The sequence below is a fragment of the Hemiscyllium ocellatum genome, chromosome 29 (genome assembly GCF_020745735.1).
Source record: "Hemiscyllium ocellatum isolate sHemOce1 chromosome 29, sHemOce1.pat.X.cur, whole genome shotgun sequence".
Taxonomy (NCBI): Eukaryota; Metazoa; Chordata; class Chondrichthyes; order Orectolobiformes; family Hemiscylliidae; genus Hemiscyllium; species Hemiscyllium ocellatum.
In genome coordinates, this window is record NC_083429.1 from 39,098,233 (window position 1) to 39,242,411 (window position 144,179).

The window sequence follows — 144,179 nt, forward strand, 5'->3', positions numbered from 1 at the left end:
CGGGAATTGAACCCGGGTCCCTGGCGGTGAGGCAGCAGTGCTAACCACTGTGCCACCGTGCCACCTACACTGTGCCACCGTGCCGCCTAGTTGCTGAATACCTGAACTCCATTTATCCATCATTGCTTCGTATACTCTGATGCCCCAACCTAACATTAGTGTACTCTCGTTTTAGATTCTTTCACAATGGAAATAATTTATCTGCATCTATTCAACTCAATCCAACTGCACTGTCACTTTAAATATGTCATTTAGATCATACCTTAACATTCTGAACTCAAGTTTATGAAACATGACCACTTCAAACATGAAACACTTCAAACCTTGGTGCAGTTGTGCACTGTGTTTTCTTAAGACCAATATGTGCTTCTAGAGGTGAACAAAAACAGAAATTGCTGGAGAAACCTCTTAAGAAGGGTCATTGGACTCAAAATGTTAACATGGTTTTTCTATCCACAGATGTTAGCACCTGCTGAGTTTCTCTAGCAAATTTTTTTTTGTTTATTTTAGATTTCTAACATCTGTAGTTCTCTGTTTTATTTTTTGTGCTTCCAGAGATTGAGTTCTGAGAATGAAACAGTTTCCAGTTATAAATCCAGGCTCTGTATAACCAAAGCATCACTTCCTACCTTTTAAGTTACAACCACACCATGAGACAAGAGACAAGAGGAAACCCATGCAGACACAGGGAGAATGTGCAAACTCCACACAGATAGTCACCCAAGGCTGGAATCAAACCTGGTGACCCTGGTGCTGCGAGGCAGCAGTGCTAACCACGGAGACACCATGCCACTATCTATTGCTTCATTTCCATTTTCTTGTTCATTTAGAGAATTCTATGACACATTTATGACACATAAAAGTACATACTAACAACAGAGAATTCTATGACACATCTATGACACATAAAAGTACATACTAACAACAGAGAATTCTATGACACATCTATGACACATAAAAGTACATACTAACAACAGAGAATTATTAAAATAGGAATCTAACTAATTATTATACTTATTAAAACTATACCAATGTGATTTGAATAATCAGGCAATGAGAAGCTTATGTATATTCAAGGCTAAGGTAGATAGATTTTAATTATTAAGGGTTATGGGACAAAGGCAAAAAAGTGGAGTTGATTATCAGATTAACCATGATATCATTGAATGACAGAGCATCCTCAATGGGCTGAATGGTCTACTTCTGCTGCTATGTCTTATGGTCTCAGAGGAAGGGTTGCTTGACATGAAACATTAACTCTGATTCCTCTCCACAGATGTTGCCAGACCTGCTGAGCTTTTCCAGCAATTTCTGCTTTTGTTTATGGTCTAAGAATTCAGGTTCAATTGCATCTGAGAGATTGTATATTTGCAATATCATAGGAAAGACAAATAGTTTATCTTTCTGACAATGTTGATAAAATCCGAAAGCAAATACTAATGGCTGCTGGAAGTCTGAAGGAAATAAAACTACTGGAATTTTTTGGCAGGTCAGACAGCATGAGTAAGCTACAAATAGTTAACATTTCAGGTCAATGGCCTTTCATCAGTACAGCCAGAGAGTTAGCATTTGGGCCTTAATACTTAGAGCTCAGAAGAGTATCACCCTTGTCAATGAGTTTGGTAATGTTTGCATTGAATCTGACTGATCAAACTACAGCGAGGGAGACAGATTCACATAACTGAGAGAAATGGAAAAATCAAGACAACAGTAATGTCCACCAACAGTTCCTAGCTAAGATCTAGAGGCCGTAAGCGCTTAGAGAGAAGGCTCCAGGGGGAGGAAGAATGTGTGAACCAGGTGAAGGGATCATTAAAATGAGTCAAGAAAGGGATGCAGCGACAGAGACAATGCAAGAGTTCAGTGGGCAAATCAGAAGTATGAAGGTTAATCAACTGGTAAATCTGTTTCTCTTCACAGATACTACCTGAGTATTTCCAGTTATGTTTGGTGTTTGTTGACCTGGTTCTTGCTGTTGCTACAGTTGCTTAACATGTCCACCAGGTGGCATAATTGTTGTTTTTTTGGAGAACTCTAAAATGTCAATAAACCTGTTGGTTAAAATACAAATAAGGAATAGAATGGATTCTGAGAAGGACAAACATTTTCTCAGACAAAAAGCAGTTACATGTTTATAACTTATGCAAAAGGATTGGATAAGAAACATCGATTTTACTGCTCCTCGGCTGCTGCCTGAACTGCTGTGCTCTTCTAGCACCACTAATCCAGAATCTGGTTTCCAGCATCTGCAGTCATTGTTTTTACCTATTTAACCTTTCCTGCCTAATGCATTCCGTCTTCAGACACAGTGTTTAAAATATTGCAGTTAGTGTTCATGTGGTAGATTAGGTAGTGCTTTCAATTTTAAGTAGGAAGCAGTGTGTTCAAGTCTGACACAACAGATGTGAATGTATCAATGAAGCTAACTCTTCAGTGCATTATGGGAGGGAGTGCTGTCTGAACTGAGATGCCATCTTTCAGATCAAACATTACAATAAGGCCCTGTCTGCTCCCTCAGATAGATGTAAAAACATGTTATGACAAAAAAGTGGTCAACGATAAGTTCCTCTTATCCCAGTGTCAATATTTATCTCCTTATCTGGTCATTTATGTTTGTGGGAGATTTTTATTCTTCATACTCCTGTGGGATGTGAATATCGCAGGTAAGTTCAACATTTCTTTCCCATCTCAGTGCCTTTCTAAACTGTTTCAGAGAGAGAGATCAAAGAAGCTCTTTCAGGGAGTACTTAAATGTCAAGCACATTGCTGTGTGTCCAGAGTCATATCTTCACAGGATGAGTTGATAGCAGATTTTCTTTCCCAATAGACTTGTGAACCTGAGCGCTTTACTTAACAATAATCATGGTAGTTGATATGATCACCATCATTGAGTATGACATCATTTTGCAGATTTATTAATTGAATGTAAATTCCATGAGCTGCAGTAGCAGGATTTGAACCTGGGTCCAAGCCCACGTCTCTGGACTTCTTACACTGAGCTGTCATTTCTCAGCTGTTATGTATGAATGAGCTCTTCTGTTTCCTACATTGCAGCAGTGACTATAATTCAACAGTCTTTCATTTGTTGTAAAGTTGTATGTTCATAAAATATACTTAGAGATCATGGTTTTAGAGCTCATTAAAGTCACATGGAATGCACAGTGAGTTGGTAAGTCGGATACAAAATTGGTTTGGTCATAGAAGACAGAGGGTAGTTGTGGGGGGGGAGGGGTGGTTGCTGACTGGAGGTATGTGACCAGTGTGTTCTGCAAGGAGCCAAGCTAGGAGATCTGTTGTTTGTAATATGTACAAATGATTTGGATGAAAATACAGGTGATCTGATTAATAAGTTTGCAGATGACATGAAAATTGGTGGAGTTATGGATAATGAGGAAGGTTGTCAAAAGATACAGCAGGATTAAAACAGTTGGAAAGTTGAGCAGAGAAATGACAGATGGATAAGTGTGAGGTGATATATATTCTGTGTTAAACAGGTCAGCTGTTTAACACAGAACTGGGCAGCATAACTGTTTCAACTGAGAATGATAGAATCGAAGAGCCATGGAGTTCAGAACAGACCCTTCTGTCCAAATCATGCGTACCGACCAGACATCCCAACCTGACCTAGTCACATTTGCCAGCATTTGGCCCATATCCATCTAAACTCTTACTATTCATGTGCCCAACTTTTAAATGTAATTGCACCAGCGTCCTCCACCTCTTCTGGAAGCTTGTTCCAAACATACACCACCCTCTGTGTGAAAAAGTTGCCACCAGGTCTTTTTAAAGTCTTTCCCTTCTCACCTTACACCTATGCCCTCTAATTTTGGATTCCGCTATTCTCAGACAACTTGGCTATTCATCCTATCCATGCCACTCATGATCTTATAAACCTTGAAAAGGGCACCTCTCAGTCTCCGAAGTTCCAGGGGAAAAATCCCCAGCCGATTCAACCTCTCTGCGTAGCTCAAACCCTCCAGTCCTGGCAACTTCCTTGCAAATCTTTTCTGCACTCTCTCAAGGTTTACAACATCCTTCCTATAGAAGGGTGGCTAGTGTTCCAAAGGTGGCCTCACTAATGTCCTGTACAGCCAGAACATGACATCCCAACTCCTATACTCAATGTTCTGACCCATGAAGGGAAGTGTGCCAAATATCTTCTTCATCACTTTGTCTACCTGTGATTCCAGTTTCAAAGAACCATGCACCCACACCCCAGGTCTCTGTTTGGCATTACTCCTTAGGGTCTATTATTAATTGTATAAGTCCAGAGCTTCGGTTCACTCTCCATTGTTAATAGATGCCTGACAATATACTGTTTGTAGTTCACTGTTATTATGGATTGGAAAGGCTTATCATTTTCTCTTCTGAATCAGGAGCTGTCCTGCTCTATCCAGAGCAATGGCTCTGAAAACATTGCAAAATGAAGCTGGTCCATTAACATCAAGATAAGAATGACTACTTCTCTGTAATTAATGGAATCAAACTGCTGAAATCATTTTTAAAGTCACACTTCTGTTTAAATTCTTTAGTGGGTTGTCAGTTGTGGATCCAAACATACTCTCTACTTTCCTTGCTAAAAGAGGCCTTTCTCACAATGTGTCAAATTTGGGAACATGGGTGATGGAATAATTTCAATTCCCCTCACTCCTTGGAGCTTTTCATCTCAGTTGTGCTTACATGGGCTTACAGAAATTAGGCTGGAGGAGGCCAAACTTAAAAATGAATGCAGAAAAGTGAAGTCCCAGCCAACCATGAGCAGTTACTCGTATTGAACACATGATTTGCTTCAGGGGACGCTGATCTTGGCTCAGTACAATACCAAGTGGCTGAAAAACAGACCTGCCATCTACATCAGACCAGCTTTAACAGAACAAGTCTATTGCCAGGTGCCCTGTTGCTCTGAGATGTGAGCATTTCTATCCACAAGGGGGTGTTATTAACAGCTATTTTTGACCTTGTTCATAGGCCCACAGTAGGTATTTGAGATCAAACACACATTTCCCCTGGAGTGTCATTCTGACATGAAGAATGTCATACAGTGACATTTAATGGGAAAGACAAACATTGCTGCCTGGAAACCCTGATCCTTGACACAGTGTCAAATGTAATTGTAGCACACACAGCAGAGGGCATGATAGTTCTACCATGGCTTTGCAATAGCTAGTATTTTGAATACTTACTGCAGTACTGGGGTGAATATAATCCATTCATTATGAAGTTTAATGTAATTAGATAAAACGTATATATTGCAGTCATTGCTGAGACCAGAGTGCTTTAACTTGACCTTGTCTTGCTCCCAGAATCTACGGATGGGAAGTTAATCTTTACAAAACAATGAAATAGCTGTGATTTAGCATGAGGCACTTGTAATTAAATTACAGCTACATATTTCTTATAACAAAATGTTATTGCAATTTCAGTATGGAGTACATTTTTGAAATCATGGAAGGTCCCACAAACACATCTTTAAAAAGTGCAACAGGATATGACTAGACCAGCAAATTATTGCCCATCCTAATTGCCCAGAGGCAGTTAAAGGTCGACCACATTGCTTTGGGTTTAGAGTCACATGTAAGCCAGACAGGGTAAGGACAGCAGTTTTCTTCGCTAAAGAACATTCATGAACCATATGGGTTTTTCTTGAGAATTGGCAATGGATTCACAGTTTTTGGAGATGCTGGTGTTGGACTGGGGTATACAAAGTTAAAAATCACACAACACCAGGTTATAGTCCAACAGGTGGCACGGTGGATAGCACTGCTGCCTCACAGTGCCTGAGACCCGGGTTCAATTCCCGACTCAGGCAACTGACTGTGTGGAATTTGCACGTTCTCCCCGTGTCTGCGTGGGTTTCCTCCGGGTGCTCCGGTTTCATCCCACAGTCAGGTGAATTGGCCATGCTAAATTGCCTGTAGTGTTAGGTAAGGGGTAAATGTAGGGGTATGGGTGGGTTGCGCTTCGGCGGGTCGGTGTGGACTTGTTGGGCCGAAGGGCCTGTTTCCACACTGTAAGTAATCTAATCCAATGGTAAGTAATCTAATCTAAAGGTTTAATTGGAAGCACTAGCTTTCTGAGCGCCGATGGAGTGGCGCTCCGAAAGCTAGTGCTTCCAATTAAATTTGTTGAACTATAACCTGGGTAATCCAAGATGGAGGATGGGAAAAATTTCTGGCTGTAACAGCTGCTCCTTTTTTTGAGGTATTTTAGGTGTGGGAGGTGATTTCCTTGAATTCCAGGAGCAGCAATTACTGTTTTATACGCTGTTGCATTGTTTTGGAACTTTGGAGAAAAAAAGTCAAAACAACAGTAGTTTTAAAAGGGAGAAGAACAGACAAAGGAAGCACATGGTGAGGTCAGTGCAGGAAAGAGAGAGAGAGAGAAAGAAACTGACACTGCCTTTGCTGTTTGAATTCATGAATTGCTGAACATCGGAGTGCATCTGGGAAAATTAACAAACAGTGCAATTCACTACTGATCTTGGAGGAACGGTTGGGTGAAGTTCACAGCACAGAATCAGATAGGTAAGTTTTGTTTTAAGTGTGGCCTATAGAAGGTCTGCTGTAGTGAGTAGAGTGGGTTCTTTCTTGATTATATTTTTTGGAGTTATGTCTCTTGATTAAATTTAAAATATAAGCCATGACTATTAATTTAACCTGGGGCAGTGTTTGTCGAGGAATAAGACGGTGTTATTTTCTGGGTCTGTAGATTGTGAAGGAGCAAAAATGGCCTTTAGGAGAGTGATATGTACTTCTTGTCAGATGTGGGAGTTTAAAGAGGGTTTAAGGGTTACTGCGGATTATGTCTGCAATGAATTCTGTTGGTTGTGAATCTTATCAGATTGAATGGATCGGTTGGAGAGACAGTTAGAAGCATTGAGAATTTGCAACAACAACAGTATGTGATGGATTGCAGTTGTTGGAAGGGGGGAAAGTCTCAGATACAGTCACATAGATGGGTTAACTCCAGGAAAGAGAGGTAGGCAGCTAGTGCAGGAGTCTTTTGTGGATCTACCCATTTCAAACAGGTATGCTGTTTTGGAAAATGTAAGGGGTGATGGATTCTCAGGGAAACGTAGCACGAACAGCCAAGTTTCTGGTATTGAGACGTGCTGTAATGCAACGAGGGACACGTTGAGTTCCAAGAGATCAATTGTGTTAGGGGATTTTCCAATCCGAGGTACAGACAGACGTTTCTGTGGCCAGCTGTGAAAAATCAGAGTGGTGTGTTGCTTCCCTGGTGCCAGGATCAAGGATGTCTCAGAGTGCAGAATGTTCTCACGGGGGAGAGGGGCCAGCAAGAGGTCATTGTCCACATTGGAACCAGTGACATAGGAAGGGAAAAAGTTGAGATTTTGAAAGGAGATTACAGAGAGTTTGGCAGGAATTTAAAAAGGAGGTCTTTGAGAGTAGTAATATCTGGATTACTCCTGGTGCTATGAAGTAGTGAGGGCAGGAATAGGAGGATAGAACAGATGAATACATGGCTGAGGAGCTGGTATATGGGAGAAGGATTCACATTTATGGATCATTGGAATCTTTTTTGGGTAGAAGTGACCTACAAGAAGGACAGATTGCACCTAAATTGGAAGGGGACTAATATACTGGCAGGGAAATTTGCTTGAGCTGCTCAGGAGGATTTAAACTAGCAAGGTTGGGTGGGGAGGGAGGGGTGGGTTGGGGTTGGGGGTGGGACCCAGGGAGATAGTGAGGAAGGAGGTCACTCTGAGACTGGTACAGTTGAGAATGGAAGTGAGTCAAACAGTCAGGGCAGGCAGGGATAAGGTAGGACTAATAAAATAAACTGCATTTATTTCAATGCAAGGGGCCTAACAGGGAAGGCAGATGAATTCAGGGCAAGGTTAGGAACGTAGCATAGCAATTACAGAAACATGGCTCAGAGATGGGCAGGATTGGCAGCTTAATGTTCCAGGATACAAATGCAACAGGAAGGATAGAAAGGGAGGCAAGAGAGGAAGGGGAGTGGCATTTTTGATAAGGATAGCATTACAACTGTGCTGAGGGAGAATATTCCTGGAAATACATCCAGGGAAGTTACTTGGGTGGTACTGAGAAATAAGAAAGGGATGATCACCTTATTGGGTTTGTATTATAGACCTCCCAATAGTCTGAGGGAAATTGAGAAACAAACTTGTAAAGAGATCTCAGCTATCTGTAAGAATAATAGGGTGGTTATGGTAGGGGATTTTAATTTTCCAAACATAGACTGGGACTGCCATAGCGTTAAGGGTTTAGATGGAAAGGAATTTGTTAAGTGTGTACAAGAAAATTTTCTGATTCAGTTTGTGGATGTACCTACTTGAGAAGTTGCAAAACTTGACCTACTCTTGGGAAATAAGGCAGGGCAGGTGACTGAGGTGTCAGTGGGGGAGCACTTTGGGGCCAGCAACCATAATTCTATTAGATTTAAAGTAGTGATGGAAAAGGATAGACCAGATCTAAAAGTGGAAGTTCTAAATTGGAGAAATGCCAATTTTGACATTATTAGGCAAGAACTTTCGAAAGCTGATTGGAGGCAGATGTTCACAGGTAAAGGGATGGCTGGAAAATGGGAAACCCTCAGAAATGAGATAACAAGAATCCAGAGAAAGTATATTCCTGTCAGGGTGAAAGGGAAGGCTGGTAGGTATAGGGAATACTGAATGACTAAAGAAATTGAGGGTTTGGTTAAGAAAAATAAGGAAGCATATGTAAGGGATAGACAGGATAGATCAAGTGAATCCTTAGAAGAGCATAAAGGCAGTAGGAGTATACTTAAGTGCGAAATCAGGAGGGCAAAAAGGGGACATGAGATAGCTTTGGCAAATAGAATTAAGGAGAATCCAAAGGGTTTTTACAAATACATTAAGGACAAAGGAGTAACTAGGGAGAGAATAGGGTCCCTCAAAGATCAGCAAGACGGCCTTTGTGTGGAGCCTCAGAAAATGGGGCAGATACTAATTGAGTATTTTGCATCAGTATTTACTGTGGAAAAAGATATGGAAGATATAGACTGTAGAGAAATAGATGGTGACATCTTCCAAAATGTCCAGATTACAGAGGAGGAAGTGCTGGATGTCTTGAAACACATTAAGATGGATAAATCTCCAGGACCTGATCAGGTGTACCCGAGAACTCTGTGGGAAGCTAGAGAAGTGATTGCTAGGCCTTTTGCTAAGATATTTGTATCATCGATAGTCACAGGTGAGTTGCCAGAAAACTGGAGGTTGGCTAATGTGGTGCCACTCTTTAAGCAAGGTGGTAAGGACAAGCCAGGGAACTATAGACCAGTGAGCCTGACGTCAGTGGTGGACAATTGGTTGGAGGGAATCCTGAGGGACAGGATGTTTATGTATTTGGAAAGGCAAGGACTGATTCGGCATAGTCAACATGTAGTGGTTCTGTTCGCCGAGCTGGAAGTTTTTGTTGCAAACGTTTCGTCCCCTGGCTAGGAGACATCATCAGTGCTGTGGAGCCTCCTGTGAAGCGCTTCTTTGATGTTTCTTCCGGCATTTATAGTGGTCTGTCCTTGCCGCTTCCGGGTGTCAGTTTCAGTTGTCTGCTGGTTCCCCATGGGAAACTGATTAGCAAGGTTAGATCTCACGGAATACATGGAGATCTAACCATTTGGATACAGAATCGGCTCAAAGGTAGAAGACAGAGGGTAGTGCTGGTGGAAGTTTGGACTGGAGATCTGTGACCACTGGAGTGCCACAAGGATCAGTGTTGGGCCCTCTACTTTTTGTCATTTCCATAAATGATTTGGATGCGAGAGTAAGAGATACAGTTAGTAAGTTTGCAGATGACACTAAAATTGAAAGTGTAGTGGACAGCGAAGAGAGTTACCTCAGATTACAGTGGGATCTTGATCAGATGGGCTGATGGGCTGAGAAGTGGCAGATGGGGTTTAATTCAGATAAATGCGAGGTGCTGCATTTTGGGAAAGCAAATCTGAGCAGGACTTATACACTTAATGGTAAGGTACTAGGGAATGTTGCTGAACAAAGAAACCTTGGAGTGCAGGTTCATAGCTTCTTGAAAGTGGAGTTGCAGGTCGATAGGATAGTGAAGAAGACATTTGGTATGCTTTCCTTTATTGGTCAGAGTATTGAGTACAGGAATTGGGAGGTCATGTTGCGGCTGTACAGGACATTGATTAGGCCACTGTTGGAATATTGCTTGCAATTCTGATCTCCTTCCTATCAGAAAGATGTTGAAGGGGTTCAGAAAAGATTTACAAGGATGTTGCCAGGGTTGGAGGACTTGAGCTGTAGGGAGAGACTGAACAGGCTGGGGTTGTTTTCCCTGGAGCGTCGGAGGCTGAGGGGTGACCTTATAGAGGTTTACAAAATTATGAGGGGCATGGATAAGGTAAATAGAGAAAGTCTTTTCCCTGAGTTCGTGGAGACCAGTACTAGAGGGCATAGGTTTAGGGTGAGAGGGGAAAGATATAAAAGAGATCTAAGGGGCAACATTTTCACACAGAGGGTGGTACGCGTATGGAATAAGCTGCCAGAGGAAGTGGTGGAGACTAGTACAATTGCAACATTTAAGAGGCATTTGGATGGGTATATGAATAGAAAGGGTTTGGAGGGATATGACTGCGTGCTGGTAGGTGGGACTAGATTAGGTTGGGATATCTGGTCGGCATGGATGGGTTGGACTGAAGGATCTATTCGCATGCTGTACATCTCTATGATTCTATGACTCTATGGTGTTGTGTGATTTTTGAGTTTTTATTAGACTCTTCATTATTTGACTTCACATTTCACCATCTGCCATGGCAGGATTCAAGCCTGGCCCCTAGATTAACAATCCAGCAATAATATCATTACACCATCACCACTGTTAGCTGCAGTGATGTTCACAGTAGTCAGATGTTCTATCCAAGTCAAAACAAAATCAGCATCAGTGATGTGATTATTTTTAGCTTTACTTCTCTCCATCCTGTTTCAATTATATATCTTATCAGTTGCACATAGAATAGGGCCTCTATAGTAAAAACAGCAGCACTGCAATGAATTAGGAGTGGAATAGGATAACACATTGTCCAAAATAAGGTGTCACGATGACAAAGTCACACTGGAACTGGAAGCACAATTAAGCTATTAATAAAAATCGGTTAAACAAAATGAAATGATTTCTTCAAAAAAAAAGAACCTGGTTAATGAACGTTATGTGAATAAATGTACGGAAGAAAAGAATGTTCTCAGGAAAGAACGAATAAGTTCCTTCCTCACATGAAATTTTTGAAATACTAATTTTGTCTGAATTTTGACCTGAGAATGATGTCAGGATTAATAACTCTCAGGCTTTTTATCAAGCAAATTGGATTGCAACTTCTGGAATGTGAACATATGCAGTTAAACGTAGAAACACCTCTCTTTGTTTTTTTTATTGATGATTCGAATCAAATCAATACTTCCTAATTTCCACTTGGCTTGCCTCAGGTTGGTTGAAAAGTCAAGGAATTTCTTGATCTGTTCATACAACCACAAAGGCCCTGGAGACAGAGTCAACTACATTAGACACCTGATGGAATGAAACCTCCTCTAATGTGTCTGCGCAAACTCTAAGGCAACTGTTAATGTGGTGAATGACAGCAGCCATTCCTTTTCAGCTGAGTGCAAAATGCAGGCCGTAATGTAGGGAAATGTGGCAGCCATTTTGTACAACGGCACTGTGCAATACCAGTCACCCTACTTGTTTCTATATTGACTGGTGCCATGAGGGCTCATAGCAAGGCTGAATTTCTTGCCCAGTCCTTGAATAAACTAGGAAGGCACTGATAGACCATCTCTACAATCATAGAGTCATAGCACAGAAACAGACCCTTTGGTCCAACTCATTCATGCTGACCAGATGTCCAAAATAAATCCAGTCCCATTTGCCAGCACTTGGCCATATCCCTCTAAACTCTTCCTATTCATATTCCCATCCAGATGCATTTAAAATCTTGTAACTGTATCAGCATTGACCACTTCCTCTGGCAGCTCATTCCATACATGCACCATCCTCTGTGTGAAAAGGTTGCCCCTTAGGTCCCTTTTAAATCTTTTCCCTCTCACCCTAAACCTATGTCCTCACAATTTGGACTACCCACGCCAGGGAAAAGACCTTGTTTATTTACCCTGTCAATGCCCCTCATGATTTTATAAATCTCCATAAGGTCACCCTTCAGCCTCTGACGCTCCAGGGAAAACAGCCCCAGCCTGTTCAGCCTCTCCCTGTAGCTCAAATCCTCCAACCCTGGCAACATCCTTGTTTCTGAACCCTTTCAAGTTTCACAACATCCTTCCTCGTCTAGTAACTCTGTCTCTCTATATCCCAATAAGAATTCTGTAATGACTAATCCCCATGCATTAATCTCTTCTGTTCTCTATTCCACTCCCCCCACCCCCCACCATTGCCCTGTGACTCCCCCCCCCCCCCACTCTCCCAGTTGTCGCAGTGATACATGCCCCCCCCCCCCCGCCATTGGAAATAAACCTTTTGGACAGTAACCTCTTGTCATGTGACTTCTGATTGAATCGATCTGCAACATCCAGATGATGTTGTTTGATGGACAGATAGATGGGAATACCACCAATTGCAAAAATCTCCACCTAGCTACACACCATCCTGACTTACATCAATATCACCGTTTCTTCACAATGTCTGAGTCAAAATCTTGGAACTTTCTCTCTGAGAGCATTGAGAGTTTGTATACGCCAAATGGACAGCACTGGTTCAAGAAGACAAAATCTCATGGACAGCTAAGGATGGGAAATAAATATGGGACTCAGCCAGTGGTGCCCACATCGCATGAATGAATTTTTTTTAGAATGTTTTGCCTGAGGCACATTTTGAAGGGCTTATGCCCAAAATGACGATTCTCCTGCTCCTCGGATGTTGCTTGACCTGCTGTGCTTTCCCGGCACCACACTCTCAGCGCACATTTTGAGTGATTCCACTGCCACCAAAGGACAAGTAAGAACTGTTTTGCAATTCTGTTTTTCCAGGGATGAAGCTGTAACGCAGAATGCCAGAGTAGATATCGGGGACCTTTGAACCTAAGCATCGTGACTTAGTCTAATATCAATATAAATATTCATATAAATATTTTGTTACCTCACCTTTTTGCCTTGGTATGAGTTAGTACTTCTATAATTAGTGTACGATAAGACCAGTATCAGGGAGTCATGACTTGGAGAAGCCAGTGTTGCAGGATTTGGCAGTTACAGGGCACAGAGAATACAAAGGGTTGCAGTTTAACTAAGAAATGGGATGGATTTGGCAAACAGAATTTTTAGGGTGAGGGGCAACTTTTTCACACAGAGGGTGGAATGAGCTGCCAGAGAAAGTGGTGGAGGCTGGTACAATTACAACATTTAAAAGACATCTGGGTGGATATAAGAATCAGAATGGTTTACAGGATCAAATGTTGGCAAATGGGACTAGATTAGTTTAGGATATCTGCTGGGCATGGACGAGTTGGACCGAAAGGTCTGTTTCCATAATGTACATCTCTATGAATCTACAATTTGGCAGTTGTTGGGGGTGAACGGCAATACCACTTATTAACAATAGGTGGCGGTGCGGTGCCTTGAACGGAAGAGCAGAGCAAAGAACAACTTGTTGAATGGTCAGCCAGAGAGCTCCTCAGAACAAGAGGCCAACCATAAAATAAAATAACAAATCCTCTGCTTAAACACAGCCCTCTGCGGATAATGAGGATGAGAAATACGATAAGAAGCCAAACACCTTTCGGGCCCCTAAATTTGAGAAGCACAACATTTCGTAATAGCACAATACAGAGCTGGAGGTCAGAGGTAAGTGGGCACTATGATGGAGCAGCTGGGCTCGTTTGAAAGTTTTAGTCAATTGGCAAAACGAATTGTCATACAAAACAGGTCGTCGCAGCCTCTTTTGCTTAAAAGGTTGTAAACAACTTTTATTTGGGTCTCAATTGAGATTAATGGCAAACAAGGATCAATATTCAGAGATCTGAGCAATAAGTTTGGACTGATCTGGTTTGTGACTAACAGCTGCTCGCTCTCCATCTCTCTCTGTCACCTCTGTGTATGTGTGTGTCTCCATCTTCCATTATATAATCGGGACTGTTACATTTTGGATGCTGTGGGAGTGACAGTGAGGGATATTCATTACAGGCAGAGTGTCGACATGACCCAGTTCATGTCTGATGAAAAGCCAGCGATGCTTCATGTTCCCGGCGTCAATGAAGATGCTGCGTTAGTGATTCAGCGGCAGACATCCAGCTCGCTTGCAATGCATTGTTTCAACCACAACACCAACTCGGCGCTGTTGTCCTGCAAATCTCTTTTTATAAATTGCCATTTCAGTTGCAATGATATTTTATCAAAATAAAACAGCCAACCAAGAACCAAACCGCTACAATCGTTTGCCTCACAATATAAATACATCATTCCTTTCACTCATTTTCAAAACTGCTTTAATCAATTATACAAACGGCAACCGTGTTTAATTTCACTGCATTCCAACTGATGGGTTCATTAACTGGTTATCAGTGTGTGTGTGTGTGTCTGTTCATTAACAGGGAAAAAAGATTGATCTAAACATCTGCATTTAGTTAGTAGTACAGGTCTGTCCGTTTGGAATAATCTTTGTTTACAACATACTTAAGATGTTTTCACTACAAGTTACAGAGCCTTCAGAGAGACCAGGTCAATGTCACTGGAACAAGTGGAATCTGTATACATTCCGGACCTATTAAGGTCCACAGATTGCTGAAGCACGCTGGGGAAGATCATTGCTCAAGTTTGCAATATTAGAAAGACGAGCGAACGCTGGGTGTTGTTGTGACATCTCTTTCGTGCCTCCCCTCGCCGAACAGGCATGAGCTGCCGCACATTTCGGTGTCTCTCTGTTTCGGTTTCTGCTCCAAAGCCCGACTTTGAAAGCAATGTAACGATTTCACACGCGATCTAGCCTCCTCCTGCACAGTGGGAGAGAGATGCCGGGTTCCGGACGGTTAGGAGTGTGAAGGGGGCTGTCAGGCTGAGGGCATACTGTTCCTGTCGAGTGCCCCACTCACTTCACCTCTCGCGGTTGGTGCCTGTACTCTCTCAACGCCAGCTCTGCCTGTGCTCACAGTGTGAATGTGGCATCACCGATTCCCGGTGATTTGAGTTTAGATAACAACTTCCATTCAGTGTGTGTGTGTGTGTGTGGTGGGGGGGAATACAAACAACCATTTTCGCTATAAGCAATGTTCACACTCTCCATGCCCGGGCAATAAATGCGAGTGACTGGCCAGATGTGTAAACGTTGAGGGGGGTCTCTTTGATCTCGCTGAGAGAGAGAGAGAGATTCTCAGCCCAGAGACTGTACGCCCAAAGACGCGCTGTCAGCGATTACAGAGAGAGAGAGAGCAACTTGATTTTAAATGTGACTATGAAATCTTTCGTGGGCGGTGGGGAGATGGGTCAATCCCAGTAGCGGTGAAGGGGAGAATTTGAGGGTGGGGGTGTGATTGGATGTGGATGTGGTGACACCCTTAAGGTGCATCAGGTTAAGAGGCTGAAACCTGGACTGGGACCAGAGTCAATCGCCCTCCTCTCAGCGTGTCTGCTAACTTTTCCCAAGGTCCGTGATAATCATTTGGATGGGGCGGAGGGGGAGAGGAGGGATTAAGGGGGGGGGGGGGTGTTGGATGTAGGCAAACCGCCTCTAAGTGGTGGAAAGACTACATTATATACATACACACACACATATATATATAAGGGTCCACATCCAATAAGCATTATCCAGGAGGTACCAGCCCCGATTTGCACACCGTTTACACACATGACACAATGTATATAAGGCATTTAGACTCAGTGCACACTTCACGCCGGTACCCGAGGTAATGGAGCGATCTTATTCCGGAGGTGAATCTGATGTTAGCGAGCATCGCGCACGCTGAGAACAATCTTATCTGGATTTATTTTCCAAGAGCAAGACTTTCCTGGCGTTTTACAGCAAGGATTCTCTGCTGGGACCCTCCCTTGATTGTTTTGGCGTTTTGAGAGGATTGTATTTTCTGAAGGGAAAGATGTTAGCGGCTGCGAGAGCAGGCGTATTTCTGGCGTGGCTGCTCGCCCTGGCCGGCTCCTCTCTCTGCCTGGAGAGTCAGCTGGTCACTCCGGTCAGGATGGACAGCGCCTTCAGTTTCTTGCACAGAGCCCGGCAGCAGGGTGCCGGCCAGGGGAGCGCCGCTTTCCTAATCCGCGCCTTCGACCAGGAGTTCAGCTTGAATTTGGTGGCCGACTCGAGCTTCCTGGCGCCGGGCTTCACGGTGCAGTCTCTGTCCGGCTCTCCCCGGGCCGCCTGGGGCGCGACTCTCAGCCACTGCTTCTACTCGGGCTCGGTCAACGGCGAGCCGGGCTCCTTCGCCGCCCTCAGCCTGTGCGATGGCATGCACGGCGCTTTCCGCTCGAACGGCACCGAGTACCTCATCCAGCCGGTGGGCAACGACAGCAGCAGCCCTCCCGGAGCACAGAGCCACAGCACTCACCTCCTGCGCCGCAGGAGCGCTGCAGCTCCCTCGCTCAACGCCACCTCCAGGTGTGGAGTGAGTGGGACCTTTGCAAACATGGAAGTGCTGGAAAAATTTAAAGGTGATCTGTCTGTATTATGTGTGTGTGTGTTTTTGCATCCTCTCTCTCTCTCTCTGGAAAGTGACACTTCAATTTCCAGTACATTTTCCCTCAGAAATATTCTGTCTCAAAATGCCCTGCCATTGCGAATAGCAACAATCCCTTGCAGAGGGTCTGCTGGCTGGTTTGTGTTTTTAATGTCAGTCGAAATGCTGCAGCAGACTGGGAACAGAGATCATCAAAGGTTGGGGGGTGCAGGGAATCTCTGACAAGATGCTCTACGCCAAATCCATCTCTCCCTTAGCACCGTCACCTCTGCCTTAATAAGGGTAAAATATTTACTGTACTGAGTGCAGCAACACGCCGAACTCCCCCCGCCCCCTTCACTGCACTCCCCGAGTATCTCAGAATGCAATCGCCGCCAATAGGTCTGTTTTTATTTTGCAAAAGGAGATGTTTGCACAGAATTCCCGCGGCTCCAACGGTTCCCAGAGCATTCTGTTTGGCGTTTCTAGAAAAGTGGGACTTCATCACCCATTGCAGCAGCTGCGTGCGTTTGTGTGTCCCTCCCCCCAGTCGTTCTCTGGTCAGCGGTGGCCTTTGCTGAGCTGAGGTTTCTGGGCTGCTGTCCATGATGGCTGTGATTGTATATAAAGTGTGTGTGTGTGTGTGTGAGGGGAGGGGGGATACACGTGATCCCGCCTGCCAATGTGTAATTCCCCTGCATTGCAGCTGCAAACATCTGGTGTGCTGTTGCCACTCCCCGCCGTGCAGGAGGGAGCTGAGGGAGTTTTCAAACGCTTTAGCTGATCAGGAATCTCACAGCCTCGCTTCTTCACTGCAAACATCTCTCTGGTGAATTACTGACAGACCAAAGCCCTCCTTTGCTTGCTAACACTATGCCCAGCAACGTTCCCCTCGCCATCCGTTCAGAAACACGTTTAGTTTCAATTTAAAACTATCGGTTGTTAAATGTGTTTGTGGTGGGGATAGGGGGAACTTGCCTCTTGTCCCGGCAGGATGCCAGCTGCAATTATGTCCCATCAAACATTGGGAAGATTAAAGCTAGTGCCTCCAGGCTCCAGCACAGCCGTCAGACACTAGGCGCTGATTCCATCGCCCTCCCTGGCCACTGTCATTCTACACACTGGGCCCCGAATCGGCAACCTCAGCAAATTCTCTCCTTCACAGCATTGCCGACTTACGCCTCGTTCCCATTGTTCGCCTCCAGTTTCTCTCAGCTTATTTTCACTGTTGAAACCCTCAGCCGCAGTTTTCGACAAACTATTCCGCTGGTCCCCAGACTCCCATCCTCCGCTCAGCTGCTGCTCTGCCCTGACATACACACACACACACACGCAATATGAGCCCCTGGTCCACCACCTTCATTTCAAACCATTTTTAAAATCTGGAATGCGTGGTTTTGTCTGTCCCTTTCTCTGTACCGGTTCCCAAGATTTCCACATCCTTCCAACTCCGGCGTCTTGTCCTCTCCACCTTTAGCCGTTGTTATCATAAGCTCTGAAATTTCCTTATTAAACATTATATTTTTGCCTCACCACCTTTCCTCATGTAAAACCTATCAATTTGATACACTATCATTGCATCAGAACACCTTTCATTACCTTTTTTTCAAATCTGATCTGTTCTGAGACACCTCCAGATAAGTGGGATTTGAATGTGGACCTTCAGGTCCAGAGGTAGGGTCACACTAATGCACCATAAGATCCTTCTTTTATTTTAATGCTGCCCTAATCAACTTATTCAGTCATATTATTAAACATCTCTGGTAAAGGTGGGACTTGAACCCAGAAATCCTGGGAGGGTTTTTTTTATAACCACTGGAACCCTCCCTTCTTACTTTTGTATAAACCTTATCCTTTCACCAATTCATATTAGCTGCACTTCATCACAACTAGAAAATACACTCAATTGAAACCGTTTTTTTCAACATTTGCAACATTAGCAGGATTCATCATTATTTCACCTACTGGTTTGATAATTCTTTCTCTGAGTCCTCATTGATCAGTTGTTGGCTTGTGAAGTGCCTTGGGACATGCTCCTGTGTTGAAAGCACTACACAAATGTAATCTGTTCTTGTTGTTGCTCAGGTTGTGATTGTTCACTACCTTCCTGTCCCCAACACCCTCCCTGCAGCACACCATTCTTCCCTTTCTCAAACTATCCAAGCGGACCAGTACTTGAAGCTTTGTTGACTTAGTAACCACCTGTCTGACAAAGGAATAAAGCAGGAACCAGTCAGCCTTCTGCAAGGTTTATTCACAATGTCCAGCAGAGGACTTTCTCTCTTCCAGACCAGCCCTTCCCAGGTCAAAACTGGCTCTGATTAAAACTTTTTTTTGATAAACTCCATACCTATCATATCCCAAAGTGCGACCTACTCAAACCTTCTTGCTCAAAGGTGGGGACACTATCACTGCATCAGAACACCTTTCATTAAATTTTTTTCCCCAGATCTGATCTGTTCCAGATAAGTGGAATTTGAATGTGGACCTTCAGGTCCAGAGGTAGGGTTACACTAATGCACCACAAGATCCTTCTTTTATTTTAAAGCTGCCCTAATCAACTTATTCAGTCATATTATTAAACATCTCTGGTAAAGGTGGGACTTGAATCCAGAAATCCTGGGAGAGTTTTTTTATATAACCACAGGAACCCTCCCTTCTTACTCTTATATAAACCTTATCCTTTCACCAATTCATATTAGCTGCACTTCATCACAACTAGAAAATACACTCAATTGAAACCGTTTTTTTCAACATTTGCAACATTAGCAGGATTCATCATTATTTCACCTAATGGTTTGATGATATTTTATTATAGAAATTCTTCAAACTTCGTGTTGGTATAAAGTACTCCACCATTGGGCTACTCTCTTATTTGAGTGAGACAGCTGGTGATGGTTTAACATGTAGGTCATCACATCTCAGATGAAGAGGCAGGTTGAGAAGGAACATCTTTCTTGGTAATCTCAGCCAAGTAGGAACTGAACCTAAAGGACCATTTTGATGAATGCCTTCCTTGTCACTTAACATTACATTGAATCTCTTTTCTCCAATTCAAGGTAACCAGACTAAAATTATAAAATTGTGTCTGCCCTCTAGTAGCCAAACTCAGAGGGCAGAATGAAGGATTTAATTAAGATTAATTAAAATCCTTCTGTAGTTTTGTGAGAATGACTGTAATGTATATTGAGGCTTTTAAGAATGGATTCAAATAACCCTTCTCTAAATTGCATATCACTCAATGCATCAAATATTAATCAGATTGGTTCATTTTTGCTGAGAACAATAATTTTGTCAAGGTTCTTTCGGAGAAATTTAGTTGGTTCTTAACTGGAATAGGATTAATTTTTAATGGTGCTAATGTTATTCTGTTTATGAACCATTTATGATTTAGCCATTTTTGATATTATCAACTACACCAAATTAGCAACTTCTTGGATAATTTAATGTGGAGATAGGGTCATAGAGGTCTACATCACAGAAAAAGCACCTTTGGCCGAGCAAGTTGTGCCAGTCAAAAACAAACATGTAACTACTCTAATCTCATTTTCCTGCATACAACCCATTGCCTTGTCTGCCTTGGTATCACAAGTCCAAATACTACTCAAATATTATGAGGCTTTCTGCCTCTTCCAGGTAGTAAATTCCAGACTCCCACCACCCTCTGGGTGAAAAGGAAATGTCCTGACATCCCGTCTAAACCTCCTGCCTCTGATCTTGAATCTATGTTCTGTAGTTGTTCATCTCTCCACCAGGGGAAAGGTCTCTTCCTGTCACTCTATGTGTTGCCTATCATAATTTTATATATTTCAATCATGTTCTCGCTTAGTGTCCTCTGCTTCAAGGAAAACAACCCCAGTCTATTAAAACTCTCTTTATTATTAAAACTCTCCAGCACAGGCAACATCCTGGTAAATCTCCTCTGCACCCTCTCCAGTGCAATCACATCTCAAATAAAATGTGGATTGCAGAGCTGCTCTTAATTGTGTTGTGTAGTGCAGTTGTTCAGCCACAAATTCCTGAACTTTGTTACATTGCCTTGACCTTGCCTGGATCAGCAGTTGGGATGCAACAGTTAACTTGAGTCTTGGTACGAGAGCAAATAAGACCCACTGATATCCCTGCTCCAGATTATTGTCCACTATCTTCAGCAGAAAGTAGAAGTACTTGGGTGAGGAAGAGGTTGAATTGAGTGTAATGCCTATGGTTGCTTAAATGGACCACCAGCAGTTGCTGTCTACTTCACTCATGAAGAATGACTCAACTAGGGAAGAAAAGGCAGAGGACTGTCTGGCCAAGTGAACTTTGTCTTAGTATGAGAAGGTCCTAGAAGAAAAAAGGAAAGTGAAATTGTAATTTATATTGGAGTATAGGATGAAGAGTTACTTAAACAGATCTCAATTCTCTATCCAATGAAAAATGCACTGGAGTTATTACACTAGCAAGTAGAAAATTAAATATGAAGGATAACTCTTGGCATTGAACTCAAGTACATTGTTGCAGTTCCTTACTAAACAAAGAGGGCGCTATAACACATTCAGTGCTCACAGAGCTGAGCAGATCACGTAAATCCTTTTATTGAGTTGACAAATTAAAGTTCTCCATCTTTTGTTTCATTTCTCTAATTCTTTGCCATCTCAGAGGTAGCCCCAAGTATCAATCATTCCTTAAAACTAATTATACTTTTGATGAACACAATTGGCAATCTCACTCCAGATGGTCTGATACTGGACTCCGTTGCTTTGATTAAAGCTTTAACTGGTATTATGGATTTCAGTGTAATTATATACCTGGGCATTTAAACAGGGCAGGCTTGCATTCCGATTCCTGTCAACAATTATTCCAATGTATTTATTGACCTTGACTTTTGGAAAATTATTTTTAACACATTCATCTGTCTTAATGATCTGGCAATTTCGCCTTGGCATTGCTGGCAGCTGCATGCAGTGGTCCTTTGGGGATCTGGTAGTGTTAAATGCAAATCAATCAAATCTAAAATAGTGTTGATAATCATAGTTGCATACCAATATCATCAGCAAAATATTCCAGACAATAAATTTTACTCAAGTTTTATCATTTAGCATGAAGATATTTCTGTGTTTGTGAGGTGCATCTTTAAAATGAATGTCCAGTTAATGAAGATCACAAATTGTCTCTTTGTACTTGATATAACCAGTACCAGATTCTGGCTAACATTCCATTTTTCTCTTTTTAAGCATCCCATACCATGGATCCTACACCTAAAGTGGAACTTGTGGGTAAAAAGGCCAGTAGATCCAAGCGTTTTGCATCAATACCCCGTTTTGTGGAAACCTTAGTAGTGGCTGATGAGTCCATGGCCACCTTCCATGGTGATGATCTTAAGCACTACGTCCTAATGTTAATGGCAGTGGCCGCCCGGTTATACAAACATCCCAGCATATTGAACCCTGTCAGCATTGTGGTAGTGAAGTTTATGGTCATCAATCATGAAGACAAGGGTCCAAAGATTTCCAGCAATGCAGCACTAACTCTGCGAAACTTTTGTGCATGGCAGAAAAAATTTAACAAGGCAAACGATAAGAATCCTGAATACTATGACACTGCAGTCCTTTTCACAAAACAGGTATGTTTCTTTGTCCCCTTGTTTCTTGTGATTGATGACATGTCACTGAAATGTTGCTCTCTGTTATCATGGTGTTTTTTCAGTGCATTCTTCTTGTCTGTGCAGATATTTCTTCATTGTGATATGGAATGAATGATTCTACTGCCTAAGATATGGCTGTACTGTTAGTTCTACATTGACAGTGCAAGTATCACTTTCCTCTGCTCCATTCTTTTCATCCTGCTCCATGAAGAATTTGACAAGCTTAACCTTTGAACCATGTTACAAAATATACTAGACCTTGCTTGCAAAGCACTGCAAATCTGTTAATATCTAACATGTACTGCAGTGTGGTTCGTTCTCTAATGGAAGAACATGCATGAAGCTTCCACCATATATTTACAATCTTTTCAAAGAAAATGATTCACAGAGAATCCAGCGCAATCCTTCTTGATCATATTTTCATTTACATTTTGTGGAGTAAAAGAGATATTGACTGACATTTCAGAACTTTACAGTTGCGTAATCATATAAATTCAGTGGTACATACACTGAAGGGAAATGTTAACTATGGGTCATTTTGCTACAGAGGTTTAATTTTCCGTTTATTACAATAGTCTTAACTGCATTTTTATTGTTGTTCAGAGTATGTACCAGATGCAAAACTCTTAGCAGCATGGGAATAAATGAGCTGTTTAATTGGCATATGCAGGCTAAAATATTTTTGTTTTATTAGATCAAAATTCAACATGTCATAACAGCTTTCTTTCTCGATCACTGGAGTACTGGCCCTGAAACTGATAGCAGTTCTTCTTCACAAGGATAGCTTGTGCATTTTATCCTGACAAACATTAACTAGTAATGTCTCCTCATGCTCACAAAACCAGTTTCTTGATGGTTTGGTTATTAAGGGGACATGTTCAGATTAGACATTTACTCAATTAAATATATACCAGGTTGATCTTAAATAGTAATGCTAAATCAGTATTTAATTTAATCAGATAATGATTAAAAACCGTATTAAGGGCTGATGTGAAATTGCCTGGCCAAGTGAAGTGAAGCATGGTTGATCATTCTTTGTTCTTGGTGTTCAGACTCAATCAGTATAAATCATAGTAAAAGTTCCTTCTTTGCTCCTTTTCTTCCCTTTTTTATATCTAATTCTGAGTACAATTTCTTGTACTCTATGATCATCTGCCTGCTGAAAAGGTGTGGTGGCACAGCAGTTGTGACCCTATCTCTGGGCCATAAGGTCTGGATTCAAATCCTATGTCAGGATTTTATGGGCACAGAAGTGTGTCATAACAGGTTGAATTAAAAATAAATTCATGTGGCACGTCTCCATTCTAGTCATTTTTAAATAACCCACATAGAGTGTCAGCAGATCATTCAGATAGGACCGTAAGACGATAGGAGCAGAAATTAGGCCATTCTGTCCATCGAGTCTGGTTCGCCATTTGATCACGGCTGATAGATTTTTCAACCCCATTTCAACCCCATATGATAAACCAAACTCAGTTCTGTTTTTCCTCAGTGCACATGTATAGCAGTCTTATTGGGCAATAATGAAGAATGGGACACTGCCTGATTTCACTTTCCACTCCCAAGCACAAAGGTACCGCAATCAGCTGTAGCATCATGACTGCTTCTCTGGCAAAAAATCTGGGCTTCTTGCTGCGTTGAAAGTCACAGCTTTCACAGAGGTGCAAGATTTGTATGGCCATAGATGTTGCTTGTGCTTTTCTTGTCCTACTAGGGTTTGGTATGCTGGATTAATTGATATATTCCAACCTTCTAACCTGCAAAGAAGTGAACAAGATGCTTAAAAACTCCAGTCACAAAGATATGTCGGTTAGGTGATTGTACAAGAGAATTGGATTTGCTTTTAGAATGTATCTCTCAAATTTCTTTTCACAGCAGATGTATGTGAAGGTTCTGTTTCCTTTCAGTTTCAGATGTATGTTCACATCTGTATTTCTACACTTTCTGATTACTTTTTAACTGGCAATAGTTTTATCTCAAAATATCAGGAAAAGTCAGGAAACTAGATAACTTGTTAACCTGTTTCCAGGATTTCTGTTTTTTATCTTCAGGACTATGTTATCTCTGCTCTGTTTTGTTACTGTACACAATCATCACTTTCCTCCCTGGAATATATTCTTCTTTACATGCTTTACTGGCTTTGCCCCAGGCTTGAAACAATCCACTTTGCAATTATAGGATATCTTTTTCTGATGCATTCCAAATCAGCATTCAGACTCTAAAGTGTAAAACAGCAGATGCTGAAAGTATAAACTTTCTAAGAACACATAAAATAAAACAAAAGTTGCCATCTGTTTAGCTGATGTTCAGGCCTAGGTCTTCGTTATTTTAGAATAGCCTCATAAATAGCCCTGTGATGTAATTTGCACATTATCTTGAAAGCGTTAACAATATGCACAAATCTTGATCATAATACATTGTATTCTGTCGTGTCTTCTTAGATATTTCTGCAATATACAAATGGAACCAATCCATTTAGCCACATTACACTTGATTTGAAATCATCCAGCTTGTTTAGCCAAGATATACAGCTGTTTACAAACCCCAGCATAATGCAAATAATAATTCTTCATGCTGAAATTGTATGAGAGGGGTTGAAGATTTAAGTGAAACTTGGAATAGGTTTTGCGATAACTTGTATTCTTGCAGTAAATTCTTGCCATAATCCCAGAGGACCATAACGTACTGTTTCACTAGAGGAAGAGAGACATCTGATGATGAGTTTACATTGAATATCATCATGCTTCAGGCAAGGGACAAGATTGAGAAGGAACACCTTCATGATAGCCTCAGCTGGTATGGGAATTGGACTCACACTATTGGCATCACTCTGCTTTGCAAGTCAACCATCCAAGCAATGGAACTAATCAATCCTCTTATTCTGGAAGGAGAAAGTTAGAGAATCTTGCAACACAGAAGGGGATCAGTTAGTTGATTGGTACAATAATTGTTCTGGCTGGTTCTTCAGTCATCTAAATCCTGTAACACTGGGAATGACCTGAAGCTGTGGGTATTGTCAATTTTTTTCCCTGAAGCTGAAAATTGTGGGTGAGGAGGCATTTATACCATCTCTTGGTCACCCACTGTCCATTGAATGTGGTGGCTCGGTGGTTAACGTTGCTACCCCACAGCACCAGGGACGTGGATTCGATTCCAGCCTCCAGTCTGTCCGGGGTTTACACATTCTCTCTTTTGTCCATGTGGGTTTCCTCTGGGTGCACTGGTTTTCTCTCACAGTCCAAAGATGCATGGGTTAAATGGATTGGCCATGATAAATTGCCCATTGTGTTTAGGGATGGATTAGCCCTGGGAAATGCAGGGGTACAGGGATACGGCGGGAGGGATAGATCTGGATGGGATACTCCTTGAAGGGTTGGTGTGGACTTGGTGAGACAAATGGCCTGCTTCCAATTTGTTGGGGTTCTATGAATGCAATTTACACATGTACCACTGAATGGGTAAAGAGCATCCGTGCCAATTTTGTGCGAGGTTCAAAACAAGAAATTAGACTGCCATAGGAGCTGATTAAACTTTGAAGTAAAGATGGGTGTAATGTGAGCTGTGGGCTTCCTTCATTTGAAGTTGGTGGTGAACAGTGTGATCAGTGCTGCAAAAAAGAACTGCTGGTGAATAATTAACAGAAAGGTTCCAAATTACTTTTCATCTTGCAGTTTCACTATCTCAGACAAAAGCAGGAGAAATACGACAGGTCAAGCAGCATCTGTTTAAAGAAAGTCAATGCTTTGAGTGCTGTGCTTCTCTGGTTTCAAATTCACAGTTCTTTCTGTTTATTCCACTACATCAGGGTTTGACTTCTTTTCCCACTATTGGTCTGCTGTTGTGCTAAGCCTAATTGATCCAATTCCCTGTCCTCACTCAACCGAGTGGCCAATTATTACATTCATGTGAGGCTTGTAATCTCAGGATGGGTCATGTTGTGTGCAGCCAAGTGACATAGTACCCTGCTCACCTCTTACCCACCATGGGCAGAACTGCAGCATTTTCCAAAGTCTGCATTTGTTGTGTGTTACACATTTGTTTATCGCACTCCAACCAGATGGACACAAAGAAAACGACAAAGCATGGGGGAGCATACTAATTGAAAGATAACCACAAACTCACTGCTTTGGTTTACTCATACAGTAGAATAAATTTACAATGAATTCTAACATTGTGGAATTTAGCTTATGATGGAAAATGGCAATCTCCCAATTCACCTCATGTGTAACTAAACTAAATTGCACTTCTGTTACACACACAGAGATCAACTCATTATGGTGAAACTCTGAACATTAATTTTCCAGTCTTGAATCAGTCAGGTGCTGTGGAACACGTGTCAAAGATCAATGGAAACTTAGTTCACAAAGTGTTTAATTTCTGTTTCTGCAACAGCTAGAGCGTGAATTTACATTGTGTGATATTGCCATGTTTAATATATTAAAGTCAAACTCTTCTTATTTAGGAAGTTAAAGTATTGAACACAATAATGCATTAAGTGCTTTAATTAAAATGTAGAAAACTGGAAATTGTGATACATGACAATTCTTAACTTTCATTTCCACAGCCAGGGCTCTGTTTTAATGTTTAATGTTCATTAACAGTTTGATGCCCTGCAGGGTCAGTTGCTTTAGTGTTAAGAAGTTTCTAAAATGTGACTCGACCTTCCGCTGTAACTTAACTAGTTCAGCAATTTTCCAGCTTCTCTGGCAAAGTGAAAATATTCTGAGAGACAATCACTCCTTTGAAATTGACTCCAATTTACATGAAAGCACTACTCAGATAGCAATTAACAAATGTTCCTTCATTTACAGGGAAATTTTTGCAATTCATCTTCTGTTTAGGCAGGGGTAGATGTTGAAGAAGTGATTTTTGCCATATTGGCAGCATCGGCATAGTGATGTACTTATTTTTTGACTTATATATCAGGATGCGTGGTTATACCCTGTCTATATTACTGTACCGTCATACTGTGAGAGCCAGCTCTGTCTTTTTCAAAGCTCTGGAGGCAGCACTAAAGATAGAAAATTTAAATCTATGGTGTGACTGAATACCAATGCTACCACTCGTGCCCCCCAAGAATGCATTCTTAGCCTCCTACTGTACTGAAAATGTGTTGCTGGTTAAAGCACAGCAGGTCAGGCAGCATCCAAGGAACAGGAAATTCGACGTTTCGGGCCAGAGCCCTTCATCAGGAATGAGGAGAGGGTGCCAGGCAGGCTCATCGAATTTCCTGTTCCTTGGATGCTGCCTGACCTGCTGTACTTTAACCAGCAACACATTTTCAGCTCTGATCTCCAGCATCTGCAGACCTCACTTTTTACTCCTACTGTACTCCCTGGTACACCCATGACTGTGTTGCCAAATTATGAATGAATGCCATCTGCAAGTTTGCTGATTGTTTAATATTCGTTCAACTATGAGTCAAAATACAGAAGGGAGATGGAGAGTTTGGTGACATGGTGTAATGGGAACAACTTTTCTCCCAATGCCAGCAAAACGAAAGAACTGATCATTGACTTCAGAAAGAAAGGAGGAGAACACTCCCCCATCTATATCAGTGGAACTGAGGTTGAGAGGGTAGAGCGTGTCAAGTTTCTTGGAGTGATGATTACTGACAATTGTCCTGGACATCCCACGCAGATACAATTGTCAAGAAGGCAACAACGACGCCTCTTCTTCCTCAGGCAGCTCAGGGAATTTGGCATCTCTGTAAGGACCCTCACCAACCTCTACGAATACACCGTTGAAAGCATACTGAAAGCAAAATGTGCCAGATGGTGGGCTTGCTCTTAGGACTTAGGGTATAGAATCTCAAATAAAAGCAAAAGGCTGCAGATACTGAAAATCTGAAACAAAAAATGTAAAATGCTTGAGAAACTCAACAGGTCTGGCAGCATCTGTGGAGAGAGTTAATGTTTTGAGTCCAGCATGACTTTCCTTCATTGTTCATTTCTGACTCGAAATGTTAACGTTGTTTCTGCCTCCAGTGGTACTGCCAGATCTGCTGAGTATCTCCAGAATTTTATGTAATTTTTTTATTTTAGAATTTTTTTTATGGCTGAGTTAAAATTAGCAAATTGCTGCTGGCATCTTACTACTAGATGATCTCCTGGCACTGCCAGAATTTATTTTTCAGTAAATGCCAGGAACACCACAAAATGTTCAAATTAGTTGACTTTGCATTTAGTGAGCTTGAAAGTAATGTACACAGGGTCTGAGAAGTTGTAGTACCTGTGTCATCACTGCATCCATTCATAATGTGGCATAATGTGACTTTCGTGTAGCAGCACTTGGCAACTCAGACATAATGTTAGTGTAATGTTGTTGCATTTTGACTCATGAAAACCTATGCCACACTTTATATTTTGTTTGTCAGATGGTCTCACTTCCAAGCTGCAGTTTATCTTACGAAATGAGAAAGATGTAATTGACCTGAGCAATTGAATTCAATCAGCAGTGTGTTTTGTTCATTTGAAGATATTCAGACCTATTGGGAGTGTTTGAGTGATCACAGTAGGTTTACACGCATTCTGACCTCCAGAAGCCATAAGAGGACAGCGTGTCTGCTCTCCTGACTCTGTTAATGTGCGCACTTCAAAGTGAATGCAGATATCCTTGATCTGAATTTATTGCATGGGTCTTAGAGTTCTCCACCCTACTAAGGAGATGCTGTACAGAGAAAGCTTTTATCTGGAGTGCAACAGTAGAAACTTAGTAAAGAAGCCAAAGTTTTTAAGAATTGTGGACACATAGTCAATTTACAATTTACCCTAACGTTAAATGGCCTACAAGAATATCTCATTTACAGTAGTAGACATAGTTCTGGAAACCACTACTCATGATCAAAGCAAGTTTCATTACTTAAATGCATGTAATATCAGCACATAGATTCCGAACCCAAGATAACCCTGAATGTAAACAAAGCACCACAAATACATCTTCTACATTTTCTGTGAGCCAAAGAAGACAGGTTTTGTTTTTGCTGACTGCTCTACAATAAAGCAACAAAAAACAACACCAAGTTATGGTCAGCATATTTTGTGAAATTGATGTCCCCTATTTTCACTCCAGTTTCTTCCAGAACATGGTCAGGTTGCCTGTGCTAATCTTTATCTTGGCTTTGGACCTTTGTCTTGTTACTGGACAGAGACTTCTCTACTTTAACCTCTGTCTTGTGCTTCCTGTGGAGCCAGTGACCACTTTGCCCGGTGGGAATGCCATATGGCATTATCTCTGTCAATGGCACTCCATTTCAGCATCATGTTTATTAATGGATTTTCTAAAATAATTATCATTAGACTATTCATCTGAGTACATATTTCTGTGGCATACATTCCAACTTGGACTAACTTGTTGACCTCCTTGTACTTGTTGACGTACATTGGCTCCCGGTTAAGTGTCACTTGAAATTTAAAATCTCATTCTCGTTTTCAAATCCCTTCATTACCTTGTTCTTCCTATCTGTCTAATCTCCACCTGCTTTACCACCCCAGAACTCTTTGCTCATTTAACCAAGTATTTGCTCAACTGCCTTAACAGCCTCTTATGTACCTTGATGTTGTTTGATATTTACTTTTGTTAAGCACCTGAGGATATTTCTCAGTGTTAAAACAAAGCTAAAAATAATTGAAGTTATTGTTACAGTATTGCAAATTTTCTTTCTGTTGGGCTTTTAGCATCGATTCCATGGGATATGACTAAAATACATTGGAGGTGCTAAAGAATATAAAATTAATTTTGTTGTAACCATGCTTGCTACATCCTTTTAATGTGCACATTTTGTAAAAATGGCTGACACTTCAGTGTAATTATTACAATTACTACACAGTCATCATTTGCCCTACTTATACTGAAGTATTCATGATGACTTGTGAAAATGAACTGGAAGTAACTTTGTGAGTTCTTTGATATAATACCAAAGTCACCATAGTCCTACTAGACCAGAGGACATTCCCTCATTAAAGAGAGACAACTGGTGGTGATTTGACCTGAGGGTCACTATGCCTCAGGCCAGGGGAGAGCTTGAAAGCAAAAGTCCTTTATGGTAACCTCAGCCAGTGCAGAATTTGAATCCACACTGTTAGCATCATTCTGTATTGCAAATTGGCTCTCTGGCCAACTGAGCTAACTGACCCCTTTACATGTTTGACACAAAATATATTCCAAAACAATTTTTTGTATTCACAAAGTGTGACTGTTGACTCTGGAGCTGTTATACTGCACTCACTGCTTTGATACTGGCATGATGTGAAAAATAGTGAAAATGAACAGCATTGTGTTTCACCTTTCTCATTACTTCCTCAGCTTACTAAACTCTTACAAGCAATAGGATGTCTAACATTGGAAAAATATCAACAGTTTGGTCAATTTAACATCACTTAATTTAGTATTAAAACAGGCTGCTTACAATCCTCTTAATACTCATTGCTAAGCCAAGAATTGTTTGAGATCTGATACTGTGTCCAGAATACGTACCAATTTTTTATAAGCTTGTACCTCTATATTCGGAGCTGAAAATGTGTTGCTGGTTAAAGCGCAGCAGGTCAGGCAGAATCCAAGGAACAGGAAATTCGACGTTTCGGGCAAAAGCCCTTCATCAGGAATGAGGAAAATGTGTCCAGCAGGCTAAGATAAAAGGTAGCCTCAAACATATTTTACCATGTGGGTTTAAGTTTTGTGAACAATTTCCATGTTACTTGATCAGGTCAGTCATCCAGTGGCAGTTATGGCTGACAAGTTAGTGCAAATTGTATGGCTTTAACAGGTTGGCTTTAATTACATGAACATATCAAAATCGTCTATCCCTTGTTTAACATAAGTACATATGAAATAAGTGCAAGAATAGACTCCTCAACCCTGCTCTACAATTCATTAAGGTCTGAGTTTAATTAGCTAGCTAAGAGAAACAGTGAGTAATTCCACACTAATCATGGTCTAACCAATTCTTTTCCTGCTGCATAAATTGATATTCCTTTCTCCATTTGGTTTCTTGTGTCTGATGAATGTGAAACAAAACAAATGCCAACTTTGTGTAACTTTTTAACAATGTTTCACTTCTATATTAACATTATCAATAAGCCAATAACTAAATTGTAACATCTATTGCCCTTTTCTCCTGAGACTCTCCTGTAAGCCCTTGATATAGACTTTCCAGTCAGGGGAAAGTGCCTGTCAGCATTGATTCTGTGAAACCTCCAAATTTTATACATTTCAATTTTCATTTAATCACATCTTTATTCAAACCACAATCTCAATTTTTAAAGGTTCCTGTGTACTGATTTTCTTTTTGACAAAGCTTTGTCACGTAAACATATTAGGTTTTTTCAAATAGATTGGGCCAAAATACTTCTTTCGCTCCACAGATGCTGCCAGACCTTCTGAGTTTTTGCAGCCATTTCTGCTTTTGTTTCTGATTTCTAACATCCACAGTTCTTTTGTGTTTTCCTGTTTAGGGCCAAAATTCTTGACATGAGTTGAATGAGTATAAATGTTCACAAATTCTTCAATCTAATGTGACCTTTTTATCTGAATATAATGATCAGAAGTGTGGTATAAACGTATCAGTAGTCAAACGTTGGAAGAAAGGAGCAGGACTGATTAGGGACTAAAAAGAACAATGTACACATAGGGGCAAGAGATGTGACTGAAGTGTTAAATGAATGCTTTACATCTGTTCTACTGATGAGATGGATGGAGGTTAGGCCATTGTGATCGAGGAGACAACTCAGTCACTGGAAGTATTTATAATTGATAATGAGGGAGTATTGCAGAAGCTGTCGGAAGTTCAAGCTGCGAAGGCAATGGGGGCAAATGAGGCGCATCCAAGGGCACTGAGAAAGGGAGATTGGACATTTCAGCAGCATTGATGATAAATAATCAATCTTCCCTCGATTTGGGGAGATTGAAAAATTATCATCAATGTTTTTCAATCTGTTTTCCAGAGGACTATGGAATCACACATATTATGCCCTTGTTCAAAGAAATTTGTAAACATTGACCCAGCAATTACTCAGTTTATCATAGATGGTGGGGCGGCATCTAAAAGTATTTATTTAGGATTGAGTTAATAGTTATATTCAGAAGAATCAGCATGGATTTGTTAAGGGAAACTCATGTCCAACTAATTTTCTGAAGTCTTTTGAAGAGGTCGACAGGGTTGATGAGGGCAAGACTATTGATGTGCTGTACTTGGATTTCCAAAAGGCATTAGTACAGCACCAAACAACACTTATCAGGAAAGTGATAGGTCATGGTTTAAAAGGGACAGGAGCAAATTAGAATTATCTGAATATTAGGAGACAGAGAATAATAGTTAATAGATATTTTTCCAGGCTAGATGAAGATTTGCAATGGAGTTCTCCAGTATTAGGTAAGTATTAGAACCTTTGCTTTTCCTGATATATATATGGTATATAACTTGATGAGTAGGGTAGAAATTCAAATTTTGAAGAAGACATAAAACTTGAACAAATTGCAAACTGTTTGGAAGACAGTATAGAATAACAAAAAGACATTGACAAGTTGGGGGAGTGGGCAGATGAAATTCAATGTGAGGTCATGTCTGTTCAAAGAGCACAGAGAGACAGTATGAAAGTAACATGTACAATCAGAAGTAGAGTGACCTAGGTATATATGTGTGTAAGTCATTAAAGAAGGTAGGACACATGGAGAGAGCTGTTAATTAATCATTGTATATTCTAGTCTTCATTTGTAGGTGGATAGAGTTTTGCTGAACATATAAGGTATGGACCTTAGTTTGACGATTGTGTCCACACTGGGAGTCACCATTTGGAAAGGCTGTGATTGCATTCAGAAGATGTTTACAAGAATGGTTCCAAGGATGAGAATATTCAGTTATAAGGGAATGTCTGGAGAAGTTGGGACTGGTTTTCTTGAAAAGATGAATCCTGAGATGAAATTTGATAGGGCATTTCACAATCATGATGGGTCTGGACAGAGTAGAAAGAAAGGAATGTTCCTGCTTTTAGAAAGACCAAGAAGCTGAGGGCACAGTTTTAAAGTGTTTTTAAAAAGAAGAAGCAAATGCAAACTGAGTAAAACTTTTTCATCAGTTTTGGAACAGGAGGGACCTGTACCAATGGGACGGTCTTCACCTGAAGCAATCTGAAACCAGTATCCTCGTGAAAAGGATAAATAGGGTGGTCACTGGAACTTTAAAATAGTGAGTCAGGGACAAAGGAAGGGGAAAACAATGGGAAGTATAATGGTAAATAAAAGGGTAAGCAGCAAGTTAACATGTGTGTGGGACGGTTTAAGTACAAGGCAGACTATGAAAGAAGTAAAACGGAAGGATAAATCAGGAGATGCTATTAGAGATATTGGAAATTGTGAGGGTATGAAAACTAATGTAAGGGTACTTTACCAGAATGCTCATAGCATTCATAACAAGGTGAATGAGTTACCGGCACAAATCATCATGAATAAATATGATTTGGTAGCCATTACAGAGACATGGTTACAGGATGGTCATAACTGGGAGTTAAATATCTAGGGTACCTGACTACTCAGAATGACACACAGGGAGATGGTGTAACTCTGGTATTCAAGGAGCTGATCAAGGTGGTGCGGAAAGATGGTATAGGTTCGAATTGAGAATAAAGTTGCATCTATTTGAGTGGAAAATAGAAATTCTAAGAAGAAAAGGTCACTGATAGACATAGTCTATAGGCCACCAAATCATAACATCACACCGGGGCTGGCAATAAACAAAGAAATAACTAATACCTGTAAAAATGGCATGGCAATTATCATGGGGGATTTTGTGTTGGACAAGCTATTGGAGCTAAGGATAAACAAGTCTCCTGGCCCTGATAGAATTCATCTCAGGGTACTAAAAGAGATGGTGGGAGAAATAGCAAGTGCAATTGTGGTAATTTTCCAAATTCGCTGGACCGGCATAGTTTCAGCAGATTGGAAAACAGCAAATGTGATGCTGCTGTTTAAAACGGGCAGTGGACAAAAGATGGGGAATTATAGACTGGTTAGCTTAATTTCTGTAGTGGGGAACATGCTTGTGTCTACTATCAAGGAAGACATAGCAAGGCATCTAGGTAGAAATTGTCTTGTTGGGCAGATGCAGCATGGGTTCATGAAGGGCAGGTCCTGCTTGACTAATCTTTTGGAATTCTATGAAGACATAATGAGCCTGGTGGACAACAGGAACCCAGTAGATGTGGTGTACCTAGATTTCCAAAAGGCCTCCGACAAGATGCCGCATAAGAGGCTGCTGCATTAGATAAGGGTGTACGGTGTTACGGGTAAAGTATTGCATGGATAAAGGATTGGTTGACTAACAGGAAGCAAAGAGTGGGGATAAATGAGAGCTATTCTGGTTGGTAATCAGTGACTAGTGGTGTGCCTCGGGGATCAGTGTTGGGACTGCAATTAATTGTAATTTATATAGATGACTTGAAGTTGGGCATCATGTGTAGAGTGTCAAAGTTTGCAAATGATTCTAAAGATGAGTGGTAGAGCAATGTGCAGAGGACTGTGAAACTTTGCAGAGGAATATTACCCACTTTAAGTGAGTGGGCAAAGATCTGGCAGATGGAATGCAGTGTTAATAAATGTGAAGTCATCCATTTTGGAAGGAGTAACAGTAAAAAGGATTATTACTTGAATGGTAAAGGGTTGCAGCATGCTGATATGCAGAAGGACCTGGGTATCCTTGTGAAAGAATCACAGAAGGATGGTCTGCAGGTAAAACAGGTAATTAGGAAGGCTAGTGGAATTTTGTCCTTCATTGCTAAAGGGATTGAGTTTAAAAGCAAGGTGGTTATGTTGCAGCTGAGGCCACACCTGGAGTACTGCATGCAGTTTTGGTCTCCTTATTTGAAAAAGGATGTACTGGCACTAGAGGGGGTGCAGAGGAGGTTCACGAGGTTGATTCCAGAGTTGAGGGGTTTGGCTTATGAGGAGAGGCTGAGTAGACCGGGATTATATTCAATGGAATTCAGAAGAATGAAGGGTGACCCCATAGAAACGTATACAATTATGAAGGGAATAAATAAGATAGATGTAGAGAGGATGTTTCTACTGGCAGATGAAACTAGGATAAGAGGGCATAACCTTAAAATTAGGGGGAGCAGACTAAGGACAGAATTGGGAAGGAACTTCTTCACCCAGAGGGTTGTAAATCTATGGAATTCCTTGCCCAGTGAAGTAGTTGACTGTACTTCAGTAAATGTTTATAAAGCTAAGATAGATTTTTTTTGAGCAATGAAGGAGTTAAGGGTATGATGAGAGGGCAGAAAGTGGAACTGAGGCCACAAAAAGATCCTGCTCCTAGTTCTTATATTCTTGTCAAACAGAAAGTGATTCAGGTTTGAAGTGCACTGCTTATAAGTATGGTAGGGACATGCTCAATTAATGTTCAAGAGGGGATTGAAAGATTACTGAGGTAGAAACAATGTGCTGTGTTATGGGCAAAAGGCAGAAGTAAAAATGCTCAGGGAGCCAGAGCAGGCATGGTAGGCCGAATTGGCCTCATTCTGTCCCATAACAATTCTGTGATTCTATATTAATTAAATTAGTTTTTGCTAAAATATCATTCATTTTTAGTAATTTGGGAATATAATTTTTATCCCTGGCGGGAGTTTACCTGTAACATCATTAAGGCACTCTTACTATCCAGAAATGTCTTTCAACTAATTTAAGAAATGTATGATGATTGGTATTTTTCTCAAGAATATCAGCAAGGTTACCAGGTTTGGTAAAAATTTGATGCTAAGACGAAAATCACATCACATCTTCAGAGCTCCACAACAGCCGAGAGATCTATTTGCTTCCTGTGGTTTAGTTTCCATCGTATCAATGTAAAGTAATATGATTTTGATAGATAACAATACTTTAAAGAACAGTAACTGACTTCCCAGCTGAGATTGAAAGAAAACAACTTGAGATCTTGTCAGCTATCCACCCAAAGAGACATAAGAACTGAATGCAATGTTTCAAAAATAAATAGCTTGAACCCACCTAATTAGAGTTTGTGATTACAATCACAAGGTGGTAGCAATCTTACTGCACAATTCCCATTCATCTCCAGAATGTTCTGTCGCCTTTGCATAGATAGCAGAGACAGATGGGAATATATGGGAATAAAACTATGAAATTAAAATATTCAGCTTAGCTTTCAAATAAGAAAGAAATATGTTTCTTTGCCTGTTTTTATTTCTATCTCTGTTTTCTCTCTCTGAATTTCTATTTCCACTCCCCCACCCTGATCTTTCTCTTTCTCTCTATCACTGAATTTATTTACCCCTCTCCTTCTGACTATTTCCCTTTCCCTCTGAATTTCTCTTTGATTTCTTGCTGTAGTTCACTGATGTAGGAATGATTAAGAAAGGTGACATATATGGAGCATACCTTCAAAACTTTAGAGCCCTTCAAAATGCTTTGGACAATGAAGTGCCTTTGGAGTTTGGAAACTGTTACGTCAGCAACCACCTACCAAGGTGTTGCATCCAACACAGATGCAAAAAATAGCCAAACAGCATGATGATAATCAACTGAGGGACTTCCTGAAGCTCTCTTGCATGAGGGAACTTCAGCCAATTTTATTTAATTCCATGGTACATCATGAGACAACTCAGTGCACTGAACACAGCAAATGCTACAGAGCTAGTCAACATCCTTGCCACAGTATTGAAGCATTACTGCAGATTTTGTGCTCCAGAACAAACTGAGCCTCCAGCTCAGATGATCCATGATGCTCATCTGAAGCTTATCTTTTCAAATGATGGGTTAGTCTATCACCAGAATGGTATTGAACCAGACAGAGCAAGTTAAGGCCAGATTCATTCCTGGATCCTGTTGAGTTAAATGGAGTGATTGGTGTTGAACATTCTCCATCTGGAGAAAGTAACCTTCCGCACCCCCTTTTTTTAATATCCTAACAATAAAGTTACAGTTGGCTCTCATTGCCTGCTGAACAATATCCAGTATGAGTCACTACTCTCTGAGTAAGGAAACTACCGCTGACATCTGTCCTTTGTCTATGATTCCTCAGTTTGAAGCTATGTCCCCTCATGCTATCCATCACCATCCTCAGAAAAAAGTTCTTACTGTCCACCCAATCTAACCCTCTGATTATCTTATGTGTCTCAATTAAATTACCTCTCAACATTCTTCTCTCTAATGAAAGCAGCATCAAGTCCCTCAACTTTCCCTTGTAACACCTTCCCTCCATACCAGGCAACATCCTAGTAAATCTTCACTGAACCCTTTCCAAAGTTTCCACATCCTTCCCATAATGTGGTGACCAGAACTGCATGCGACATGCCAAGTACAGCTGCACCAGGGTTTTGTACAGCTGCAGCATGACCCCATGGTTCAGAAACTTGATCCCTCTACTAATGAAAGCTAATTCACTGTATACCTTCTTAACAGCCCTATCAACCTGGGTGGCAACTTTGCGGGATCTATGTACATGGACACCAAGATCTCACTGCTCATCTACACTACTAAGAATCTTACCATTCGCCCAGTACTCTGCATCCCTATTACTCCTTCCAAAGTGAATCACCTCACACCTTTCTGCATTAACCTCCATTTGGCCACCTCTCAGCCCAGCTCTGCAGTTTGTCTATGCCCCTCTGTAATCTAAAACATCCTTTGGCACTATCCACAACTGTGTCAACCTTAGTGTCGTCTGCAGATTTACTAACCCATCCTTCTCCGCCTTCATCCAGGTCATTTATAAAAATGACGAACAGCAGTGGACCCAAAACAGATCCTTGTGGTACATTACTAGTATCTGAACTCGAGGATGAACATTTCTCATCAACCATCAAGCTGTCTTTTTTCAGCTTGCCAATTTCTGAGCCAAACCGGTAAATTGCCCTAGCCTACCATAGGGAACCTTATCAAACGCCTTGCTGAAGTCCATATACACCACATCAATCCATCTGTTTGGTCACCTTCTGTAAGAACTATTGAGGGTTAATGAATGCACTTAATGTTTTGCAGTTACTAGCATGAAGGTGTAAAGATTCTTGTTAGCAAAATTCCATTGCATCATAGTAAGAGGCTTTGTCTGACAATTTCATTTGCTGGTTTAAGTTTCAGGTGAACTTGGTAAAACATTTGCAATATTTAATTTTAGCAGTATAACTTACTGAAGGTGGTTGACAAGATCTGAGTCTAGGGAAGAGATCTATATATAGGAAGCATCACATTTCCTTTCAAACTACTTTAGACAATTAATTTCTTCGCAGGTTAATATATTGCAGATCATAGCAATGAGCATTTAGCTATGGAGGAAATCTGAGCTGCTTTAAATTTAGTTGGGTTGATCGGGTCAGGGTTCAGTTTCTTGTAAAATGGCAGAATTCTCCATTATATGAAATTTGAATGCATACCACTTAAAAAAGAAATTTGAACTGGAACCAAATTTCCTTGTTAGCATACAATTGATTTAAAGGTGCTTCATTTTTAACTTCTGCAGTTTATTTCTGGGTGAGTTCAATAGGTTTGGATAAGTAAATATGTAACTGACTTTAGTATCTTATAACAAAGGCAATTTGATCATTTCCTCCAAAATTTGGCATTTGGAGCAGTCAACAATCATGGAATACTGAAAGAAAGGGTCAATTCAAATCTTTCGATTTAAGGTTTTATTCAGATCTTGGAAGACCTCCTCCATTAGTTAATTGTACGAAATTGCTACTGTGTCCTAAACTAGATCTATAACTTCACTGTGTATATTTAGGGCAACCTGCATCCTCCTACATCCCTTCCTTTGATAATATGTAGTAGCACTTGAAGCAGCCTTATTGGACTTTGTACAATGGGTTTCTTAGTTATAGGCATATAGGCGAGTAACAGCAGCAGACAAAATGTGGCAGACTGATTAAAATTCTCTCCCTGTAATAGTCATGATCCCTTTATCTCTCAAGCGAATATCAACTTTTTAGATATAATTTTCCTACAATTCCATCAGTGGTTTTCAATGTATCTACCAGGCCTTTGTCTCTCACTTATTTTTTCTTTGCACAATTGCAATGCATTTTATCTGAGTGGATCATGATATAGTCATAACTGGCTTTCCTTTTCTTTAATAGTATGTGATCAGTTTGGATCTGAGCTATTTGAGATTTTTTTTATGTTTGCAAAGACTGACCCAGATTAGTCAGAAGCATCATAACAAACAATTCAAAAATGTGCACACATCATACTACTGGAAAAACCTAATTTCTAGCCCTGGTTGCTATTTGGATTTTGCTGCCTATGAGCTATGTTTCTGTCCAACATTTTTTATGAACATATATGTCATAGGATCACGATAAAGATCAGACTCAAGAGAGCTTTTGAATTTGGTTTATATGGACAGAACAATGTTATCTTAAATTCTTCTAAAGCTAAAATACAGGGAGAGTATTGATACCGTCTTCCAGTCTTATCTTTCAGTTCATTCCCTTTTAACTCTTACTAGTCTCTGTGGGCACGTTATGTTCTGTGACAAATGGTTTCAGTATTGGATATGTCCAATTAATCACCTGCAGAGCTCCCTGATGTTAAAGGTCGTTCTCAGGTCTGTTTCCCACCAGCTTGAATACTGGTAGACTACTATCTGCTTTTTCCACATCTGCCTTTCAGCCACCTCATCAGCTTTCATCTAATCAATTATATCCTTAACACAGTGAAATCAAAACGTTGCATTTGGCCATAGCTCTGATTCCATCACTGGTGCATGATGTATTTCCTGATATCCAATTGCAGTCAGTATTTTCATTTTACTCTTTGTTCTTTGAGATTTGCTTTTGATATCCCCAATAGAGAAAGCCATGAGTATTTTAATACCTCTTTTCACAAATGCTTGCAGGAAATAAACATTCCCCCCACCAACCCTCCCATTTCATTACCAGAGATGTCACACAACATTTTACATTTTTAGAATTGCTGAGGCAGTTCTGCAGTAAAATGATAATGGATATGCTTTGAGATGGTGATGCATATCACGATGTAACAGTGACATCAATAACATAAGACCATAAAATGTAGGAGCAGAAGTAATCCATTCAGTCCATCAATCATGGCTGATTTGATAATCCTCAATTCCACTTTCCAGCATTATCCCCATAATTCTTGATTCCCTTGTTGGTTAGAAATTTGTCCATCTCAGCCTGTCAACAGCAGGCATGTTGCAATGAAAGCATGGAATACTTATATAAGATGTATGTATAGAGAGCAGTATTATGTACAGTGGTGTAAATAAAAGAGTTTGCAGAAAGCTACTGGAGTCAGATTGCAGTCACTCATAAGTAAAGAAAACAATTACAGGTCACGAACTACCAGCAGAGACAGGGATACAGTCTGTTCTGATATGATGCAGTAGTTCCGTTCCCATACGATCCTGCATTATAAGAAAATTGCATCATAGCAGCACCATTAAAACCAATGAGATCAGAATCGCGTTATAGCCGATACAGGTAAGGAAAGTTTGTGTTCTACAAATAATGGTCTAAATTCTTCAATTGCATTATAGCCAATTTGTGTTGAAGAAAGGCACATTATAGCAGGACCGACTACACCATCTCTCCAATGGGCAGAATGAAACCTCAGCCAGAAATCTCATAAGATCATGAACTAGGTACTACCTCTAATGTTACTTAGAGGACTTATAAAGGTAAGTCACTGAGTATGCTAGGAGACAAATCAGATGTAAAATGAATTATGTGAAATGAACCTTTAAGTTTTCTGCATAGACTTAAAAAAAGCTATGCTGCCAATCTGAAATAAACCTGCAACAGGTCAGTCAATAACTAAAAAGGGAAAAGAGAGTGGGACTTTTCATCTTTATTTCACTGCAAAAAGCATATTTGCCATTCAATTTATAAATTAAATTAATCTTTTACTAAACTGGTAAGTATAACTTTTGTAGAAGTGAGACACAACAGTAGGAAAAACTGTGCTTGAGTGAAGAAAGACAAAAAAGGCCATATCTTTAACACATCCTGTTATCACACACTGATTAATTTCCCAGCCCTAGTCTCTCTCTCTCTCTCTCTCTCTCTCTCTCTGCATGACCCTGACATGAATGGACCATGCTATCATTAATGCTTTAAAACAGACATAAGTGATCAACAATGTACAAGTTATCATATCCATATGCCAGTAATCCATCTTCTGCAGATGATGACTCAGCTGTGAATGTGGATCTTTACCCTCTTAATTTACAGCTGTTTTAAATCAAAGTATTGAAAAGAATAACTGAAAGTATTGTTGTTGGTAAAAGAATCACCAGGGATGCAGATTGTTCAACTGGTAAATTTTGCTGCACTTTTGGCTTCTTCTAGCATTTCCATCTTCAATGTGTTGGAACTGTAGTTAGAAACCATTTGTCAGAACAGTTTACAGGAGTGTGTACATTTACGATATCAGGTTACTGTGACATTTTAGTTAAACACAATCTACTGAACATACTTTTCAAGATACACTTATGTCAAAACATAATCATTCTGAATATCACATGATGTCAGTTTGGAACATATTGTATAATTGATGGTGTTGATCTGGGCAAAATGTCTTCATGCGGTGTAATGGTTGGCATGTTTTAAAAACTGTAATCTCCTTAGAGAATGAAGTGGATAGGTGGGTTTGGGGAGGAAAAGTGCTGGAAGGGTGTGCAGTGGGCTGCAGGATACTCTATTGCAGTGGAATATATTTTTATTTTGATAAGACAGAGTGAGATATAATATAATGGGAAACATTTCTCCCATTGTTGCAAGTGGAGAAAAGGCTGAGTCAGGTTTACTGAGGATAAAATATATTCTGCATTCTTTCAGGATTTGACAGGGGACCTGACAAGTGGTCCAAGCTTTCTTCATGCTTTCAAACTAGGATCCCTTGTCATTTACACTGGAATGTGGGAAGAATATAATTCCCTTCCAGTATGGAATCAGTTAGGGAAAGAAAAATGACTTTATACTTAGATATCATAGAAGGAATGTAATAACATCACAACTATCACTTTAAAGTCTATTACACGACTAAAAGCTAAAACAAATCTTTTCAATTCTTCATCATGCAATCAATCTTATTTTTATATTCACCACATGTAAAAGCTATATTTCTATATGGTTATGTGCAGCTCAATGTGACCGCTTGACAACTGGCTGTTACAAGACTGTTTCCAACCGCAGCCTAATTTTCATATTTAGCTGGCAAATGTATTTTGGTGACTTTATTTAAACAAAATTACTTAGAAATTATGTTTTGAAAACAAAACTCACTGTATGCTGGCTGGCCTCCCATTTGTGAAATTTCCAATAAAATATTGAAACGTAATCTTCTGGCAATAATAAATGCTGTGCTGAATGATTTATCCAGCTTGTCAGACATGAATGATGTGAATCCAGAAAGGCTGTACCTTGAGTTAAAAATATTCTGTGGTTTCACAACCATGAAGACCCCTCACTTCTATATCTTTAAACTGACCATTGTTAGCAGTTTTGTGGAGCTTTATAAATAGATGGAATGACAGTTTACTTTTAATGCTTAAGCTCTCCATTTCTGGTTAACATTTATACAATGAACACGTCAGCTGTTTTACGATGGGTGTGTATTTTATTTATTTGTAGGACTTATGCGGTGCGCAGACTTGTGACACGCTAGGAATGGCAGATGTTGGAACAATGTGTGACCCAAAGCGAAGCTGTTCTGTTATTGAAGATGATGGACTCCCATCAGCCTTTACCACTGCTCATGAGCTAGGTATAGATTACATTTAGCTATGGCAATATATACAATGCTTTTCTATATTTTCATCCCATTTTTGCTTTAATTTTCAGCATATTGTACAATGTAATTCAATATCGTTCATTACACTGATATTCCTCCCAGGTTACATATAAGTAAGCATATTGTGTAAATGTTGTGAAAATATTCTGATGCACTTTCTTGAACACAAGCAAAACATTGTCTTCAACCAATTCTTTTAATCAGGCAAAATAAATCGAAGCAGAAAATGGATTCAAGTTTAAGAAACAGAGTGCAGTGACTGGTGTGTACATGATATTTTTTTATCATCAAGGAATTAAACAAAGAGAGAATTGATAATCCAGAGACAGTGTTGTTTACTAGCTATTTGCCCTTGGACATTACAAGAAATTGTCATGAGACTTTCGCTAATTAGTCAGTGAACTTTCCAGATCTAGTGAATGCACTCAGTCACTGCCAGGCACCAGTTGGCATTATGTGCTAAAGTTCCTGGAAAGATGCCAGGCTGTATCTTTATTGCAGCTGTGCTGAACGACTGGAGGCTGTTACAAATTATAGCAAAATGACCATGTTGAGGGACCATGCTGAATGGTCTTAATTCAGAAGAAGCTGGCATCTGCACAAATCATTTGCCCAGATATATTGATAACTTTTGTGGGAGGAGTATGAGAGCTGATTATCTACTCTTTTGGCTTTAAAAATGGATCATTGAAAATTATCGATAACACAGTTGGGAAATACGTGGACCTTACATAGTTCATTGAAGAGCAGTCTTAGTTGAATTAAGTGAGGTAAAATATCTGACAGTATTTTGCTATGTCTTTTGATAGAAAACTGGTTAAATGCATTAGATTATCCTAAATGATCTTGAGTAACTGACAGGATTCGCGATTCTGCATTTAATTTAAAATTTCTTTGTCATTGCTTTTAGGCCATGTGTTTAATATGCCACATGACAACGTCAAGGCATGTGAAAATGTGTTTGGGAAGTTGAAGGACAATCACATGATGTCACCAACCCTCATACACATTGACCGCTCTAAACCATGGTCAGTGTGCAGTGCAGCCATCATCACAGATTTCTTGGATAGTGGGCATGGTAAGTGGGAATTTATTACTCCAAGACAAGGGCCGTGTGAATTTTTAAAACAATACTTGTATAAGTAATCCACTTTTTACTCTCAACAGAATTTCTTTAAGTACAGTAAAGTTAATTTATTAAGTTGTTTTTCGTGGGCTGAGCCATTGCACTTGCAATAATACCAAAGATGCCTTTCACAACTAAAACAATAGATTCACTAGAGAGAAGCAAAACCAAAAACTGAACAGTGTATTTTCATCACACCACATGCTAACTGAGTAGAAATTTAATGTATGTGGTGAGCTGTTGAACTTGTAATGGGTTAGAAGCTGTGTTTAAAAAAAAGTTCTGAAATAGATGACCCTTTGTTAACCCTTATTTTAAATGGGTTACTATGTCATTGAGTAGAACCATGATTTTTATATTGGAAAAATTTGCATTAATCAATAAGTTAGAATACCTGCTAGTGAAAAGTCTCTATTGCAAAAGGGAATTCCATGCTAGGGAAAAACAATGTTCTGTATGAAATGTTATATCCCTCGCTGCAGTAATCTTAATGGTTTCTTTTTGATAATAATTGATTCTATTAAAAGCAATAATGTAAGTATTGTCCATTTCAAATAAAACACCATTTGCTAATATTTTGTCTTTAGCTCTTTGGCTGGAAATTTCTCACACAAATACAATTACTTCATGCACTCACTATGACTAATATGCAGAGCATTCACCAGCCAAATGTATTAATTAAATAAGATAGGGTGGGAGCAAATCAAATGGCACCATATCCATTCACTTTTGAGTTTTAGGTTAACAGATAATTTGGAAAGATCAAAAGTAATTTCTCTATCTTTGGCAATTATAAAAGACCCCGCAAAAAAAAAACTAATTTGGGCATTCTTAACTAAAGGCACAAAACTGTTTACAATTTGATATTACATCGGCACTTTCAGTGTTCAATAAGCAAGTATGACATAAGTGACTGTCAATCAGTACCCACCTCAACAGGGTATGATGTATAAGTTCCTTGCCTTGTTCATCAATTTAAAGCAGTGATCATAGATATCTGATTTGCATAGAGTCTAGTGACCACTACTTGTATATAAACTTATCTTCAAATATAGAACCCGCATTTTACCACACATCCTTTTTTTTGTGATTGATCTGTTTATGTCTAAAGAAAACCTCTGTATAGTGATTTTCAGAGACTTAAATGTAACAGGCAAGTTCAGAATATTAACTTAAGAGTGGTATGAAATTGCTGAATCAATGAGATCAACACTGTAGTGTTGTAAAGAAAGTAAATATTCAAATCTCAGTTTAACAAGACACCTTGCTTTCCATTAATTTATTCAATGAGTTGAGTAAATTTTTTGAATCAATTTAATATCAGTTGATGTATAAATTTACTAATTCCTTGCCCAAAATGCATGAGTGCTGTACTTATAGTATCCATAGTTTTTCAGGAGTAGCTTAGGCTCATTTCAAATGTTGATTGGATTGAATATTAATATTTTATTGAAAGATCTAAATGTTTGTTTTGATATGTTTGTTTTAGGGAAAACATATTTATCTATGATGTGTCTATTTTGCAGGTAGAAGAAATCCAACCATATTCGTAGGGAAAGAACAGAACACTGAATTACTGAATTCAGTAATAAATTAAGCATTTAGTTAGCATTTCTCCCATTACTTTGAATGGATAATGTTGGAGTGGAATGCATATATTGAAACAGAAACTAAAACGTTCTGAGCAGATGTAGATATAATTTCACATAATTTTGGCATCTGACTGGAAAGTCAGAGAGGGAGTGTAGCTTATTTTGAGGCCTGATCTGACCAGTAGAATTAGGGCATTCAGCCCATTGAATCTGCTCTGCCATTCAATCATGGCTGATATGTTTCTGAACCCCATTCCTTTGCCTTCTCTCTGTAATCTTTAATTCACTTGCTAATCATGAACCTGTCTATCTTTGTCTTAAATACACTCAGTGACTTGGCCTTCACAGCCTTCTGTGACAATGAGATCCACAGATTCACCACCCTCTGGCTGAAGAAATTCCTCCTCTTCTGAATGAGATCCCCCTCATACTTCTAAACTCCACTGGGTATAGACTCAGAGTCCTCAGTTGCTCATATGCCAAGCCCTTCATGTCTGAGACCATTCTTATAAATCTCCTCTGGATCCCCTTCAAGGTGAGCATGCCCTTCATAGCTCACAATATTCCAAATGTGGTCTGACAAGAGCATTACATAGCCTGAACAATACGTCCACAGTTTTGTGTTCTAGCTTTCTCGACGTGAATGCTAACATTACATTTACCTTTCTAACTGCCAACTGAACCTGCATGTTAACCTTAAGAGAATCCTGAACTGGGATTCCCAAGTCCCTTTGTGCTTCAGCATTCTGAAGTCTTTCCCATTTAGAAAAAAGCCTAAGCCTCGAATATTCCTACCAAAGTATGAACATTATTCCATATTGTATTCCATCTAGCTCTTCTTTGCCCGTTCTCCTAAACTGTTCAAGGTCTATGCAGCCTTCCTGCCTCCTCAACATCATTCCTTCTGTCCCTCCACCTATCTTTGTATTATCTGCAAACTTAGCAACAATGCTATCAGTCCCTTTGTCCAGATCATTAATGTACAGTGTGAATATTGTGGTCCCAACTCTGAACCCTGTGAAACTCCACTAGTTACTGCTGCCATTGTGAAAAAGACACCTTTACTCCCACTCTCTGCCTTCTTTCAGACACGATGATCTTTTACTATAAATTTTGTATCCTCTGATCCTGCCCCACTAACTACCTGACAAAGGAGCAGGGCTCCGAAAGCTTGCACTTCCAAATAAATCTATTTGACAATAACCTGGTGTTGTGCAACAAAGTTAACTTTGTCCACCCCAGTCCAACACCTGTACTTCCACACTCTGTCAGTCAGCCAATCCTCTATCTTAATTGCTTTTAACTTTAAGAAATAGGCAGTAGGGTATTTTTGGGAGCACAGATGGAGAAATCCTTATAGTTGAAAATAAGGCAAACAAAGAAAGCTGGGTGATTAGGATTGCTCACCATTTTATGCTCATCAGGGCAAGGATGACTGAGGGAATGATAAGTGATAAACACAAACTGGTCAGACATCAGTGTGGTGAAAGCTACAAGTACACAGACACTTGACAGCAACTGATAATCTGCTGTGTGGAGTAACAGCAGTTAATTTTTTTGTTGTATTTAACCTATTGCTCTGAGTCATCCTGTTCAGAAATGTTATTATACACCTCTGAATCAGGTGGGACTTGAACCCAGCTCTCTTGGTCTAGGGAGAGGGATGCTATCGCTGTGTCACAAGAGTCCCTTGTATTAGCAGTTGCTATTGTGTGCCTGATGATAATCACATGACATAATATTGTTAATCCTGTTACTTCTCATGAGATATTTGCTGAGTTCATAGTTTTAGAAGAGAATGAGCCAGGCAGAGTCCAGTGGCTCTGTTCAGACTGCTTAACATGGGCAGCTGCCTAAATTCAAAATCAAAAAAGCCAGACAGTTTAAAAGTTTAATTGATTTGAGATCCCACATGGTGCAATTGCTCGTTTGTAAGGATTAGTCCAGCTGTGTGCTTTGGATCAGAAAACAGGATTTTTAATAAAATAATAGTCCAAGTAAGCAAAAGATTAACTGAAATCAAACATTGAAAAGCTTTACTTTACTTAAAGTTAAGGGGAAATTATCTAACAGAGACTATTTTGAAAAAAAAGTTCTCTATTCTGAAGAAAAGAAAGTTTGCAATATAGTTGAAGCACTTTTGTGAGAATATTAAGCTTTCTCTGCATTGCCTTAACAATGAATATCATTGTCTTGAACTCATGTGGAATATAATTTTATTTTGATTTGTATGCTAAATACTTATTAAAATTGAGCAAAAAGCAAGAGCCAAATTATTGTGCACAATGGTAAGTGCACATAGGATTTGGAGTGAATTTATAGGTTTGTCAAAATTATGCAGGGATATAAGGAAAACACAAAGGAAACTAGAAAACACAAGCACTGCTAGTATCGGCCCATTCCACCATTCAATGCAACTCTTGCTGATTCTGGGCCTCAATGTGGAGTACTTTGAGCAGAAAAAGTTAAGGAAGGGTTGAAGAGAGATGTTCAAAATTGTGAGGCTCTTTGATAGAGTAACTAAGCAGAAACTGTTCAGGTAGGTTGGTAAGCAGGAACACAGATTTATGATAATTGGCAAGAGAACCAAAAGGCAGATGGGAAGATTCCTTTTTAATGTAGTGAGTTATTGTGATCTGGAACATGCTGACTGGTGGTGGAGGCTGCTTCTCCAGGAACTTGCAAAGTGAATTGGAATTGGTTAAATTCAAGAAAAGAAAAAAAAACAAATTGCAGGGCTATGGGGTAAGAGCAGGAGAGTGGAACTAGCAGTCTAGTTCTTTCAAAGACTTGGAACAGGCAGAGTGAGCTAAGCAATATCTTTCTGTATGGTAGGATTTTGTTTGTACAAAATACCAGTATTTAGATCATTGATTTGGAGTTAACTTTGAATATTAATTTAAACTTGAGAAATAGCACTGAGAAATTAAAAACCAATGAACCATTATATTATTGTTCAGATTATAGACTTGAGGGAGATATAGATGACCATATGGGTTGACAAATGGGTTTGTTGGTAATTCTTTTTCACAAACAATTGCATGATTTGGATACAGTTCAAGTTAATAACAATGTTGCAAGAGAAAAAAAATCTGTGAAGTCTTTTGGCAGAGGGGGGTGAAGATTGTGATAATCATATTGGACTGTTACAGTTTCACTGATTTGATGGTAGCCAGTTGACATGATAACTTATGGAACCATTCCATACTTGCAATTGAGATAATTGTTCCCATTCCCTTAAAGCAAACTGCAAGATATAATTTTGTATTGCACACCATGAAAATGTTGTAACTGATGTTGAATTAGTATTGAATGTTATTTACGCAAGCAATATATATAATTTAACTAATTGGCTGGTGTACTCGGTCCAGATGTTTCTTAAGTAAATGCTACTTCTTTGACCATTCTAACCACATGTTAGAAAACAGATTTGGTTATCTGTTATGAAAAATATGTCACATTCCTAGCTAGTTAGGTTGGATCAGGAAAATAGGAGTGTAATTTCATCTTTCATCTTGTGAATTTCCTCTTCCAGAAGAATTTGCTGGGGTGCATTAGAAGCATTGTTGAATACCATAGACAGCTAACTGGACCATTTAAGACCCAATTTAGGCATTATTTTTCAATGGTGCTGTCATTTTGATAGAGGCTTCATACTGCAGTGGCACAGCTGTTGACAAGAAAGGCCACAGTCCAGTCTGTCACTCATCCTGATATAGGCTTCTCCCCTTCTTCTGTGAATTCTATGCAGGCAACTGGGATGTTCTCATACTCACCTGACCTGCTTTGCTCATCTCAGATATATGCTGGATCCTTAATAGTATGGTGAACAGATAGCTGAGCAATGAGGAGGCAGAAGGTAATGCTGCTAACATGGCACACTAGAATGTCCGACCCTCTGAGACATTGTAATGAATGCTTTGTTTTAGTGAAGCTTCCTGAAGAGAAGACCAAATGTAGTTTTAATGTTAACAATATGTAGCCACGGAATATCAATGGTTAATCTCTTTCATTCACAGGCGATTGTCTGCTAGATGAGCCAATGAAGCCAATTACATTGCCGGATAGCTTACCAGGAGAAAGCTACAACTTGAACCGACAGTGTGAACTGGCATTTGGGGTTAACTCCAAACCGTGCCCTTATATGCAGCCTTGCATAAAACTCTGGTGCACTGGAAAAGCACGTGGGCAGCTAGTGTGTCAGACTAGGCATTTCCCATGGGCAGATGGAACAAACTGTGGAGATGGAAAATTCTGTATGAAAGGTGTTTGTGTTACAACCCACGATGTGACAAAATATAAGGTGAGCTCGCCAAATATTTCCCATTTTGAAAGAATATTATAGCTGTGTGACATTTCAGTTTCCATTTTATTTTCATTTCACACTAAATATTTGTATTCAGACATTCTGTGATGTGTTCATGTTATACTTCCTCGGATCCTTTTTCAAATCATTGTTGTAGTTATCTTACATCTAAAATCCATGCAGGGTAAATTTTGAATATCTGACCTATGAACAAGAATATTAAATCACACAACTTTGAATATATTATGAAATTCAAATAATCTCGGTACTTGGTACATAAATTGACTTTATTTCATTACAATGTTTCAATCCCCAGACAACGAACATAATAAGTAACATGCAGGAAAATATGTCACAGCAAAATCCACAGGAGTTCATTGGCAAGCATAATCAACCGTGTTGTGTCATCGAGTTCAGATATTTGTTTCAATACCATTTCAGTATTATCTGTCCTTGATACAGTTACATCTGGGTGCAAATTGTTATTCCATCACGCATAAATAGATTAAAATTACCATTTAAGTTAGTTACTTGCTACTTGTGTCCAATTACAATTGAAGATCTGGGGGCACGTGGAACCTTTGAATTTAATTAAGTGCATCATCAGTCACAATTTTTAATAAAGTATGAAGCGAATGATCTCCACAAGAACAAAACACTTAATCTTATAGCTTTTTGGCTGAGTGCAAACTGGGTCAGGTTTGGTGGAGTGACTCTTGCCTGCAGGCAGAACAAACTTTCCATCTGTATATATTTCAACAGCTGACGCATTAATTGGCATTTCAACACTTCCTGTTAAGTATTGATTTTGGTCCTACTCCAGAACAATTTACCACCTACCAGGGATCCTTGAATTAACTGGCATCCCTGGATCAGATACCAACTTTAAATGTCGTTGTGTCCCAGGCAAGCACAGTCAGTCCACAGCTGCCTTGTCCAGTTCCTAACTTTTGTCCTGGGTGTGGCAGATGGGCGAATCAATGCTTCATTTTGTGGGCATGATCCTGCAAGATGGAGTGGTTTCCAGGTGGGACTTGCTTTGTCCCCAAGGACCAGCAGTGGAGGCCAAGACCTCAGACCATCCCAGGATTTATTCCAGGGTTGGCATCCAGGTTAAAACTTTCTCAGCCACCTGGAAAATCACATGACACTGTAGGAAGCGTTCTTCACCCTACTAGCATAAGTGCCACCATCTTCTTTCCGATAGCTCACCCTGCCTCTATCTCTGCTACTGGACTCACCTCCCAACATGTTCTACCATTCTCACAAATTTATTCAACATCTTCCCCCCTCACTTCCAACCACAATAATGCTAGCCCTGCATGCCCTTTGCAAGGCCTGCTCATTTGCTTGGGATGGTCCCCACCAGCACCAGCAGTGGTAGCTCTGTCACCCATTTTCATCTCCCTCCCTCTCATGCCTGGAGCAAATCAGCCCACAATAGGACGGAAGGAGTCAAAATGGGTAATGTGCTGGCATTCAACTCCTCACCCCGATCAGCAGAAGACCTCAACTCTGACAACCCTGAAGAAGGTCTGGATTGTTATTGGATGCTGCCCTTTACTGGCATTGTGCCATGATTCCTTGAGTGAAAGCTATTCCCCATAACTGGACTCAGGCCTGTTTTCAACTGCTGTGCTCTTCCAGGCAAACTTCTTGGCTTTTTCCCTGTGTGCGATGGCATGGTAAGACAGAATTATGTGAGCCTTGTGCCTCTGGCTGAGGGGGCAATGTAGACAAACCCAAGACAATACAGGAATCCAAGTAGGGTTAATGTGAGTGAATGCTATGACACTGATTGAAGAGCCAGTAGATGTAGACTACCTCTAGACGTAGACTATCTGGTCAGGTCCACACCCCCCAACAAACCACTGTCCCCTGCCACCGCAGGAATTGCAACACCTGCACCCACACCTCCTCCCTCACCACCATCCAAGGTCCCAAAGGAGCCTTCCACATCCATCAAAGTTTCACCTGCACACCCACCAATGTTACTTATTGTATCCGTTGCTCCCGATGTGGTCTCCTGTACACTGGGGAGACTGGATGCCCCCTCACAGAGCGCTTTAGGGAACATCTTCGGGACACTTGCACCAATCAACTCCACCACCCTGTAGCCCAACATTTCAACTCCCCCTCACACTCTGCTGAGGACATGCAGGTCCTGGGCCTCCTCCACCACCATTCCCTCACCACCCGACGCCTGGAGGAAAAATGCCTCATCTTCCACCTCGGAACACTTCAACCCCAGGGCACAAGTTTCATCATTTCCCCTCCCCCCACCTTACCTCAGTTCCAACCTTCCAGATTCCAGGTTAGCACTGTCCTCATGACCTGTTCTACCTGCCAATCTCCCTTCCCACCTATCCGCTCCACCCTCCCCTCTGACCTATCACCTCCATCCTTGCCCCCATTCACCTATTGTACCCTTTGCTACCTTCTCTCCAGCCGCCCCACCCCCTATTTATCTCTCCACTCTGGAGGCTTCCTGCCTCTATTCCTGATGAAGGGCTTTTGCCCAAAACGTCAATTTTCCTGCTTCTTGAATGTTGCCTGACCTGATGTGCTTTTTCAGCACCAGTTCTTTCTAAACTCTGGTTTCCAGCATCTGCAGTCCTCACTTTTGCCTTGTAGCTATAGCCTGGTCCAGTCCATGAGCTGGCTGCAAGGCTGCAAAGTGACTTTTCTGCAGCATTACAATGAGAGTTATCAGTACAGCCTGAAATTACATCATTGAAGTGCAGAAGTACCCTGTTAGTGGATTAGGCACACGCTTTGAGGATTCATACAGCCTGGTACCTGTTGGATTCCAATATCCATGATGTGGGATGAAGGGCTTATGCCCGAAACGTCGAATTTCCTATTCCTTGGATGCTTCCTGACCTGCTGTGCTTTAACCAGCAACACATTTTCAACTGTGATCTCCAGCATCTGCAGACCTCATTTTTTACCCTGCCTGTGACCAGTGCCCAGGGAATGTCCCCATCATATTGGTGCTTAGTGTTCCACATGGTGGTCCTTTTGGATCAAGTGGTGAGTTTTACTCACCAGGAACTTACTCTGATTTCCATATCAAGTTTCCCAGATTGCTGGTTTGTAAGACAAATTTGGTCATATTGCAACGGTGGCAAGTTGGGATGTTAAAAAGTTGTTTCATAAGCAATAATGAGCTTCAATTGGGAACTTGCTGGTGCTTAGTGAAAATCCTGCCCCTTCACTTGAGAGAACTATACAAGATGTGGCAAGATGGCCATGATGTGAAGATAGGCTCAGCAAACTTATTACCTGATTCTGCCACTCATCCCTCTATAGCCCACATTGCCCAGAGCCTGACAAGATTCCACCTCAAATGCTTTATGGCCAATTAAGCACTTTTGAAGTGTAGTCACTATAATAATGTAGGAAACATGGCATTCAATTCACATACCTCTTCCAACAAACAAAAGTGTGATAGTGACTAGCTAATCTGAATTTTTTGATGTTCATTGCATGATAGCTCACCTGCCCTGCTTCAGTGTAGTTAAATGTGGGATCTCTCCATCCAACTGAGAGGGCAGACTCATCCAAGAAACCAGCATGTCCAACAGCGCAGCACTCATAATTAAACTGGAATGTTAGCTAGTTCTCAAGTTCTGGAGGTGGATTTGAATCCAAAATTCTTTGATTCATAGGCAGAAATATTGTAGGAAGCTTTCATGTTTAGTCCTAATGCTAACTCATTCATATCATTAAATAGCTACCTTCTATGAGTTCGTAAGCATTAAAATAGGCACCATTGAAATGTAATATGATGGAAATCTTGTGCGGTATCTGAGTTTAAGCACATCAATGTTATTGTCGCTCCAAAGAGACCCTTGATGAACATTAATCTTTCAATTTGTTGCTAACATAATGTCAAAAAACTCTTCCTATTAATATACATCAGGAGAAAATGCAATTTAACCTAGTCAATCATCATTTATTATGTCTAACATTGTGTCGATAAAGAAGAGACTCATTTTCAGTGTACTATGCTTTCATTGCAACAGTCAAATTAATTTATCTTAGTCAACAAACTTCCAAAATTATATCTAAAATGTTAACAGATTGAAAATGGTAATTGGATCCAATTAATTTAAATAATCTTACAGTAAATGCTGTTACGAAAGTCGTTATGTGTGTGAATGGGATCGATTCTCCTCTCTCTTGGATATACACAGTCAGTTGCAACAGTTTAAATAAATCTCAGCTTTATTAACACAAGGGCAGCTTGAAATGATAAGCATCATGATCATTTACTGTAGTATAGAAATAATTCATCCTGATGAATAATTAACTTATTTTACAAATGTAAGTTTGTGCCTCACTTAAATGTAGTCTAGGCATACAGTCTGTGAAACAATATACTCGTCAAAACAAACTTCTAGGAAATGATAGGGCATTTTGTTTCTTGATGACTAATTGAACAGTTTATTTGTTTGAATAAACTGGATGGCATATCTTTTTAAAGTTTGATGAATGTTTAGTTGACAACACTTTGAAATCATTAATGAGGAGGTTAAGTAAGCTCCCACAGCAAATAAAACTTGAAAACAAATACTACAAACTCACGGTTGCTGGTGTGATTCTGAAACTCGGGGGTCAAAGTCCCTAATAAATAAACATGTCCCACAATTAAACAATAGTAGGCCATGGAAACCATGTTTCCAAATTAGTGTTCAATATGGAAGCATTGACTGACATGCTGCAGTTGGCTGGAGGGACTGGTCACTATTTCTTGAAATTGGGTTCCTATCAAAGAAAGTCAGCCCTGAGAATCTCATTTCAGTAATATTAGATGTCTATTAATCTAGAATGTAAATGTATGAAAATAATCAGTAATTGATCACAGCATCATAAATTTTTTGGCGTCCACATTTGGCATTAGGAAGACCAATCAACTCCACTTTAAAATGGATAAAGGAAAGCTTACTTACATCTGGGTTTCATTTAAAGTTAATAATTGTGTCATTCTGTATTATTTTGTAATATTGACATCAGTTATGCAATTTGTGGGACTAAAATGAAGGTCTTATTCCAGGTCGATGGCAGATGGGGAAAGTGGGGACCTTATGGAACATGTTCACGCACATGTGGAGGTGGTGTGCAGCTTGCCAAGAGGGAATGTAACAAACCAGTACCCGCCAATGGTGGAAGATATTGTGAGGGAATCCGTGTCAAGTACCGTTCCTGTAATTTGGATCCATGCCCCGACAATGGTAAGACATTTATTAAAGACATATTGCATTGCTATTTAATCTAACTTTCAATAAAGTGAGATTTTTCATTTAATGTGAGCAGATGATTGTTATTCAGTTCTATGCATTCTGTAATACTCGGGTTTTGGGAATGTAAGACGTTTTTGCTTGGTTTCCTGAAAGACTTGTTCTTCCTTTAGATCAAAGCCAATTTCCCTACCCATTCTAAAATGACAATGATAATTTTTCAGGTGACGGGATGGTTTAATAGACTGGACAAAAAAAAATGTTCTTTCAACATTAAGGCTAAGCCCATGTTGATAGCAGAAATTCTTCAATGACTGGAAAAGGTTTCAACATTAATTTTCAGTTGATAGGAACTAATATTGTGAAGCTGTTCATAATTTAATATCATTTGGCAATCTCACTAGTGAGGCCCCAAGGATAGCAAGGCCTAGGGAAATTCATACTGATGAAATACATGGCACTGGTTTGAAGTTTGAGTTAAGATGCATGGTGAGAGCCAAGTAGAAAGCTTTCATTTGTAAATGACTTTTAAGAAGTGCTTGATACTGATACAGCTTTAAATGTGAAGCAGTTAATGCTTCAGTTGTGAAAGAAAATGAAAAGAATAATCTCTTCAAGATGCTTAAGAGTAAGGTTTGAGAAGCCTTGCAACATAGCCCTGATAGCCATATTCATGTTAAGTATAAATTAATGCACAGCTGAAAACCTATTTAAAGATAATAATTTATTAAAGAGGTTTGAGTAATGTAAATAATTTAGTTTTTTTCCCCATTGCTCTCAGTAACTTATTATTAGTTTCACTAACTTTTATTTTATCATAGTTGATAGTTGTGTTAAGGCTAATGACTAATTTGCCACCAGAAATGTTTCTTTTTCGGAAGTTACTGATAAGCCAAGGCCAAATATTTAACAACAACAGAAAACATCCTATCCTTCCATGGGATGCCTGCAGTATGTCTGCCAAGAAGACCCTCTAGGTAGGGAAGCAAAGCAAATTAATTCATACAAGTGGTAGTTCGATCTGAAAGAGTATTTAAATGAGCTAATGTCTTACTCATCTGAATTGATATCACAGTGCCCCCATTTACCTACTTTGAATATTAGCAGTGCTTTTCAGGCACTTTTCTGAAAGATGACAATGATGAAGAGTGAACAGAGTAAGCATGTTCTTAAAGGCTCTTTTTTAAATTTCTGTAATTCATTTAGCCTAATGTCTGACAAAAAGAGCTTGACAATTATATTCTAAATCCGTCAGAGATGTTGACATTAGTTTTGTGCATTTGACCTGATGCTCAAATGATATGGAATGTGGCACATACCTTTCTGCTCACCCCCAGTTCAGAAGAATTTGTCTGGATGAGTTGCCATAAATGTTTGTTAGCATGGTAATTATGATTACGAAATTGTAAAGTTTATTCTCAGATCACTTTAAAGGTGTAAATTCTGGCTGGACGACTATATGGTGCAAGCCAAATGGCATCATTCCTGAAACACAGAATAGAATAAAATCTTTGCATCAGGTTTGTGGAGTGTTAGGATATTGAACCGTCTGACATTTAGTATCCAACTTCCTCAAAAGGTTCCCTTTTTGGTTTAATTTTCCAGAAGACGGTATATGACTTTAGATATTTTGTGCAAGTGTTATACAGATGTCAGATAAAGATAGTTCACACTAAATTTATTTTCCTTCAGTGGATGAAAAGAAAATAAGTCCTGGATGGTAGGTAGTTTGGGGAATGATGTTTCCTTCTTTTGTGTATATTAATTCACAGGCACAAGATGAATCATTTTCACGAATGGGAAATGAATCTATTTGTGGGTCTAATCTTGAAGGACCAGTACATTCTCAAATAAAAAGAAAATATTGAGAATTTCTGCAGATCCAGCAGCATTTGTGAAGAGAGAAACAGAGTTAATATTTTGGAGTCAAATATGACTTCTTCAGCGTTTTACTGTTTTTGTATCAGATTCCCAGTATCCGTAGTATTTTGCTTCATTTTAGTAAATTCTCAACATTTTTGTGATTAATACAATCATTTTATGTTCCATATTAATAACACAGTAATTGTGTTTGGGATATCTATGTCTTCTGTAAAAATAGTACTACAAATTATTGAAGAGAATACTTTTATTGTGTATGTGTGTTCATATAATACTCAAACCATCTTTCTTATAAAACTAGAATTGACTACATGGAAATATCCATTGAAAACAATTGATTCAGACCCAGTAATTTCCAGTTAGCCATACAACATTGGTCTGTTCTGCTTATTAAAATAGCAAACATGTATTTGCCAATTTCCTACTAAAACACAGCATGTTTGTTTTATCTTAACTCTGATGGTTTGCTTTCAATTGCAACTTCTTATGACACTAGCTGGGAGTAGTTTCCTATCCTTACAAAGTAAAGGAGTTGGTTTCACAGATGTGGAAAGTAATGACCATGTTCTAGTATGGACATAGCCATGCTGCAGCTATCATTCTGATATTAGTGCTGATAGCATGACTGCTATAATTCTTGATTGCATTTGATCAGAACACGATACGATTTGGGAGCAGAAGTAAGCGATTCAGCCCATCAAGTCTGCTCCACCATTCATGGCTCATCTGACAATCCTCAACTTCACTTTCCTGCTTTTTCACCATAAACCATGATTCCCTTCCTTACCAAAAACCTGTCTATTGAGAAGAGGATCAAAAGTGTTCACTGTATTCCACCTGTGATCTACCAAGTGCCTTGATTAGGTTAAGTAAGACCTCCCTGTTTTTTATGTTGTATTCCTTTTGGATTAAAGACTAACATTCCATTTGACTTCCCTATTACCTTCTGAACTTGTGTGCTAGCCCTTTTTGTGATTTTTGCAGAAGGACTCCCAAATATCCCTGTGCTGTATCTTTCTGTAGTCTCAGTTCATTTAAAGGATAATCAGTTCCTCTGTTCTTTTTGCCAAACTGTATAATGTCATATTTTTCCACATTATGTTGATCTGAGAAGTTTTGTCCACCTGCTTAACCTGTTCCTCTGTACTTTGCATCATCCTCACTACCTGCCTTCTCATTTTTTTTGTGTCATCCAAACTTAGCTAAAGTACATTCAATTTCCTCATCCAAGAAACAAATGCATTTTGTAAATAATTGTAGTCCTACAACTAGTCACTGTGGCATTCCACTAGTTACAGTTTGCTAATTGACTTCTTAACTGACTTCTTTAGCTATCCCACATTAATATATGACTCCCATACCGTAGATTCTTTATTATTTCGCATAAAATGGGATACCTTACCAAACACGTTCTAGAAATCTAAATATTTTATAATCACAGCTTCCCCTTTATCTATCCTGTTAGTGACCTTAAAGAATCCTAATACATTTGTCAGACATGATTTTCCCTTAATACAGCCATGCTGACTTTGTTTGACTGTACAGTATGTTGTGTTGCGAAACATTGTGTTGTCACATCACTTATAATAGATGTTAACATTTTCCCAATGACAATTTGAACAAAGAGACTTTGGAGTGCAGGTTCATAGCTCCTTGAAAGTAGAGTTGCAGGTAGATAAGATAATGAAGAAGGTGTTTGGTATGCTTTCCTTTATTGGTCAGAATATTGAGTACAGGAGTTGGGAGGTCATGTTGCTGCTGTACAGGACATTGGTTAGGCCACTTTCGGAATATTGTATGCAATTCTGGTCTCCTTCCTACCGGAAGGATGTTGTGAAACTTAAAGGGGTTCAAAAATGATTTACAAGCATGTTGCCAGGGTTGGAGGATTTGAGCTATCGGGAGAGGTTGAATAGGCTAAGGCTGTTTTCCCAGAATGTCGGAGACTGAGGGGTGACCTTGTGGGGGTTTATAAAATCATCAGGGGTATGGATAGAATAAATAGACAAAGTCTTTTCCCTGGGGTGGAGGAGTGCAGAACTAGAGGGCAGAGGTATATGGTGAGAGGGGAAAGATATAAAAGAGACCTAAGGGACAATGTTTTCATGCAGAGGGTGGTACGTGTATGGAATGAGCTGCCAGAGGAAGCGATGGAGGCTGGTACAATTGCAACATTTAAATGGCAACTGGATGGTATATGAATAGGAAGGTTTCTGGGTCGGGTGCTGGCAAGTGGGACTAGAGTAGTTTGGAATATCTGGTCATCATGGATGAGTTGGACCAAAGGGTCTGTTTCCTTGTTATGCATCTCTATGACTCTATGATTATGACAATTGATAAGCCAATTTGCCTATAGTTCTTTCCTTTATCTCCCTTCTTTTCTGAATAAGGTTGCTATGTTGGCAATTTTCAAGGATGCTGGAGTCTCTGTGAGAGCACTTTGAACATAACGCTAGTGCGTACATGTGGACTAATAGCAACATTTGTTTTGCATGCCCCAGCCCTTGCTCTTCCATCATGACAAAACTTCACAATCTTTCTGAGTATACAGGTTTTCAGTTATAGGAAGATAAAATATGATTGCATTACAGTTGTGGTTATTGCTTTCTGACTGTTTATTTACGATTGTGCTTGTCATGTACTTGAACACAGGAAAAAGTTTCAGAGAGGAGCAATGTGAATCCTTCAATGGATATAATGTCAATACAAACAGACTTGCACCATCTGTTGTTTGGGTTCCTAAATATTCGGGGGTATCACCGAAAGACAAATGCAAACTTGTTTGCAGAGCAAATGGTACTGGATACTTCTACGTTCTCGCACCCAAGGTGAGCGCATGGAATATTTTATATGACATATTCAAATACCAACTGTCTAATCTTTGACCTTTTGTTTACCACTGTCTTTCAGCAGCTACTGATTTACTCAATCAAATCTTTCGTCTATCTTTAATGCTCTTAGCTCCAAACGAAAACTATTTGTTCTCTCTCACCATCCCTCTTGGTATCACCCACATCTCCCTTCCTATAGTACAGGGAGATGGATGTGAAAGAACATGGTTCAGCTATCCACCAGCAGATCTGGCTCAACTACACAAAGTACGCCCAAATAAACTACCACCATGTGGATGAATCCAGAACAACAAGCACTTGTTCTAAGATAGCTGCGAACAAAAAATGAATCTAGAAGCACCTTAAGAGAATATTGGAACTGAATGCCATATACAGTGCTTGAAAGAGATAACATTGATTGATTTAAAGTGAGGCTTGATTCATACATGAGGGAGAAGGGAATAATAGGAAATGTGGCAAGATCAGTATCTGTGCTTAGACTGGGAGGAGGATCATAAGGAGTACACATACAGGCTCTGGATTTGAATACTTTGTTTGTGTCAAATTTTTAGATAATTCTATATAAGTGCCTCAACCAATTCTATCAGATCTATAAATTCCTCAATATGACCATCTCTGTGTTTGTTCTGGAATAGGAATAGGCCCATTCTTCCATTTGATCCCTTATCAAAAATTTCATTTTTCCCACAGTTGAAGTAACCTTCAAAACACCACATCTCCCAGCTGTTCAATTTTCTGCTGGCTTCACCTACTTCCTTTAAATTCACTTCAATTTCAAACCCCTGGCTTTAGCTGCAAATTGATGCGAATGGGTCTAATTCTCCCCTGTGGACCAACTAACAGGAAGCTGTACTTTGGTCAAGAAAGTGAGCTTTTTTTTAAATCCCTGTGGAAAGAAGCCTAGCCTAACATTTTGTAGGGAGCTTACAAACACAACACACAAGGCTGGCAGGTGGAGGTAGTAGGAAAGAAGTCTTGGCATTTAATTAATAAACCTTTCCTTATCAATCAGGAGGCCAGAGCTGCCATTGAAGTGGATCAGTTTTTAAAACCTAATTTTCATTTTAATTGATTTAGGAAGAACTTTTATTCTATGTCAAACTAGAGTACATAGTTAAACTATGTACTCTAGTTTTACTCGATTTTCACTGCAAGTCTGGGACTGAACAGATGTATTTTTAAATATTCTCTTTGCAATCTTTGATATGATGGTATCAAATAATATTGATTGCAAAGCTCATTATCTTAAACCAAAAATCTCTTTATACAGTACTCAGGCAAGTTGAGTCCAACTTGCGTTATTGTTTGCCTGGAACATCAGTGTCATAAAATCAGGGTGTAGATTATTTTTCAGTTATGCATATATTTATAAAGTGCTGTTTTATAGACTGGATGAGATGCCAGAGAAAAAAAAATATTTTCCATTGCTTACCAAAGTAGATTCACAGGATGTGAGCTTTATTGGCAAGAAGAGCAGTTACTGTATATCTATAATTGTCCTTAAGTAGCTATTTTTGTCCTTTTTGAAATCCAGGTAAGAGTCAATTTGATTGATGTAGATATGGACTCACGTACAGATCAAACTAGGTAAAGGCAGCACCTTTTCTTCCCTAAAGAACATCAGGGAAATAGATGGATTTTCATGACCACTTGGTAGTTTCATGATCACTAATACTGACAGTGGCATCACAGTAATGTTACCAGGCTGGTATTTCAGAGGCCCAGCTTGATGTTCTTGCGACATGAGTTCTAACTTCACAGTGGCAGCTGGAATGGACTACAAGACTGAATTAGCAATCATAGAATGGTCAGATTGTTGTGAAAACCCACCTGATTCACATATGGCTTTCAATGGAGAAAATCTATTGCCCTTGTCTTGTTTAACTATTGTGACTGCAGTCACTCAGCAATGTGATGGTCTGTTAGTTACTCACTGAAATAGCCTAGCCATTAAAAATATATATCTTTATTGAATTGAATTACAATTCCACATCAGTCAAGGTGGGATTTGAACTCATCTCTCTAGATCATTCATACAAGCCTCTGGATTACTTGTCTGGTAACATAATCTTTCTGGCATGAATTTACGCTGTAAGGTCAGAAAAGCATTACCATAAGAATCCCCAGCTCCACAAACTAAACATTAAAATGTATCCAAGAAGGTGGGTTTTAAATCAGGATTGTGTGGGGTGGGAGTTGAGGTTTGTAGGAGGTATGGTGGGGTTATTGTCTGGTGCCTTAGTTTTATTTAAAGAACCATGGCCTGCAGGTTGCTTTGGCTCTCCAAAGAACTCCAATGGGTTTAGTCCTTCTTCCATCTTATATAAAGTGCACAAGCTATCTCATCAGTGAAAAGGACAGCAACCTGAGACAGCTACACTCATAAAATGCAGTAGCTACCTCAAGAAAAAAGAACATACAAGTTAGATCCTTTCCACATCCCTTCAACATTCCCCCATCTACCCATACTTCCCCTCCTTTGACCCAAGTTCCAGATCTGGAGCTTCAGCACATGCACCTCCACTGTTATTTTTGTAACATTGTAGAGATCCTCTCCACCTTTACAAGAGCTCCTGCCTATCTATGCTTCATGGTCCCTCTTTAACATAATGTCCATATTGTTAATGCATCATAAAACTACTTTCGTAGTTGTAGGCAACTGCCAAAGGGGAAATTAATTCAAACATCGAGCAAAATAAGAATGAATACATGACCACTTGCCAAGCATAAAAAATTAGAAACCTGTTTGAGATGTAAATGGACTTGTTACTGACAATGGCCTTCTCAACTTGCAGGTGGTCGATGGAACTCCATGTACACCAGATACATCAGCAGTATGTGTCCAAGGCAAGTGTATAAAAGCTGGGTGTGATGGAAGGCTTGGCTCCAAGAAGAAGTTTGATAAATGCGGAGTATGTGGAGGTGATCACAAAAGCTGCAAGAAAGTTTCTGGTCTTTTCACCAAACCCATGTATGTTGTTCTCTCTTCTCTACGTTTTAACTTTTTTTTTCACTGAAATATTATTACCATTAATTGGGATTTCACAGTGGCATAAAATATTAGATTTCAGAAGATCCATTATACACAAGGTATACACACATGAATAATACACAAAGAATTATGCAGTCTTAACATTCATAGGATGCTCATTAATCCATTGGAAAATCTCCAGAAAGTTAAGTATGGTTGAATACAAAATTGAACAACAAAAATTGCATTCATGATATAATTTTAAGCTATTGTTTGTGGAGAGTCAAACACTGGCTTGATGTTGCTATGATGTAAAATATTACAACACCGATGTGTAGCTCCATCTGAGTGGAAGCTAAGTGCTCAAGTGAGTCAAAGGAAAGTACAGAAGGCACAATCCCTCAGCAATCAGTACACAATTTAGCAGCCATGCCAGTACATAATTTAAAGACCTTTGATTCACTTGTCTATTTGATCTAGCAACAAGTATTAAGTGTCACAAGGAGTAAAGCTTATTGGAAAGGAAATAAAGTTTTAGAAATATGCATCTTAAATCAAATCAATGTGCACAATTTTTGAAAAAAAGCTCCAATTGCTGAGATCTAGGCTGGAGTAAATTTTTCAAGATCTTTTATGATGAGACTAACTGTAAAGGTGGGCATTCATGGATTTCCAATAAATTGTGTCTTGCTGGGGATGAGAAGATGGAACCTCAACAGTATTGTCTCTGGAGGCTGTAGTATCACCGACAAAACCTCCTGGATTTCCACATTTAATTGCAAGTGTGCAGCCATGAAAGGTTGTTCATAGTTTCAAGGGAAAAATGAAGTTGAACTCGAATAACTTTGTCATCATTGTTATCACAAACTCCAGCCATTACATAAAGCAAACCTTGAGGGAAATTAGACTTAATAGTTTTGATTCTCTTTCTACTACTGGAAGTTCTATTTCCTCTCTCTGTTGTTGGGAACTCATTTGCTTCTTTTGGAGTACTTAATATTGAAGGGTGCCCTTGGTGGAAGTGGGTCAACTGAATAATACTGTCAGAAATAGGTAGAGCTTCCTTCCCCTCTTTCCATTTACCATCTATTGAACAAATCTCAAGCTCAGCAATATATTTAACTTTGTGGCTTTCTGATATTATTCAATAGTCATACTCTTTGAAAATGACAATGAGAATTTAATCATTTGTTTAAAGATTTCACACTAAAATTTTAACAGGTCCTTCCATCTACACAGATGGAAGTTGCCACCTTTTAGGAGTAGAGAAACGTTAAGAAATATTTTTGAAAGAGTGAAAAGAGGTATAAAGTATAATATATTTAGAAAATGCCTTTGTGTAGATCATCGAGAGAGTAAGAGAGATGAAATGGAGGGGAAGGGTGCTTACTAAATATTTTAACTGAACTTACTTAGTATAAACTCAAAGTTGTTTCCTTTCTACAGACACGGATATAACTATATTGTGACGATACCAGTTGGAGCCACCAGCATCGATGTCAAGCAAAGAGGATACAGAGGCATGACTAATGATGACAACTATTTGGCAGTTAAAAATGAGCATGGCAAATATATACTGAATGGTCATTACATCGTTTCTGCAGTGGAGCGAGACATTGTAATAAAGGGAAGCTTGTTGAGGTATAGTGGAACAGCAACATCTGTTGAAAGTCTTCAAGCTTTTAGACCCATCCAGGAACCATTGGTCATTGAAGTACTATCAGTTGGAAAAATGACTCCTCCTCGTATTCGCTATTCCTTCTATCTACCAAAGGACAATAAAGAAGATAAATCTTCTCATAATTCCAACAAAAAAGACACAAAAGGAATCTTGCTGAACAATGACAGTTTGAGCAAATTAAATAAAATTGATACACGACAATCAGATTATAAACAAATAAGTTATAAATGGGTGGTGAGAACATGGTCTCCGTGTTCCGTTTCATGTGGAAATGGATTGCAACATAGATCTGTTGAGTGTGAAGACAATCATGGTAAAATAGCATTTGATTGTGATACCACCCAGAAACCAGAAGTCATACGGCAGTGTGGAGATCCTTGTCCAGTGTGGGAGATTGGCGGATGGTCACCATGCTCAAAGAGTTGTGGCAAAGGCTTCAAGAGGCGTATCATCAAATGTAAAGCTGAAACTGGGCATGCTTTGCCCAGAGAACATTGCAGTATAAGGAAGAAGCCACAAGAACTAGATTTTTGTATGATGAGACCCTGTTGAGAGTCATTAGTGGGCATTATTTCAGATAGAGTAGCCTTTAGAAATGGCCAGTGGCCATTGGTTTCCAGCAACGTTTAGTAACAGTTATGACTGTTACACCTGAATCCAAGTGGAATATTGAGAAAAAGAACGACTATACATTGGGAAAAATGGAGACCTGTGCTGCATAATTGTGAATGAAATTACCTGAAAGTTACATGTTGAAGTCTACCTCTGAAATTTGTAAGTTGATATTAAACTTTTTCGGTGGCTTCATTGACCATGTAAGGAGTGATGACTGCTTATTGAATACTTAAACAATGCAGTTTGTCACCAATTTGAAGCAGTCAAAAATTTTAATGGCTTGACGATCTTTTATTTACCATTGAGCACAAAATACTACAGGGACCAATGTAGGTACAGCTGCAATATAATGCAGGGATAAATGGCCTGATGTGATATATATTGATGATGCAATGAGAAAAGAGGGTGACCATCCTTCACTTCAGAGATGTGGAAGTTAGTTTATTTGTAAACGGGCAATCTTAAGTGCTACTTTATGAAATATATTAGATAGATAACCTGTTCGTTGTGAAACGTATTAGAATATTTTACCCAGTAATACTATCGTATGACTTGTGGAGTGATGTTTACTTAAGTTTAACTGGTGTCATCAGTTATGAAGTGTTACATTCCAACAAAACTGTATTTATGAAAGAAAAGCTAGAACATTAGGCTTGTGGTACAGTTCTGTATAAATGTAAACACTTTTGGATGTTTCCAAAACATGAGCGTTACAGTGTTGGTAGCTGAGCCTGTTTGTAAAATGATCTTTTCCAAATATCTCTTAGTAAACTACCATGTTTTATATGTAATAATTTATTCTGAGAGGAACAATATTCCATGGTGCATAGATCATTTTCTGTATGCTGGTAACATTATTTATTGTGTGTACTGGGTTCCAAATGCATCAATGCAAGACCAAACAGACAACTTAATTATTATTTTGTGGTAGGATTGTAAGTATGGTGCTATTTGTTTTGTTCACCTTTGCACATTTTATAACCTTGCCTGTAACCATTTGTGATAATTTTGGAAAACTTTCAGTTACAAAAAAAAAAGAAATGTGGAACTGTTTCATCTTCCCCTTCAGAAAAACTGAGTTATTAACTATTGTGAATGAGTCTCTAAAATGCAAGGCCACTTCATATCAATGGTTTGTTCCACTTCCCGCTTTGTATTGTGGCAGTGCTTCTTCTTTATAAAAAAAAACCAACCACATCATATATGCCAAACTCTGTAACCCTTTCACTTGCATTTTGGTTGGGAGGGATTGCAGTTACTGTTCTTCCATCTAAAAGATGGTTCATATGTTAGTGGGATTTATTTTACACTTTTGCATTTTTAAATTGCAGAAGGCATAAATACCGTTTATTGGCTGTTATGTATACCATGTATACATTTGTTCAATTGTGCACAAATAAAATTGTAAATATCTATGAATTGGTAGTCCTGTTTGTTGAATGAAATTATGGCAAAGGCAGTAGTTCAAATGAAGTTGCACAAGGAGAATAGTAGTCAATGATGATATTGGCTGCTAGTTAAAGTGACTGAAGCTGGTATCTTGTGAATGTCTTCACAAACCAATAGCAATGACACTTGTTTCCAATATCTCTAGTGGTAATAAATATCAGCAAAAAAAAACCTCTTCAGAACATATAAATCTGCTAATGAATAACATAATATTGACTGGAAAGATTAATAAGAGTGATTGCACAATTCAAATGACACTTACAAACAACATAACTTCACTGTCACTCTGTGATTAATGTCTTCCAGATTCTACCACAAATATAAATCCTAAATTTTCTGTATATTCTGTGTGAATTCCAGTCAATGTTTCTTGAATGTTACATCAAAACAAAGGGTGGTAGAAGCTTAGGACTCTCTTTTGCAAACAGCAAGTAATGTTAGATTAATTGTTAATTTTAAATCTGAGACATATAGGTATTCTGATCACTTAATCTGCACTATCAACACCCTTTTGCCCCCAGCACTCCGTCAGTCCTCCATCATTGCATAATTGCTACACCTTCTACACTTCAAATTAGTTCTGGAGTCTTGAAATGTTAGCTTATTCTTTTTTCCATGGATGCTGCCTGACCTGCTGTGAATTCCAGCATTTTTGTTTTCAGGACAGACTCCAGCATCTGTACTAAGTTTCTCCTTCTGATATATATTTGTTAATCAAAATTATTAAAAGATATGGAGCAAAGGTGGGTTTATGAAGTTGCATTACAAATTAACCATTGATTAGCAGAACTGGCTATGTCCTTCAAAGTTAAAATGAATGGACCCTATTACAAAATGAAAAGTGAACCAAAAAAAGAAAGACCTACATGTATACAGTGCTTTCCATGACCAGCAGATGATATAATCCTTTCGTGCCAATGAAATGCTTCTGTCTTTACCGTTATAGGAAATATAGCAACATAATTTGCACAAAGCAAGCGTTCACAGATAGCATTGTGATAATGACTAGATCATCTGTTTTTTTGATGTGAACAAGTGATAAATATTGGCCAGGACACTGTTCATTTCCTGCGCTTCTTCAAAATAGTGCCATACAATTGTTCACATACACCCAAGCAGGCAGACAGGATTTCAGTTTATTATCTTATCAAAAAAGTAGCACTTTTGATAGCTGCATGCCCCCTCAGTGCTGCAATAGACGGTTAATTTTGATTTTTGTGCTCAGGCTCTGGAGATAGATTTGAACTCAGAACCTTGTTTCTTTAAGGCAAGAGTACTACCAACTAAGCCCTAGCCAACAAACCAACTGTTCTGCCGCAGTTAGTGTAAAACTCAGATCTAAGATAATTTTATGCTGGTTTCTAAGATTTGTGAGATTGCATGCACATGTAATATGAAAAGTTTTCTTTGTTACTTGGCCATTTGACTTAAATCCTTTTACAATATTTGCTGCATACAGTTTAATTACATATACATATAATATATTCAATTGAATAATTTTTTCGCATCTTCTTCACTTTTCTAAAGGTGTTGACTATTATTGGCATATTGGTCCACTAGCTCTAGCAATCCTTTGGTACCTTATCATACTAACCCTTCCATGCTTGTTTATCTTTATGATGAACAAGTCTTTCATATGATTATGGCTTTGCATTCCCAATCTATTCAATTAAAGGATCAGGTTTCATAGTTCCTTTAAACCCGCACCAATTTAAGTGTTAGTATCTTGGAAGAGTTTAAATATGGGTAAAGGTGCTGCAGAATTAATATTATTGAAAACAAACAAAAAAGTACTTTGTATGCCACATTACTGATAATTACCAGTGTTCTCATAACATCTTATGATAATTTTATATCATAATTTCCAAAGAAAATATACAGCAAATTAAACACAAATACCTTGAACAGATTGTAATTCTTGCTTCAGAATGGATCAGGGAAAGAGGGGGATAAAACATGCAGAAACTGTTTGGGAGTGATATCTTTCACTGGTCAATTTCTTCCATTGCCTTGTTGTTTAATGCTTTGTCTGGAATCAGATAAAGCTTTTAAAAGGAATTCAAGATGAGACTGAAACTTATTTTAACTGAAGCACACACGTTTTACTGAAGTAAGACTAAAGGAATAATGACTTAGAGCTTGAACTTAATGCATTGGTTCTTGCCATCCTAGAAACAAATGGTAGTCTGTAAAATCCTTTTGTTGACAAGTGTGAGGTTGCGAATATTTTAACACCCACTAATGGGAGCCCATCACACCTGACACACAGAAACTCTAACAGCTATTCAGGTCAATTTGAAAGCCTGAAAACTGCTCTTCTTTGCATTGGCTCAAGGTTAGCCATACAAATATCTGATGTAGCCTTTGAGGGATGATGGCCACTCGGATGGTAATTAATTTCCAGCAAAATGACAAAAAACCAGCAGGTATCAGGGATGTGAGCAATTGAAGGGACTTCCATTTTTTGACGATTCCAAGCGAGGCTGTTAGCAGAAAACTTGTCATGAGGTAAGTCCAACATGTTTGGAGGAAAGTGACAGAGGCAGTCCATACTTTCCACCTGCCCTCAGAATGTTGAAAGGGGTGGTCAAAACTCTGGAGCCAATCGACTTTTTTCCCACTCAAGCAGCTTCACTTGCCTTTTTAACCTCAGAAGTGTCAGGGAATTCATACTTCAGAAAGGCAAATTATTTTCTCCAATATTAACATTTTTTTTCCACATAAAGGATTCTGTTAGTCTGCAAAAAAAATGTTTTTTTTTAAATGGAGAGGGCATTTTCATTTCTCATATAACACCAAATATGAAATATAAGGAATGGGTCCATAAAGGCGACATGCCTGAACATTGCCTTGTATTCCTTCACAGGAAAGAATTATACATAGCTAATGTCCTTTAAGAGTAACAGGCAGAGGGCCGTCATTTCAGAACACTCAAAGGAAGTGGAGATCTTACGTAGAGTAGGCAGTGAGATGGGTCAGTCTGTAGCGGAGGCCCAATTGTAGTAACAAACCAAAACCGAATAATCCTGGAGAAACTCAGCAGGTCTGGCAGCCCTTATAGAAAGAGACAGAGTTAGTGTTTTAATCCAACCCAAACAAAACAGGACCTAGTGGTGTGTGGGGAGAATAACAAGCATAGAGGAGAGTGTTCACTTGATGAAATTATTAACCTCAATGTTGAGTCTTGAAGATACCTAGGAGGAAGATGAGGTGTTGTTCCTCCAGCTTGTATTCATACTCCACACAATTGTAGGTAAGCTGGCACTGAACAATGAGGGCAGGGCAAGGTTCATTATTCTTAGTTTCATTTACATTTGGTTAGTGTTAGTTCGTTGATGGGAAATGCCACAGTGCACAGAAATAAATAAGCTCTTTCATGTCAGAGCATAAGAAGTGTCTTGGAGGAGACGGTCAGTTATGCTGATGACTCCCTGGAAACTTCCAATGTTGACATTATAATCACTATTCTAGACTCTTAGTTGGTCAACCACCAAAAGGACCCAATCAATATGAACTGATCACATAGTTGACTGGTTAAGTTTTCCAATGGGAATGGGGACTGAGATAGAAGAGAGGGAGTGTTTGTTTCTATAAAGCTGGAAATGAAACATCAGCTGCAGGGCTCTAAAAAGGAAGCTTGGACATCAGCAGAGCAAATGATTTGGGAATATTGTTCCCACATGATGGCTGTGGTGATTGCTTTCATGCATGTGGTTAAGATGATGAGTGAGCTGAGAAGGTCCACTATGAACAGCTGTAGCACATCACAGGAAGTTTCTCATGATCTGCAGGACATTCTGACCCAGTTACAATGACACTTAAGGACCAATACTGCCCAGTGCTTGATATGGACAAACACAGTTTGTGGGCCCTCAGAATTACTACCACACAGGATCCTGGCTTTTAGCTGCAGTCCTCAAGGTAGTTGTTATACAGGCCACTCTCCCATTTAAAGGCCAATAAAGGCTGAATATTGGATCAGTTGAATTCTGGATGGCATCAACAACATATCTCCTGACATTTGACTGCGGGTTTTACTGAATGGGTGGTCTGGGTTTGTGAGGTCTAGTTTACTAGTTGTAGCTATTGGTTTGCCTCTATATACCTTCTACACAGAACCTAATTCTACACAGGAAAATATTACCTGTGTACTCTTGCTTTTCTATCACAACAAGTTGAAAAGTAGAAATAGATCATATCTACAGGGAAGATAAAGGAAATTGTGTTGCTGTGTTTCCCATGGTCAAATGTTCATTTTTAAAACCGCTTTACTTAGAATCATATTTCAAGTTGAAGAATGATTAATACCGCATTTCTGATTTAAACTACTCTACATTTTTGTGCAACTTAAAAATGTTGAGGTACATTTTAAGGATACGTTCTTCTCCCTTGTGGAGCCCAGTGTTACTTGAAATAGGCAAACAGCTTGCTGCGGAAAATATTCTAATGGCACAGAGTATTTATTCCAGTGACAGACTGAGGGAAATCAGGTCTGCAACTTACCCACAGCATCAAGGAAGCAATGCAGTAACTGAACAATTTCCTTTAGTGCTGGATAGAGTGGCTGCCAGGTAAATCAGTTATTCATCATCCCTTGTGTTAGCAGTTTGACACTGGACAATTGGAATAAGGTAACTGAGAGTCAGCAATACTTTTGCCCTCGCCAACTCCTGCTTTAATGTTCCTAGAAGCAAGATATGAAGATGGATTTTGTCAGTTCATATCCCTCATTGCAGTATACAAAGTGTAATGTGTAGATTAGAATGGCCAACAGGATTTCCCATTACCAATAACATATACACTAACTTTAACCTACAATATGTTTTATGGTGCTTCACCAAAATGCAAAGGAAAGTTGAGGAATGATTGAGACTTGGTGACTGAAGAATGGTGATTTAACAACATTCAAGGAGGAATGCAAGGTTCAGAGCTTCAGGAGATAATTCCAGGGAATGCAACTTAGACAGATAGGAGAAAGAATGATCAAACAATTCTCTCTGCTATTACACGGCAAACAACATTGGGACTGCCTCCTGTTCAGTAAGAAAGCAAATACAGAATTGCTGCAGAAAGGACACAGACAGTCCACCTCCACTGGCATTTTCTGCCTTCATCTGCTTCCATTTTATTGCAAGATGATCTGCTAAATTAACCAAAAAGCTGCCCACAGATAAATGAAATAAATAACTGGTTCATTGTTGAGCACTTTTATGTCCTTTGATGTGGAACAACTGTCTAATTGCATTGTATTACTGGATTTTTCAAATTCATAATGATTGCTGCTAACAGCCACCTGGGTAGTAGACTCCTGCTCCATCTGACCTTGGTGAATCTGCATTTTGGTTATCTTAGTACTTCCTCTACTTTTGTAAAAGTTTATTGTTCAAAAAGGGTTAATCTGGAAACTATATTCAGTTAACCTTATCTGATGAAGTTATACAGTCTTGGGTGAAAACTTCGCGAGTCCAGTTCTAGATCCTGATGGAGGCAAATGTGTTATTCCTGACACCTGACAGTCTTGGTGTTTATAAAGTCAGGGAGTTTTACAGCATGGAAGCAGATCCTTCAGTCCAACTCATCCATGCTGATGATATATCCTAAATTAATTTAATCCTATTTGCCATTATTTGGCCCATATCCCTCTAAACCCCTCCTTTTCATGTACCCATCCAGACACCTTTTAAATGTTCTAATTTTATGCACTTACAAAACTTCTTCTGGTAGCTCATTCCATACACACACTACCCTCTGCATTAAAAAAACATAGCCCCTTAGGTCTATTTAAATCTTTCCCACCTAATTTTAAACCTATGCCCACTAGTTTTGGATCCACATAGCTATTCACCCTCTTGGTGCCCCTCATGATTTTATAAACCTCGATAAAGTCATCCCTTAGCCTCTGAAACTCCAGGGAAAAAAGCCTTAGCCTATTCAGCCTCTCTCTACAGCTCAAACTCTTCAATCTTAGCAACATCTTTTCTGAATCTTTTCAATTTTACCAACATCTTTTCTATAGCAAGAAGATCAGAATTGAATGCATTGTTCCAAAAGTGGCCGAACCAATGTCCTATACAGCCACAACATGACCTCCCAACTCCTATGCCCAATACACTGACCAATAAAGGCAAGCATATGTCTAACTAGCCAATGGAACTGTTACTTATTGTTATCTTGAAATAAACGATAATTTGTTGTTAATACAACTGCTTCTCCTCATTAAGACTCACTAGTTGTTCATCCTCTACCACTGTTAACTGAATGGACCCTTCAACTCAGTATAAAAATGAGGACTAGTGTCAAAATTCTACTCCAACTACAAGCTGCTGGTAAGTATAAAATCATAAGACCATAGGAGCATAAATTAGGCCATTCAGCCCATCGAGCCTGCTCCACCATTCAATCATGACTGATACATTTCTCAATCCCATTCTCCTGCTTCCTCCCCATATAACCCTTGATCTCCTTGATACTCAAGAACCTGGCTACCTCAGTCTTAAATATACTCAATGACCTAGCCTCCATAGCCTTCTGTGGCAATGAATTCCATAGATTCATCACTCTTTGGCTGAAGAAGTTACTCCATTCTAAAAGGTATTCCCTATATGCTAAGACTGTGCCCTTGGATCCTAGTCCCTCTCACCAATGGAAAATTTTCCTATTATCTACTTTGCCAAGGCCATTCAGTATCCTGTATGTTTCAAATAGATCCCCTTCCTCATCCATCTAAACCCCATTGAGTATAAACCCAGAGTCCTCAAACTTCCCTCGTATGGTAAGGTTTTCATTCCTGGGGCCATTCTTGTGAAACTCCTCTAAACATGCTCCAGGGCCAATACATCCTTCCTGAGATATGGGGCCCAAAACTGCACACAATACTCCAAATGTGGTCTCACAGAGCCTTATAGGGTTTCAGAAGTACATCTCTGCTTTTATATTCAAGTTCTTTCAAAACAAATGCCATCATTGCATTTGCCTTCCTATCTACTGACTCAACCTGCAAATTTACCATGAGAGAATCCTGGATTAGGACTCTCAAGTGTCTTTGCACTTCAGACTACTGAATTTTATCTCCGTTTGGAAAAAAGTCCTTTCGTCTATTCTTCTTGTCAAACTGCATGGCCTCACACTTTCCCACATTGTACGCCATCTGCCACTTCTTTGCCCACTCTCCTAACTTATTCAAACCCTTCTGCAGTTTCCCCATCTCCTTAATGTTACCTGTCCCTCTTCTGGGAATGTGCAACATTTACATGCTTGCTTTCTGCATGTTCTGCAATGTCCATGGCTTTGTTAGTGTTTGGAAACATTGGTAAGACTGCTAGCAGGTTGTTGAAGTTTGGTAGAGGTTACACCCAGTTTTGACAAGTTGCCACTCAACACCTATTCCACCAGTTAAAGAAGAGAATTAAATGTTAATTGATTCTCTAAAAGTCACTTTCATGTGGGTTAATGCTTCTTGTTAGCACTCATGCGTAGTTCATCCTCTACACATGTCACCCACTGTGTGAAAATGTTGCCCTCAGATCTTTCCCCTCTCACCTGAAATCTATGCCTTCTAGATTGGACTCCCCTGCACGGGGGAAAAAAACCTGGCTACCCACCCTCATCACTTTATAAACCTTTATTACCTTCAGCCTCTGATACTTCAGGGACAATAGCTCTAGCCTATTCAACCTCTCCTTATAGCTCAAACCCTCTAATCCCAGCAAAATCCATATAAATTTTCTCTGAACCCTTCAAGTTTAACACCATTTCCCTATAGCAGGGAGACCAGAATTGAATGCAGTATTCTAAAAGTGGCTTCAATAAGTCTTCTATAGCTGCAACATGATGTCCCAACTCCCATACTCAATGCATTGACCAATGTGCCAAACTTGCATTTGCTGCAGTGTAACATTTAGTTGGTTCACAATGTATGTAAATCTGATTGCCATATTATAAAAACGACATCCCTATTTGCCCAGAGGGCAGGAAAGTGTCAGCCACATTGCTGTAGGTCTGCAGTCACTTGTGGCTATGGGAAATTACTGAACCAGTTGGGTTTGTACGCAATTGACAACAGTTGCATGTCACCAATAGGCCAGCTTCTTCTTCTCACAGTTTTAAAAATTCTACTCACTTAGGGAGTCTAAGAGAATGAGAAGTGATCTCATCAAAACATATAGAATTCATAAGGGCTTGAGAGTGTAAATGCTGTGAGGATGTTTCCTCTCAAAGGCATAGTCTTCCAGAAGGTATTGTTTCAGAACAAAGAAGTGTCAGTTTGAGACTAAGATGAGGAAGCATTTTTTTAAAGAGGCTGAGACAGATAGGATCTTGATCAGCAGCGGAAAAAAGCAGGAAAATGGAAGTTGGAAATGTCGGATCAGCTATGGTCCTATTGAATGGTGAGCAGGCTTAAGTAGGCTAACCTAATCCTGTTCTTATGGCCTTGCAATTCAAATATCACCATCTGTCATGGTGGGATTTGAACCCATGTGCCTAGAACCTTGGCTTGGGGTTATAGATTGCATTCACTATGTCACCACATCTCTTTGAAAGCTTGCTTCTGAGCTGCATGTTCTATAGAGCAGACAAACTGTGGATATCTGGAAGTTTAGGTACAGAAATAAATTTTGTTCAGATGTCCCACAGTTGCCCTTATAAGGAAAGCCAAGATTTTTACCCTTATGTCTGAATTTTAAGTCACTTCTTTCCATTGCACATACCAATAAATACTAACTCCTTAGTGCAAAGATCCGTGTACATAAAAAATATACCTGGGAAAACATTTTGAAAATACAGGAAATATATAACAGGAATAATCTGATCAGTACCTGAAGGTCCAACAGGACTTAACTTCAATCATCATATTCTTTAGTAACGGGGATAGCTATTATTTAAAATCATTTCTGCTGCCAGTAAATTGGTCTTTGGTTTGAAATTTTAACTTTTAAGTGTACAGTTTGTCTTTTGTTTACTGGTGTTTCAACTTCTAAATCATATTTTCAGGGATCGCCTGCCAAGCATTTTCATGATGCTCCTTTATATATCATGGATCATGATCAAAGAAGGAATATAATCCATCAGTGTCTGAGTTCAACACGTTCAAGTGTATTTATATAATCACATGCTGTTAAAAGAAAGCTTATGGATATTTTAAGGGCAGTGTTTATTATTAAAGAAAATATATCAATCACTTATTTGATGTAAAAGAACATTCTGGATAATAAAGAGCATTTATTCTATGAGACAACACAAATAAGCTACTCAAGCTGTTCAAGGAAGTATTAAAAAAGCTGAAGTGAGAGATTTGCTGTGGACAAAAGCCAGTCTCAGAATTAGACTTGAGCAAGCAAACAGACAGATAACCTTTAGAAATAAGACAACTATTCCCACATATTATAAACGATCACCAACCACTACTTTTCTTCTCAGAACTCCAATGTTTTAGAGCACTGGCAGAACATATTCTCCTGTTAGTGTTCCACACTTATATTGGATCTTATTTAAACGCAGTAGCCAGGCATCACATAAAGGTGGTTCAGACAATGTCAACTATCACCAATATGTTGATTATTCTAATTTGATTTTAGGTTTGATCCAACCTTTAGAGAGCAACAAAAGAATGCACAAGGTTTCTGACCAGGTGAGAAAGGGAAGTTTTTCAGCCTCCTTGGTTGGTCACAATAAAGCTTTAAGTTCTTTTTAGGTCAAGTCTTTCCTTATATTCATTTAAAAATATAGCTAACCATTTGTATTATAAGCAGTAAGAAGCCAATCACAAGGTTTTCTTCAGTCAACTTATTATCTGCTAGAAAGAATAATAGACACAACATCAGGTATATGGCCTTTGTGCAGTCACTTGGCCCTCACTCATACATATAAGTCCACAGTTAAAAGGAATAGTGTTCACTAGGAAGTGAGGTAAATAATATGATGGTCTTTCAGATTTAAATTTAAGGCCATCATGGATGAGTTGGGTTCTTAATGCATTAAGTCTTAATAAATCTTGCAAATATTTTAAAGTTTTTGGTTCCTGATGTATTTTCTCTTGAACTGTTTCTTTGGTAATTAAGTGCCAGATTTTCTGAGAGAGGGAGAATTGTGGAAAGCAGCTTCCCTTTACATATTTCTTTAATATTTCCAGGAAGCTCATCTTGTGAGTCTGTCTGTGACATCAGTGCTGTCAAAATGCTGTACTTCCCATTTGTTAATGTCTTCCTGACAGGGTGATGGATTTGGACAGGTGTCTAGAATGCAGGGTTGCTTACCCCTTCTCCCATCCCCCATCACCCCATAACCTCCCACCATCAATAAGGGTGATTTGCTTGTTCCCTAATCTTCACAATTGTATTTTTAAGCTGTTTGTATGTCTCAGTCCAACTTGCAGCAGTTTGAATCAGTTGGAAGTTTTAGACATCATTTAGCTTCAAGACAAAATGAAAAATTGGAAACATAATAAGAAAGTGTGGCTTGCGTACAACGTGTCAGCAAAAAGTCTGGTCAACATCTTGACTAAAAGCTTTCAGAACTTCACTGAATTAGTAGACATAAAATTGAGTTTTTTTGTTAATACTTTCCTATGTCTCAAAAAAGGTATGATCCAATCGCTACTTTCCATACTCATTCTCCCAGTTTCAAGACTCAAGGAATTAAGTCTTTTAAATGTTGCACTGTTGTTCGCTGCTAAAATGAAAGATGTAGTTTATTTTAGAAATCATGAGTCTCAGAAGTAGAAATGGAAAGCAATTTCTAGTGATGTTCCTTGGAGTCAGTGTCAGGCCCCTTGGTATTTGTGTCAGAGTCATAAAGACCTCGAACACAGAAACATTGAGAATGTGTTAGTCAAAAAACAACCACCTAACTACTCTAATCCCATTTTCCAGCACTTGGCATATATTAATGAACTACAGTTAAATGAGGTATGAATGGGAAATTTTCAAGTGACACAAAAATTGACTGGAGGGTTGATGGGGTAGAGGATGTCTGATGACTGCAGGATGATATAAATCACTTGGTTAAATGGATCAAAAGGTGGTAAACAGAATTCAGTCTGGAGAAGTATGAGGCTATGTACTAGGAGAGAGCATACAAAGCAGCAGAATACCCAATAAACAGGATCACATTGGCAGGATTACAGTAAGTGAGAGAGACCTTGGAATGCATGTTCAATAGTCCCCGAGGATAGTAGCTGTTAGATAACATGATAAGCTTGGCATACAGGTTGCTTTCCTTCATTGGAGAACCTATTGTGTACGTAGGCAGGCATGGAATGTTGAAATCATAGAAGTCTCTGCTTAGACCACAGCTGGAGTTCTGTGTACAGTTCTACTCTCTCCATTACTAGAAGGATATAAGCACTTTAGAGAAAAGCTACAGAATAGATTGACAAGATTGTTGAATAAGGTAGGATTGTTTTCTTTCAAACAAAGGAGGCTGGGGGATGACTTTACAAAGTCATACAGAATAATGAGGGTCAGATAGAGTGGACAGGAAAGATCAGATTCTCCAGTAGGTGGGGGAGGAGAGGAGTACATAGATTTTAGGTAATTAGAGGAAGGATTTGAGAGGACATGAAGAAAAAAATCCCCTTTTGTGTGGAAAGTGGTGGTGGCCCAGAATTTGCTGCCCAGTTTGGTGGTTGAAGTGGAAATCCTCAACTTAGGTAAAAGAAATCTAGATCTGCAGCTGAAATGCTGTAACCTCTAAGGCTTTGGACAAGGTGCTTGAAAATGCAATTAGAATGGGCGGCTAATTTATGGAACCAATATTGACTTAATGGACTGAGTGACTCTTTTTGTACTGAAATTTTTCTATAGTACTGTCATTCAATATGATTATGGCTTTTCCTTTGCCTAACTCCATTTTCCTAGCCTGTTCCCATTAAAAAATGGAGAAATTAAATTGAATGAAAGAAAGGGAGAGAAAGGAAAAGAGGAATGGAGACCTAGCTATATGCAGCCTGGCTGGTTTCTTTCACAGCAGTGTAAGGAGTATAGATCTAATTATTGGATTCATTTGAGATGATACAGAAACTGATTTGCTGGAATATGTTGTGATTATAAAACTCAGGCAATTTGTGATGTAAAAGTTGGCGATTGGTTTTGAAAGAACGTGCCTCAATTTAATACCCTCATTTTGCATCACTTACTACTCTCCTTAATACTAATGTCAATTTCAGACATTAAGTTTAATTAATCTTTTCCCAACTGATGAGCAGGAAATGGCAGAGGGAGGGACTAAAATCTTGAAATTCTAGCCACCATAACATTAACTATGTGGATTTTAGCCTGGATGAGTCCTCCACTTGTGTCTCAAGATGCAAAGGACAGGGCTTGAAATTAAGGTCAAGGTCGGGCATGTTGCATCTGGTCTCTTTTCTGGCAGCAGAACTATAGAAGTAAAGTTGAACTTGGGAGAAGAGGCCAAGGTAATTCAAAACTTCACTCCACTTTGAACTGTCTGTAGTTGAGGAGAAACAGGGATGTTCCCACCAAGGTTGTCAAGGAATTGTTGAGAAGAATTAACCTTGAGGCCAACCTGGTTAAGTAACAGCAGAGAATCTTCAACCCTTCACCTTTTGGATGTGAGGGAGTTGCCCAGACCTCACCACTCTAATGGTGAGGGAATCCTTAACACTCTGTAGTAGATGACCATGATTATCTTGGAATGGCTCCACCTAGTCCCATGGAATCCCAGCTCTAGCTTTTTGCAAATACCTCCCATTACTTCTCTTTGGCTGGTGTTGAATCTGGTCAAGTGTCAGGTGAGTCTCAGGAATATTTGCCTTAAGTGAGACTTCAGCTCTTAAAATCTACAAGACCACATTTTGATTCCCTCCATGCAATACGCTTAATCAGGCTCCCCAAAGCTTCCTCAGCTCCTCTATAAAAACAAGGCATCAGTTTCTATCTATAGCAGCTAAACTTATTTTTAATGTCGCTCCCACCCAAACAAAACAATAATGATATTCAGTAACATGCATCTAAACTTTTAGGAAATTCTCATTTCTGGTGATTTTATGCAAAACGATTTTTCTGCCAATTATGTTATCAAGAAAATAGAGCCAAAGAAAATTTTAATTGGAACAGAAAAAGGTGGATCACCTTACTTTATCAGGCCATAGTCTGCATGCATCATTCAAACAAAAGAAAAATGTTCCATCTCAGAGACTCTAGATAAAACCAAAAAGCAAATGTAAAGCTGTTGTGTTGCCAGTTTTCACATTGTTCAGCTATAGTGACCACATAGGGGATTGTACTGTTAAGACCTTTAATAAATCTGTTCACACAAAAATTCCCCTCATCACCGAGGTTGGAGTGGTGCACCAATTCCTCTCCAGTCCTAATCTTCCACTGGCCACAACGAACGTTAAATATAACAGGGTTGTGATTGTCGTATTAATCAATATGGTCTAATCATCAATCGCCTGATTAACTCAGTGAGTTCACTTATTTAAAATAGTAAATCACATTGGATTGAATTTTCCAGGATTTAGATTGTCACTGCTCTCCTTCTTTACATTATAAATGAGCCCTGCATTTCTGACAAGACATTCTGATTAGGTATCCTGTAGGAATGTGATGAGAACTTTCATTCCGACAGCTCCCTCATAGTATAGGATAATTGGGGGAAAGCAACCCATTCCCCCTTTTCCACAGCAGACCATTGCTGTTTGCCATGATTTCAATGTTCAACAACATGCACAGCAAATGTGACAGCTCCAGTGAAAGGTAAGCATGCATCTAAATTAAGTGGTTAAGATATTGGATGGGTAGAGTGGCATTGCCCCTTTTAGGCAGGGTGTCAGGTGAATAAGATGTCAGGTGGGCTGTTAGAATAGGTGTTAGAGTGCCAGGTAACTAGGGTGTAAGCAGGATAGGATACCAGAGCACAAGGTGGAAAAGGAATCAGGTAAGTAGCATCTCTTCCAAGAGCAAACAGGACTTCTTTAGGGGCAGTCATCTATCTAACATTCATTGAGGACGCAGTTGATGTTCTTACCTTTCAAAGGAGCTGAACTGGAATCTTGAAAAAAACTTGCAAAAATGCAGGTAAAGTAAAAGGAGGCTAAAATAAGTTAAAGATGGCAATTGAGGTACATAAAACGCCAAAGAAGCTGATGTAAAACTAATAGATCAAATTAGGCAACTCAAAGAAATGTAATTAGAATGTTTCAGGTTTACGCCGTCAGGTTATATAGTGCTATAATGAACCACTTATAAACATAGAGTTCAACCTACCTGTTTATCTTCCCCCAGCTCACCAGAAGCATTTGAAAGTTTGTAAGCAATACAAACTTACTATGTGGCCATCAGTGCTTTATTTTTCGTGGTAGATGAGCTGGAGCTGAAGATTGACTTTTATGATTGCTGGTCATTCTCTTCAAAAAAAAATCTTGCTGTTTTAGTGTTCTGCATCTTGGCTTCCAACTGATTTCTTGCTATAGATCACTCTTTATTATCTGCTTTCTGTGTGGTCCTCTGCTTGCTTCTTCTCCAAACCTGCTTTCCAGTTTAGTACAGTTGTAGCAGCCACCGATTTGTATTTCTTGGCGGTCGGTTATTTGCCTTTCTGCTGCACAAGGTACAGCTCTCCTACTGTTTAACAGTCTGTTTTCCTTGCTGCTGTTCCAGTTGTTTAGCAACCTGAAAAGGCAATGCCGTCGTAGGACAGAGTGACCTCAGTGCAATTTGTATCCTGCTTGACATCGCCTCAAACACTCCAGGATGTTTTCATTCAAACCTCATATTTTCCATGGCTTCTTAAAACATCTCATTTCTGTATTGACATAATTATTACATCTCTCCACTGCGCTCCCACTCCCCACCCTCCCTCACCACCCACAATTCCTCATTCAAACTTATAAATAAGGGAACAATGTCACAGAGAGAGGAAACTTTACCCTCCCATTGATTTTCCCACAGATTCCGTGATGACAATAAGCTTACAAACCACAGGGAAGGATTGCCCATCTGATTTCTAAACTTACCTGCTGGCTGATAAAATTCCCAGATAAATTCATCTGATCTATTATGCTGAGTACCTTCTCAGGAATCAGTGACATTGGAATTGAATATACTGGAATCAACATGACATCTCAAATAACATCCTAAATGATAATGATCAGTGGTGTCCTTTAAAATGAAATAGTGACCAGTATTTACAAATTATTTGATTGCTGATGTAATTTAGACTGGATGGAAGAATGTGGTGGAGATTATGCAGTTTTAAACATCCCACTATCTCAAATGTGGGAAATGTGTATTTTGGAAATGGGCCGATGATGGCAAAATAAATAAGCTGCACTTCTCCTGTTTCAAATATTAGTTTACTGAGAATGATTCAAATTTCCTGAGAACATAGATGGTGTCATAATAGCAAAATATGTACTATAAGTTGTCAACTTCCATCCTCATGAATAAATTAGTTTTTAAAAGGAAGAAAACACTGACTTAAAATGGCCACAATGGTCACCTGACCAGAGTCAACCAAGCCTGTGAAACAATGAGAGATAAACAAGCCAAGCCAAAATTAACATTTTATCAAAAGACGCTGAAACTCAGACATGTAGAAACCATTGTCTCCTATTTTGGATTTGGAATTTCTGAATGTTTTATATTTTAGGATGAAAGTAAACTGCAGATTATTCAGCTTGGATAAAAAATGACAAATAACAACAATAGACAGTGAAGTTTATTTCAAGTGAACAACTTTTAGGCAGAGAAGGAAAGAACATGGACTTGTGACAGCAAGGAATAAGAGACTTCTCCTGTTACTGTTCTCAGCATCTTGAAAGTCAGCACTGCTAATAAACAATTTAGAGAAACATCAATTCACCAAGAACTTAAGGAATCCACAAATTTTACTCCTGCTGAGGATACAAGACTTCAAATAGTTAATCCATCATCTCAGGTTTAACTGTAACAATAGAAGGACTCTAAGACTCTTTAAAATGCAAGTTATTTATCTTCCTATCTTCCTATTATCTCCTTTTTCTACACATTATACCTATGTTTCTGTGTGTTCGATGTCACATTTTATTACTTCCTCCTGTGGTTAGTATGAATGAAAGAATGAATAATTTTATTGTCACATATGTCTTGAACATACAGCATAAAGTGTTTTGTTGCCACAACCCAGTGCCATTTTGAGCTATAAAAACAATTATTAAAAATTACTTTAAAAAAGTTTATTTTCTGTTCAAATTAGGTCTCAAGCTCAGCTCCAGGATTTCCACAAGATGTTCCAGTCCTCAAGAAGTCGCACTCTGGGAACAGCAACAGTGACACCCCAGGAGATCCTGGCCTTGAACACCAGCCAAAGGTTTAGGCCTTGGGGCTACTATTACCAAGAGGCCCCACTCTGCACATTGCTGCCACCGCCAAGAGTTCAGGCCCCAGATATACTGCTGGTGAAATTCCAGGCATAGTGCTGCCAAGAATCCTCACTCTGGGCACCATCACAGCTAAGAGTCCAGGCTCCAAGCAGAGCACTGCAAGAGGAGAGGCTCCAGGCATTGGCACCACTCCCAGGAGTACCAATCCATTTCCCCGATGCTGCAGCCACCATAATGCCTGAAGAGATTGTAATGAGGTCAGCCAGGTGGACCTCGTAGAATATGATTTCCCTGATTGGGGCAATTAATCTGGTCCAATAGGGAGTCCTGGCTGACCGATTAAAACAGGATTGTACGTTAGAGCCCGGGTGTCCTTGGAGAAGGAGCACGCGGTGTCCACCAACACCCTGGAGTTGTTCAGGAAGAGGTGGGTGCTGCAGGGAGTGGAGTGCATCATTTCCCCCTCCAACTCTATTTTGATTTAGTCCCTGCCCTCCCCTTCACTGTTTGATCACGAGGCATTGCCCTTCGATGTGAAGGGCACTGCTTGTCACTGGCCGCTCGGGTGTTTCCTTTCTTCCTGGTGGTGGAAATTAAATAAAGATTTGTGCACTTTGTGTCTCTCACTGTGTCTCACAACTGCACACACACACCATGGGTGCTGGGGAAAAATAAGCAAAAATAAACAGGATTGTCCCCTCCAACTCATTTTGATTTAGTCCCTGCCCTCCCCTTTAATGTTTGATCATACAGCATTGCCCTTTGTTGTGAAGGGCACTGCTTGTCACTGGCCACTCAGGTGTTTCCTTTCTTCCTGGTGGTGGCAATTAAATAAAGATTTGTGCACCTTGTGTCTCTCATTGTGTCTCACAACTGCACACGCACACCATGGGTGCTGGGGAAAAAAATAAGCATACCGCAGTTAGGCGGTAGTGTGGGGGTTAATAAAAAAAAGAAGAGATAAAAGAGAAAAGAAGAAAAGAAAGATAAAAAAGAAAAAAACAGGATTGTCAGACATCCTCACACTGTGAGAGCAGCTCTGAGGGAGCTGGATCAGTGTCAAGAACTTCCCATGTGTAAATAAAGGTGAGTTGGTGACAGGATACAGGCCTCTGTGGAGTTACTTCAGTGGTGATGAGAGTAAAGCATGAAGAAACCCACCTGCAATAGTTGTCTTTGAGTTGGTATAGGCACTGCTTTTATCATGCTGTTATTTGGGAAGCTTGACTTGTTCAACCCTGCTGTCAAAGCCAGGGCTCAGTATGTGGAAAAAATGTTATTTTTTTCTGTGCAAATGATATTGGGGCAAATTAAGAGCAACGAGAAATTGCCCTGACAGATAGTTCACCCACAGCCTTTTTGGTTATTAGGAGCCTAACTTTCCCTGAGGTTCTAGCTACTAAAACCTTTCAAACGTTGAAGGATTTAGTTAAAGAATATTATGATCTCAAGACTCCATTTAATTCTTAGATGCTATTGATTTTACTCGGCAATTTGAGAATTAGGGGAATCCATATTGGGACTTATGACGAGGTTGAGATGACTGGTTTTGATTTGTGACTGTGTAACTTTGGTTCAATCCTGAATGAGCTCTTGAGAGACTGTTTGGTATGTGGGATTAATGATGTAGCATGCAGATAGTCCTACTAGCTGAAGTCTAACTGGACTTCAACCAGGTGCTACAAATGGGTGGCACAGTGGCTCATTGGTTAGCACTGTGCCTCACAGTGTCAGGGACCTGGATTCAATTCCTGCCTCAGGCGACTGTCTGTGTGGAGTTTGCACATTCCCCCTGTGTCTGCATGGGTTTCCTCCCACGATCCAAAGATGTGTAGGCCAGGTGAATTGTCAATAATGTTAGGTGCATTAGTCAGGGGGTACATGTAAAGGAGTGGGTCTGGGTGGATTGCTCTTTGGAGGGTTGGTATGGACTTGCTGGGTGAAGGGCCTGTTTCCATATTGTAGGGAATCTAATCTAAACTGGCTTTTGGGAAATGTGGCAAATGGAGCTTATGAGTTGCAGGGTATTCTAATGGGTGTGAGCACCCTCACTAGTCCAACTGAATTTGGGGAACACCACTTGTGAGAAAGCAATTGTATAGCTTCACTCAGGACATATCCTGAACAGAGAGACTCTAGGTCAGCTGACAGATTTTCAGGAAGGTCTACAGGCTATCAAAGAAGCAAAGGCCACCTTGCACGTTGACCAGGAAGCAAAATGCCATGATTCTGCAAGACAAGCCAAGTGCCATTTGTCTAATGCGCAAAAATAAATGTCGAAATCAGAATGCTAGAAAGTGAAAGAATTTTCAAACCACTTCAGCTGACAATGAAACCCCAAAACAAAATCAGCCTTGACCAAATGCTTCACATTTTCTTCAGGATCTGAACCAACAAGACATTGCAGATGCTGCTAGTATGCGGACTCAAGACAGCAAAAGAGTCCCACTAGACCTAAATTGAGCAAGAGAACTCATAGGCTGGTGTCCAGGAGATTGCTCATTCTGGAAAGTCCATCTACATCTGGTTTGAAACAGTTAAATCGCTTAGCAACATCCAAATCAGAACCAATCAAAAAAACCATCTTGTTAAATGGTCACCTGGTTCTGATAGAGGTCGATACCAGCACAACCATTTCAGAGATTGCAGAACAAAATTCACTCTGGACTCCATCTCTTTTCTCAAGACCACGGCTAGACTGAGAACTGATACCAGGAAACCTTTACAGATTAAGGATGCAACTTTGGTTTCAGTCTCTTATGAGAAGCAGTTGGTTCAGTTACCACTAATTTTGGTAAAAGGCATGGGCCCAAGCTTGATGGGACAAAATTGATTGAGAAAGCTTCACCTGAATTGACCCAGCATTTTTTGATTAGAAAATGGCTGCCTTACTAAATACCCGACAGATTTTCAGGAAGATCTTGGGGTTATCAAAGGAGCAAAGGCCACCGTGCATGTTGACCAGGAAGCAATTCCATTATTCAGCAAGACCCGCCCAGTGCCATTTCCCTAAGGGGCAAAAGTAAAGGTTGAAATCAGAATGCTAGAAAACAAAGGAATCATCAAACCAGTTCAGTTTGTGGAATGGACAATACCGGTCATACCAGTTGTGAAGCCTGATGGATCATCTTTTTTGGGATTTTAAACAAATAGAAAACACAAAGATGGTGGGGGGTGGTGTGCTGTCCTTCACAAAGCTGAATGTGAGCCATGCGCATTTGCAATTCTGGTTAGATGAGGATTTCTAGAAGTATGCTACAATTAATTCCAACTGGATGTGGGTGTTGTTGGTTGTGTCTGCATTTATTGCCCACCTTTAATAGCACAGAGGACAGTTAGCAGTCAACCACATTACGTGGTCTGGAGTCACATGTAGGAGAAAGTGAGGCCTGCAGAGTTGAAACATGTGGCACTGGAAAAGAACAGCAAGTCAGGCAGCATCCGATGATCAGGAAAATTAACATTTTAGACATTAGCCCTGCATTAGGAATGTCAACTGGAGTCACATGCAGGATGGCAATTTTCCTTCCGTAAGGAATATTTGTGAGTCAGATGAGCTTTTACGTCAATTGACACATGGACACTAATAAATTAACTTACTGTTCCAGATTTTCTTCAATTCAAATTTTACCACCTGCCATAATGGAATCAGAATCCATGGTCCCGGACTTGTAGCCTGTGATTGTAGGATTACTTGTCCAATGACCTTACTATGAAGCCATCACCTCCTCTTTAAATCTGTCTTCCTTTTAAATTGAGCATTAAATGCAAAACATATGGATTATATATAAATAATATGTGCCTGAACATGCAATGCTCATTCAGAAGAAGCATGAATACTCAGTGACTATGGCTCAGAGAAAGTGTAATAACTAACAAGGAATATGACTTTGAAGAATTGGTTTAATTTTGCCTTATAAGTTTAATTGAGAACTCTGATATACCTAATGCCGTACGTTGTCGACATAATTATAGACTATTAGAGAAAGGGTTCTTGAGATGCAATGGTAATGTTCCTACCTCTGAACCAGGTATCCTAGGTTCCTGAATCCTCATTCCTGAAGAAGGGCTTATGCCCGAAACATCAATTCTCCTGCTCCTTGGATGCTGCCTGACCTGCTGCGCTTTTCCAGCAACACATTTTTCAATCCTAGGTTCAAATTCCACCTCCTCCATAGATGTGTAATAACATCTCAATGGGTTGAATAGAAAATATTAAAACTACTTCAATAAATTTTGAAGATTTTCATCTTAGCAAGGTTTAGTAAGCAGCCAATTACTAATTAGAAAATCCTAGATGCATTATGAGCCAATGACCATAGGGCCTTGAAAAATTGGCTCAATTTTTGCCAGCTCCATTTGTTGACTGTTATAATATTTCAGAAGTTTTTGGCTTTTATACACAGACTTAAACCATAGTTTCCACTGTCAGAAAGTAAATAAGTGAAGGGTGTGAACTACTATATTCTCCTTTTTTTTAAAGAAAAGAATTGCTAGTCCAAATCTTGCTTCCATGCCTAGGTGCAATTACAGCAAATCATGGTAAACTATTCACTTTGTAAGGGTAGGATCAACTTTTTTCATTGTTAACATGTCTTATGGAGTACATCACTTGCATAGGATTTAAATGAAGAGATCAAATAAGAAAATGAAAAGTCATTGATTATGTAAAAAAAATTATTTACAAAGCCATATAATGTAAAGGAATGAGAAGTAATTCAAAAGAATCAGTTAAAATAGGAATTGATATAAAAACTATTGATGTCAAACCAAAATCTTGACTTTAATATAGAAAGTATGCAGGAAGGACAATGCTGGAAATTACATATACTCAGTTCTCCATTTAATTTGCACAGACCACCATTTGGTTATAAAATATTTTACAGTGGCAATAGCACCAATGCTTTAAATGTGAAATTGAGTAAAGCAATTACAAGTGTGATAAACCCATTATAGCCTAAAAATGAATGTTAGTAATATCAAAATATCACTGTTCAAAACATTGACATAACATCCCTCTGTTTACAGTTTTAATAACAATTAATTTAAAATGAATGTACCAATACAACCGATAAATGGGTTAACACCTTCAGTGAAGTCTGAAGCAAAGCCATGGGAAAATATTAAATTTCATCCTGGCACAAATCTTTCCCACCAATGTGCTTGCTCACTTATGTAACATTTAATTAGAATAAAACACAGCAGCTGCATTACAATAGTCTGCATGTAACAGATATAGCAATTACTGCAGAACAGACTTGCTGAGTAGCGTGTCTGTCACAGGATGACATTCTGAAGTAGGTTGCTTCTAACTAATCCAGGCTGGTGCCTCTTTACTAGGTTTTATGAAGGAATCTAATGTCACTTGAAAATCTGCAACAGGATAGATTATTCCCAGATGCTTTGGGAGCACCACCATTTCACCACTGCTTCTGGTAATGTTTTAAGTGTGAAAAGAAATCCTAATTATTGGACATTTGGAGCCAAATAGTCTACAAGCAAGGGTTGCTAACTGACAAGAACTTAATAAAGCAGGATTGAGAAAAGTTGGGAGATTTTGAATATTTTGGAATTGAACCTCTACAACTTAAAAAAACGATTAATTTCTTTTTAAATTCTCAATAGCCAAAAAAATCTTTTCTTGAAGCCTCTCCAACTGTTGAAATCACAGGGTTTTATTTCTGCAATAGGCAGTTGCACACATTTTGTTGTTTTAGAAAAATGCAAATTTACAACTTTTGTATTGATTTCAGAGCTTTTTGAATTCCAGTCCTCATTTCTGACTGCAGCGCACACTCCGATTAATACATTCATCCAGAAGTTAGCTCGATCATTCGTTGTTCTGCCAAAGGCATTCTCCCTCAGAACTGGTAATGTGTAAAAATGAATTGATATGGCCCTAACATTGTTGTTTGAAGCATCGTAGAAAGGTAAACTATCTTCAAGGAGGTAAAACATGGTTTTTAACAGTGACTGAGTAGTCACTATTGCTAAACTGATCTGGTTCAGCAAAACTGTAATGTTAATTTTTTTCAATGTGACTAATTTCAAAAGTCTCTAAACTGGATTTTTAATTTTTTTGTTCATGATATTTCAGCTTCTAATTCCATGTCTAACGTCCGAAGATACAATTTGATTTTCTGTGTAAATATTTTTTTAAAGTGGAATTACTAAACATTTTAATTTTCTGGTTGGCCCTCCGAGAGAATTCTTTAATATGATTTGTTTTTTAGACAACTTGCTACCATTACTGCAGCTCCACATTGGAAATTCTCATTGTTTTGTTGTTAATCAATTGCACGTCCAAATACAAAGTTCTCTTTCATGGAAATTGCTAGGTCTCTAGTGTAAATGATAAGTTCACATGGAAATTAGCTAAATCATTTTCTGTTAAAACAACGTTAGTTTCCACTTTGATCCAAATTGAGAAGTAATGCTCAGTTTATATTTTAAGAACCTGACGATTTTAGGCATAAATGACAATTGCTTCAAACATTCAATCAGAAGGTGTAAGAGTTCATACAGCATATTATCCACTAACTCAAAAATTACATAGATTGTGTCTGACAAAATTTTGTAGCATTTCTCTGGGGTGGGTGGGAAGGATATAAGACCGAGGAGTGGAAGTCAGGCCATTTAGCTCATCAAGTTCACTCCGCCATTTAATCATGACTGATGGACATTTCAACTCCACTTACCCGCACTCTTCCTGTAGCCCTTAATTCCCTGTGAGATCAAAAATTTGTCAATCTGTGCCTTGAAGACATTTAGCGTCTCAACCTCCACTGAGCTCCGTGGCAGGGATTTCCACAGGCCCACCGATCTCTGGCGGAAGCAATGTCTCCTCACTTCCATTCTAAATTGACTAATTCTAAGCCTTTGCCTACGGGTCCTACTCTCCTCGCCTAACAGAAACAAACTCCCAGCATCTACCCTTTCTAAGCCTTGCATTATCTTGTAAGTTTCTATTAGATCTCCCCTCAACCTTCTCAACTCTAATGAATACAATCCCAGGATCCTCAGCCGTTCATTTGTATGTTAGGCCTACAGATGTTAGGGATCATCTGTGCGAATCTCTGGACATGCTCCAGTGCCAGTATGTCCTTCCTGAGGTGGGGGACCTAAAATTGGACACAGTATTCTAAATGGGGCCTAACCAGAGTTTTAGACAGTCTCAGAAGCACATCGCTAATTTTATATTCCAATCCTCTTGAGATAAATTACAATATTACATTTGCTTTCTTAATCATGGACTCAACCTGCAAGTTAACCTTGAGAGAATCCTGGACAAGCAATCCCCAGATCCCTTTGTACTTTGGCTTTATGGATTTTCTCACCATTTAGAAAATAGTCCATGCCTGCATTCTTTTTTCCAAAGTGCAAGACTCGCATTTGCTCAAATTGAATTTCATTAGCCATTTCCTGGACCACTCCCCTAAACTATCCAAATCTTTCTGCAGCCTCCCCACCACCTCAGTGCTGCCTGCCTGTCCACCTAACTTTGTATCATCGGTGAATTTTGCCAGAACACCCCCAGTTCCTTCATCCAGATCATTAATATATAAAGTGAATGGCTGCAGCTCCAATACTGAACCCTGCAAGACACCAATTGTCACCAGTTGCCATTCCGAAAAAGAAATTTTTATCCTAACTCTCTGCCTTCTGTCAGACAGCCAATCCTCAATCCATGCCAGTTGCTCACCTCAAACCCCATGGGCCCTCGCCTTACTCAGCAGCCTCCCATGAGACACCTTATCAAAGGCCTTTTGGAAGTCTAGATCGATAACATCCACTGGATTTCCCTGGTCTAACCTACCTGTTACCTTTTCAAGGAATTCTAATAAGTTTGTCAGGCATGACCTTCATTTACTAAATCCATGCTGACTTGTTCTAATCTGATCCTGCACTTCCAAGAATTTAGAAACCTCATCCTTAATGATGGATTCTAAAATTTTACCAAAAGTTAAAGTTAGGCTAATCAGCCGATAATTTTCCATCTTTTGTCTTGATCCTTTCGTGAACAAGGAATTTACAACAGCGATTTTCCAATCATCTGGGATTTTCCCTAACTCCAATGACTTTTGAAAGATCACTATTTCCTCAGCCACCTCCCTTAGAACTCTAGGATATAGCCGAATGGGGCCAGGAGATTTATCAATTTTTAGACCTTTTAGCTTTTCTAGCACTTTCTCTTTTGTAATGGCTACCATATTCAACTCTATCCCCAACTCTCCTTAATTGTTGGGATATTACTCATATCTTCCACTGGGAAGATTGACTCAAAGTACTTTTTATGTTCTTCAGTTATTACCTTATCTCCCAGGCTTGCTGCATCAATTTGGAGAGGCTCTATGTCTACTTTTGCCTCTCATTTGTTTCTTAAGTATTGAAAGAAACTTTTACTATCATTTCTAATATTACTGGCTAGCTTATCTTCATTAGATTAGATTACTTACAGTGTGAAAACAGGCCCTTCGCTCCAACAAGTCCACACCGACCCGCCGAAGCGCAACCCACCCATACCCCTACGTTTACCTCTTGCCTAACACTACCAGCAATTTAGCATGGCCAATTCACCTGACCCGCACATCTTTGGACTGTGGAAGGAAACCGAAGCACCCGGAGGAAACCCACGCAGACACGGGGAGAATGTGCAAACTCCACACAGTCAGTCGCCTGAGTCGGGAATTGAACCCGGGTCTCAGGCGCTGTGAGGCAGCAGTGCTAACCACTGTGCCACCGTGCAGCCCATGATATTTGATCCTCTCTTTCCTTATTTCTCTTTTAGTTGCCCTCTGTTTGTTTTTGTAGTCTTCCTAATCTTCTTCTGATTTCTTAGTGCTCTTGGCCACTTTATAGGCTCTTCCATTTTTTTTGATACATTTCCTGACTTGCTCAGCCATGGCGGTCTAATTCCACACCCCTACCCCTACTCCTGCAACTATGTCTCTGTGGTGCCGACCACATCATAATCATTCACGATGATTTGTGCTGTTAATTCATCTACTTTGTTACATATACTATGAGCATTCAGGTAAAGTGCCTTAATGCTAATTTTCTTATCCTCATGATTTCCAACATCTCGAGTGATATGTCCTAAGTTATTCTTCCTTTTTGCTTCATTCCTAGCCTGCCTCGAACTTAAACCCTGCACACATGCTAACCTGCTGCTTAGCTTCCTACTTGACTCCATACGCCCTGTCGCTTTTGCTTTCCCTCACAAGTTTAAAGTCCAAGTGACCACCCTTTTTATCCTTTTCGCCAGAACACTAGTTCCAGATTGGTTCAGGTGGAGACTGTCCCATCAGTATAGGCCACCCCAGTTCCAAATCGGATGCCAATGTCTCATGAAATGGAATCCCTCTTTCCCAAACCTATCTCTTAGCCATGTGTTTACTTCCCTAATTTTTTTATCCCCGTGCCAATTAGTACATGGCTCTGGAAGTAATCCAGAGATTATGACCCCAGACGACCTGTTCTTCAATTTCTTTCCTAGTGCTTGATGATCCCCAAACAGGTCCTCCTTCCTAGCCTTGCCTATGTTGTTAGCGTCAACATGGATCACAACAACTGGATCTTCTCCCTCCCGCTCCAATATCCTTTCAAGCCGATTCGAGATGTCCTGCACCCTGGCACCAGGCAGCCAACACACCATGCTTAGACTCGTAATCCAGCTCACAAATGATACTATCTGTCCCCCTAATTATAGAATCCCCTATAACAGTTACTTGTCTTTTTGCTTCCTCATCTTGAATGGCCTTCTGCACCATGGTGTCATGGTCAACTGGCACATCTTGTCCACAGCCCTTTCCTTCATCCATACAGGAAGCAAGGGTCTCATACCTGTTGGACAAGGTCAAGGGTTAAGTCTCCTCCCTCCTGAACTCAAGATCCCCCTACCTGCCTCTTTTGCAGTCATACCCTGTTGTTCCTGATCACTAACTGAATTTGAATTACTTAATCTACCAGGTGTGACTGCCTCCTGAAACAAAGCGTCCAGGTAACTCTTCCCCCTCCTGGATGTGCTGCAGTGTTTGAAGCTCAGATTCCAGATCATCAATTCTGATCCGAAGTTCCTCCAGCAACCAACACTTTCTGCAAATGTGGTCACTGCCCCATTTTCTTGTTTTATTTCTCCTCAATGGTGGGAAGTATCCTCCTAAGATTGAAAATGAGTAGCTTTGTGTAATCAGAGCAGCAAAATCCACAGTTGACCACACCATAATAACAGATTTGTTCTTTGATAATTTGGCTGTATCACTGGACTGTCCTGAAAGATATTCTGGTAAGGATTGTTCCAAATTATTTGCCAAAGTTTTCACTCACTGAACTGTTGTTGTTGTGCCACCACAGTCTTACCAGACCATAGGGGGCTGCTCTCATATTAGAGAGAAGCAGCTGGTGGTGACTTAACCTGAGGGCCACCAGTCCTCAGGTGAGGGAAGAGGTTGAGAAGGAGAGTCCTTCATGCTAACCTTGATCATAGAGTTTGCAATGGGTCACAGATCAGACACACCCTCATGGGAATCCACTATGGCTGCAAAAACAAGTTTTGGTCTATTCCTACCACCTGACTGATATTATCTAACCAAATGTCTTCAAACATTTGCAGAGCTTGCAGCCAAATGTTTGCATCCTTTACACAACATTTTGGCCAGAGCAATGATCTTGTAACCAGATTTTTTTTTTATTTTGGAAACAAGTTGAAAACCAACATTAATGGTCAAGTTTGTCAGTTTATTCTGGTGCTGAAAGCCCCAGAAGATCAAGTCATGGGAAAATAACAATAACACATGATTGGTGATGCTTTAAAAAGTAGCTCTCTGACCTTTTTGTGTCACTTTTAAATAGCACAATGTGAACAAAACTGTGGGAACAATCAGTGTTAACATGATTCACAGACATATCTCTAGCCCAACCCCTGAGCGATATGAGATCCAAGTTAACTGCATGTACTGATACTCCTTTTAGGTCTTCTGCAAATTCTTATTCAGGTAGAAAATCTGTTTGTCAAGAGTCTAGAGAGGGTTAACATTGTTAAATGTCTTGGGGAAACTTTTGCTTCAAAATAGCTACATAACTGTTTTTCAAAGACTTATTCTGATACTTAAAGGTGTAGCCTTTTATAATAACAAGCCAGTTTAAAGCAGTGTTTTCCCTGGAGTAATGACAACAATAATTAAAGAGACAGTGTATTTGTAGAAAGCTGATTTGCAAATGTATTTTCTTTTCAGAAAATGAAAGACTGAATGAGTCTTTCATTAAAATCATTTACTAATGACTCATTAAACAAGTAACACAATGGACAGTATCTTCCCAACCCTTGAACAAGTTAGCCATTGGAGAATCATTGGGAAAGCAGGGTGAAATCAGCAAAAATGACATTCTTGACTTTAAGGAAGAAGCCTAACTATCCTACTACATTAGAACACTGAGACAAGAATCATGCTAGGAAACAATGAAAGGCCTCCTTGTAGCCATTACTCCTTGCAGTCTATTACTAGAAGGTTGCGAGGTGACTTAATAGAGACATATAAGATAATCAGAGGGTTAGATAGGGTGGACAGGAAGAGTCTTTTTCCAAGTACGGTGATGGCGAGCACAAGGGGGCATAGTTTTAAATTGAGGGGTGATAGATATAGGACAAATGTCAGAGGTAGTTTCTTTACTCAGAGTAGTAAGGGTATAGAATGCTTTGCCTGCAATGGTAGCAGATTCGTCAACTTTAAGTACATTTAAGTCATCATTGGAACAATCATAAGGACGTACATGGAATAGTGTAGGTTAGATGGGCTTCAGATTGGTCTGACAGGACAGCGCAACATCGAGGGCCACAGGGCCTGTATTGCGCTGTAATGTTCTATGTTCTATGCTCTATGTTCTAAACTTGCTTAAATACTACAGAGTTTCCCATTTTCCTACCTCTCCAGTAGGAAGTAAACTGCAACAATTATGGATTGCAAATCAATGGTTTCTTGGTGATTGCAGCTTACTATTTGCTCCTCTGGGTCTCCATACTGAACGTTAATGATCAATATCTTGGGCACATCCCATAGGCAGTAACCGTCTGAATATCCCAAGTATGGTTGGTCATGTACAAGCCCCATGACAACACCATGGCACCTACCAATCCACTTAGAAGGCAACTTTGCACTTTGATGCTGCACTTCAGAGGGTACCAGCACTTATCATTATAATGCTACTGACAGAAGACAAATGGCCAGACCTCAAAGTCTAATAGGGAGTTGATCTCTGTCAAGCCAAGGGGGGCAGCATTATGTCAGGGTTCCCACCTCTGCAGATCAAGGGCAGAGAGCAGTATCAATCCAGGAGACCAGTCATGGTCAGTCGACTGCTTGTGGCAGTCAGAGTTCTGTATCATTACAGTCTGGAGAGGAGGCTACTGTAAGTCTTGGATATCAGCTCAAAGAAGATCAAGACAAAAGATGGAAAATTATAGGCCAATCAGCTTAACCTCGGTTGTTGGTAAAATTCTAGAATCAATCATTAAGGATGAGGTTTCTAAATTCTTGGGAGAACAGAGTCTGATTAGAACAAGTCAACATGGATTTAGTAAGGGGAGGTCATGCCTGACAAACCTGTTGGAATTTTTTGAAGAGGTAACAAGTAGGTTAGACCGGGGAAACCCAGTGGATGTGGTCTATCTAGACTTTCAAAAGGCCTTTGATAAGGTGCCATACGGGAGGCTGCTGAGCAAGGTGAGGGCCCATGGTGTTCGAGGTGAGCTGCTGGGATGGATTGAGGATTGGCTGTCTAACAGAAGGCAGAGAGTTGGGATAAAAGGTTCTTTTTCAGAATAGCAGCCGGTGACGAGCGGTGTCCCGCAGGGTTCAGTGTTGGGGCCACAGCTATTCGCATTATATATTAATGATTTGGATGAGGGGATTGGGGGCATTCTAGCGAAGTTTGCCAATGATACGAAGTGGGGAGGCTACAGAAGGATCTAGACAGGTTGGGAGAGTGGCCCAGGAAATGGCTGATGGAATTTAACGTAAGCAAGTGCGAGGTCTTGCACTTTGGCAAAAAGAATAAAAGCATAGACTACTTTCTAAATGGTGAGAAAATTAGTAAAGCCAAAGTACAAAGGGATCTGGGAGTGCTAGTCGAGGATTCTCTAAAGGTAAACATGCAGGTTGCGTCCGTGATTAAGAAAGCGAATGCAATGTTGTCTCTTACCTCAAGAGGGTTGGAATATAAAAGCAGAGATATGCTACTGAGACTTTATAAAGCTCTGGTTAGGCCCCATTTGGAGTACTGTGTCCAGTTTTGGTCCCCACACCTCAGAAAGGACATACTGGCACTGGAACGTGTCCAGCGGAGATTCACACAGATGATCCCTGGAATGGCAGGTCTAACATATGAGGAACAGCTGAGGATCCTGGGATTGTATTCATTGGAGTTTATAAGATTAAGGGGAGACTTAATAGAGACGTACAAGATAATACATGGCTTGGAAAGGGTGGACGCTAGGAAATTGTTTCCGTTAGGTGAGGAGACTAGGACCCGTGGACACAGCCTTAGAATTCGAGGGGGTCAATTCAGAACAGAAATGCGGAGACATTTCTTCAGCCAGAGAGTGGTGGGCCTGTGGAATTCATTGCCACGGAGTGCAGTGGAGGCCGGGACGCTAAATGTTTTCAAGGCCGAGATTGATAGATTCTTGTTGTCTCGAGGAATTAAGGGCTACGGGGAGAACGCTGGTAAGTGGAGTTGAAATGCCCATCAGCCATGATTGAATGGCGGAGTGGACTCGATGGGCCGAATGGCCTTACTTCCACTCCTATGTCTTATGGTCTAAGGTAGGAGGTGCAGTAAGGGTGGTGGAAAAGAGTGGGGTGTAGTAGTTGGGTTACCAAGGTTTACAACTTTGGTTGGGAAGTTGAGAAAGCCATTTCTCAAGATTTCAGGTGGCATGTTGGGATGCCAGAAAGGCAATAAATATGAAGAGGAAGGCTCAATATATAAGCCAGCAACACTATGGTTACTGTGAGTGTGGGAGTCATTGACAGTCACAACCACCCTGGTAATCACAGGAATGCGGGCAACATGATGATTGGCATGACTGGGGCTTGGAGGGTGATGTTGGGACATGAAGTCAAAATTCAGAGAGGTGCGTGGAAATACGTGGAAGCTCAGAATTGATGGATTGGTTAGGGAGTGCCACGTAGAAATGAATGTGGAGATTCAGAGAGCCTTTAGTTACTATGCTGAGCCTGTGTCTCATTGTCAAGGGTGACTTGTATTGCCTTCCATTTGCATGCAAATTGTAAATGCTTATCGAAATGGAAAAGGGATGTAATCATGTCTGGAGTGGACAGTGATTCCACTCCAGGTGTGTACTCAGAAACAAGCTCTACTTGTGAGTGAAGAAAGAAGTGACAAAAAGCAAGTGCATTAATCAGGCACGTTAACAGAATATGTTAAAGTCACTGTAATCATAATGTCCTGCATGTGAAATGCAAGCATTGTCCACCTGAGTGAGATAAAAATCCTAATAGCAAGCAATTTTAACCATGTCACTGCAGGTTGAAATGTTCATCTCTGTGATGCAGAAGTGATCGCAGATGACCTTTAAAAGTGGCTCCAATGAGTCACAGTTCACAGAAACAAACCAAGATCTCTTAGACTGCAGAAGTGAATGGAATGGATTTCCTCTCTCCTTGAATTGTGCAGAACTGGACACTACATGTTAGAAAAGATATATTGGCCTTGGAAGGAGTACAATGCAGTTTCACAAGAATGATACCTGCTTTTTTTTCTAGTATTTAGAAAGTTAAGGGGTGATCTGATCAGTGTTTTCAAGGTGTAAGGATGAAAAGACAGAGTTTGGGGATTCCAGTACTAGAGTGCATGGTATGAGAATTAGGGTCAGGTCATTCAGGAGAGCTGTTAGGAAGCACTTCTATACATGAAGGGTGGTAGATGTTCATAGTTTTCTTCTGTAAATGGTAGTGGAAGCTTAATCAGCTTTTAGTTTTAAATCTGAGTTTGCTTAACACAAAATTAAAGTGTTAAGAAATATGGGTCAAAGGCAGGTAATTAGACCCAAGATCAGTCATGAGGCCATTGAATGGTGAAACAAACTTGAGGGACTGAATGACCTACTCCTGTTCCAATGTTCCTATAATTGTATGTATTCAACACGATGTACTTATGTGATGTTGCCTTATTTGGTGATATGGGGGAACAAGGAATCAACAAAGCATCAGCATTTAAAATATTCTACAGTATACATAACATTGCACTGCATTCATTAGAATAATGTTCCTTCATCAAAGGTCCTTGTTGAGACATTCCATGATGGCTGTGATTGGAGTCCTGCATGTCCTACTCTATAGAGCACTGTGATAAACCATTAAGAGCTGAGTGCCTTAAAGAATGGTCATTGGGAGCCAAGGGCTACCCTCTGCAACCATTGTTGATGACTCCATTATGTAAATCCAAAACTCAGGCCAAGTACTCCAAAGGCATGCAATAACATCTCCGAACATATTGATTAGAATTTTCTTTTTAGATGCCATATAGCCCATTCTTTGGCTTGGACCATGTTGGACCATAGATTGCAACTACTATCAAACTATTGTGCACTGCCCAACTCAAATAAATCAATAACCACATTGGCTCACTTTCAAGCAGGGATTACTGATCTAAGATCAGTTGCATGAAATGCTGAAAGTATTCAGTTATCTAGCATCAATAGTGGAGAGAAGCAGAATTAATATTTCACATTAGTTTTTAATTAGAACTGGGATAAGTTAGAAATATCCTGGATTTTCAGTAGATCTTTGGAATTCAGACAGAAGAAAATGTCGTAATGTGGAGGATCGAAATATTAAATGAAGAAAACTGATTTGTTGTGACAAAGCCAAAGGGAGTAATAATGGGGCAAGTGAAGGTAAAAAAGATGTGTCCAAGTGTGATGTGAAGATGCCAATGTTGGACTGGGGTGGATAAAGTTAAAAATCACACAACACCAGGTTATAGTCCAACAGATTTATTCAAAAGTACAAGATCCTCAAGGGCTGTTCCTTCATCAGGAAGCTAGTGGGGCAGGTACATAGCACACAGAATTTATAAGTAAAGTATCAAAGTGTCTTACAACTGATATGATGTATTACACAGACCTAATTGGCTGTTAAGCCTTTGATCACTTAGAATAGGGATGCAGGTTTCAATTGATTAATATATAAATACCAGAATTTCTTTCAAGTCACAGCCCTGAGATAACTTAAGGTTTTATCAGTGGAAGTATAGCAGAGAAATGAGCATCCAAATCCAAAAACAAAACACAAGATGCAAAGAAAATGAAGCAAAATGAGGGGAGAGGTTCAAGCTCTGAAATTATATTCAATGTTTACTCAGAAAGCTGCACAGTGCCTATTTGTGAAATACAAACAAGGACTACAGATGCTGGAAACCAGATTCTAGATTAGAGTGGTGCTGGAAAAGTACAGCAGTTCAGGCAGCATCCGAGAAGTAGGAAAATCGGCTTTTGCCCGAAATGTTGACTTTCCTGCTCCTTGGATGCTGCCTGAACTACTATGCTTTTCCAGCACCACTCTAATTCTATTTGTGAGATGAGCTACTGTTGCTCAAGTCTACATTGAGCTTCATTTAAACATTGCAATTGGCCAAACCATTTCTAGTCGAGAAAGTTGACAATAAGATGGGATTCTAAATGTTAAACAAAAAAAAACATAAGAACTGTGGATGCTCGAAATCAGAAACAAAAACAGGAATTGTTGGAAAATCTCAGCAGATCTGGTAGCATCTGTGGAGAGAAAGCAGGCTTAATGTTTCTAATCCAGTGACTCTTTTTCAGAACTGTTAAGATTCTGTAAATTGTAAATGTTAAGAATGAAATGTGTTTTGATCATTTAGAACCTCTTCGGATGGCATCTAAGAAAAGACATGGAGTTCATGATGTGTGATTATTCCCACCCTCACTGAGCAAAATGTAGGCAGAATGCCAACTTTGTGCTGCTTGCTCATTAAAATGATTTCTGTGCTGTAATATCCAAGTGCTGTACACCATCTGAACTCAATTATTTTAGACTGAAATTCACATCTGGACCTTCCTGACCAGAGACATCCTGTACAATGCCAATTGTGCTATAGGGTTTTCTCATAAATTTCCTTAAAATATGTTTTAGTAAATATGTGAAGGTCATTTTCTGCTCAGATCTTTTATGATGCTTTCAATGTTTATTGGAAAGCTATTGAGTGCATTACTGCACTAAGATTCTTTCCGAAAAAAATCCTATTCTCTTGATTATAATGTGGTCAGGTGGATGGTTTTCATAGAATATGAGTTTCCCGATTGGGGCTTTTCATCTGGTCCAACCAGGGAGGCCTGGCTGACAGATAAGAACAGGGCATAGAACATAGAGTACAGCATAGTACAGGCGCTTCGGCCCTTGATGTTGTGCCAGCCTTTTATCCTACTCTAAGATCAGACTAACCTATATACCCTTCATTGTACCATCTTCCATGTACCTATCCAAGAGTTGCTTAAATGTCCCTATCACTGCTGGTAGTACATTCTACACATCCACCACCTGACATTCTGATAACTCTGAGACCTGGCTCTGAGAGAATTGGATCAGAGTCAAGGACTCCCCATGTGTTAATAAAGGGTGAATTGTTGATAGAATATCAGCGTCAGTGGAGTTATTTTAGTGACAATGAGAGAAAAATACACTCCTGAAGAAATTTTTTTTTGCAATAGTCATCCTTGAGTTGGGATAAGCATTTCTGGCATCATGCCATCATTTGGGAAGCTTGACCGGTTTGATCCCGTCATAAAATATTGGGAAAATGACATGAAAAGGAATGAGTAATTCTCCTGACAGCTTGTGGACCTGCAGCCTTTTCAGCTATGAGCAGCCTACAATTTCCATGAGGCACCACATACCAAAACCTTTCAAGAATTGACTGATTTAGCTTAGGGATATTACTACCCCAAGCCTCCTCTAATTCAAATGATTTACTCAGCAATTTGAAAACCAAAGGAGTCCATAGCTGGATCTTTGAAGATTTTAGTTTAACCTTTTAATGAGATGCTGAAAGATTATTTGGTATGCAGGATTAATGACGTAACCATGCAAAAGTTCCTACTAGCTAAAGCTCAATTGGACTTTAAATAGACTTACAACTGATTGGATTATTGGAAAATGTGGCAAGTGGAGCATACCAGTTATACGGTATTCCAATGGAAGTGGACAACCTCGCCAGTCTGTCTGAGCTTGAGGAGCACCACTTGAGGGAAGGCAATTACATAGCCTCACTCAGGATGTATCTTGAACAGAGGGAGTCTCGCTCAGCCCAAGCAAAACTTCAAAATAAAACCAAGCCTCGGCCGAACAGTGAAAATTTTCTTCAGGATCTGGGCTGGTAAGCCATTATAGTTGCTGCTGGAATGTGGACTCGAGATAGCAAAAAAGTCCCACTAGGATTAATTTGAATAAGGTAAGTCCTAAACCAGTATTCAGAAGAGTGCAAATCTGGAAAGTTCACCTACATCTTGTTTGGAACTATAAGTTTTCTTAGCAACATCTGAATCAAAATCAATCAAAATAAACATTTGGTTAAATGGTCACCTGCTTCTAATGGAGATCAATGCCAGCATGGCCATTTCAGTGATTGCAGAACCAGTCTTTAACAAAATCCGCTCTGAGCTCCATCCATTAAGTTTGTACATGATCATGGCTAGACTGAGAACCTTTGGAATCTTTACAGATTAAGGGTACAACTTTAGTTCTGGTCTCTTCTAAGAAGCAGTTGATTAGTTACCACTGATTGTAGTACAAGGCTTGGGCCCAAGCTTTATGGGGCAAACTTAGTTGAGAGACATTCACCCAGAATGACTCAACATTTTTGATTAGAAAATGGATGCCTGAAGGAAGTCCTGGAAAAATTGAAACAGCCAATGGTGATGGCAGTAACCAAAGGACAGAATTGAAACCTTTTTTGGACCTGGACAGACAAGATCACAGAGAGGACAGCATATTATAATGGGCTGCAAGCATAATTGTCTCGAACAGATACTATCTGATCTCCACCAGGGTCATCCAGGGGTTTCCAAAATTAAGATGTTGGCAAAAAGTTACATCTGGTGCCCAGGACTGGATGCCAATACAGCTGCATTGGTAGGACAGTAGCCAGAGTGACAACAAGGACAAAAATTGCCGCCAATTGCTCCCCCACATTTGTGGGAATGGCCTGATAAACCCTGGACTCAGATACATGTCAGCTATGCAGGTCCTTTCATTGGTTCAATGCACTTAGCCATTGTGGATGCCCACTCAAAGTGGCTGGAATGTGTATAAAGTTCAGTCATCAAACCTGGGGACGACAATGGAAAAACTGGTGTGCGTCTCTTGCAATATATGGACTCCAGGAATTGTTGGTCATGGGTATTTGTTTACCCGTAGAGAATTTTAGTATTTCCTAAAGTTGAATGTTATTTGACATATAAAGACAGCTCCGTACAATCCATCATCCAATGGCTTGGCAGAAAGAGTGGGAATGGAATGGAATTTATTGTCACAGTGAAAAGCTTTGCCTTGCAATACAGGCAGATCACTTAGTGAAGTAGCATAGATAGTAAATAATAGGCAAACAGTGGCAAAATCAAAAACAGAGGTACAGACATATGTTAAGTGTTTGAGTCCATTCAGTATTCTAACAACAGTAGGGTAGAAACTGTTGCGAAACCAGCTGGTGAGTGTGTTCAGGCTTCTATACCTTCAACCCAATGGTATAGGTTGTAGAAAAACATTGCCAGGGTAGGATGCATCTTTGAGAATGCTAGCAGCTCTTCCTAGACAGCGGGCCTGGTAGATGGAAGGTTGGCTTTTGTGATTGTCTGGGCCAAGTTCACCACTCTCTATAACTGTCTCCGATCTTGAATGATACAATTGTGACACGAGGTAGTGATATATCCAGACAGAATGCTCTCGATGGCGCACCTATAAAAGTTGGCAAGGGTATTCGCCATCATGCCAACTGTCCTCAGCTGCCTGAGGAAGAAGGGATATTGTTGGGCCTTTGTAACCAGTGCGTCCAGTTGAAGAGTCCAAAAAAGCTTGTTGTGGATGACCACACACATGTTGATACTCTCCACTCATTCTACCTCTGTGCTGTTAATGTGTAGGGGGACATGAGTGAGTAACATTCCACTGAAAGTCAATAATGAGTTCCTTGGTTTTGCTGGCATTGAGAGCTAGGCTGTTCTCAGTAAACCATTTGTTAGGTCTTCCACCTCCCATCTGTAGTCTGTTTTGTTGCCATCTGAAATTCGACTGACTATGGTGGTGTGATCAGCGAACTTAAAAATGGCATTAGGTGTTTGGTGATGCAGTCCATGGGTATACAGTTAGTACAGTAGGGGGCTGAGTACACAGTCCTGGGGGCTCCAGTGTTGAGTGTTAGTGAAGATGAAATATTGTCCCCAGTCTTTATTGATTGTGGCTTGTGGGTCAGGAAACTGAGTATCCAGTTGCAGAGAGTGGGGCTTATTCTGAGATCACTAAGTTTAGTAATCAGTCTCAAGGGGATAATAATGTTGAAGGCTGAACTGTGGTCAATGAGTAGGATTCTTATGTAGCTGTTCTTGGTATCAAGATGTTCTAGGGAAGAGTGATGGGCAAGTGATATGGCATCTGACGTGGATCTGTTGGTCCAATAGGTGAATTAGAGTGGGTCAAGAGTAGTGTGGAGGCTGGAGTTGATTAGTGCCATGATCAGCCTTTCAAAGCACTTCATGACCACGAAGGTTAGGGTCATTGGGCGGTAGTCATTGAGACATGCTGTATGAGCGTTCTTAGGCACAGGGATGATGTTGGCCCACTTGAAACAGGCAGGGACAGTGGCCTCCTGCAAGGATAGGTTGAAGATGTCCGAGAAGATTTCTGCCAGTTGATGTGTACATGCTCTGACTGCATGGCCTGGTACTTTGCCTGGTCCCATCACTTTCCTTGGATTCACATGAAGGAAAACTGATCTGACCTATGATGCAGGGACTGGTGGGATAGTTCTTCGGGCTTGTTGGAATAGGTGTTACCTCTCCGCCAAAATTCTGCTCAAAGGAAACATAGAAGGCATTGAGACAATCTGGGAGGGATATGTCCTCATCCGCTATCTTGCACTGTCTTGTTTTAGAACCTGTGATGTCATTCAGCCCTTGCCATAATTGTCAGGTGTCTGTCTGAGTCTCTAATTTGGATCGGTATTGGTCCTTGATTGTCTTAATGGCTCTGCGAAGGTCATACTTGATTTCTTATATTTGAGTGGGTCTCCTGCTCTAAGGGCCTCATGCCTGGTTTTTAGCAGGTTCTGTATGTGCTGATTCATCCAGGGTTTCCTATTGGGGAGCACGCGGATTGACTCCCTCGGTATATAGTCCTCCACACATTTGCTGATAAAGTCTGTGACGGTGGTGGCGTATTCATCCAAGGTATCTGCGGCCTGTTTGAACATGGCCCATCAGCTGATTCCAGACAGCACCGGAGTTGATCCTCTACCACCTCCAACCATCACTGGACCATCCACGAGGGGTCTCCTGCTTGAGCTTTTGCCCATAAGCCGGGAGAAGAAGCAAGACATTGTGTTCAGAGATCCCAAAATGAGGATGGGGGATGGAGTGGTATGCATCCTTCACAGTGGTATAGCGATGATCTAAAATGTTCGAGTCCTTGGTGGGGCAGGTAATGTTCTGGTGGTACTTGGGCAACACCTTCTTTAGGTTGGCTTGATTGAAGTTGCCAGTCACAACAAACAGGGCCTCACGGTGTTCCATCTCCAGTGTATTAGTGGTGGAGTACAGCACATCCAGAGCTTCCTCAACCTTTGCTTGTGGCGGTATGTACACAGCAGTTAGTATTGCAGCGGTAAATTCCTGTGGTAGATAGAAGGAGCAGCATTTGGTGAGGAGTTTAAGGTTTGGGGAGCAATGGCTGCCCAGGGTTGCAATGTCTGTGCAACACAAGTTGTTGAGTAAAAAGCAAATCCCTCCACCCTTTGTCCTACCCGAGGTCGCTGTGCGGTCCATACGTTGGTAGAAAAACCATCAGCCTGAAGTGCGCAGTCAGGAATGGATGGGTTGAGCCAGGTTTCTGTGAAGCAGAGTGCGCAGCAGTCCCGTAGTTCACACTGGAAGCTGAGCTGTGATCTGAGTTCATTCATCTTGCTCTCCTGAGATTGTACATTTGCTCGGAGTAAACTAGGAAGGGGGGTCTTGAACCCATGTAGTCTCAGTCTTACTAGCAGGCGGCATGCTTACCCCCTTCCTTGCAGGTTTCTTGAGTGGTCCAGTGGTCTGGTGGAGTAGATTGTGACTGCTTCCAGTTAAGTGACACTTCCTAGAACCCTGTGGAGCAGGTAGCTTGCAGTCTGGTGTGTTTTTTGCAGACGATCTGCTTTAGAACCCAATGTAGCAGGTAATTTCCTGTTTGTTTATTTAACGGAGGGAGTGTGCTTAGGACCCAGTGGAGAAGGTAAGTTTCTGATTGTGTTCCAATTTGTCCAGTTAGTTCCTGTTTTCAATTGCCACCGATTTTGTTGCTTCAGGTCCAGTCACATTTTTTGCAGAAGTTAGTTCTGACAGATTTCATGTCAGGCAGGAATCTTATAGGGTCAGGAGTGTTTTGTGTTGGTTCTCCTTCCTGGGGCAGTTCTCTCAGGTCCCTCCATTTTCTGGCAGGCCTCAAGCCTGGGGCTCACATTGGCTGCCTCCAACTGGCCTGGCCTTCTCCAGGGTGGCCGGATGGGTTGTGGGCACCACTTGGTGTACTGTCTTCATCCAGTAAGCTGGCTCTGAGGATTGGAGGAGCTTCAAGCTTGAGTTTAGAAACAGAGTTATTAGTAATTTTTAAACGTATTCTATTAAGTTTGAACATTGTAGGACAATTGTAGGAAATAAGAAACTTAGATCTGCACACAGGATCTGCACGCAAGGAGCCAACCGTATCTGGTGCCATCTTGCTGCTTTGAAGTTAGGCTTAAAGAAACCACCTACAGTTTCACTAGATACTAAACTGTCCAGAACCCATGGGTTCTCCCTCTCCATCAACAATTGAAACTACCTCTGAATCTGAGATAGATGTGGCAGATGTCGTCAATGCCTTTGCTGCCTGAAGGAGAGAATTAATTTTTTTTTCTAGATGCTCTAGGCTCAGGAAATGTTCTACTGTGCATGACATATTGCCCATATCAGAAGCAGAGTTGGAGGAACCTGACCTGGTTCTAAAACACCTCAGAAAGAGCTGCAAAATAAAACCAACCTATGTCCTCGGAGTCGGAGGGAGAAGGATGTAGTGATTGTAAATGAGGATATCTGGGTGGACATTACAGAATATGAGTTCCCTAATTGAGGCTGTTAATCTGGTCCAATCAGGGACCCTAGCTGACAAACAATAACAGGAGTGTCAGACATCCTGTTCGCTCTGAGGGCTGGCTCTGAGGAAGTTGGATCAATGTCAAGGACTCTCCACATGTAAATAACATCTGTCAAGTTATTTCACCCATATGTTACATTGGTGATGAAACCTGTTCCATTTATGACAGCAATGTGAACAGACCTAGTTTCTCTAGTAGTGCAAAGTCTATGAAATGATTTATTGTGCTTCTATTTTAAGCAACAAATGTTGCTATTGGATTTTCCATTGGCATTACATAATACTTTCATTATCAGGTGAGTAAACAAACCTATTGGATGAGCAAACTAAACTTGATCCAACCTAAACTGATTCCAACTGTTTTAAAGTAAAAGAAGATCAACACCAAACTAATATGAGTCAAAACCAATCATACAGGTAAAATTACAGCTCAGCTAAAAGGTTTCTTGTACAAATTTCCATCAATTACAACTCTCCCAAACCACAATGATTGAAGTTAGGCTGTGGCCCAGGCCAATGAACCAGCCAAGTTTATGTGGGTTTGACTTTTCATCCCATTATTGTGACAATGATTCCATTGCTTCAAAGGCCTAATTCTCTTCAGTGCACATCTGGACTCACTTCTCATTGAGGTTCGACTGGAGTGCTAGGCACAGTTGAGTGAGATAAAAGCTGATTACAAATTTGCGGACGTAGCATTATGATCCAAAATTACATCCAACACCAGTCAAATCAAACACCTGAAATTAGAAAAATGTGGTCAGAACCAAACAAGCTTGTAGAGCAGTATATTCCTGTTAAGAATGCCCAGCTTGAAAATGTGATGGAATCATCTTCAAGAATGACTTTCAAAAGAGAACTCTATAAATACTCGAATTCTGCACAGCAAATGTGAAAAAGTAGGAAAGTGCAACTATTTGGATGGCTCTGTTAAAGACTTGACATGGTTATAACAAACAAATTGCCTTCTGTGCTGTACAATTCCATAAGGAGAATATGTTGTGAACACTTTACCTTTTTCAATATCTTGCCAGTGTATGGACTTGTAATCAAAAATTAATTTACAACTTGTGCAAGCACTGAGATACAGAGAGCAATCATAGATGTGGAGAGATAGAAAACTCTCTCGTGCAAGTACGAGGATATCATCTGCTATATCTCAGGCTGTGTTGCAAGAAGTTAGTCAATATTTATATAAGTTGATCTGTTTAGTTTTCTTACAATGCTCCTCTCCAAACCAAAATGGTTGACTTTGCAATCGCAGTAATGATTCTGAAATTCCTCTTTTGAGAATTGTTCAGTTGTGTAAACTCCTCATTAACATTTATTTCCCCAGCATTCTCACACGTGACGAGATGGATCCTTCTCAAAGATAAATACAGGCAATTATCATTGATTTCTTTGTTAATTATTCTCTGGTTACTTTAAATTTCTTCTCCCTCTTCAAATATTCCCACATTAATAGGCCATGGTTCCTTGCCATCATTTACAGTGAACCTGGACAATGAAATTGCCCTCTTTGATCATGAACATACGATCAGGCACAAGTCCATCCTCACTTGTCAATTATTTCTTTCCTAAACTTAATGCCAGTTGTAATGTCCCTAGTGCCTTTTTGCCGGAGAGCAGTAAGTTTAAAAAAAGTTTCAAATATATGATCTTGTTAATTTGTATAGTTCAATTAGTCTAAATGAGCGTGATGATCAAGTTGACCAGCTTGGAATGATTTTTTAACTATTTTGATTTTGATTGTCTCTGAAAATGGATGTTGAGTTTACACTGTGCTTTTTGACCACACCTGTTTAGTAGAATGCTGGTGTACTCATTTTGTGTCATCTGCAAGCAGTCTGGGCTATCTGCATTATGTTCTTTGGCTGCACCTATCAGTTGGGGGCTCAACGTGGCTACTTCCAAATAGTACTAATAGCTAGCTTGCACATCTTTTATTATTACTATTACATAGAACATAGAACATAGAAGGATACAGCGCAGTACAGGCCCTTCAGCCCTCGATGTTGCGCCGACCGAATCCTACCTAACCTATACTAGCCCAATAACTTCCAAATGCCTATCCAATGCCCGCTTAAATGACCATAAAGAAGGAGAGTTCACCACTGATACGGGCAGGGCATTCCATGAACTCACAACCCGCTGTGTGAAGAATCTACCCCTAACATCTGTCCTATACCTACCACCCCTTAATTTAAAGCTATGTCCCCTAGTAACACCTGACTCCATTAGCGGTAAAAGGTTCTTAGTATCTACCCTATCTAAACCCCTAATCATCTTATACACTTCTATCAGATCTCCCCTAAACCTTCTCTTCTCCAATGAGAACAGCCCCAAGTGCCTCAGCCTTTCCTCATAAGATTTTCCTACCATTCCAGGCAACATCCTGGTAAACCTCCTCTGCACTCGTTCTAAAGCTTCCACATCCTTCCTATAGTATGGCGACCAAAACTGCACACAATACTCCAGATGAGGCCGCACCAGAGTCTTATACAACTGCAACATGACCTCAGGACTCCGGAACTCAATTCCTCTACCAATAAAGCCCAGTACACCATATGCCTTCCTCACAGCACTATTTACCTGGGTGGCAACTTTCAGAGATCTGTGTACATGGACACCAAGATCCCTCTGCTCATCCACACTACCAAGTAGCCTACCATTAGCCCAGTAATCCATCATCTTGTTATTCCTACCAAAGTGAACGACTTCGCACTTAGCTACATTGAATTCCATTTGCCACATTTCCGCCCAGCTCTGCAACTTATCTATATCCCGCTGTAACCTACCACTTCCTTCCTCACTATCCACAACTCCACCGACTTTTGTGTCATCCGCAAACTTGCTTACCCAGCTTTCAAGTCCTTCCTCTAGATCATTTATAAAGATAACAAAAAGCAATGGTCCCAAAACAGATCCTTGTGGTACACCGCTAGTAACTGCGCTCCAAGATGAACATAATCCATCAACTACTACCCTCTGTCTCCTTCCAGCCAGCCAATTCCTAATCCAAACCTCTAATGTATCCTCAATGCCATACCTCCGAAGTTTTAGCATTAGCCTACCATGGGGAACCTTATCGAACGCCTTACTAAAATCCATATACACAACATCTACTGCTTTACCCTCATCCACTTCCTTGGTCACCTTCTCAAAGAACTCAATAAGGTTTGTGAGGCACGACCTGCCCTTCACAAAACCATGCTGGCTATCCCTGATCACGTTATTCCTACCCAGATGTTCATAAATCTTATCCCTTACCATTCTCTCTAAGACTTTGCCCACCACTGAAGTCAGACTCACTGGCCTATAGTTACTAGGGCTATCCCTACTCCCTTTCTTGAACAATGGGACCACATTCGCTATCCTCCAGTCCTCTGGTACTATTCCCGTTGACAACGACGACATAAAAATCCAGGCCAATGGCTCTGCTATCTCCTCCCTAGCTTCCCATAGGATCCTGGGGTAAATGCCATCAGGCCCAGGAGACTTATCTATATTCATCCTTTCCAATATTCCCAAAACCTCTTCCCTGCATATTTCCAGGGCATCCATTCTAATTATTTGTGATTCCATATTCACATCAGCAACAGTGTCCTGTTCCTGAGTGAATACTGATGAAAAGTACTGATTTAATGTCTCTCCAATCTCCTCCGCCTCCACACACAACTTCCCACTACTATCCTTGACTGGACCGATACCTACCCTAGTCATCCTTTTATTCTTGACATACCTATAGAAAGCCTTTGGGTTTTCCCTAATATTATTACTAATATTACTATTGCAAGTAATAGGCAATAGCACAAATGCTGGAAAGCTCAGATTTAGCACACTTGGCCCATTGTGTCTGCGCCACACAACAAAGATTTAATATTCTAAACACATTTCCAGCTTTTAGCCCATAGCATTGGAGGCTGTGACAATCCAAGTGAATATCTCTAAGTACTATTTAAAAATTAGACCAAAAGAAATAGCATCGGGTGTAGGCTGTTCAGTCCCATGACCCTGTTTTGCCATTCAGTAGGTTCATTTTTGATCAGACATTCCTCACATCCACATTCCTCACATTCTTGCCCTTCTTGCACCTGTAATCCTCAATTTCCCTCCTGATCAAGAATCTATCTCAGTCTTATATAAAATTCTGCCTCCACAACTCCAAAGACTCCCAACCCCCTGAGGGAAGAAATCTCACATAAGCACCCCTTTTATTCTGAGACTATGCCCTCTGGTCCTCGACTCTGAGGGGTAACATCCTCTCAATACTTACCCTGCCAAGCCCCTTAAGAATCCTATATGTTTCAATGAGATCACCTCTCATTTATCTAAGCTCCAGTGAGTAGAGTCCCAATCTGTTCAATCTTTGTTCATAAGATAATCTCTACATTCTGGGAATTATCCGAATGAACATTCTCTGAACTGCTTCCAATGAAATTATTTCTTTCCTTCAGGGGACAAAAATTGCCCTCAGTACTCCAGATGTGGTTTCTCCAGCATCCTGAACAATTGTTATAAGACTCCTTTTACTCTTACAGTCCAGCCCCCTTGAAATAAGGGCAACATTCCATGGGCCTTTCTGAATACCTGTTGCATCTTTGTGTTAGCTTTTATTTTTGACAGTTTCCAACTGAATTACCCTTTCAGGCTGAGAGAAAATAACAATTGTCCTCAATTTTGCTTTTAGCCTTCTATTTCTTACATTAAACTATGCCCCCCACTATTGACCTCACTATAATTGGAAAAAGCACCTTCCAATCCATTCGATGTCACTCATAACCTAATACATTTCTATCAGGTGCCCTCACAACCTTGGCTACTCTGTGGAAAACAATCACAGCCTCTCCAGTCCTGTCTCCTAACTCAGAATCTTTGGACCAGGTAGCATACTGGTAAATCACTATTGCCCACTCTCTAGTGCAATCACTTCAACACAGAAAATAATATGACCTGTTTAGGGTGTAGGTTTGCTCGTTGAGCTGTAGGTTTGATATCCAGACGTTTCATTACTTAACTAGGTAACATCATCAGTGGCGACCTCCACTGTTGTCTCCTGCTTTCTATTTATATGTTTGTCCTGGATGGGGTTCCTGGGGCTTGTGGTGATGTCATTTCCTGTTCATTTCCTGGGGGGAGGGGTTGACAGATGGTATTTAGATCTATGTGTTTGTTTATGGCATTGTGGTTGGAGTGCCAAGCCTCTAGGAATTCTCTGGTATGTCTTTACTTAGCCTGTCCCAGTCAAAATGGTGGTATTTTTCTTCCGTGTGTAAGGCTACGAGGGAGAGAGGGTCGTGTCTTTTTGTAGCTAGCTGGTGTTCATATATCCTGGTGGTTAACTTTCTTCCTGTTTGTCCTACGTAGTGTTTGTGGCAGTCCTTGCATGGAATTTTGTAGATGACGTTGGTTTTGTCCATGGGCTGTACTGGGTCTTTTAAGTTTGTTAGTTTTTGTTTGCGAGTGTTGGTGGGTTTGTGTGCTACTAGGATTCCGAGGGGTCTTAGTAGTCTGGCTGTCATTTCTGAAACTTCTTTGATGTATGATAAGGTGGTTAAAGTTTCTGACTGTGTTTGGTCTGCTTGTTGTGGTTTGTTCTTGAGGAAGCTGCGGACTGTATTTTTTGCGTATCCGTTCTTCTTGAATACGTTGTATAGGTGGTTCTCCTCTGTTTTCTGAAGTTCGTCTATGCTGCAGTGTGAGGTGGCTCGTTGGAATAGTGTTCGCATACAGCTTCGTTTTTGTATGTGGGGATAGTTGCTGGTGTAGTTACATATTTGGTCAGTGTTTGTCGGTTTTCTGTATACGCAGGTTTGTAGTTCTCCGCTGTCCTTTCTTTCGACTGTGAAGTCCAGGAATGCAAGTTTGTTGTCGGTTTCTTCCTCCTTGGTGAACTTTATGCCTGTGAGGGTGTTATTGATGATGTTAAATGTCTCTTCTATCTTGTTTTGCTCTCAAGATTCATAACAGAAGTGGTAATGTAAAGACTAGAACAAACAACCATACCAACCATCAAACCAAAAATCTGGGTCCGCTACGTAAATGACACCTTTGTCATCACAAAATGAAACAAGATAGAGACTTTTACCATCATCAGCAACACCGACAAATACTGACCAAATACTTAACTACACCAGCAATCATCCCCACACACAAAAACGAAGCTGTATCAGAACACTATTCCAATGGGCCACCTCACACTGCAGCACAGACGAACTTCGGAAAACAGAGGAGAACCACCTATACAACATATTTACGGAGAACGGATACGCAAAAAATACAGTCCGCAGGTTCCTCAAGAACAAACCACGACAAGCAGACCAAACAGCCAGAAACCCTAACCACCTTACCATACATCAAAGAAGTTTCAGAAATGACAGCCAGATTACTAAGACCCCTCGGAATCCTAGTAGCAACAAACCCACTAACACTCGCAAACAAAAACTAACAAATTTAAAAGACCCAATACCACCCATGGACAAAACCAATGTCACCTGCAAAATTCCATGCAAGGACTGCCACAAATACTATGTAGGACAAATAGGAAGAAAGTTAGCCACCAGGATACACGAACACCAGCTAGGCACAAAAAGACACAACCCTCTCTCCCTTGTAGCCCTACACACTGAAGAAAAAAACCCACCATTTTGACTGGGACAGGCTAAGCAAAGACATACCAGAGAATTCCTAGAGGCTTGGCACTCCAACCACAATGCCATAAACAAACACATAGATCTACATACCATCTATCAACCCCACCCCCCCCCCAGGAAATGAACAGGAAATGACATCACCACAAGCCCCAGGAACCCCATCCAGGACAAACATATAAATAGAAAGCAGGAGACAACAGTGGAGGTCGCCACTGATGATGTTACCTAGCTAAGTAATGAAACGTCTGGATATCAAACCTACAGCTCAGCAAACAAACCTACACCCTAAACCTCAACCTGAGCTACAAACCTTCACAAACCTTGCAATCTAACCTGTACAATTACATGCAAGACTAAAATGGTTTTAGGAGGATTTGGAATTTTAGAAATATGTTTGGTGGTTATTGTTGGATTAAACAGATCAAAGGGATTTTGCAGATGACGTTGGTTTTGTCCATGGGCTGTACTGGGTCTCTTAAGTTTGTTAGTTTTTGTTTGCGAGTGTTAGTGGGTTTGTGTGCTACTAGGATTCCGACAGGTCTTAGTAGTCTGGCTGTCATTTCTGAAACTTCTTTGATGTATGGTAAGGTGGTTAGGGTTTCTGGCTGTGTTTGGTCTGCTTGTCGTGGTTTGTTCTTGAGGAATCTGCGGAGTGTTCTTATTGAATACGTTGTAGATCAATATAACTAAGATCAATATAACTAAGTCTGGGGGGCTTCCTGACTTCAGTGCTCGAACAGTACTCCCTCTGAAGTTGTTAATCTTTTATTCGTTCGTGGATTTGACATCATTGGTAATACCAGTATTTATTGTTCATCCCTAATTTTCCTTGAGAAAATAGCAATGAGTCATCTCCATCAGTATAACCAGGTGGCTTGTTAGACTATTTTGGAGAGATGTTGGGAATCTATAACATTGTGGGCTTGGAGTCAGATACAAGCAAAACCACAAAAGGAAAGGCAGATGTGGTTCCTAAAAGTGAATTAGATGGGATTTTATCATAATCCTGTACTTTCATAGTCACCATCACTGAGACTATCTGTTTATTTCAGATTTTATTTAAGCAGTTTAATTTATTTTCCCAAGCTTCAATTGTGAGATTTGAACTCATTTCTCCTGGTCATTAAAAGTACTCATAAACTTTTGGATTATTAGTACACGAACAGAACTACAACTGCTATCCCAAATGATGGCAAACACTTCACTATCAAGAATAGGACCATCATATAAAGTAAATTCAGACAAAGAAGATTGCTTGAGGGAAAAGAAAATATTGGCTGTTGTAGGCAGCCAGCACTTCATCTGCCTATTGAAAATACCAATGATACTGTGACACAGTTGTTCAACAGGGTTACATTTTTATTTCCAACAGTTTATTTGTAAATCTGTTTTGTCCAATATTTTCACCCTATCAGGAGCTGGCTGATCTTTAGTAATTCCACAAGAAGCACAATAGCAGTAAACTAATTTAAAACTCTGTTGTGGTTTACGAGCTTGTAAAGTAAATAGGTCATGCAGTGCTAACAAACTTGTGCATTAATAGTTCTATAGCAGTTCAAATATAATTAGTCTTTGAATAGCTTCATTTACCCAACTCATTCTCACTTCTTGTCTCCAACCACAAGGCTCTACCGTGAAACCAGCAGTGTGTGCAAGTCAAGAAAGCCCTATATGTTCTTGTTTGTATTGTTAATTGAATGTGTCATCATAAGCAGTTGGAGAGCTTACGTGCTGGTGGCATATGGATGTCCTTGGCAAGGCAACATTTATTGCTCATTCCGAGTAGCCATTGAGATTATTGCACACTTTTTGGGGCTTTAGACCTTTTAGGGTTGGTTGACCATCATTTGATAAATATAAAGATGAAGTCCTTTCACTCTTCAAAAAATGATTTAGTTGAAATGATTGAGGTTTGGTAGCATTAGTCTGCTTTACCGGTACGCCAGGCAGAGGAATTAAAGGTTATCCAGAGATTAATTGGAAATGCAGAATTTGAATCATAAACAGGTAGGCCATGATTTTATTTAGTGGCAGAGAGAGTGAGAGGCCATATTGCCCATGCCTGTGCCTAATTTGTATGTTCTTCTCAGTGGCTTTAAACATAGGAAAACTTAAGACTACAGTAGAACAATATAAGTAACTTTAAAGCCAGGAATGGGAAAATATTAAATGCCCAGCATTCACCTTCATCCATGACGTGACCTTGCAAAAAGCAAGTGTGGATATCAGGAGAGACACAATTAGTTTAAGCCATAAATCACATATTGACCCTTCACTGTCTCGACCCACATGTGAAAATTGACCACTTGGATTAAGAATGATGGCCATGCTTCAACAATAATTCTACAAGTGAAAGGAGAAAATCAATGAGGAAGATAACAAATCAGACACAATGTGTTGAAAATTTTGAGATAGATATCAAGAAATTTTGTTTGTGCTATTTCCTTCACAATTCCTGCACTGAACCAAATTTATTTTGATTCTATGCTACAAATTTGATATTGTATTGTGTTGGTCCTGCTGCTAAATTTGGTTCATTTAAAAAGAATGTAGCTGAACAGTTGAAATAGGTATTTGATATCTTGACTAATGAGTGATCTAATGATTGTCGAAGGAGTTTTCCAGAAATGAATTATCTTTGAGTGATTCCACTTGACTATCTGAATTTGGAAGAGGTTAGTGAAATACCATCACTACATGTAATCATGTTTTATTTACTCTTAATGCTAGAATGAGAATTCTGGATCTAAAATAGGAATTCTTCTTCCAATCCTATAGGACTTCCAAAGGCTATTACTGAGCAGTATTTGCCCCGCTTCTGCTATCAGTCTCAACCTTGAGACTGACTAGAGAGTTGCTAGTGGTGAGACGAGCACTAAGTGCAATCTGTACAAAAGTATGTGGCATTACAGGTACAAGGAACTTGCCTGAAGTATTTGGATATGGCTCAATTTTTGCCTTACCTCTGGTCTGTCAGCATGAGTATAGTCTGCTGACAGAATGAGGGGTTTAAGCCTGCTTTAAGACATTATTAAGGCTTCATTTTCTAGCTGTTGATGGTTTGCAAATCAAGGTTAGCAAAATGTGATTAATGCTCCTGATAACGTTTTGGGTGAATACTCTTATGTAGAAGGTTCTTTAAAACTGTATCTGGAGCAAAAAGGTGATTACTCCTTCCCTGACCTAATGACATTTTAGGAGCAGCTTTAGGACCTGAACTGTAATTTTAAAAAAAACTAGATCCACTACTACCATCAACGGCAACCAGGAAAGAGAAATGTTGGCTTAGTCAGTGACACTCCTATCCTGAAGATGTTTTTTGTTTAAACAAGTTTTTGGAATCTTTATTGCTTCCTGAATTATAAATCTTTCACAAATGCTGTGTTTAATCACTAATCCTCCCTTAGTTGGTTTTTAAATAATGATCTGTTGACATTGATTTGCATAGCAACCTTAGATTCTGTTGCTATTTCATCTACTCCTCTTCACTAAAATATTCAATCTTTGCAAAGATTTGGCTGAGTGACTCGGTGAAGCTTATTTATTTACTTTATCTATGAAAAGTAAAAAGAGCCACAGAAGCTGTGATGGACAAATCATTTGATGAATATTTTGAGAAGCTTGAACTTATTTCAAATAATTATGTTAGTTCTTATTTTATAACATATATTTGTCATAAGATCACCGAAAGCTTACCAGCCAGTAAGTATTCTCATGTAGATCAAAGGACATGAGAGAAAGCTGAGCAAGCTGCTGGGAATGCCCAAGAAAAAACTGCCCCATTAAATAGCAATCATTTACTTCATACAAATAAGTCTTAAAGAGACAAATTTTGAAGCATATGAGTATAACTCTGCAAAAATTACCATGCGTTATTGTGACTATTGTCTGCTGAAATTTGACTTTTTTTTTGGTTAGAATTCTGACAAGGAACAATAAAGCCCAGGTCATTTCATTTTTTGAAAAAAATTGGTGCTGGTGTAGGTTGTATTACAGTATATAAAACATCAGAATAAATTACATTGTGTTTTACATTTTGGTGAAATCTGCCTCCTTGAAAAGACCACATGATCTGTGAATTGATTTCTGTTTGTAGTCAATTTCACACTCCAAGACATCCCATTAATTAGGTACAACAAGTTAACACCAAATGAATGAAGTGGTTAGTTGGTCAGAGAATCTCTTGTGGTGCCGTGGTAGCATCCCTACCCCTGGCCAAGGAGGCTGGGTTCAAGTCCCACCTACTGTAGAGGTGTATTATAATTCCTCAGAACAGGTTCATGAGGAAAAAAGAAACAGGCGATTTGTTTTACCAGATATTGATATATATGGTAAAGTTATGCATTCTAAAACATTTAGTTTGGTTTCTGTAAGCCCTGTGAATGGTTGTTTTTTCTTAGAGAAAAGAATGAATATCGAGCACATTGCAGGGTAGATCAAAGGAGACAGTGATTTGAATCACCACAATCTTTATTGAGTTCTGTTCTCCATGAAAACTTGAGGGAAAAACTATTAGAGCTAAGAATAACTTTAGAGCTCTCAGCTGAAAATAAGCTGTTTCTGTTGGATGTACTTTAAAGCTGTTGCCAGATTCAATATAATGACTTGGTGACTCTATACCCCTGACTGTTTATCATTCTCTAAGAACCTGTCGCCGCACACAAATTGCAGGCAAGGCTACTTCCCAGGTGTTAACCAGAAGGAGATTTGGATAAAAATGCTTTGTATTGTCCGCTAAATTCTTTCCGAATGAAAATTAAAACAACCAATTGCCATTTTGTAGCATTAATTGCCTTCAATTCTACATGTGTCAGCTGACCAATACAATAACATCTTAGTTCATTCCCACAGATTTTGAGCTGTGGGAAACAATTTAAAAGACCTAAATTGCCTCTTGCTTCACAGTTACTCTGATGAAGACCGCTCAGTTATTTGTAATGGTCACCTTTTGAGTATAAAATAAAAAGTGCCAATAATATCTCTGAAGTAAGAAATTATTTTCAAAAACTTAGTGCAGACAGCTTTCCCAAATATACTAAACTTTTAATATGAAACCTAAGCTGCATAGGCAAAGACCATCTCCAACAAATGCAATTCTAACCATCGCCCTTTGGCATTCAGTTGCTCTACCATCACTAAATTTTTCGTTATCAACATTCGAGACGTAAGCATTGACCAAAAACTGCACTACAGCAGTTTATAAATATTGTGGCTGTAATAACAGGTGTGAGGCTAGGAATTCTGAATGACTCAACACCTGTCTCCTCCAATGCATTTCCATTATCTACAAGTCAGTAGTGAGATGGACTATTCCCCACTTGTCTGGCTGCGTCCAAGTTCACCAACACTCAAGAAGCTTGATATCATCCAGGACAAAGCAGCCCATTTGATTGATACCCCATCTACCATTCAATCTCTTCACCACTAATACTAAGTGTTAGCAGCGTGTGCCATCTACAAGACCAACTACAACAACTCATCAAGGTTTTTTTGGCAACACCCTTGACTTCTATCATCCAAAAAGACAAGGGAATAGGAACTCCACTGCTTGCAAATTCACTTCCAATTCACACTTCTTGTCTTGTCTGTCACTATTCCTTTACTGTGACTAGGTCAAAATCCTGAAAAATCCTTTCTAAAATAGTGGTATAAGAAAGTAATACAACACCACCTTCTCCAGGCAACAAGGAATATTAAATAAATACTGGTTCACCCAACAATGACCATACACATGAAAGAATAAAGAAGAAATTAAACAAGAGTGTTCAGGAAAAGAGCCACCTTAATCAGATGGAGTGCTTGCAGCTAGAGCAGGATAAGAGATCAATAATTCAACACTGTTAAGACATTGTCGGCAAGTATCTCTCTATAGGACATATCAACCCCTGGAAAAGCTGTCAAATTAGTTAGGAACACAATACTGGGCCTTAAGCAATGAGATTGTTTTCCTAAAAAAGTCAAGATTAAATGTATTGAGGAGCCTTCCTCATTTTACCCATGATGTGAGATGTCTGACAGTTGATCTCACCGATAGAAATAAAATAATGAATGATATGAGAAGGGTAAATCTAGGATTTGTCTTCCATGAAACTGCAAGATTAAAGATTTTAACTCAAAAAAGACAGAATTATGTATCGCTCACACAAAATGATTTAAGTGAGGAAATGATTCTGAAAATAATGGGTAATTCAACACTAAATCAATGATCTATGGAGTGCTTTATTCAGGGGAAAACCCTTTAACATGAGTTCAAAATATAGACAGATTTAAAATGCAAACATGACATTATTTAAATAGAGAACAAAACTGCAGATGCTGGAGATCTGAAACAAAAGCAGAAATTGCTGGAGAAACTCAATAAGTCTGACAGCATCTGTGGGAAGAAAGCAAAGTTCACATTTCAAGTCCAGTGACGCTTCTTCAGAAAGATTTGGAAGATGCTGCCAAAGAAATCTTGGTGAGTTCTGATGAAGTGGCCTGACTTGAAATGTTAACTCTGCTTTCTTCTCATGGATGCTGCCAGTCCTGCCGGGTTTGTCTAGTAATTTCTGTTTTTATTTGTGACATTATTCAATGCGCCTTCAATCAATAGTCAAGATTGTCCTGTACAGTCTTATTCTATTATTTTATTGATAATTACCAGCTACTGTCACTGTATTTTGTATGTATTTCAGCGACCTGAGCAGATTTTGTGTCGTACTGCTCAACATAGGGTAGCACTTAATGAAAATGACTGGAGTGTTATCTGCCAGTTAGAGCCCCCTCTTATAGAGTAGTAGAGTCATACAGCACAGAAACAGATCCTTCGGTCCAACCAATCCATGCCAACCATAATCCCAAACTAAACTAGTCCCACCTGCCTGAGTTTGGCCCATATCCCTCTAAACATTTCTTAATAATGAACTTTCCTTAATGTCTTTTAAGCATTGGAATTGTACCTGCATCCACAACTTCCTCTGGAAGTTCATTCCACACATGAACCACTCTGTGTAAAAAAAAAATTCCCTCATGTCTTTCTTAAATCTTTATCCTCTGACCTTAAATATTTGCCCACAAGTTTTGAAATCCCACACTCGAGGGAAAGGATATTTCCCTTATCAATACCCCTCATGATTTTATAAACCCTTATAAGGTCAACCCTCAACCTCCTACACTCCAATGAAAAAAGTGCCAGCTGAGCCAGCCTCTCATAATAACTCAAAATTCCATTCCTGGCAACATCCTGGTAAATCTCTCTGAACCTTCTCCAGTTTAATAATATCCTTTCTATAAGAGGATGACCAGAACTGGATACAGAACTCAAGAAGCAGCTTCATCAACATCTTGTGCTACCTCAATATGATGTCCTAACTCAATGGTCTGAGCCATGAAGACAAGCATGCTAACTACCTTATCTGTATGTGATGCAAAGATCAGCCATGTAATGGGGCAGTGATATGATCAAGGATCCCCAGGGTTGGAAATCTCTCCTGCTGAGAGCTGCAGCTCAATAAGAGGCCAAGACATTTTCATTGGCAGTGTCAATGGGAAGACATTGCCTGCTCTGGTATTACATCTACCTGAGGTCCAGAATTACCATAGACCAAATGAGTGATAGTGGGACAAAAATCGTGGAGAGGAGATCATGGTAAGAGGGTGCTTGGCAGTAAGGACAAGGGAGTGACTGTCAGTGGGCATCTCCATTCCCATCCTTAGACCAATCCATCAAGCATTAAACGTCTTTAAATGAGGGATCCTTGTGGGAGACTGCAAGGAACTGCGATACTGTTTTGTTTTTGGTTTTCCCACATGGTACTTCCCTCACCTGTGGATGGATGAATACTCAAGTAAGTGGGCATTAGTTGCCTGAACTGGTAGCACAGCATGAAGGGTATCCATAAGCTTTCCTGCAATGATGAATATGTGCAGTGGCATATTCTAAGGACAGCCATTTAATGAGTTAATCGTTCCTGGTAAACTCTGTCTGCCATATCACTCACTGTTGCAGCTTAATAGAAAGGAGAAAGGTATAGCTACTAACATATCTACGCCCCAGAGGAAGAAGTAGCCAGGATTGAACAGAGAAGTTGAGGAAAGTCCAAGAAGCAGTGAACTGATGTCATCCTTGCATGCTAAAACCTGAGTGTATGACAGAGTGAAAACTGGAGACAGAAGGAATTCCACAGTTCACTCGCATTAGTGAACTTAATTAACAGTACAAGATAAGGCAATGAGTCCTGATTGCAGCAATTTAAGGATGCATGAAGGAAGAAAAGTATAACAGATTACAAAGGTAGGGAGATATAGATTATCTGTTAAACAACAGCTATTTGTTTATTTGACTTTGTCACATTCTCACCTGCATGATCTGTTGAAATTTAAATAATTCCTTCATGGATCATTTGAGCAGCTTGTTTGTTTTAAAAAGATCCTCTTTGTCTCCATGAATGTTTTGAGAAATATTTTATGGCCAATTTCTTTTTATAGGTTTTGTCTCAGAAATTAACACTGTCACATATATTGGCTTTCAGATCTTGTAGGTAAGGGTAAGAGGTAGTGGAACTTTACCAGTAATCAGAAGTAGACACTCTTCAGCCTCATACCCTGGCCCACAGTGATACCTAGATCTTGTGAGAAGTTTCCTCACTCTTCATCATCTTTTTAAGAGAATTTGTCTATCTTTTTTTCCAGATTTACCCATATTTTCCAGCACCAATTATCTTCCAGTGGATAGTTGAATTTGCTTAAATGTTTCCATTCTTGGCATTGGCCAGTGGAAAACTTAGAATTTATGAGTACATAGAGTCATAGAGATGTACGGGATGGAAACAGACCCTTCGATCCAACTCGTCCATGCCAACCAGATATCCCAACCCAATCCAGCCCCACCTGCCAGCACCTGACCCACATCTCTCCAAACCCTTCCTATTCATATATCCATTGCAATTGTACTAGCCTCTACCACTTTCTCTGGCAGGTCATTCTATACTGGTACCAACCTCTATGTTAAACAGTTGCCCCTTAGGTCTCTTTTATATCTTTCCCCTCTCACCCTAAATGTATGCCCTCTAGTTCTGGACTCCCCATCCCAGGGAAAAGACTTTGTCTATTTATCCTATCCATACCCCTCATGATTTTATAAACCTCTATAAAATCACCCCGCAGCCTCCAACGCTCCAGGGAAAATAGCCCTAGTCTATTCAACCTCTCCCTATAGCTCAAATCTTCCAACCCTGGCAACATCCTTGTAAATCTTTTCTGAACCCTTTAAAGTTTCACAACATCTTTCTGATAGGGAGGAGACTAGAATTGTACGCAATATTCCAACAGTGGCCTAACTAATGTCGTGTCAAGAAAGAACCCACTCTACTCACTACTGCAGACTTATTTTAAGGCCACGCTTAAAACATCCACTTATCTGTTTCTGTGCTGTGACCTTTTCCAATAGATTCCTTCAAGAACAGTTGTGAATTTCACTATTTTTTAATTTTCCCAGACACACTCTCTTTTAAAAATGCAGTAGTTTTGACTTTTTTTTCCAAAGTTACAAAACAATGCAACATCATATAAAACAGTAATTGCTGCTCCTGGAATTCAAGGAAATCACCTCCAACACCTAAAATACCTCAAACAATAGAGCACTGTTACAGTCAGAAATTTTTCTCATCCTCCATGTTGGATTACCCAGAATCCACCATAGGGCTAGTCATTAATATCAATTAGCTCCTGGAAGAGCCAGGAAATTCTTAAAGCTGCTGCCTGCTCATTCTTTGGCTAGATTGACCCCATTAAGGGCCACTTTTTTTTCTTTATTCCTTCGTGGAATGTGGGCCTTACTGGCAAAGGCAGCATTTGTTGACCATCCCTAATTGTCCTTAAGGTGGTGAGTCATCTTCTTGAATCATCACAGTCTATGTGATGTAGGCACAACACTGTTAGGAAGGGAATTGCATCAAGACATGATTGAAAAGTACTGTGAGCAGAGTCATAGAGATCCTCTGCACAGACAAGGCCTTTTGGCCTATTGAGTCTGAACCAGTCAAAAATCAAGCATCCAACTGTTCAAACCCATTTTTTAACACTTGACCCCTGACTTTATATGGCTTGGCACTACAAATGTATATCTCAATACAACTTAAATGCGATGATAGTTTTTTGCCTCTACACCTGCTGGGTAGGAAAAGAGTTCCTTGTATCCTTTCTAGATCCTGTCCTTTACCTTAAATCCATGTCCCCTGGTTATTGATTTCTTCATCAAGAAGAAATGTTTCCATCTGTCTACTCTTTTTATGCTGTTGACAATTTTATACCACTCAATCATCACCCCGTGATCTCCTTTGCTCCCAGAAAAACAACTCAGTCTATCCAATGTTTCTTCATAACTGAAGCATCACTGAAAACTTAGAGGAAGGACAGACAGCGAGAGGTTATTAAACATAGTAAGACTTGAGGTCTGAGGTGTATTTGTTTTAATACAAGGAGTATGACCAATAAGGCTGATGAACTTAGAGCTTGGATTAATGTGTATAACTATGATGTTGTAGCTATTCCAGAGACTTGATTGAAGGAGGGACAGCATTCACAGTTTAATATTCTGGATTTAGATGTTTCAGGCAAGATAGAAAGGGATGTAAAAGAAGTTGGAGGGAGGAGTTGTGCTACTAACAAGGGAGAGTATCACAGCTGTACGGAAGGATGACGCTTGGATGGCCATATGGGTAGAGCTCAGCAATAAGAAGGGTGCAATCACTTTGATGGAGTTGTATTACAGGCCGTCAACAGCCAGCAGGTGATAGAGGAACAGATATGTGGACAAATTATGGAAACATGTGAAAACACCATGGATAATTTTAACTCATATATCAGGCAGCACCCTGATATGTCTCCTCTGCACCCCCTCCTGTGCAATGATATCTTTTCTATAATGTTGACTCCAGAACTACATATAATAGTTCAGCTGTGGCCGGATCAACATTTTGTACAGGTTCAGCATCACCATCCTGCTCTTAAAATCTATACCTCAGCTAATAAAGGCAAGTATCATTTGCTTTTTTAACCACTTCAACTATCTGTCCCGTAACCTTCAAGTACTGGTAATCAGGCAAAATATCTCTTTGTTTTTTTGGAAAGTCTCATTGTTTAATTTAGTAAGGCACAGATTCTACTTGGTTCAATTGGATTGTCCTCATGGAGAACTATTTAAAATTATTCGTATTTCTGTTAATTGAGTGTGTAGCTCATAGATAATACAAATGATTACAAGAATTACCGACTGTGGAAATCCATCATTCATCAAGGGTATTCCTCTTCGCATTTGTAATTGTGTTTTATTGTTTTTCAATGCCTCCACAATTCCCTCCTCCTGACCTGAAGCACCAACGCTTCCCGCACCCCCCTCCCCGCACCCCCCGGCACCCCCCACCCCCACCCCTTCTCTCCCCACAACCCCTCTGCACTCCTTCAAGGTATGGTTTGGTAACATGCCCGAGCTTGCATTCTTCATCTGTAGTCTTGACAGTGATACTCGGTCATTTGATTTTGGGGTATATCACAGCCAAGGTCAAGTCTATCCTTGTATAACAATAATGCACCTGCACTCTTCAGCAGGAATTAGTGGATAGCAGCAGCAACATATAAAATGGTATTCCAAAACCCTATCTAGCCCAGAGACATTGAGACCCATATAGGACGGAGACAATGTAGTGCCCATAATTATCTCAACTGTGGTCAGTCAGGACAGTACAAACTGAGCAATGACCACCATGGACAGTTATTTTTCATCATTGTGAGCATTAGAATTGAAGTGCCTTTAAGCTTGTAAGAAAGATTTCTAAATGGCAGCTAATCCAGCAAACATAGAAAACCTGATCATTTCATACAGTGACCTGATTTGGTGCCAAAAATCAAATTTAAAGGAATCATAGCTAGGAGAAGGTGACAATGTTTTTCAAAGAAAAATGATGATTTTTGAATAAATTTAGAGTATTTTGGATGTAGGTTTGCTTGCTGAGCTTGGAGGTTCATTTCCAGACATTTTGTTATCTTACTAGGTAACACCCTCAGTGGGCCTCATGCGAAGCAATGCTGAAAATTCCTGCTTTCTATTTATATGTTTGGGTTTCTTTGGGTTGGTGATGTCATTCCCTGTGGTGATGTTATTTCCTGTGGTGAAGTCACTTCCTGTTCCTTTTCTCAGGGGGTGTAATGGAGTCTAACTCGATGTGTTTGTTGATAGAGTTCTGGTTGGATTACCATGCTTCTAGGAATTCTCGTGTGAGTCTTTGTTTGGCTTATCCTAGGATGGATGTGTTGTCCCAGTCGAAGTGATGTCCTTCCTCATCCGTATGTGAGGATATTAGTGAGAGAAGGTCATGTCCCTCTAGTGAGACCCACTAGTATCCTCACATATGGATGAGGAAGAACACCACATCGACTGGGACAACACATCCATCCGAGGATAAGCCAAACAAAGATTCACACGAGAATTCCCAGAAGTATGGCAATCCAGCCAGAACTCTATCAACAAACACATTGAGTTAGACTTCATTTACCACCCCCTGAGAAAAGGAACAGGAAGTAACCTCACCACAGGAAATAACATCACCACAGGAAATGACATCACTACCCCAAAGAAACCCAAACATATAAATAGAAAGCAGGAATTTTCAGCATTGCTTTGCATGAGGCCCACTTAAGGTGCTACCTAGTAGGTAACGACACACTTGGAAATGAACCTCTAAGCTCAGCGAGCAAACCTACATCCAAAGCCTCAACCTGAGCTACAAATCTTCTCAAAACTTGCTATTTAGGCCATTGTTAAATCATTTTGTCTGAATTATTATTTAATAGTATCCATTCACACTTTCAGCTATTGCAAAAGATTAATAAAATTTTCAATGATTTAGTTCCTATAAATCAAATATCTCTGACCTACTTCTCTTCTCAAACTAGACTATGGCCTGTTGAATTGTTTGCTCTGATATAATTGTAAAACCATCATTAAATTCTACAGATACTATGTCAATTTTTGACTCTGTTTTCACAAGAAGTGATTGTTTTGAATTCGGTTCAAGTGATGAAATCTTTTGTCTGATCTCTGCTTTCTCAGAACTCTGCTCTCCTTAGAAGTTAGGGTCCTCACTAGATGTCCCCTATAATTTATTTATAGAAGAAATAAAATTGTTTGGGTAGAATGTGTCTTTATGCTATTGCGTTAAACAGATGATTGCTCATCTTAGATTTCTTCCAATTGACTCCATCTTCAGTGAACTTGCTCTCATCCATTTTAGATTTTGACCATGTCCAGTAGTCTGTCATTGTATTTAGTCATTCCACATTAGAGCTATAACCCTATACCAAGGATATCTAATCCTAAATAGCAAACTATATAGTGAAAATATATTTTAATATATTTTCAATGAAACTACTGAATGTACTATACAACTTGTTATTAGACACTTCAGTAGCATTTTTGACTAGACTGTCCCAGGATTAATTCAAGTTAGTTGATCCATCACAAATCAAATGTTAAGGTATTACAACTGGCCAAGTTGAGGAAGGGAATCAGCCAGGCTGCTCCTCCCAGTCCTATCAAGTGTTTCCTGGTGGAAAATGCAAATGTGTGAACATCTGGTAAGAGCTGATCAGACTCAGCTGTGAAACTCTGCATGGTTCTCAATATCTTGCCAACATTCTCTGTCTGGCTCACATTTGACGGGCTTGTACTTGGCTGATGATATCCATGGAATTGTGCCCTGGCACAAGTTATTTCCTTCTAAAGATGGAGAAGAGGAAAACACTGGAGGAAAGGAAATTACACTGCAATCTTAATTATTATCTTTGAGAATCTTCTACGAAATAGTGTCTTTTTAATTGTTAGCTAATTCCATCAGTGAAACTTGATTCTTTTGAAAGCAGTATCATTTGTGCAATACATACACTGTACAAAATGTATACTAATAACTGAAAGGGAAGCCCATTTTACCAAGGACAAGTACTGCAAAAGCTTAAGCCTGATTCTTGGATGGAAGTCTTCTGAGTCTTGCCACCACATACCTAACTTCACAACTGTATTACAGATGAAGCTCCAGATGTTCTCACTGGCAAGCTGTCTTTTATTTTTCCATTGTGAAAAAAAAATTATTAGCTTCTAACTTGCAGATTGGTAGCCAGATGGCATTGTGCATGGAAGACGGATGAGAGATTTCCATAATGCTTTCTCAATAAAAACAGGGACCACTTGCTGAATGCAATTTCAACCTTAGGTTATGAATGATGAATTTATTGAGCTACAGTTTTAGATCATTGCTAACAATGAAATTGTTTGGAAGATACTACAAGTTAATCCAAGCAAAACTTTGTTTAGTCTTAATTGTGAATTTTATGGATAATAATTTTGGGTCAGTATTCCATAATGATGATATTACTGACTAGTAACCCAGAGACCTGCCCCAATAAGTTCAAAACTGGCCACTGTAACCCAGGAATCTAAATTTGATTAATTTACTAAATTTGGAATTAAAAAGTGTTAGTAACCACAACCATGAAACTACAGGATTGTCATAAAAAAATTCTTTTCACTTGTTCTTTTGAGAAGGTAACTAATTTACTAGTGTACAACAAATCAGAACAAGTTGATTTCGGTGTTCTGCCCTCCATTATAATGAAGTGCTTCAAAAGGTTAGTAATGGCACAAATCATCTCCAGCCTCCCGACAGCCCTGATCCAGTATAATGTGCCTACCATCATAACAGGCCTACAGAAGACACCATCTCCCAGGCTCTATATTTATTCCTGGAACATCTGGATAACAGACTATATCAGGTTCCTATTTATTAACTTCAGCTCCACCTTCAACTAAACCCATCCTCAAACTCTGAAATCTAGGCCTTTGTAACTGGATCCTCGACTTCCTGACTTGCAGGCTGCAATCAGTAAGGAGAGGTGACAACCCTCCTTCACAACAGTCCTGAACACTGATGTCCCACAAGATTGTGTACTCATTCCCTTACTGTACTCCTTAATTGCTCATGACTGTGGACAAATTCTGATCTAACTCCATTTAGAAGTTTTTTGATGGCATCACTGTTGTGGGTTGGATCATAAACAACAATGAAACTGGAAAGAGGGAGAGCTTTATGAGCAGCACGGTGGCTCAGTGGTTAGCACTGCTGCCTCGCAGCACCAGAACCCGGATTTGATTCCTGCCTCAGGCGACTGTGTGTGTGGATTTTGCACTTTCTCCCCGTGTCCATGTGGGTTTCCTCTGGGTTCTCCTACAATTCAAAGCTGTGCAGGTTAGGTGAATTGGCTATGCTAAATAGCCCATAGTGTTAGGAGCATTAGTTGGGGTAAATATTGGATAGGGGAATGGGTTTGGGTGCGTTACTCTTTGGAGAGTCAGTGTGGATTTGTGGGCCAAAGGGCCTGTTTCCATACTGTAGGGAATCTAATCTGAAAAATCTTAGTGGCATGGTGTAACAACAACAATCTCTCCCTGAATGTCAACAAAATGAGAAAGCTGGTCATTGACTTCAGGAAGCAAGTGGAAGCCACACTCACGTCTGTATCAATAGTACTGAAGTGGAGTGCTCAGACTTCAAGTTCTGAGGAATAAATATCAGCAACAATCTTTCCTGGTTCATTCATGTCAATGATATGCTTAAGAAAGCACAACAACGCCTCTACTTCCTCAGAAGGTTAAGGAAATTTGGCATGTCTACATTAGCCTTTATCAATTTTTATAGATGCACCATAAAAAGCAACCTGTCCAGTTGCATCACAGCTTGGTATGGCAACTGGTCTGCCCAAGACTGCAAGAAATTATTGAGACTTCTGAACACATCCCAGTTCATCATGCACCAACCATCCTTCCATTGACTTCATCTATATTTCCTACTGCCTTGGGAAAGCAGCCAACAAAATCAAAGACTCCTCCCATCCTGGTTATAAACTCTCTTTCACCCTTTTCCATTGGGTAGAGAATACAAAAGTTTGAAAGCACTTACCAACAGATTCAAGAAGAGCTTCCTCCTCGCAGTTGTTAGACTTTTGAACGCATCTCTCCTTTACTAGAGTTGATCTTTTTCTGCATCTACTTTATTGCTGTAACACTATATTATTACTTTGTTGCTCTTAAATAAGGTATGATTTGCCTGGATGGCACGCAAAACAATACTTTTCATTGTATCTCAATATATGTAACAATAATAAATGAAATCAAATCAAAATCAAATTAGATCAAATCTTAACTGCCGTCTGCAAAAATTTAGGGTAAGGAATAAAGGGATCACTCATAAGATTTTTTAATATATAGAAAGTACATTCAAGCTACAAAACAACAAGAAGATCTGTGATTTAATTTGTAGCCACTGTTAATTCAAATATTCTCAACCAAGGCAAGGAGTTACACTTATTTAAAGATCAGGAAGTGAAAATCAATCAGCGTTGATCACTATTTAGTGACTCCAGCTGTAATGTGTCTGTACACAGCTAAGGAATCTGGATGAGTTGCAATTATTCCCCTTTTTGGATAGTACTCAGCACTCTGCTTCAGCTTTCATATGAAGTCAGGTGAACTATACTATAGCAAGTAGGAGAAAGGAGGACCGCAAATGCTGGAGAGTCAGAGTCAAAAGGTGTGGTGCTGGAAAAGCACAGCAGATCAGTCATGATGAAGGGCTTATGCCCAAAGTGTCGACTCTCCTGCTCCTCAGGTGCTGCCTGACCAGCTGTGCTTTTCCAGTGCCGCACTTTTCAACCAGAGCAAGCAGCTTTAGGAGAGTTTTTTTAAGAGAGTCTTTTTGGAGTAATTAGAACTGTTCTTCAGAACCACACAAAGATGGCAACATTCTTTACAATCATAAGATCATGGGTATGTTCAGCCTATTTAATAATGTCTGTCCAATTGCTGAATTTAATTGTCAGTAACATCTATTCATAACATGCATTTTGCTACATGGAACCTTTCCAGCTGCTCTGGTTTAGTCTCAGACTGCCCCAGTTTGTGAACATTTATCGATGAGCAGAATCAGGTACCCTTCCCTGTGCACTTGGCAGGAGCATTTAATCAAGTATAGGGATGCTTTGGGCGGGAGGTTGCCACAATTGTGCCCCCACACCAACATAGGACCTTTGTATAAGGGCCCATGGACAGTCTTTCTTCCCTGTCACCGATTTAATGTCCTTAAGTGAGCAACTCCTGTCCATTTAACACCCTTATCACACTGACGTAAGTACTAACCCACTGATGGGCTCACTATGAGCTGGGTATGACCCTGTTTGTGTTTGCCTGCAGGTTGCTGGGGCGAATCAGTCTCTTGTTCAAATGTACTTAGTGCCTGATCAAGGAACGTTCATTGCACTGGGAGGGCCCTGATACCCAGTCCCCTGACTTTGCTGTTGACCATCTATCCCCAATCTCCAACCTACAAACCACCTTGTTTTCATTATGTATGTGTGTTTCCCTGTTCAATCTGAGTCCTTGGTCTAGCATAGCTAGCAGTGACAGCCTCTCTATTGGCACTGTTGAGCACTAAAGTGCATCTGGCTACCAGCTTTCAGTATGCCTGCTGTCTGCTTCCAGGGTCCTCGATCTTGAGGGAAGCTCCCTCAGCTGGCCTCTCAAATGTCTGAGATGCAACAGGCTCTTTCAAAAGGAAGCCACATCATTGTCTTGCTGTCACATCCACAAAATTTGACCAAATATTTGGATATATGCTTAGTACAATGGCTCAGTTGTCAGCACAGCACCAGGGACCCAGGATTGATTCCAGCAATGGGTGATTATCTTTGTGGAGTTTGCATGTTACCCCATGTCTCCAGTTGCTCTGGTTATCTGCCACAGTCCAAAGACATGCAAGTTAGATGGATTGGTAAATATGCGTTTATAGGGATAGAAAATCAACGTTTCGGGCAGAAGGGCTTATGCCCGAAACGTCGATTCTCCTTCTCCTTGGATGCTGCCTGACCTGCTGAGCTTTTCCAAGAACACATTTTTAAGCTCTGATCCCCAGCATCTGCAGTCCTCACTTTCTCCAAGTTTATAGGGATAGGGTGAGGGTCTGGCTCTACTGGGATGCTCTTTGATTAGGTGGTGCTATGTTGAAGGGCTGAACAGCCCCTTTCTACACTGTAGGGATACTATAATTTGATTTCATAGAATGTAAAACTGCCCAGAAGACTTTATTTGAGGCTGAAGCGATCTAATGTATTGGATGTACTCTCATTACCCTTTCCATCTGACATACCAGGAATTAGCCTTCTTGATCTCTTCTTCTCTATTTATAAAACCTGATGATTTCTTGGCACTGTGTACAAAATGTGGGATTGTACTAAATGTGGGATTTGAGATTATATGTTTAGAATGTTGTGGGAAAGAACAGTGACTTGCAATTCAATATTGTTTTAATTTGAGACAAAGCTTTTGTACTCAAAGTGCAGTTCAATCTCCACAGTCACAGTGAGGTGAATAATTCACCATCCATTTGATGCTGAGGCGAAGGTAAAGTTTTAGACCCACTGCATAATATGTTGCATTTTCCAACTGCAGACATGTTCACAACAGGATTTACTCTCATCAGAGGCTTTCATCAGGTGCACTGAGGCTTACTTTTGGAGATAATTGTTTTTAAGGTGATAAATGTGGAGAAACCTACTTTAGCAATATCTAAACTATTGAGCCAGCCATCCAAGTTTACCAGTGAATACGCAGGATGAACAGATATTTAAGTGCACTGTTGGCAAAGAGGAAGAGCATAATTTTACAATGGTGGCTGCTGTCTATTTCACAAGATGATGGTTTGTACCAAGATGATCAACTCTCTGTTAAACAATACCTGGTGCGGCTCAGGAACCCCACTCTGACATGGTACTCTCTTGTTGCATTTGCAGCAGAGGAAGACAGTGCACTGGGAGATGCATGATTCATTGGACTCTGGTTTCTCTGGATCCTTTTCTTGGCTACCTAATGTTTTTTTCTTCCCTGTTTGCCTCTTCTGATGCCATTCCAAACATTCAGTCACCAGAGATCACAACCATCAACTATCTCCTAGCTGCCAGTCTCAATGTCTGCCATTACATCCAGTTTGCATATGTCCTTGTAGGAGACATACAGGCATCAGGAGTTTCTAACCTAGTGGCCAGTTCACCAGACAGGAAATCTTTGGACGTTAACCAAAATTCCACTTGATGCCAATGAGCATAGATGTTATTGGCTTGGCAATGAGTGAATGCTGATGGATTCCCTGAGTTTTGAGCATTGGAGCATTAAAAGAACATTGAGTTCTATTTGATCAAAAAAAGGGAGTTTCATGGAGAATTTCTGTCCCTGAGCTGAGTCCTGTCATCTAATTTTACACATTTTGTACCACATCTCTGTGGTGCTGTCCTCACACTATTGTATGCAGAAGAGGTATTCATCACTACGAGACCTCCCAGGGTTTCTGCTGTCAACATCATTTCAAAGCTTAGCCACACACATCTAATGTGGAAAATCTCATTTTTCTGATCCTGCTGTATTTTCCCAACTGGCATTTCATGGCTCACATTATTTAGGAGCTGGGAAAAATCAGTTCATATTTTTAAGTACACGACAGAAATCAGGAGCATTCTCCACTGAGAAGCACCTGCAATGATCGCGTGTAGAGACTTGATAATGCCTGTCATGTACTTGACCATTATTCAGGAAGACATATGTCATGGTCCTAGGTATTATCACATTCCATCAATCAACAATAACAATGTGACATTTGAGGATGTGTTGATAGCTTCACATTTAGGCTCCACAATCACAGACAATCTGCCACTTAACGTCTAAGCTAAGAAAGAGTTTAGAACAACAGCACTGTCACTGAGCAAGCTGAACGTTGAACCTTCCAAGTTACATCTTCAATACATATCTCTACAGTGATGAGAACTGGACAACATATACCAGATAGAGTCATAGAGATGTACAACATGGAAACAGACCCTTCGACCAACCTGTCCATGTTGAGCAGATATCTTAGCCCAATCTAGTCCCACCTGCCAGCACCCGGCTCATATCCCTCCAAACCCTTCTTATTCATATTCCCATCCAAATGCCTCTTAAATGTTGCAGTTGTACCAATCTCCACTACAACCTCTGACAGCTCATTCCATACATGTACCACACTCTGCGTGAAAAGGTTGTCCCCTTGGTCTCTTTCGTATTTTTCCCCTCTCACCCTAAACCTATGCTCTCTAGTTCTGGACTCCCCAACCCCAGGGAAAAGACTTTGCCTATTTATCCTATCCATGCACCTCATGATTTTGTAAACCTCTATAAAGTCACTCCCCAACCTCCGATGCTCCAGGGAAAACAACCCCAGCTTGTTCAGCCTCTTCCTATAGCTCAAATCCTCCAACCCTGGCAACATCCATGTAAATCTTTTCTGAACCCTTTCAAGTTTCACAACATCTTTCCAATGGGAAGGAGACCAGAATTTCATGCAATATTCCAACAGTGGCCTAACCAATGTCCTGTACAGCCGCAACATGGCCTCCCAACTCCTGTACTCAATACTCTGACCAATAAAAGAAAGCATACCAAACGCCTTCTTCACTATCCTATCTATCTGCGACTCTACTTTCAAGGAGCTATGAACCTGCACTCCAAGGTCTCTTTGTTCAGCAACACTCCCTAGGACTTTGCCATTAAGTGTATATGTCCTGCTAAGATTTACTTTCCCAAAATGCAGCACCTCGCATTTATCTGAATTAAACTCCATCTGCCACTTCTCAGCCCATTGGCCCATCTGGTCAAGATCCTTTTGTAATCTGAAGTAACCTCCTTCGTTGTCCACTATACCTCCAATTTTGGTGTCATCTGCAAACTTACTAACTGTACCTCTAATGCTCACATCCAAAACATTTATGTAAATGACAAAAAGCAGGACCCAGCACCGATCCTTGTGGCACTCCACTGGTCACAGGCCTCCAGTCTGAAAAACAACCCTCCACCATCACCCTCTGTCTTCTACCTTTTGAGCCAGTTCTGTATCCAAATGGCTAGTTTTCCCTGTATTCCATGAGATCTAGGCTTGCTAATCAGTCTCCCATGGGGAACCTTGTCGAACGCCTTACTGAATTCCATATAGATCACATCTACTGCTCTGCCCTCACCTATCCTCTTTGTTACTTCATCAAAAAACTCAATCAAGTTTGTGAGACATGATTTCCCATGCACAAAGCCATGTTGACTATCCCTAATCAGTCCTTGCCTTTCCAAATACATGCACCTCCTGTCCCTCAGGATTCCCTCCAACAACTTGCCCACCACTGATGTCAGGCTCACTGGTCTATAATTACCTGGCTTGTCCTTACCACCCTTTTTAACCCTGACACCACGTTAGCCAACCTCCAGTCTTCCGGCACCTCACCTGTGACTATCAATGATACAAATATCTCAGCAAGAGGCCCAGCATTCACTTCTCTAGCTTCCCACAGAGTTCTAGGGTACACCTGATCAGGTCCTGGGGATTTATCCACCTTTATGCATTTCAAGACATCCAACACTTCCTCCTCTGTAATATGGACATTTTGCAAGGTGTCACCATCTATTTCCCTACAGTCTTCCATATCCTTTTCCACAGTAAATACTGATGCAAAATACTCATTTAATATCTCCCCCATTTTCTGCGGCTCCACACAAAGGCTGCATTGCTGAACTTTGAGGTGCCCTATTCTCTCCCTAGTTACCCTTTTGTCCTTAATGTATTTGTAAAGACACTTTGGATTCTCCATAATTCTATTTGCCACAACTATCTCATTTCTCCTGATTTCCCTCTTAAGTATACTCCTACTGCCTTTATACTCTTCTTAGGATTAATTTGATCTATCCTGTCTATACCTGACATATGCTTCCTTCTTTTTCTTAACCAAACCCTCAATTTCTTTAGTCATCCACTATTCCCTATCCCTACCAGCCTTTCTTTTCCGAACATGAATAAAGGACATTTTAAAATTTTCTATTTTTCCTATCTCAGATATATCCTTGAATCTCATGTCAGGGTTTTACTGTGGCACACAATTAAATAGTAGGTAACTGTAACTGTAGGTAGAATTCTATTGCTGTTCCTGGGAGTAGAAACCAAGTTGGGCAGTGAAACAATTGGGAGAGAAGTCAAAGATCAATGGAAGGTTAAAAGTTTTCAATTAAGTTGGTCAAACCTTTAAAGGCAAGCCAAGTTTCTCAAATGAGAGATTCAGGAACCCTTTTTACATACAATTGCATACATGTGCATGCTCATTAAAAGGCTGGCTCACCAAACTCAAATTTCCTTCCCCTAGATTGGCTTAGCAAATAGAGTCCTCCCAGCTTAACTTTGTTGGTGGGGATGCTCCAAGAAACAGTTCTTTGGCTTAAAATTAAGAATCATTTGGAAAAATATGACTTTTCTGAAAGTGTCAGCATGGATCTGTTAAGGGAAAGAGTGTTGCTGGAAAAGCGCAGCAGGTCAGGCAGCTTCCAAGGAGCAGGAGAATCGATGTTTTGGGCCGAATCCCTTCTTCAGGCCTGAAACGTCGATTCTCCTGCTTCTTGGATGCTGCCTGACCTGCTGCGCTTTTCCAGCAACACATTTTCAGCTCTGATCTCCAGCATCTTCAGTCCTCACTTTCTCCTCTGTTAAGGGAAAACCGAGTTGAGCTAGCTTTTAAGTTTTTGGAAGAGGTAACAGAGGGCAAGACTTATGTAATGTACATGGACTTCCAAAGGATTAATTCAGTGCCATACAATGAACTTTTGAGGAAAATAATAGGTCACATCTAAAAAGAGACAGTTTTGCTATGGGTACAACATTGGCTGAGGGATAGAAAACAGAACAATGGTTAATGGAATGCTCAGATTAGATAAGGTGAGTGGTGAAATTCCCCAGATTTCTGTATTGGGAATTTGACTATTCCTGAGATTTATAACTGATCTAAATTTTGATTTTGGTGTGAAGGATACAAGTTTAATGTTTTGCATAGGACAAAAAAATTGGAAGAATTGTAAACGGTGAGCAGGACAGTGTAAAACCTCAAAAGGAGTGGATGGAGAGGTGGCAGATGAAATTCAATATGGAGAAGGTTTTTGTGCAAAGGACATGAGGGATGGGTAAAATGAAAGCTGTGCAGAAACAGAGGAACCTGGGTCTATATGTACAGAGAAACATAATAACATAGAAAATAGGAATAAGAATAGGCCACTTGCCCCTTTTTGAGCTTCTCCATCATTCATTATCGTCATAGTTGATCATCCAACTCAACCTGTTCCTGTAGCACCCCCCCCCCCCCCCCCCCCATAACCTTTGATTCTTTGGCCTCAAGTGCTATATCTTAACCTTTTTTTTTTGAAATCATCATACAACGTTTAGCTTCGACTGTATTTTCTGTGATAATGAGTTCCTCAGGCTCACCGCTCTCTGAATGAAGGAATGTTTCCTTATCTCAGTCCTAAATGTCTTGCCAGTAAACTTAGGATGTCACCCTTGCTTCTGGAATGCCCCCACCATTTGGAATGTCTTTTCTGCTTCTAGCTTGTCTAGTGCTGTTAGAATTTTATAGTTTCTAAGAGATTCAATACCCCCTTCCCCCGACTTAATTCTTCTCAACTTCAGTAAATATTAAACTTCCTGATTCAACCTCTCTTCATATATCAGTCTGCCATGTAAACATCAATTGGCAAACCTTCACTATGCTCCTTCTATAGCAAGGAAACCCCTCTTTTCAACAACCTTAACTCTAACCCAATGCAAAACCGAATACAATATTCCAACTGTGGTATCACCAAGGCCTTTTATAATTGGAGCAAAATATCTCTGATCCTAAAGATTGCAGGATAGGTAGAGAGAGCTGTGAACAAAGCAAATAGTATTCTAAGCTTCGTTAACAGGGTCATAGAGTATAAGAGCAAGGTGGTTATGGTGAACTGATCCATGACACTGGTTAGAACTTAGCTGGAGTATTGTGAATACTGCTGAATGCTGAATTATATGAAGAATGTGAATGCATTTTTTAAAAAAAAATCATTATTATCTTACCTTTTTAGTCTTCACTGGTTGCTTGCAGAGAGAGAAGACTGGTGGTGGTTTAACCTGAGGGTTAGTATACCTCGAGGCAAGGGGAAAAATAATGAAGATGAATTCTCCATGGTAACCAGTGCAAGAATTGACTCTATATCATTGATATTACTCTGCATTGCAAAACAACATCCAGCTGACTGAACCAGTCATCTGCATGATACTATTCAGAATTGTAGATGTACAGCAATGCTCTGCGACCATCAACCATCCTCTGTATGAGTAAGGATCAAGTGGAGGACTGATTAGTACAGAATACAAGTCCCTTGGCTGTTCAACCAAAAATGCACTGTAAATAGAGTTTTGTTATACTTAAATTTCTAAACTTCATTACCAAATCTACAGTTACAGGTGGCATTCATTAAAAATTCACAATCACATAATCATGGCACATACAATGTAATAACAGAAATGCAGAACAGGACAGTTTTCATTTTAATATTCTTAAAAAGGAAACTTGCTCCCAATATCGTTCACATGAATTTTTTTTTTCCATGGATATCTAGTCCAGTTCAGATTGCCTTGAACTCTTGATGTAGAGCAAGTTTTGGTTAAGGTGGTACATTTCATGAGAACATTAATGTGGTTTGTCCACCTTATTGCTTTCCTTGGGGCAACAATCCTTGAAGCCAGTTCAGTTTTTTTCTTTTGATGGCCTGAGGATACATCATTTGAGTGCTATGTAATATATAATTTGGAAAGTCACTTGAACAAGAGAGAGTGGGAGGTGCATTTGAACGAAAAACTTCGACTGTGTACCATACTGTGCCTCAACCTAATAAATGTATTAATGTGACAGCTGTACTTTCCAAATGCCGTGACGATATGCATTTACGTATGACAGTTTTCACTGTCTTGTTGTACTGAAGCAGTATTTTGCTGGAAAATGTTGTTATTTTAATGTAAATTTCTAAATCAAAACAAGAACCTTGATACAGGCCATGCAGCTTATCAGTATGAAATAAATCATAGAGCAGCTAAGGCTCACTATTCCTGGAATAGCATTCTGTCATGTGAGGGGAGATATGTTCCAATGGGGCTGTATTAACTGGATTTTAGAAGAATGAGTGGAGGTCTCCTTGAAACATAAAATCCTAACAGGCTTGCCCGACCAGGCACAAGGATGGTGTTTCCCCTGGTCAGGAGATCTAACAATTGGTCATGTGTTATGGACCAGACTAAACCCTCTCAAAATAAATTAAGAAGATAGTGTAGCCCCTCACATTTTCTTATTTGAAAGGTAAGTAGAAGGTTTTGAATTCCAGATGCAATTCAATCGGTCAAGCTACTCGACTTTAAGCAAAACAGTCTTTATTTTTACCCTACAGTTAAAATACAGACAAAATAAAAAGAAAAGAATTGGCTTAACTCTAACTTTATCATAATTCTTAACAAAGAATACATATATATCCCATAAACACACCCCGGCAAAGGCAAATTCAATAAAATAGATTTTCTCACATGTAGTTCCAGCAGCAGGAAGAAAACCCCAGCTTTTAGCTGTAATAGACAGAGGGATAAGAGCTTCCACATCCAGCTTCAAGACCCCTGGGCTAAACTAAAAACCCTGTTTTTTTGGGAGTTTAACTCCACCCATTCAGGCTGCTTCTATTATTCCATCTTTAAAAAAAAACCTCACAAGCTGTTTAATGGCTTTGAGCAGACTGATTGACACCTCTGTCTCAACCTTTCTTCATAAAAAAGAACAAAACACACCTCTTAAAGTCATAGTATCATCATGACGTCTAAGTAGGTGGCACAGTAGCTCAGTGGTTTGCGCTGCTGCCCTACAGTGCCAGGGATCTCGGTATGCTTCAGCCTCAGGGGACTGTCTGTGTAGAGATTACACATTCTCCCTGTGTCTGCGTGGGTTTCCTCTGGGTGCTCTGGTTTCGTCCCACTATCCAAAAATGTGCAGATTAGGTGAATTGGCCATGCTAAATTGCCCATAGTGTGCCGGTTAGGTGCATTAGTCAGGGGTAAATGTAGAGTAATAGGATAGGGGAATGGGTCTAGGTGGGTTACTTTCCAGAGGGTTGGTGTGGACTTGTTGGGCCCAATGGCCTGTTTCCATACCGTAGGGATTATATGATGCTTCTATGAATTGTGTGGTCTCATAATATGCAGTAGGCCAATTTTGGATGAAGATGAGCAATTTCTTCACTCAATGAACCCACAGAATTCTCCACCTATGAAGGCCAATTCACTGGATAGATTAAATAAATAAATCTCAAGGCTAAATATTGCAAGGATTATGAAAGGAGTGTGGGAGTATGACATTGAGTTAGAAGATCAATTATAATCAATGCGAATGGTGGAATGGAACTGATGGGCCGAATGGCCTTTTTCTGCTCCTATTTTTCAATGTTTCCATCACCTACACAAAAGCTCTGAACAGGAGATTCTTTGACTGGTTATCCTGTAGTCCTGTCTGCAATGGAACAGCAGCACAAACTGAAGAAATGTTTTAATATATTCAGTCATGTTTTGTAGATGTTGCTGGCCAGGCCAGTATTTACTGCCCATCCTTAACTGCCCAGAGGACAAGTGAGAGTCAACCACTTTGCTGTGGGTCTGGAGTCACATGTGGGCCAGACAGGGTAAAGATGCCAGATTTCTTTCTCAAAAGGACAACAGAGAACCAGACGGGTTTTTCTGACAATCTGACAATTTGCTGATCGTCATTCACCTGTTAATTTATTTAAATGAAAATGCCACAAAGACAAATGCATGATCTATAGCCTGTGCAGGTCTGAAACATGGTTATTCTATGTAATGAACAATTTCTGACTGAAAGGCAGTGCAGTGTACTACAGAATGCAGGCAAAAACAGAAATCTTAAAATAACACAGGCATAAAGTCAGATCTACTATGTTCCACAGCAGCCAGGTAAAATTATTATTGGCAGTTCCTTACAATTTAAAGGATACTATTAAGACAGGAGGGGAGGTAGACTGTTAGATCTGTGATGTTACAATTAATATTTGTCCAAATCTAAGGTAGTCTTTAAATTATTATATATCTAATTGTGCCTGGTGCAATTTGTTGTATGAGCTCAGTCATCACTAAATTGATTTGGCCATTACTCAAAAAATTATGTTTCCATTAGCAAATACTGCAGGCTTTGCATTTGATGAGCTGGAACCAATTAAAATGTTATCTTTTTTGATAAATAATCCTCATTTAGTGCCTCATTTTCACAAGTAGTGCAACTCAGGAATTGCCCCAGAACAAGTTTGTTATAACCTGTACTCAATCATTTTACGAAGGTCAACTCTAGAAGAGCATGCATAATTCTCCACCAAAGTGTAAGCATCTATGTTTGCAGATATATTAAGTATGCAGAAATAACCAGACGTAGAATTAAACCAAATGCTAACATGAAATGTTATCATTAAATTCAGTTCAGTATCCATGATTGGGCTTTTAATTATGCTTTTTGAAAGCAGTTCTTACTTGAGGAAATCAATAATTGTGAAAATACTCTTGTAAGTGATGGTTGAAGAATGCAAAGTTAGTCATTCCAAGTAGGGCACAGCAATTTTGGGGTAAATGTTAAACTGTGGGCCGGTTTGTTCTTTCAGCTGGGGTAAAAGATCTTATGGTACTATTTTTGAAGAAAATCTGGGAATTATTTCAGGTGTTCTGGCCAATACTTACCCCATATCTCGTCACTATTACTTTGTTGTTTGTGAGAGTTTGTTGTGTATAGGTTGGTTGGCAAATCTGCTTCATTATACTCCAAAAATACTTGCATGCTGTAAAATGTTTTGAAAAATCTTTCAGTTGTGAAAGGCACTAATGCAAATATTTTTCCTTTTTCTTATGGAACAGGAGCTCCCCACAAATATTTTTCTGTTAGAAAGTAGAGGTTTAGTGTTGAGTGTAGAAATGAGCATTCCTTCCTGTTAGGACGGGTCAGAATTTCTTTCACAACCAACCAATGTCAGCTCATTGTGTATCGCAGAATCACAGAATTGTCACATACAGAATGAAACCATTTGTCCCATTGGATTGAAACTAGCTCCCTGAGCATTTTGAACTCTCCTGTTTTTTTTTCCCCTGGAATGCTGCACGCTATTTCTGTTTAATTAAACATCCAGAGCCCTCTTGAATGCCTCAGTTGAATTTTCCTCTACCACCCACATAGGGAGTGTATTCCATTTACTTGCTGTCAGAAAAGGTTGTTTATTCCCTGACTTCACATTTGCTTTTTTTTTGACAGAACACTTTAAAACTGTGTTCCAGATCATTGAATAAATGGGACTAGACCTCTTATGATTTTTGAGAACATGATCAAATCTCCTCCAAGCCATCTGCTCTCCAGGAAAATCATGCCAACTTCCTCAATATTTCTTTATACCTGAAGTGTCTCATCCCTGGAACCTTCTTACAACCCAATGCATCTGGTTGGGGTTGGGAGGTTGTGGAGGAGCTGTCAATTAGCTCATTTGGTTGAACAGTTGATTTGCTATTCAAAATGATGTCAACAGTAAATCCTACACTGGTTAAGGTCTGGTTAAGTAAAAAATGAGGTCTGCAGATGCTGGAGATCACAGCTGCAAATGTGTTGCTGGTCAAAGCACAGCAGGCCAGGCAGCATCTCAGAATAGAGAATTCGACGTTTCGAGCATAAGCCCTTCATCAGGAATAAGAGAGAGAGAGAGCCAAGCAGGCTAAGATAAAGGGTAGGGAGGAGGGACTAGGGGGAGGGGCGATGGAGGTGGGATAGGTGGAAGGAGGTCAAGGTGAGGGTGATAGGCCGGAGTGGGGTGGGGGCGGAGAGGTCAGGAAGAGGATTGCAGGTTAGGAGGGCGGTGCTGAGTTGAGGGAACCGACTGAGACAAGGTGGGGGGAGGGGAAATGAGGAAACTGGAGAAATCTGAATTCATACCTTGTGGTTGGAGGGTTCCCAGGCGGAAGATGAGGCGCTCCTCCTCCAGCCGTCGTGTTGTTATGTTCTGCCGGTGGAGGAGTCCAAGGACCTGCATGTCCTCGGTGGAGTGGGAGGGGGAGTTAAAGTGTTGAGCCATGGGGTGATTGGGTTGGTTGGTTCGGGCGGCCCGGAGGTGTTCTCTGAAGCGTTCCGCAAGTAAGCGGCCTGTTTCACCAATATAGAGGAGGCCACATCGGGTGCAGCGGATGCAATAGATGATGTGTGTGGAGGTACAGGTGAACTTGTGGCGGATATGGAAGGATCCCTTGGGGCCTTGGAGGGAAGTGAGTGTGGAGGTGTGGGCGCAAGTTTTACATTTCCTGCGGTTGCAGGGGAAGGTGCCGGGGGTGGAGGTTGGGTTGGTGGGGGGTGTGGATCTGACGAGGGAGTCACGAAGGGAGTGGTCCTTGCGGAACGCTGATAGGGGAGGGGAGGGAAATATATCCTTGGTGGTGGGGTCCGTTTGGAGGTGGCGGAAATGGCGGCGGATGATACGTTGTATGCGGAGGTTGGTGGGGTGGTAGGTGAGAACCAGTGGGGTTCTGTCTTGGTGGCGGTTGGAGGAGCGGGGCTCAAGGGCGGAGGAGCGGGAAGTGGAGGAGATGCGGTGGAGGGCATCGTCGATCACGTCTGGGGGGAATCTGCGGTCCTTGAAGAAGGAGGCCATCTGGGCTGTGCGGTGTTGGAATTGGTCCTCCTGGGAGCAGATGCGGCGGAGACGAAGGAATTGGGAATATGGGATGGCATTTTTACAGGGGGCAGGGTGGGAGGAGGTGTAGTCCAGGTAGCTGTGGGAGTCAGTCGGTTTATAATAGATGTCTGTGTTGAGTCGGTCGCCCGAGATAGAAATGGAGAGGTCTAGGAAGGGGAGGGAGGAGTCTGAGATGGTCCAGGTGAATTTCAGGTCGGGATGGAAGGTGTTAGTAAAGTTGATGAACTGTTCAACCTCCTCGTGGGAGCACGAGGCAGCGCCGATACAGTCATCGATGTAGCGGAGGAAAAGGTGGGGGGTGGTGCCAGTGTAGTTGCGGAAGATGGACTGTTCCACATATCCTACGAAGAGGCAGGCATAGCTGGGGCCCATGCGGGTGCCCATGGCAACTCCTTTAGTTTGGAGGAAGTGGGAGGATTGAAAAGAGAAGTTATTCAGGGTGAGGACCAGTTCAGTCAGTCGAAGGAGGGTGTCAGTGGAAGGGTACTGGTTGGTGCGGCGGGAAAGGAAGAAGTGGAGGGCTTTGAGTCCTTCGTGATGGGTGATGGAGGTGTACAGGGACTGGATGTCCATCGTGAAAATAAGGCGTTGGGGACCGGGGAAGCGAAAATCCTGGAGGAGGTGGAGGGCGTGGGTGGTGTCCCGAACGTAGGTGGGGAGTTCTTGGACTAAAGGGGACAGGACCGTGTCGAGGTATTGGGAGATGAGTTCGGTGGGGCAGGAGCAGGCTGAGACAATGGGTCGGCCGGGGCAGGCAGGTTTGTGGATTTTGGGCAGGATGTCTGGTTAAGGCCTGGTTAAGGCCTGGTGCCCCTTCTATTAAACCACCAGTTGTGTCCATGTTCTGATAGAGCTTTGGTGACTTTATTTAGTGCAGATTGTTCAAGTTGTTTACTGGCTTTGTGAATTCAATTGAACACCTTGTCAACTGAGTCTAACATGCTAAGGCGCTTGTCATTCCTGTCTCTTTAATGAAATCTGGGCTTAAACTGAATATTTAACATGTGCTTGTACAGGATGGTGTAAAACTCCTAATGTTGCTGAGCAGAAGTGAAAGAGCAGGATGAAGGCACAATTAACTTTCAGTTCACAAAAAGATGGTACAACTGAGACAATCTTGTTCCTTTGCCAAAATGATCTGTGTGTCATTATCCACAGAGATTTGAAAAGTATTTGCAAATAATGTTATGGATGTAAAAACATACACTTGAAAATATATATTCTGACTTAAAAATGTTTGAGCTGCCTTCAAAATTAATCAAGAACAAATCAACTCATAAATGCTTCCTAGACACTACAAGAATCTTACTATTCAACTACAAGTGTCCCAATACTTGCTGGTATGTCTGACCTACT

At 40.1% G+C, this 144,179-nt stretch overlaps 1 protein-coding gene and 1 long non-coding RNA gene across 2 annotated transcripts; one reads left to right on the forward strand and one right to left on the reverse strand.

The window, feature by feature from the left end:
- The first annotated feature begins 15,752 nt into the window (after window positions 1–15,752).
- On the forward strand, window positions 15,753–66,695 carry LOC132829549 (A disintegrin and metalloproteinase with thrombospondin motifs 15-like). The gene is made up of 9 exons (XM_060846790.1): window positions 15,753–16,618; window positions 21,840–22,228; window positions 42,850–42,982; window positions 43,920–44,087; window positions 49,747–50,030; window positions 55,093–55,270; window positions 59,810–59,985; window positions 62,805–62,980; window positions 64,427–66,695. Exons 1-9 carry the CDS (start codon window positions 16,054–16,056, stop codon window positions 65,211–65,213), a joined length of 2,856 nt encoding a protein of 951 aa, XP_060702773.1. The 5' UTR covers window positions 15,753–16,053; the 3' UTR covers window positions 65,214–66,695.
- A 4,539-nt stretch (window positions 66,696–71,234) lies between these two features.
- LOC132829550 (uncharacterized) lies at window positions 71,235–81,770 on the reverse strand. The gene is made up of 3 exons (XR_009646235.1): window positions 81,700–81,770; window positions 80,951–81,355; window positions 71,235–71,409 (listed from the first exon to the last, which is right to left on the reverse strand). It is a non-coding gene; the product is annotated as an uncharacterized LOC132829550 (long non-coding RNA).
- Between the last annotated feature and the right edge of the window lie 62,409 nt (window positions 81,771–144,179).

Coding starts and splice junctions, on each gene's coding strand:
- LOC132829549 (XM_060846790.1), top strand. CDS start 16,054: ATGTTAGCGGCTGCGAGAGCAGGCGTATTTCTGGCGTGGCTGCTCGCC. Junction 59,986..62,804: donor TCTACGTTCTCGCACCCAAG/GTGAGCGCATGG, acceptor CTCAACTTGCAG/GTGGTCGATGGAACTCCATG. Junction 62,981..64,426: donor GGTCTTTTCACCAAACCCAT/GTATGTTGTTCT, acceptor TCCTTTCTACAG/ACACGGATATAACTATATTG.